Below are 140032 nucleotides of genomic sequence, written 5' to 3'. Positions count from 1 at the left end.
TCTAAGATTATAATATTATTCACTTTTAGTTGCTATTGTTATTGCCGCTAAAATCTTAACACATTTTTTAATTATATTATACTCATTTTATTAAGACTAACAATATTCTTTTTTCTAAAATCTCAAATTATCTTTCAGACAATTATTATTATTTGTAAATAATATAAATATACTAAATTAATTACTACAAATAAAATATTTTATTAAACACAATATCAATAACAAGTTTACATATCTAATCTAGGAAGTAGGTTCTAAAATGTAAAAAATTAAAATAGTAACATCCAATAAAATATGTCTTATGATTACAAAACTACAATTAAATGTAATCAGGAAAGGATACAAAAATTTAGTAGAAGTGGGACCAAAATTAAAATATTGTATAATCAAATATAATATTATATATTTAGTAATATATAATCATGATTAATATTTTTTTAATTAAAAATACTAATAAGTGCTTGTTATAATAAAAAATGATCTTAATTCTTATATATTTATTTTTTATTTTGGATCCGATAAAATATAAAATTATCTATTTTTAATTAGTTTATTTTATTGAGTATTATTGTGACAATAAATTATATTTTTATGTTTCATATCATAAAAAATACTATAAAATAATATAAATAAGTTGTTCTAATAATTTTGTTATATGTAATTAAAATATATTCGTGTATAAAATATAAAAAATATAATCATTTAAATAAATTTACTTAATATGTTACAATTTTTATATCCTGAGAAAAATACATAAATTTTAAAATAATTTATTTTTATGTATGTACAATAATATATAAAGATTGTTTTAGTTATTATAAATATTAAAATATTTTTATATAATAATAGGTGTAAAAATTAAGAGAAAAATATTCAAAAACAAAAGTTTTAAAATTTTAAAAGATTTAAAAATTTATTTAATTCAAAATTAATTGACAATAATTTGTTTTTTAATTTAAGGATTATTATTTATTTTTGAGTTTAATAATTTAATTATTTATATAAGACAATTATTTACTCTTCTATTTTTAAATAAAAAATAAAATTATATAGCATATAATAACTTTATATACTTAAAATTATTTATTTTGTTCAAAAAAAGATGGGAGCAAAGCTTATGCTTGTCCCTTCTTGAATCCGTCCCTGAATGTAATTGTATATAATATTTGAGTTCTAAGTATTAGCATTTACATTAAACATAATTATACATATCATTATTTTACTATTTTACAACGATAATAAAATCTATTACAAAACTTCAGATAAGAACAACCATAGAAAAGCATGTTGTTTTCACTCTTCAAGCTTTCTGTAACACCCTACCACACACAGCTTTACAATTAAATCGTAAATCAAAGGTGGCGAGGTATTATAATACCTAAAAGAAAGATACATATATAATATTTGAAGAATAAAAATATCACTAGGAGCCTATGAAAATTTTTTTAAACAATTGACAGCCGTTAATCACACTCGAATCATGTTAATGCAAGTAAACATCGTATACAGAAGAAAAACGGTTTACATATATAGGTACGTAAGTTCTGAAATAAGATATTTAATAATTATTAGTCTCGACCCGTGAAAAAAAAGCTGGCTAGAATATTACACCAGAATGTTCCTGTTTTTCCAAATAAAAACTTCTAATAGGAATATACAAAAAAGATTTCAAAAGTGGAGAAAACTCTAAATAAATAAAAATGAACTTCAAAAGAATCTCCTTCATTTCGCCAAACAGAATCCCACACACTCAGCGAGGTGCGTCACGCCCTGTATTTGAAAAACAGAAAAACCACGATGGGTGAGAATCCGAAGGTTCCTAGTAGAGTAATAGTTCCAAATAAAGACTATATAAAGAAATATGAACCACTAGGCAATCCTAATTCTCCAACTTCACAGAAGTTCAAGTCCAGGATTTTAGCTAATCCCAACTGGGTCAATTTGCTAAAGTCTCAGCGTTATCAATTACCTCAAACCTCAATCATTTCCAATATAATCTCATCTTTACTCCCAATATCCAATTACTCCGTTCAGTATTCAGTTCGGTAATTTCAATCACAAAAAATAATCAATACGGAGTTAATTGCTAATTTTAACATACTCTGAACTACCAACGATCTCATTCATTCACATAGTCATAATCACCATTAATTTCAAGTCTCAAGTCTCAATTGTAAAATCATACACAAAAAATAAGTACAAAACAAATACAACTAAAGAGCAATTACAACAAATAGTTCATTTAACAGTTAACAGAAATTCAATTGGACAAACCAAAATAGTTATGCACACTCAAACAATAGCAAACAAATGCACATGATATATGCTTGTCCTATTGGCTGTGAGCTCACTTGTCGGTTAAACTGCTAGACTCGACACATCCGATAGTTAACTCGGACATGATCTCTCGGTTGTGCATCTTCAGAAGGAATATAAACGAAGGAGAGTGTCTTTTCCCCTTCTCTTGGAGGAATTATGAAGGATTGTGTCTTTCCACATACGAAAGAGTGTGTGTTTTCACCTTACAACCAGAGAAAAATGTGCTATCAGGGATATAGTTCCTGCCACACTTTTGGGATATAGTGCCCGCCACACTCTTGAGATATGGTGTCCGACACACTCTTGGGATATAGTTTCTGCCACACTTTTCAATCATAATCACAATCAAAATTGAAACCACCATTTTCACCACAGTTGGAAATTGAATCGAAGGGAATCCTCAACCTTCTATCCAATCCCCGATGCAACAAGAGAGGGAATCCTCAACCTTAAACTTTTTCTCCGCAATAAGAGAGGGAATCCTTCATCCTCAACTTACCTATTTGTGAGTGAGACAAGGCCAGCGTTCTCGCCGTGGACATGACAAAACCAACATCCCCACATCACACCACAACAATGAACAAGCGGAATGGAACCACCGTCCTTGCCCGGTCTAGGTGCCAAATCAATACACAAACGGGACAAAATCCACGACCTTGCCATGCATGCAGGACAAACCTCCAACCTTGCCAATTCAGTTTTTCAGACCACATTCAATCAAAATTATTGACTTAAATCAATTTCATAAAAATTGATTCAATTCTCGTTATTAATTTATCAATTTTATTATCTCATGAGCCGAACGACGCCACCATCCTCACTTTAGACGGGACGAACCACCATCCCCAAAATATTTTCATCTAGTTAACCAAGTGTTAATCTGGGAATTAATTCAATTTAATTTATTCCCATAGACTTTTCAAAGCTTAAAAATTGGTTATTGGATATCATATGAAAATTACAAAGGTGCCGGAAAAGGTAAATAGGTCGTGTACACATGCATACTTTTGTGCGCACACACATATCAGCAAGTTTCTTAGAGTGCTACGTACGCAGCACCATGTACGTGAGCACAAGTTAATTTTTTCTTCTTGTGCACACGCACCCATCAAAAAGTTTTTTGGTGTGCTGTAAAATTTGTAATTTTCTATTTTCGAGACTGATTTTCAAACGTTCATAACTTTTGCTACAAAATTCATTTTTCTTTCATTTTTTAACGGTTTTAAAGCTCTCATCACCCTTTTTAATTTAAAATAAGTTTCGCTCAATTTCATACTCCGAGTGCTAAGTTATGGCCCATTGAAGTTGGCCAAAATCTCACTTATACCCAAAATTCTGCATAAATTAAACCCTAATTTTCTCAAATCCTTCCCTTTGAAATCAACACCACAACCTCTTTTCATTTTAACTGCCATATCAATCAAATCCTTCCTATCATTTGCATTTCTCAACTTACCCAAACACTCAATTCTTTACCAAACATAATTTTCATTACCAAAAATCATATCATTTCTCATATGCATCAAATCAACAAATTCCCATCAATAACTCAATCTTACGTCATTTTTAATCCCCCTATTCATACAATTACGGCCTCCGACCCAAAATACACCACAACACAACTCAACCTTTTTATTACCACAATATATATATATATATATATATATATATATATTGCTGATCAATACTTAAATTCTCAAAATCATGTCACAGCACATCATCATTCAACCATCAACCAACGTTAATTATTCACACTAAACTATCAATATCAACCACATCAATTATTCCTAATGTTGCATAATGCTTACTCGAAACTAAAATTAGTACCTTCGTTGACAGAGGTTTTTCAAATATTTTGAATCTCCTCTCTAATCACACCCAAGATTTAATCAATGCAACCAAGCCTCACCCCAAATCCTCCTCCAATCAAATAGTACACTCAATTTCGCACCAAATTAAGCCAAGTATTCAAGCTACTCCATGTCAATCTAATCATACCAAATATCAAGTATTCACACTAGGATTTTTACTTAAAATTGGGGATATTAGAGAGATTAAGTTTTCTTACCTAACCATGGGTCAAAATTTTGCTAGAAATTGTGCTTGAGCTTCCTCTAAAACATCAAAATTACAATTTTCAATACCTCAACTACCAAAATGCAAAATCAGTAATAAATTGAGAAATGGAGTTGGTTTCTCATGATTACTCACAGCAAAAGCTACATAGAAATGAAGAGAAAATCAAGATGAATGCATAACCGCAAACGGATCTTTGATCGGAGCTCCAATTTGAGAGAAAAGTGGATTTGAATGGATAGATGAATAATGTTAGGGCTTCTCTCTTCTTTTCTCTCTTTTCTTTGTGACTCTCTCCCTCTCTATAGTAAAACAAATGAATTTGGGGTTGAGAGGAGACTGAATCACATTTTTATATCAAGTGGGTGAGGGACATTTTTGTCCTTTCACCTATTGGCCACACCTAGGGCCAAAATCTTTAAGATAAGTGTTCCAATTTTTATTCTAAATATTTTTATGGTTATTGTTACAGTTTTTGTTTTCTCATATGAAATACTTGATAGACTTAAGCCTGCACAGTTAATTATAACATCGGTACGCATTTTTCGCAATTATTTATCTTTTCGCACTTCAATTAATTTTCTAAGTTAAATTATCATCGTAAATTCCCAAATTATAAATTTTAAATTTCTTAGCCCTTTTAGCTCATTTTAATATATTAATTAATTATTTGTTATTTATCCAAATTTTATATCCTACCCACCTTAAAAGAAATTTTGCCTTCAAAATTTAGTCTCCTGTAACAAAATAGGAATAATCCTTCCACTCCGGCTTGTAAAACCCGGTAAATTAATAAATAATTAACTAATAAATTGATTATGATGTAAAGAAATTAGAAAATTAAATTTTATAATTTAGTAATGTATTAGAATAGGAATTAAAACATTAATTTTAAAGATTTTGGCCCAAAGTTAGGCCAACGGACTAACCCAGGTGAACCGGGCTCAAATGGGCCCAAGCTCATAGACTCAACGCATGTAATAAGCTCCAAATCAGCCACTCCCCCTTTAATTCATGTGATTCATGCTGCAAGGAAGAAGACGATATGAAGAACCCTAACCCACTTTCCATTCCAATCCTTTATCTCCCATAACTTTCAATCCAGAGCTCTGATTGACAAGTCGTTTGCAACCACACGTTTGTCTTGAAATCCTCTTCAATTATATCTAAACAAAGTGATAAGAAACTTTGTAATTCATGCTCAGTTCTTCCCTCCCTATATTTTCGAGTTTTGGGAATGGTTATTGAGAAAAATTTGTGATTTTAATGATTTAAGTATAATCTAGTGTTGGATAATTTTTAGGTTACATCCTAATTTCATTTGGATAAGGTAAGAAATCAATACCTCTTTGAGGTGCTTCATAAAAGAACCGTGACCAATTAACCGTTTAATTATTTTAAATTAATTGCCCAAAATAGGATCCAAAAATTTAAAATTTAAATACGATTTTTGGACTCAGTAAATTTTTTAAGTTGGAAAATATAATTTTCTTCAGAAAATTGCATAAAAATGCGTACCAGTAAATTAACCGATAGTACCAGCTTAAATCTGTCCAGTATTGTGTTGAGAATAATAAAAATTGTAGAAAAACTTAGGAAAATAATTAAAGTTGAAAACTGGGCGCTAATTTAAAAGGTTTGGCCCAAAGTTGGGCCAAACAGGCCAAAAATGCTAACGGATTGGATCGGACCCAAGTTGGGCCCAAGCCCAACATATATAACACTTATTAATGAACCCTTTCAGCCACAAACACCCACACATAAGGGTTTGGGCAGCTGCATGAGTTGAGAGGAGAAAGGGGGGAAGTTACTATTCACTCCTCTCTTTCGGTGGCCATATCTTGAGCTATGGTACTCCAATTCGTGTGCCGTCAGCGGCTGCACGAAGCTCTTGTCAAGTCTGTTAGTTCTATCTAACTTGTGTAGGTAATATTTTGACATTTTCTCTCCTCTTCTCTGCCCTAAGAAGTTCAAAAATTTAGGTTTTGGTTTTGAGTGAATTTTTGTGTTTTGATTGATTAGGTGGTATTTAAGGTTGGGCTATTGGTGGTTTGTGCCCCAAACACAACCGTGAAAGGTAAAGAAACTCTTTGCCTTGTAATGTTACCAACTTGTAGGTTCTTATGCTGTCGTATGCCACGTGCTTTAAAATGCACCCTTCTTCCAGCTGCCTGATGATTGCTAAGACGCCTTGGTGGAAATCCTTGGTGACTCACCTTGGCCACAATCACTTTCTTAATACATTCTTCCACTAACTTGCTCTTGTTGACTAATTCGGCAAAATTACGTATCTCCAGCGGAACTATTGAACTCATCAGATCATCACGAAGGCCTCCTTCAAACTTCAAGCACTTCCATTCTTCAAAGTCAGCAGGATTCCCTTGACATATCTTAGAGAAACGACACAAGTCATCGAAATTACGAGCATACTCAGCAACAGTCATATCTCTTGCCTCAGCTGCATAAGCTCTACTTTCTTAGCATCACACACTGCTATCGGGAAATATTTCTTGTAGAATTCATCTTTAAAAATATCCCAAGGAATGTCACCTTCATTACGTTGTAGCAGTCACTGTATCCCCTGCCACTAGTACTCAGCTTCTCCCTCGAGCATTAAGTAGCAAACTCCACGTGTTGTCCTTCCGGAATATGCTGCGCTCTCAGTGATCGTTCAATACCTCGAAACCAGTTATCAGCGTCAGTCGCAACTAGTGTACCCTTGAACTTAGGCGGATTAACCTTCAGAAAGGTCGCAAGTGTCATAGGTCTTTTAAGATGCCCTAAGTTATTCTCATCATTCCCATTATCTTCTCCGTATTCATTCTCATTCCCATTTCTCACTCCAAGACGTTCAACAGCCCTAGCCGCTGCTGCCGCAGCTTCACGCACTACTTCAGCCATGTTGTTCATGGTAGCCATAAACGTTTTCTGTTTCCTCTCGTAGTTAACATTAGGAATTCCTTCTCGTACGCCTCGTCTCCGTGAACCCATTGTAGTCCTATTCACACCAAACAATCATTGTTAAGGTGATCAGTCTTAACACTTCAAGTCAAGTGTAAACATTCCCAAAATGAAAACACAGAAACAATCATGCAACATATATCACTGGGATATCCTATACGCATGAGACACACAACAGAGTATGAAATGAAGCATAATCAGTCCACTCCCCAGGCTCTACTGGGAATGAACTGCTCTGATACCAAATTGTAACGACCCAATTCTCAATATGTCTAGATCATACTGGAAACTGAGCGCTACCAATTTGTCTTCCTAATTATTATCTATTATTTATCATATGAGCCTGATTCGTTGTTAAAAGCGTAGTTAATTTGCGAGGTAAATTTTTTTTTAAAACGTTTGGATTAATAGACGGAATCATTCATAATCAACTCACAACTGATAACAGATGAAACAGTTATAAGCAACCACACATAAATACATCACAAGTAGCTAGCAACATTCAGTGATCCAGCCTTTATTAGAGTATAGACCTTTAGTTAGAACACCCCTAGATATAGCTAGATAATAACTATATACATATACATATATACAACATCCCAGGTCCTGACCTGTTCAAGAGGTCCCTAAGCTGGCACCTAGGTTAGCCTAGATTCTATACTCACCTAGTCCCTCTAAACTACTAAAATGAGGGAAAGTACATTCTAGGTCTTCAAAACTCAAGTCAAGTGGAACGTCATCAAAAGGTAGAACATCATCTGCTACTCCTCTGCAGGATCAGACATTGCCATAGGACGTCTCTCTGGTACCTCATCAAGTAACCACATAACATAAGTCTCGTACACAGGGTTTAGCTTAAAGTTCACGTACAAGCGGGATGCAGACATTGGCTGGTCTCACAGTATATACATATAAACAGAGAACGAGATTCACCCAAGACTCAGAAGACTATCTAGAGCGGAATCCTCTTTGCAGAACCATCATCAACAAACTACGGTAAGGTACTCTCACTTCCATCTGAAGGGGGAAAGGAGAGAGAAGGGGTAAGAACTGGGGAGTTCTTAGTAGGGTCGGGGTTATTAGTTACGTTCATTAATTCTATGTTGTTTAGCAGACTATTAGCAGAATACAAAGAAGCAGTAAATAGAAAACACAGATAAGTAAAGAAGATAGAGAAAACATATAGCAGAACACAAATAGAAGAATACAAGAAAATAACACAAACACAAATAATAGAATACACACAAAGAAAACATACATTCATACAACAAACATAATGGAGGAAATGCACAACCAAGTATGATGCATGTCTAGCCTTAATGCAGGTAATGAGCTCATCTGTCGGTTTCTACCCGCTCCCGACGTAACCCAAAGCAGCTGAAACGGGTATGGTTTTCCAGTCAGCATAGGTACAGTTCTCACTAACTGACGTATGCGTCATATCCTCTGTAAGCAAACTCTGCCTTACAGGTGGCGGCAGTCTAGCGGTGTATGAAATCATGTCCTCTGTAAGCAACACTTGTGTTACAGGTCCGGCATTCTAGCCGTGTATGAATTAATATCTTCTGCAAGTGATCCCAGGTTATCAATTGCAGGTAAAGCTCTCAATAGCTGTGTAGCACTGGAAAATGTTCCGTGGTCGTACCACTATCTATCTAACTGCCTTCACGTAGCAGATCATCACATAATCATTCTCATTACCATCATTCATTATCATTCTCATTATTCATCATCACTTTCACATTCTTATGCAATACCTCTTTTCACTTTGTCTTTTTACTCTGCTTTGATTAATCTTTTCTCTATATCTCTTTACTTTTCTCTGGTTACTCTGTTCTCTGTGTTTTCTTTACTCTGCTCTGATTTCTCTGCTTAACATATGTATTTAAAGCTTATGTAAATTTCGGTATGAATAGTTAGCTTGTCCCAAGTATAGGTTCATTAAGTCTATACTGAAACAGTTTAACTTTTCATATATATTACCTAACCCTAGTCGCAACTCAAGGATTAACTATGTTGCCTTAGTTCGTTCACTAGTCTCTGTCTATTTTTTTGTCGTTAAAACTTTACAGACTTTTCTTTTTTTTTTTATCTTTTCTTCAACTTTTTATCTTTCTTTTATCTTTGTCTCACTAATATGTTCTTACCACTCCCTAAGTGTTTTATGAAGGTAATTATGAGATTCTGCGCTTAAAGTTGTCTTTCTAAAGCTTTTACAGAAAACTGCCTTTTCGCATTATTTTATTATTTTAACATTAAATTTTCGAAAATTACCTTGCCTTTACCTTTTAACCTTTAAAATTAACTTTTTTACTCTGGTAACTTTTAATATTTCTACTTTAACCACCCTAACTTTCAGAAATTACCAAATAACCCCTTAAACACCAAAATTTTTACTTCCTTGCCCTTTTAAGGATCTAAAGCCTGTTCTTCATTGTTCTTCATCACACTCAGTGTTCTTCATATTCTTCATAAATTCTTCAGATTCTTTCTCCATTTTTACCCGTTTTTCAGTCTTTTCAGCAATCGATTTTTACTATAATTCATAATAAATTACCAGCCACTAAAATCCCATCTTTTCCACATAATTTCAACACAAATTGAACCTCAATTTAAGCCTAGAGTTTTGTTTTTCTAGTAGCTCCAAGAACATGAACTCAAAGCTTGAATTTCATCAAATTTCATCAAAATTTCACCAAATTTTCACCAAGAATCAATCATATATGCAACCAATTTTTAGCACAGCCAAATCATACAACATTCACACAACTCAAAAACAAATATTCAAGATTAATTTCGTGACACCCTACCTTGATTTGCTGCTCCAAATCCGGTTACTCTTTGAAGTGTTCTTAAAGCACTTTTTCCTCCTAAAACACATCAAGAACAACTTTAAAACTCTAAACCATCAACTAAACGAACTTCAGCAGCATCTTAGGAAGGTTATCCTTACCTTAAACGTGCAGGAAATCAAGGATCTTTGGCCCACAAGTCAAGCTAAGCAAGAGATATAAGGAAGAACATCAAGAAAATAATTGTTTAAGCATGTTTCCTTGAAAACCGAATTGAAGAGGGAGGGAGACAGCCATCTCACCTTATTTCCAGCCTTGATAAGTCACATGGTTATGTAGAGGAAGAAGAGAGGATCATTTTGGTGAAATCGGAGTTTTGATTTGAGTTTTAGTTCAGAAGAAATCAAGCTCTGAAGATTAAGTGTTCATGAAAGTTTCTCTCTTTTCTCTCTTGTTATTTTCGGCCAAAATGATGAAATGAGACAGCCTTGGAGGTCTTGGGGGTGTAAGGTGAGTTGTGATTGGTTGGCTTGGAGGTGGGTTAAAATAATATTAAAATATCTCAGGTGTATAACTACTAAAACTAGATGTATCGGAACACTCGTAAAAACATCTCTAAAAATTATTTTCTGAGCTACTGGCATAAATGACACTAGTAACATATTTATTATGAGAATAGAACATGTATGATGAGGCCTTAGCATTGCTAAATTCATCAGAGAGTGCTGGTGCTAAGCTGCACCAGTAAACCGTAAACCCGGTTAAACCGATTTTCTGTTTTTAACAAAAACAGACCAGGTAACCTTATAATATCATTCAAGAATTTTATAATACTAATATAATTATGATATTATACTATTATCTCTCTCCTCTCATGAATCGAGTCCGGTTCGTTAAACAGAGACTATTTACGAAAATCAGAATCAAAACTGCTAACTGATACGGTTCAAAAACTAGGTTCTTCGTGACTGCATTATCGAGCTTGCCTCAGAAAAGGTTCTAGCTTAAGGATGACATAATGATAATGAGGGTTGAGATGCTTGATGATATAACAGAGATGTTCCCTTTACTGATCTTCCGGAGGATTCCGTGCCTTCAGAAAAGATCTCGCGTACTCGAAAACTGGGTTGTTACATTCTACCCTCCTAAAAGAAAATTGTCCTCAAAATTTGAGTTACCTGAGAATAAATGCGGGTAATTAGATTTCATCTTATCTTCCAATTCCCAAGTGTGCTCTTCTTCTCCTCTTGGTTCCCATGCTACTTTGACTAAGCGAACAGTCTTGCCTCTTTGCTGCTTATCACTTCTTCCTACGATCTGAACTGGTGATGCTTGATATGTCAAATCATTTCATAACTGTGCTATTTCTGGTTGTAAAACGTGACTCTCATCGGGAACATATTTCTTATGTTGTCGTATGCCACGTGCTTTAAAATGCACCCTTCTTCCAGCTGCCTGATGATTGCTAAGACGCCTTGGTGGAAATCCTTGGTGACTCACCTTGGCCACAATCACTTTCTTAATACATTCTTCCACTAACTTGCTCTTGTTAACTAATTCGGCAAAATTACGTATCTCCAGTGGAACTATTGAACTCATCAGATCATCACGAAGGCCTCCTTCAAAGTTCAAGCACTTCCATTCTTCAAAGTCAGCAGGATTCCCTTGACAGATCTTATAGAAACGACACAAGTCATCGAAATTACGAGCATACTCAGCAACAGTCATATCCCCTTGCCTCAGCTGCATAAGCTCTATTTCCTTAGCATCACGCACTGCTCTTGGGAAATATTTCTTGTAGAATTCATCTTTAAAAATATCCCAAGGAATGTCACCTTCATTACGTTGTAGTAGTCCCTGTATCCCCTGCCACCAGTACTCAACTTCTCCCTCAAGCATATGTGTAGCAAACTCCACGTGTTGTCCTTCCGGAACATGTTGCGCTCTCAGTGATCGTTCAATACCTCGAAACCAGTTATCAGCGTCAGTCGCAACGAATGTACCTTTGAACTTAGGCGGATTAACCTTCAGAAAGGTCGCAAGGGTCATAGGTCTTTTAAGATGCCCTAAGTTATTCTCATCATTCCCATTATCTTCTCCGTATTCATTCTCATTCCCATTTCTCACTCCAAGACATTCAACAGCCCTAGCCGCTGCTGCCGCAGCTTCACGCACTACTTCAGCCATGTTGTTCATGGTAGCCATAAACATTTTCTGTTCCCTCTCATAGTAAACATTAGGAATTCCTTCTCGTACGCCTCATCTCCGTGAACCCATTGTATTCCTGTTCACACCAAACAATCATTGTTAAGGTGATCAGTCTTAACACTTCAAGTCAAGTGTGAACATTTCCAAAATGAAAACACAGAAACAATCATGCAACATATATCACTGGGATATCCTATACGCATGAGACACACAACAGAGTATGCAATGAAGCATAATCAGTCCACTCCTCAGGCTCTACTGGGAACGAACTGCTCTGATACCAAATTGTAACGACCCAATTTTCAATATGTCTAGATCATACTGGAAACTGAGCGCTACCAATTTGTCTTCCTAATTACTATCTATTATTTATCATATGAGCCTGATTCGTTGTTAAAAGCGTAGTTAATTTGCGAGGTAAATTTTTTTTAAACGTTTGGATTAATAGACGGAATCATTCATAATCAACTCACAACTGATAACAGATAAAATAGTTATAAGCAACCACACATAAATACATCACAAGTAGCTAGCAACATTCAGTGATCCAGTCTTTATTAGAGTATAGACCTTTAGTTAGAACACCCCTAGATATAGCTAGATAATAACTATATACATATACATACATACAACATCCCAGGTCCTGACCTGTTCAAGAGGTCCCCAAGCTGGCACCTAGACTAGCCTAGATTCTATACTCACCTAGTCCCTCTAAACTACTAAAGCGAGGGAAAGTACGTTCTAGGTCTTTAAAACTCAAGTCAGGTAGAATGTCATCAAAAGGTAGAACTTCATCTGCTACTCCTCTGCAGGATCAAACATTGCCATAGGACGTCTCTCTGGTACCTCATCAAGTAACCACACAATATAAGTCTCGTACACAAGGTTTAGGTTAAAGTTCATGTACAAGCGGGATGCAGACATTGGCTGGTCTCACAGAAGACTATCTAGAGTAGAATCCTCTTTGCAGAACCATCATCAACGAACTACGGTAAGGTACTCTCACTTCCATCTGAAGGGGGAAAGGAGAGAGAAGGGGTAAGAACTGGGGAGTTCTTAGTAGGGTCGGGGTTATTAGTTACGTTCATTAATTCTATATTGTTTAGCAGACTATTAGCAGAATATAAAAAAGCAGTAAATAGAAAAGACAGATAAGTAGAGAAGATAGAGAAAACATATAGCAGAACACAAATAGAAGAATACAAGAAAATAACACAAACACAAAGAATATAATACACACAAAGAAAACATACATTCATACAACAAACATAATGGAGGAAATGCACAACCAAGTATGATGCATGTCTAGCCTTAATGCAGGTAATGAGCTCATCTGTCGGTTTCTACCCGCTCCCGACGTAACCCGAAGGAGCTGAAACGGGTATGGTTTTCCAGTCAGCATAGGTACAGTTCTCACTAACTGACGTATGCATCATATTCTCTGTAAGCAAACTCTGCCTTACAGGTGGCGGCATTCTAGCGGTGTATAAAATCATGTCCTCTGTAAGCAATACTTGCGTTACAGGTGCGGCATTCTAGCCGTGTATGAATTAATATCCCCTGCAAGTGATCCCAGGTTATCAGTTGCAGGTATAGCTCTCAATAGTTGTGTAGCACTGGAAAACGTTCTGTGGTCGTACCACTATCTATCTGGCTGCCTTCACGCAGCAGATCATCACATAATCATTCTCATTACCATCATTCATTATCATTCTCATTATTCATCATCACTTTCACATTCTTATGCAGTGCCTCTTTTCACTTTGTCTTTTTACTCTGTTTTGATTACTCTTTTTTCTGTATCTCTTTACTTTTCTCTGGTTACTCTGTTCTCTGTATTTTCTTTACTCTGCTCTGATTTCTCCGCTTAACGTATGTATTTAAAGCTTATGTAAATTTCGGTATGAATAGTTAGCTTGTCCCATGTATAGGTTCATTAAGTCTATACTGAAACAGTTTAACTTTCCATATATTACCTAACCCTAGTCGCAACTCAAGGACTAACTATGTTGCCTTAGTTCGTTCACTAGTCTCTGTCTATTTTTCTGTCGTTAAAACTTTACAGACTTTTCTTTTTTTTTTTTTTATCTTTTCTTCAACTTTTTATCTTTCTTTTATCTTTGCCTCACTAATATGTTCTTACCACTCCCTAAGTGTTTTATGAAGGTAATTATGAGATTCTGCGCTTAAAGTTGTCTTTCTAAAGCTTTTACAAAAAACTGTCTCTTTCGTATTATTTTATTATTTTTATTAAAATATTATTTTTAATTAAATATTATTATTTAATATTTTATTATTATTTTTTATTTTAACATTAAAGTTTTGAAAATTACCTTGCCTTTACCTTTTAACCTTTAAAATTAACTTTTTACCCCGGTAACTTTTAATATTTCTACTTTAACCACCCTAACTTTCAGAAATTACCAAATAACCCCTTAAACACCAAAACTTTTACTTCCTTGCCCTTTTAAGGATCTAAAGCCTGTTCTTCATTGTTCTTCATCACACTCACTGTTCTTCATATTCTTCATAAATTCTTCAGATTCTTTCTCCGTTTTTACCCGTTTTTCAGTCTTTTCAGCAACCGATTTTTACTATAATTCATAATAAATTACCAGCCACTAAAACCCCATCTTTTCCACATGATTTCAACACAAATTGAACCTCAATTTAAGCCTAGGGTTTCGTTTTTCTAGCAGCTCTAAGAACATGAACTCAAAGCTTGAATTTCATCAAATTTCATCAAAATTTCACCAAATTTTCACCAAGAATCAATCATGTATGCAACCAATTTTTAGCACAGCCAAATGATACAACATTCACACAAATCAAACACAAATATTCAAGATTAATTTCGTGACACCCTACCTTGATTTGCTGCTCCAAATCTGGTTACTCTTTGAAGTGTTCTTAAAGCACTTTTTCCTCTTAAAACACATCAAGAACAACTTTAAAACTCTAAACCATCAACTAAACGAACTTCAGCAGCATCTTAGGAAGGTTATCCTTACCTTAAACATGCAGGAAATCAAGGATCTTTGGCCCACAAGTCAAGCTAAGCAAGCGATCTAAGGAAGAACATCAAGAAAACACTTGTTTAAGCATGTTTTCTTGAAAACCGATTTGAAGAGGGAGGAAGAGAGCCATCTCACCTTATTTCCAGCCTTGATAAGTCACATGGTTATGTAGAGGAAGAAGAGAGGATCATTTTGGTGAAATCGAAGTTTTGATTTGAGTTTTAGTTCAGAAGAAATCAAGCTTTGAAGATTAAGTATTCATGAAAGTTTCTTTCTTTTCTCTCTTGTTATTTTCGGCCAAAATGATGAAATGAGTGATGCCAGGGCATCTTGGATAGTTTTACTAGCCATTTTTTGTATGCTTTAGGTTTGTTTCATGCATTTTCTTAGGAAGTAAGAAAGTATTTGGTTGAAAATGCATTCATACCATGATTCAAGCAAACATTGTGAATTTTGAATGATTTCATGAGAATTATGCATGAATTGAATGATAAAATGGATGATGCATGATCTCATGATTAAGAGCAAGACTTTGATGCACTTTGTTTGATTGATTTCAGGTAACAAGAAGCAGAGAAGAGCCACGTTAGTGGCTACGTTAGTACCACTAACGTGGCCATTAACGTGGAAGGAAGGAAAGTTTGGAACGTTAGTGGTAAAAGTAAACACCACTAACGTTAGCAAAGGGCAAGAAGACCCACGTTAGTTTCCATGTTAGTTACATTAACGTGGGAACTAATGTAAAAGGAAAGGAAAACTCCAATGTTAGTGGAAAAAGTGAACGCCACTAATGTTTGCGAAGCCAAGAACACCCACGTTAGTGGCTACGTTAGTGCCACTAACGTGGGCATTAACGTGGAAAAAAGGAGGCAGCTGTGAAAGTTAGTGGAAAAAGTGAACACCACTAACGTTTGCGAAGCAAAGAAGGCCTACGTTAGTGGCCACGTTAGTGCCACTAACGTGAACACTAACGTGGGCAAAATCTCACCCCGCAGCCTGACCATGCCTTCTTCAAACAAGAATAACTTGAGCCAAAAAGCTCCAAATGAGATGATTCTAGTGGCGTTGGAAAGTAGGATTCCAGAGCTTTCCAAGCATATATGGAACTACATGGTGGACACTAAATTTGAGGGAGAAAACCCACCCCAAAAGTGCAAAGATGAACATGGTATCAACCTGTAGTAAGGCCAGCTGACCTCTTCACCTTCCAAGAAGTGTAACTCGAGCTATAAAGCTCCAAATAATACACTTTCAAAGGCGTTGGAAAGTAGACATCCAGGGCTTTCCAACAATATATAATAGTATGGGGTGGATATTAATTTTGAGCTTCAGAACCTGGCAATACTAATCCCCTGAACGCGGACGTTATTGGCACTCACTTTTTCCAATAACGCCAGCGACTATGCCAGCGACCCTGTCCTCTTCAAGGAAGCATAACTTGAGTTATAGAGATCCAATCGAGGTGATTCTAATTGCGTTAGAAAGCTGACATTCAGAGCTTTGCAACGATATATAATAGTCTATAGTGGGCATGAAATTGGAGTATAAACAAGAGGTATCTGTTAAGCCCCAAAAACACCAACTGGGTAGCAAGTGTGACATTAGCCACACTAACTTCAGCACTAACGATTAGCACCTGGACCTCAACTTAATTTACTTCTCTTTCAAGAACCTCCCAACCACAAGGAAGCAAGCCCACAAGTGTCAATCAATCAAGGTCACAAGAAGCATGTAGAATAGGAATTTTCATTATTGTAATTTACTTTTAGTTTCATTTCATTTTGTAATTTAGGAGAGCCTATATAAAGGCCTTAGTTTTAACATTCAATTCATAAGGGGATTGGGGAGGACAGTATTCTGGGGGCTGGACACACCAGAGAAGAGGGGTCTTCAGACTCCCTCCCCTCACACACTTTTCCTTCTTTTTCTTTTCTTAGTAGGAGTTTAATTCTAGTTTGTACTTTTCATTTATGAACTTTGAAGTTTCAATTTCAGTTTTAATCTTCATCTTTATTTTTATGCATTTTCTTTCTTTTCTATTTTGGTAGAGCAATGAACAACTAACTCTTTTCATTGGGTTAGAGAGCTCTATTGTGATTTAATGGATCAATGGTAGTTTTTATTCTTCTTCTTCTTTTTTTTTCTCTTGATTTTACTAGAGAGCTTTCGATCTTAATCTAATTGGGTAATTGTCTCGGAAGAGAAATTGCTCATACTTGGATTTCCTCTGAACCTTAGAAGAAGAATGAGGAAATCATGCTAGAAATGCTCTCTCACATTGGATTAAGTTGGTGGTTGGATGGATATTGTGACATTTAATCCTACCAATACTTTGATCTATGAATGTGTGTGGTATAATCAGTGACCATACTTCATCTCTTTCCATGAGCAATTAAATCAAGGAATTGGGAAATTGTTCAAGCTTAGAGAGATTGGATTGCCAAGGAATTGGGATCGAATCACTTAAGATTGCCAAGGAGATCAATGAATGCATTGATTGAGGAAGAGATGAGGATGAACTTGATCCGGAGGATTGCAATATCTCTTGATCCCAATGTTCATTTTATTTCTTACATTTATTTTTCTTGCACTTTATTTCTTTCGTTACTTTTATGCTATTTACTTTTCCTGTTGCTCATCACTCCTTAATGATTCGTCTAACTAGGATAATCAACTAACCATTGATTGCTTAATCCGTTAATCCCTGTGGATTCGACCTCACTCTATTGTGAGTTTTTACTTGACGACAATTCGGTATACTTGCCAAGGGATATTTGTTCAGAGACAAGTTTCCGTGCATCAAGTTTATGGCGCTGTTGCCGGAGATTAATTGTGATTAACAAACTACCGATTGATTGATTTACTAGATTAGACACTTGAGGGAATTCCCTTACAAGTTGGGTTAGTACTTTGCAGTTGAAAGTTAGGGTGAGTTCTAGTCAAGTTCAAGTTGGGTTAGAATCTGGACTTGTCCCAGATAGGATTAGCGTATATCCTAGGGAGAATTGGTGATTGTAATCTGTTGAAAAGATAGTGAAATTCCATCGTCATTGTTGTGATGGAAACTGGATGTAGGCTACATTGCATTGGGTAGCCGAACCAGGATACATCTGTGTGTCATTCTCTACTCTCTTCTCTGTTTCTGGTTCTGCACTAAAGAGACAAAAAACAAATTATCTCCTGAATTATTCACGAAGGTTCGTTTCATCACAACACTCCTTGCAAGTGATACTGTTCTAACTCCTACTGCGTCAGGAGACAAAATTAAAATCTCTCCTGTATTCCATCAATAGAACGCAAAGTTACAAGTAAAATTAAAAGAAGGCAAATTTTAACCCCTTTATTTTAGCCACTGATTACCATCAATTTGTTTCAATTTTGTCCCAAAAGTTTTCGATTTACATCAAGTATACTCCTGACGGCTAATTTTTCAAAAAGTTTAAGACTAATTCAACAACAATTTCATAAGAACAACCTTCAACACAAGCAAATCAAGCATAATTTTCATGTATTATTGTTAGATTGGTCTTAAATTTTTGAAAATTTAGCCGTCAAAGGTATATTTGATGCAAATTAAAAATTTTTTGGACAAAATTAAAACAAAATAAAACTTAAAAGTATTTTTAAAACTTTTGTCAAATTTAAAAAAAAATAAATATACTTTACCCTTAATTTTAAGAATAAAAATATCTATTTTTCTAATAATACTTAAAAAGTTGCATTGCATCAAAATTTCTCATTGCAAAGAACGTGACACATAATATCTCACGTAAAACTTTGTACATATTTCAAATTATCACATTCTTGCAATATTTTTAAAAAAGTTTCATTCATGTAACTTTTTTTGTTTTCCTTTATTAACATGTCTTTATTTTCCTTCTTACACATTATATTATTTGCAAATATGAAGTGATGAAGGTGTCAATGAATCTATAATTACGATTATTAAATCTACATAATACGTTGTTTTGAGTAAACTAACTTGACTTTACAATGATACAAGACTTATATATATATATATATATATATATATATATATATATATATATATATATATATATATATATAGCTCCCTAACAACCCGAGAGAATTATTTAAACCAATGCTACAAAAGACTGCATAACAGAATGCAGTTATAGTCTTATAGATACCTAACCAACTAAACCATATTCCGTCAACTCTAAAATTACAAAAAATACATTTCTAAGATTTAAAATAAATCTTGTTATTTGATAATATTTTGAATAGGATTCATATTTATAAATATATCAATATATACACACAAAATCAACTATTAAATTAGTCATTTTATAAGATATATATTAAAATATAGATTTAATTATTCTGTTAGTCCGTATAATTTTAACAAATTTATAATTAAATTTTTATATTTTTTTAATTAAATTCCTACAATATTTTTAATTTTGTAATTAGGTCTTTTCTAATATAAAAAATATTAGAGTTAACTAAATATTTTTTTTACAAATTAAAGATATTAACAATTAAGAACCTAAGTAAATCTTTAACCACATAATTTTTTTAAAGAAATATTCGGATAATTTTAACTTTTTATATGAAAAATACCTAATTATAAAATTAAAAGCAATTTAGAGACCTAATTAAAAAAATAAAATATAAAGACCTAACTAAAAATTTAATAAAATTATAAGAATCAACAAAATAATTAAACATAAAATATAAAATATAAATCAATAAAAAATAAAATAACACATATTTATATACAAATATAATAATTTAATAATAAACTTTTTAATTCGCAAATAACACTTTTTTAAAATTCGAGGTCTCCATCAAATAAAATTTCACCACATACATAGAAAGGTGGTCAATATCTTCAACATCCCTTACTCAAAATCTTTTTCATTGATCTCATATACTCATCTATATATGCAAGTAGTGTGGATAAGATTGCTGTGTATGACGATCGGTCCAAATCAAAATTTGAAGAACTATTGAAAAGTAATTCCACCCATCATACGTGACATGCCATACTTTGTCACACACCATGCACTAATTGCACCCTAAGCTTTTCTTTCATATTTTATTTCCACAAACTTTTTCACTTTTTTGCTATGAATAAAAAATTAATTATAAAGACTAACAAGTATTCATAAATCAGAAAGGACAACACATTAGATCTTAAGTTAATATATAAATTATTATAAATATATTATAAATTATAAAATAATAAGAGATACAACTGTTTTTAGAATCAACAATACAACATCGTTGATTAAGTCATCACATCTAAATTATTTCAGCCTTTTAAACATCTTTTATGCCAAAGAATATATATAATATATTTCAAATAATGTGTATCACATCTCTTTTTGAAACAAAAAATAACACCATCTCCATTCTAAAAATGAAGTATCAAGATAGACCGACAAAAATAAAAAAGCAAAGGATCTGAAATCGAAATAAAGAGACATCTATGTCCATATGGTCAAGATATATACGCGAGCTATTTAATTTATTGCACTAAAAAGAATTAACTTTATTTTTCTTTTTGTTTACACTTTAATATGCCACTACTAGAATAAGATATTAAGATATATCCATTAATTAAGAACACTAATTGTTGCGATTTTGTCTGGAGCGATCAAAGCATATAATTGATTGCAAATCAGGTTGATTAATGAGGTTGATTAATGAGATGGTTCTTCCATTAGCAGGAAAAAATAATAAGAGAGAGAGAGAGAGTCTTTTATAATTCTATTGGAGATGTTTGTTGGCAAAAGGATTCTGTGAACTTTTTTAAAGGAGGCTACTGGTGCCCCTTCTATTAATAATTATGTTTTATACCCACGTCAATTTTTTCCAAATTACAAAAGTTCCCTTGTGTTAGAAAGGTAAGAGGAAGCAATAGAAAAAATGTTTGTGTATATTTCAATTGTATAGAATATTACAATATAAAAAAGTATTTATAAATCTTAAGAGAATCGAAATAATAAAGATGTAATATTTTATAATAAATATTTAGATATGTTAAATAATTCTAATGAATGTTAATTGATCTTGATATATTCTAAAATTTTTCTCAAACTCAAATAACAACTTGAGTTTGAAATTTATTTAAAATAATGAAATAAAAAAATTAGATAAACTGATAGAATAGGTGCAAAAGAACTGTCGAAAGGAAACGCAGACGGAACTGTCGCAAAAAAAGCGCAGACGGAACTGCCGCAAAGAAAGCGCAGACGAAACTGTTGCAAGAAAGTGTAGACAAAACTGTCGAAAAGATGGCGAATTGCTCGGAAACTGCCGAAACACAACTAGAAAATTGATTAATACAGACAGATTTACAGACGGATTTAGTCTTTATTACAGACGGATTTTTGGTTACCGACGAAATTACCGACGGATTTTTACTAGTTACCGACGGATTTTCCCTCTGTAAATTTTTCCTCCATTTCCTGAAGGCGACAAACTTACAGACGGATTTTCCGTCTATAATTACAGGCGGATTTTCAGACAGATTTTTCGTCTGTAATTACAGGCGGATTTTCAGACGGATTTTCTGTCTGTAATTACAGACAGATTTTCCGACGGATTTTCCGTCTGTAATTACAGACAAATTTTCCGACAGATTTTTCGTCTGTAATTTGAATCTTAGAAAATCATCTCACTTTGATTACAGACAGAAAATCCGTCTGTAAATCTGTCGGTAAGGTAAAATAAATTTTTTTTATTTTTCCAATTACAAAATAAACTTGTTTTCATACAAAATAAATATAAATTTAATACAAATTTTTATCTAATTTGTATTTGAATATTTATAATACTTCAAAAAATACATAAATTCATCGTATTATTAAAACATAAACGAAGTGTATTGATACATCAATTATAATCCTAAGTGTATTGTCCAACCGTACTAAATTTATCAGCTATAATTCATAACATTGTATTATACGAGAAAAATTACATTATGCAAATCTCTACAAGCCAATCAACTAGAGTAATGTGGTGTTGCTTTATATCTCTTAATGCAATTGGAAAAGGGCGAAAGTGACTCTTTCGCAACCGGTTTTGGTTGTGCAGTTTCCTTCTCAGTGGTTGTGGCAATGGCAGGTTCCGAGGGAGCCGGATCACTGATGGCTGTAGCATCCGGTTTCTGCATAATCACAATAAACAATGAATCATAAATTAGAGCTTAGTTATAGCAGTGAGGTAAATTTTTCTTTGTCATAACTTGTAATGTAAGAAAGGACATACCTTTGGTGAAGAAATGTAAGGTCTTTGAGATGATATCTTTGCAAGAAGCTCCTCCCTGGGAGTCAGCGGCGCAATTGTCTCTGCTACTACCTCCACTATTTTACAATATGCAAGATCAGGTTTCTTGGCCATGACTGCCATAAGTTCTGCCACCTACCATGAAACAGAATTTGTTACTTTTGCTCTGTCATTCATAGGACTAGTTTTACAAAATTGGAAATCAGCACAAAAGTTTACATGTTAAGCACCTGAAGGTTTGATACTTGACCCCCAAATAAAGTGTCTTCTGTTGATACTGTTAGGTTATGAGTTTGAACTTCTTGTTAAAATATGATAATATCAGAAAGAATTTCATTAATGCTCACTTGAGAATAGCTGCAGGTAAACCAAATTTATTTGTTCCCAATGAAGTAACCAGTACTCTTCCCTCCACTTGTTCCATCATCAAGCTTCATTTGCTCAACACTCTGCATATGTTCTATATCTTAATGCACATCCTTTTCATATCAAGCACTAATGGATACCAAATCTTGTTCATAAGATAGAACCTGTACCTTGATTAGTGGACCAGCTCTCTCAGCACTCCTCACTCCAGCTCTTACTTTAAATCCATGTTTTATAAGCTCTCTGAAATGAAACTATCACTAGTCATCATTTTAAAGAAAAGAAGTTTCTTCTTAAAGAACAAGTGAATTGAAGAGTACTAACAAATGTACCTAACAGTTCTTGAACCAACTCTACCAGTAGCACCAGCAACAAATACTAAGTTATCATCCTTGGAATCTGTTTTCTCAGAAATCCCCTCAATTTTTGTTGAACCTTGTATAGAGTATAAACATTAACATTCATATTAGTAATCATCAACACAAACCATATTATATATCTAACAGTTCTATCTGAATCACCTGAAGCTTGAGCTCTAATGCAGTGGAACTTGTGAGGCTTAGTGATTACTCACAATTAAAAAACCTTTTGTTGCTAACAAATTCACGCATAAAGCTTCCATCATTAGAAAATTTATTTAGGCTAGATGCTGCTGCAGAAATGAGTGCAGCTCCCTCAGCAGAATGTTGACTTTTTCGCTTCCCCCAAGATAAAGAATCTCGAACTTTAGGTGCTTTTATTTCACTATGCCGCACAGAAACATCCTTCAAGTAGTCCTGCTATTGTTTCCCTGTAATGTAATCGGTTTCCCTCCAGAAGCTTCATATGTAAGAAAATATCATTCATTAGATGCACATAAATGCATGTAGAAGTTAAGTTTCTAGCCTTGAGTCACTACAGACATCCTTCACAGACACAAACCACTACATAGCTTACAGTTATAAAAGGATCACTTGACAAGAGTTATCACTTGACACTTCTGAAAAATCTTGAAATGTATAAAATTTGGCAGTTTCAGAAACACACTGCGAATGATTAACAGTGTTGCAGTACTCGAAGACCAAATAAGAGAAGATCAAAGGTCAGCGGCTTACAGTCAATATATATATTCTTTATCTCTTTTGACTCATCAGGGGACACACTGCGGAATCTGGTAGTTGGCCCCACATCAACCTCTACTTTCTCTTGTTTATTTTCCTTAAGATTAAGTTTGTGCTCCATGCCTTCACTTGTCTTGGCATCCAAGCCGGAACCATCACCGTATGGTTTAATAAGCTGACACGTTGAAATTAACACATAATAATATAGTTAAAGAGAGATAAAGCATAGTGCATGCAATGCAATGTAGGGGGAAAATAAAATAAAAAATAAAAAATCTTTTATCCTTGTCCAAGTTCTTCATATCATATCAGGCTCCCATGAATACACCTGCAACATATCATGAACACACCTGCAACATATCATATCGGCATTATACATGACTCTTTTATCCTTGTCCAAGTTCTTCATTATATTATCTCTTTCAATCTCTTACCTTCAAACCATCCTCATGCCCAGTAAATAGGGTTCTTCCATCAGGATGAAATGCTATTGAGCGCACCCCTGTAGCCTAATTTAAAGTAATATAATATGTTTCAGAGAAGCAACATAACTTTAAAGCAATGACATTTATATTTATGACAGAGAGAGACAGAGAGAGGCACAAATTAAGACATAAATGGACATAATTGTTTCCTTTTGAATAGAAACTTAAGATTAAGTACATTTAAGTACCTCGCCCCTGGCAGAACCAATCAATTCAAAGGTTTCTAAATCCCAGAATTTCACTGTTCTATCAGCTGAACCTGAAAATTTCAATAGCTATTTTTTCCGTAACTTGCACCAGTATACAAAAGAAGTTTGCAGAACTCTTAAAAACAAAAGGCACAAAACAAAACTGATTGATTGACATTTTGGGAAATATTAACATACATTATACAGTCCCACAACACATTACTTTGGAGGACTTCAAGAAGGGAAAAATCTACTTTCCTTGGTGCTCAAAGATTTGGATAATCTAGCATATGAGGATAATCTAACAAATTCTGTAGGAGAGTCATATGACTCATATCAAACACCATCCATAGTAGTCAGAACAACATTGGCTCCAGCTTTCAATAGTTTTTCAATGCGTTCCTTAGTCATACCAGCCTCTCTACAATATGAAATAAAATGACCAATTGCCAAGCCATGGAGTGAAACTTGGATATTATTTTATTTCCGAGGTAGTAACAATATTGTTTTAGAAAAAGCACAAGCAAATTTCCACAATAAAAGACATTGGCATTACACAGTTGTTTACTATTTTAAGGAATTGCAAAATTATAGAATTATTAACCATAACAATAATCAAAGGAAACTGCATTACACTTATGGCAAGAGAAGCAAGCTCTGGTCAATACAAAAATTGCATTACAACCAGAGGTTTGTCCTGAGACCTGCCAAATCATATAAGCCAACAAAACTAATCAGCATTTGCAATCTTTGCATGAAATGCATACCTCTTATACTAAACAGAAAATAAAAGCAAAAACCAAACAGACCCAAGAAGTGAAAATCAAATTCATTTGCAGTATATATACCAAAAAGAAAAACACCTTCGAAAAGAAAAAAGGAAATAAATCATGTTCCTTATTCTCCTGAAAAGCTGATATCATCCCGGAGTATCTGCTCCTCACTCCTCAGCCAAGTAGGTCATAGACAAAGTTAATTTTATTTTCCATTAATATTTAAGCTGAAAAGAAGGTCATAAAACAGAAGGAGAAAAAAAAAGGAACCTTTTAATATTCTATCTTAACTCATTTTCCCTTGATACATTCCTCAATACAGAGGTAAATAGTCATTCATTCACACGAAAAGGATGAGAACTAAAGAAAGTTAAATACTCATTCTCATATAGATGACAATAACCGAATAGTGTACAGTATATAAAGAGAAAGAGAAGAAACCTGTCATCTACAAATATACAATTTGCTGGATCAACTTTAAGATGTTCCAAAGCTTCCATAAAGAACTCAGTATTAGGCTTCCTCTTTCCTGAAACACATTATAAAATCAAAGCAAGTTGTGAATTTATGCTTCATCCCACATTAATCAAATCAAAACAAGTTGTGCTATACCATATGTACACGAACAAAATGTCCAAGATAAATATTTTGATAGTTCTAACTTGTCTTCAATCAGTTGGTACCTACAATACAAGACATTCTGAAGAAGACTGTGGGGAGCCAAAAAACCAAAATCATAATAAGAACAATTGTCTTACCATATGGGGTAGTTTGTAAAAGCATGCATCTCATAGTTGTTTTGCTTTAAGGAAAGAAGCAAATGTTCAATTCCTTCAATGTATGAATATCCACTTGGCATGCAAGTTTTAAGGCCTGTGATGGAAACACACATGAAACTAAAATATCGACAATATGGAATTGATCTGAAATGACTTGATCTGGAAGAATTGTAGCCAATCTGGAATTGATCTGAAATGACTTGATCTATGAACAAAATTATCGACATCAGCATTTTGCGGTTCTTAAAAGTCAGATTTTTAATGTATTATATTAAACTAAAATAGTATCATGTAATGACTAATACTAAGATATCAGCTCTAGCAACAAAATGTTAGACCAACCTTCTAAATCAACATCCCTTCCGTCCGTAAAAACTTTTCTTGCTAGCTCCATCTGGAAGAGAAAAACATTATTAAGAACGATGTTATGAAAGTGGAAACTACTTAACCATTTTATGCAGAAGATACAAGAAATTCGAAAGCAAGTAGTGAAAAGCGAGAATTCAATTTTCTATGATTTCTCAGCAACCAAGGATACTTGAGCCCTTAAGTAATCATTGCTTTGCCTTAGATCTTCAATAATTTTGATGTCTTTGTCCATTTTTTCTGATTTTTCGACTGTGTATCCATCAAATCTTTATTTAGCTTTTGTATGGAACTTACGATTTCTTCCTTTTCTGGAAAACTTTTGGAAGGATCTGACATCTGTTATAAAAAGCCAATGCCGGCATTCCAAAAAGTAATTATTTACATTATCAAAAAGCCATTATATTGTTAACATAACTGATATCCCTTGAATGCTTGACCTGTACCTGAGAAGCACTGGAAAGGACATTAGCCGCTAAAGACTTCCTGCTTGTTTCAAGAGCAGCCTCAATTTCATTCTTTTCCATCTAACAATAATGAGAAGAATGGGTTATAGTAGAGTGCATTTTAGAGGTAAATATCACAAATTCACAACTAAAAAATATAAGTCTTTTAAATTATGACCTCCCCATAGTATAACTACAAACAGAATGATTCTTTTTATCTCACGGTGAGCAAAAGAATGCTTCAGTTACAATGACGAAATATATATAATATAAACTCACTTTGTCTCTATCCAGCTTTAATATTTTAAGCTCCTCCTGAAAGGACTTGTTCAATTTCTGTTCCTTTGACATTTAAGTGTAGAATCAAATAAGAAAGGAGGGTTAAAAAGCATGGTTCCTTATCAAGAATTACCTCTCGGAGAGCTTCAAGTTTCCATGAACAATAGCCGGAACTTTCTGCAGAAAGTTTACTTCTGCAAAGACATCAAACAGCGCATGTAAGTAGCTAGAGCGGACAGCACCAACTATTGCAGATCTCAATATCTCAATATCTCAACAAATTTGTAGAAACTTATCAGTAATTTTAAGTTAATTAAGAACAGATCTCGATATCTCAACAAATTAAAAAATGAATGAAGTTAATTAGTATTATTTTTATTTTTCTGTGAAATTAGCAGCAGCAACAGGGAAGGGACAGGGCTAGGGCTAGGGATAATGAAATCAGAATAGAATCACAATGGAAGGGGTTAGGGATATGGACGAGAAGGAGGCGGAGGCCTACCTGAACTAACGGCGACGAGAAGAGATGATGACAAACCTCCAGCGAGGAGAGAAGAAGCAGCGACGAGAGCGGCGCGGAAGGAGCTCGTAAGACAAGAGCACGGCGGAGAGAGGTCGTACGACGATGGCAACGAAGGGAGCAAACGCGATGAGGGCGACGGAGGGAGCTCGTGCGACGCGAGCCGCGGCGGCGGTGACAGCGGAGGACGTCACATCTTCAACGGAGAGAGAAGGCAGGGAGCAAGGAAAACGTGAAAAAGTGAAATGAACCTGGGAGTTTCGGGAACCTGGGAGTTGGAGGGATGAGCCTTCTACAGCGTTCGAAAACTAGGTGTGAATGGCGAGTGAGTGGAGTTAGGGTTTTCAATATTTCCGACGGATTTCATTTAAATTACAGACGGATTTTTCGTCTGTAATAATTAAATAAAACGCGCGTTTTGTCTATCTAATTACAGACGGAAAATCCGTCTGTAACCATTCTACGGAAAAAAAAATTAATTTTTCCGACGGAATTATAGACGGATTCTCTTTTCCGTCTGTAATTTATGCTAATCTATTTTTTTTGTTTTTTGACAAAAAAATCCCTCTGAAATTCCGTCTGTATTTCAGTGGGATAAAATCCGTCGGAAATATCCGTCTGTAATAACTAATTTTCTAGTAGTGAAAAGTGGTAAACTGTGTGAAGAGATGGTAAAATGCCAAAGGATGACGAACTGTCGGAAGGTAATGAAAAATATATAGTTTTTCCATGGGAATAAGTAAACAGCGAATGACAATCACTCGAAAAGACACAAGACGGAGAAGATAGACTAATCGGTGAGGTGAAAAAGTATAAAAAAAATGACAAAAGATAAAGAAAAATGGCATAAAAAAAAGTGTAAAAAAGTTACGGTGATTTCACCAGAAAAAAAAAAATAACATATCCTCTTCAAAGAGGATACTATGACTCTAATACCATGTTAGAAAAGTAAAAGAGAACAGTAAAAAAAAGATTCGTGTGTATTCCAATTATACGAATGATACAATATAAAAATGACTTAGTTATACTTTACACACATGAGATACAAGCATTTATATAAGAGGATCTCAACAATAAAGAGAGGAAAAAGCAAAATAGAAACAACAGAATGAAAAATTACTTACACCATAACAGATTCTTAACTAACTTTCTATATGTGGAGATATTCTAATAACTAATTATATTACTCTCCTTTACAATTCCCTCCCCTCTCAAACTTAGCAGTGAGATTAACAATCATTTTAAGTTTGTCCCTGAATTTGTGAAAGAAGAGTGCAGATAAAGGTTTAGTAAAAATATTCTCAACTTGATCAGTGAAGGGATGTGAACCACATAGAGATCCTTGTAATTGACTATTTCTTAAAGACAATGAAGATCAATCTCCATATGCTTGCATCTTGTATGTAGGATTAGATTAGCAGCTAGAAAATAAGCAATTTGATTATCACAATAAATTGTAAGTGTTATAAGTTGATGAATCTTTAGTTACTTAAGCAAACTCTGAATAGAAATTAACTCTAATTACATTACTGCCATGGATCTATATTCAGCTTCTGTGCTATTTCTACTGACGCTATTTGTGTTATGTTACCAATAGACCGTCATCATTTAGATAATTGAATTCTAATCTAAGAAAATAGCTTAACTTTTCAAGGTTTTTTAGAAAAAAAAAATATTTAATTCAGAAATAAGAATGTCAATTTCAGTTTTGTACTTTTGTTATTGTCGGTAACTACAGTGTTATCCACATAAGCTAAGAGAAAGATTGTAGAAATTAAAAAATGCCTCACAAATAATGAAATATCACAAATAATGAAGTAGATATCATGAAAAAATTCTAACTTAGAGCAAATTAAAAATCAATGAGCATCTCAAGCAATGAGAAGATGAAGTTAGTCTGAACTACGAACAAGAACAAAATAAAAGAGAAAAAGTTAGTAGTGACAGAAATGAAAATTAGAAAATAAATAGCATTGAAAAGTGATTCTTAATTACACTATATAACAGATTCTTAACTAACTTTTTATATGTGAAGATATTATAATAACTAATTTTGTTATTTTTCTTTACACTCCCTTAAACTTAGTAGTGGGATTAATAACCACTTTAAATTTGTCTCTAAATTTGTAAAGATAAGTGCAGATAAAAATTTAGTAAAAATATTCTCAACTTGATCGAGTAAAGAAATGTGAACCACACAAAGATCTTTGTTGTTGACCATTTCATGAAGACAGTGAAGACAAAGTGTAATTACTTATTAAGGAAACATAAATAACTTTTTTTGATAAAATTGTGAAAAAATAAGAAAAGAAGAGAGAAAGAATATTATATTTTGTATTTTTTGATTGATTGAATTGAATTGTATTACAAAGGTAAAACTAAATATATATCAAGCATTGACCTAAGAAAAATAAAAACAAATAAAAATAAGATAAGAACAACTAAAGATAAGATAAGATAAAATAATAAAGACTAAAATTATAACTGAATTTATGTATTCTATTGGGCTGAATTTGTAGACTATAAAACTTCTTTATTATTGTCATAGACTAATGTAAAAGAATAGTTTAATACTTTCTTAGTTTCTTTAGAGTGAACTACATACCGAATCCTTTCCCTGCCATACTCATGAGGACTTAAAGCAACAAGAAACTTTAATAAGCAGAAAAAGGTTCAATAATGGTATCTGCTTCTTGACCAGCAGCTATATATGATTAACAATAATAACGCAAACTAAAGAGTTTAGTTATTTTCGCACGTTATTATTATTTTCAGATATATAATAATCAAGGCCGTCGTCGTTACTCGTTAAGGTGGTACCCAAACTCCTATTTGCATGTTTTTCTTGATCCAATCATCATCATCATCTTCTCTTTAATTCAGTATCAATTTTTTTAATAAATACTGTTTATAACCTGAATATAAAATATAATTAGTTTTTTTAAAAATGTTTAATAATTAAAATAAATTATAATTAATAAATATTAAATAAAATAAATTCTATTTTTTTAAATCTTTTTAGCATTACTATAATTTTTTTATATTTCTTGTTTAGAAGAACCGTATGTAAATGATTAAAAGAAAAATTACATTTCTCTCTCATGCAAGATGTTAAAATAACACTCTCCTCCCCTCTATTTTATAAATGTATATTTTCCTTCCTTCTAACTTACAAAAAACCTCCTCTTTAATCCATTTTAAATTTTTTGTGTTAACTAATATTAACTTTACTCATTTTTTAAGAAAAAATAAATTATTTTTCAAAAAAATACCCATTAGTAAAATTTTTATTTTTTATCATTAAATTTTGCTTACCAAAATATCCTTTAATAAATTATTCTTTTATTGATTAAACTGTATTTTTTAAAAAAATTAATAATTATATAAATTTTTTTCTAAAATACCCTTCAATAATCTTTTAATTATTAAATTATAATTTTATCAAAATATTCGTTAATAATTTTTTTATATTTTAGTATTAATTTTTTGATATCTATATATATTATTTTATTATTAAATAAAAAAATTTAATAAGATTATTTTTCAATATCAATATATATTAATTGTTATATATATTAACAGTGGTAAGATTTTTTTATTTAATGTTAAAATAATATATATTGATATCAAAAAATTAATAGTAAAATATAAAAATAATTGTTAAGAAAAATTTTAGTAAAAATCATAATTTAATAATTAAAAATTATTGAATGGTAGGTATTTTAGAAAAAAATAATTTAATTATTAATTTTTTAAAAGTATTTTAATAAAAATAAAATTTAATCAATAAAAAAATAATTTATTAAAAGAATATTTTGGTAAGCAAAATTTAATGATAAAAAATAAAATTTTTGTTAATGAGTATTTTTTTAAAAAATAATTTCTTTTTAAATGGATAAAGTTAATATTAGTTAACACAAAAAATTTAAAATGAATTAAAGAGGTGGTTTTTTAAAAGTTAAAAAAAAGGAGAATGTACATTTATAAAATAAAAGGAAGGAGAGTGTCATTTTAACATATCACAGGGAAAGAAAGTGGAATTTTTTCATGATTAAATGAACACCACCACAAGTAATATATATTAGCCATCATTTTTACTGCCATGACAAATTTCCTAAGTTAAATTAATGGTGACCATATATAAGGCACATAGATTTATTTGCATATTGAATTTGGAATAGTTGTTTGAGACACCATATTATTGAGGAAAATCAAAATTATTATTATTGTAGAATAAAGAAAAAGTATGAGAATCAACCTAAAGTGGTCGAGTAATTAACTTATCTATTTAAATAAGTGTAAAAAAATTAAATTAAAAATATTTATAAATTTAATTAATTAATATTATTATTATTAATATTATTATTAATATTAATAAATGGTTATCAACTGTTTATATATTGTAAATTATAATAATAGTATATAGTATTATTTGATTAAAGGGATGTAATTTTTTAAAAATGGTGTATGATTAAAATATTATACCTATTGATTAAAAGGACACAACTCTTTAAGAATGGTGTATATATGTTTAAAATATTGTAAGTATTGATAATAGAAGAGTCATAACAATTTATGTACGTGACAAATTATAATTGTTACGTGCAATAGATATAAATAAAATTCTTGTCCATTATTTATATATTAATTAAGTGAGTATTTTAATTATTAAGAGATTTTTTTTATTAGTTAAGAATTTCTTACTATTGCTAATTAAGAAATTTTTAGATTTCATTATATCTTGAAAGAGTATTGCCATTAACTCTATAGCAACTAAGTGTGGGAATAAATATCTCTCTAAAGAAAGCGATCTAATCGTGCGTGTCTTGAAACCATCTTCATATACTACCCAACAATTTTAGAGAGATATTACTTGAAGATAGCACAAGATCAAAATACCTTGTTCAAGATCATGAATCAATAGTTTGTCAAATTGGATCACTTTGATGGAATGAACTTCAACCGTTGGAAGGACAAGATGATGTTTCTTCTTTCGGTTTTCAATCTTACATATGTGATTGACCCAAATACTACACCAATTGCCAATGCTGCTGAAAATTCCACACTGAAAGAAAAAGAAAAGATTATTCAATTAAAAAAGAAATATGATGAAGATACTTTTGCAAGTCGAGGTCATATTCTCAATACTTTATCTGACTGATTCTATGATCTCTACATACCATTGAAAATTTAAAAATTTTTGGAAGAAAAGTACAATACTGAACGATAAGAAACAGATAAGTTTATTATGATGGAATATTTTAAATTTATTATGAATGCCACTATGCCTGTTATGGATTAAATTCATAAATTACCAATCCTTGTAAGTAGACTTCGTGATCTACAAGTAGTTATCCCTAAATTATTACACGTTGGAGTAATTATTTCAAAAAAATGTTCATCTTGGATTACAGGAAGAAATTTTTACATCTTGGTAAGAAATTCACAATTGAAAAATTACTAAGGCATATACATATAGAGAAGAAAATTCGAAAATGTGATATTGTGTATCTTTCTCAAAGTTCTAAAGTGAATCATATTGGTGAAGAGACAACACCAATAAAAAAATTTTCAAAAAATTCAAAGCAAGACAAAAAGAGACAAAAAGAGAATTATCATTGTCACAAAAAAAGGACATCATTTCAAAAAATATAGACTTATGAAAAAAAAAGTACTAAAGACTAACTTAATAGAAGAGAAAAATCTAATTGCTATAGTTGCAAAAAAAAAGTACAAAATATACATATTGGCATGATTACAGAACACAACATGGCAATAAAAGAAAAAATTGTACCTTAGTGGATATGATTAATTCAATGTTACTAAATGAACAATTGTTTTACAATTTGTGGGGAGAAATATTATTGACATCATGTCATATCCATAATAGGATACTATCAAGACATAAAAAAGTTTCTCCTTATAAAATTTAGAAAGAAAGAAAACCTAATTTAAATTATCTGAAAGTGTGAGGGTGTTTAACCTTTTATAGAGCTCCTAATTAAAAGAGAACTAAATTGGGGGCAAGAGGCATAAAAAACATTTTCATAGGATATGCTCAAAATTCTAAAGCATATAGAATGTTAGACTTAGTGTCTAATATAGTTGTTGAATCAAGAGAGGTAGAATTTATTGAAAATAAAGTTATCAATGATTCAACTTTTAGTTCAGAATATCTCTAAAATGATACTAATATTTCATAAAAAATAAATAATCAAAATAATAAACGTCTAAGTGATAAAGAATTGATTAAATCAAGGAAGAGTTTGAGAGTGAGAAAAAAAAGACTTGGTCCAAATTTTATTTTTTCTCAGGCTATCACCTTTTTGGTAGAAAGAACCAGAAATTTTGTGACAAACAAGATTTTTATTGCGATAAACATAGAGAGTGATTCTCAAACGTTCAAAGAGGTTATGACTTCAAGGGATTTTACTTTTTAGAAAGAAGAAACAAATAATGAAATAGACTTAATATTATCAAACAATATTTGGGTCTTGATTGATTTACCTCCGGGATCAAAGCCTACAGGATGTAAGTGGATATTTAGAAGAAAGTATAATACTAATGATTCATTACAAACCTTTAAAGCAAGGTTAGTGGTTAAAGGATTTAGACAATAAGAATGCCTAGACTATTTTGATACCTACGCATATGTGGCAAGAATGATTTTTATTAGGACTCTTATAACATTAGCATCTATCACAAGCTTCATATACATCAAATAAATGTTAAAACGCCTTTTTTAAATGGAGATCTTAATGAAGAAATATATATATATATATGGAGCAACCGAAAGGTTATGTGCTATCCAAAAATGAAAAAAAAAGGTTTGTAAACTAATTAAGTCTTTGTATGACTTAAAACAAGCGCTTAAATAATGGCATGAGGAGTTTGATTCAGTGATATTATCAAATAGCTTCTCACATAATAGTGCGAATAAATGTATTTACTCCAAATTTACTAAAGATTATAGAGTAATTATTTGTCTAAATGTTGATGATATGTTAATCATCAAAATAAATTTAGAAGAAATTTGTGTAACGAAGGAGTATCTAACTTCTAAATTCAAGATGTAGTATTTGAATAAAGTTGATACAATATTAGGCATAAAGGTGCATAAGAATGAAGTTGGCTTTATTTTAAGTCAATCCCATTATATAAAAAAATATATTGAAAAAGTTTGATCATCTTACAGTTAAAGAATTCAATGCACCCTATGATCCTAATTTTAAATTAGAAGAAAACATGGGAAGACCTATAGCACAATTAGAATGCTAGTGCTATAAAAAATTTAATGTATGCAATACATTATACCAGACCTAATAGAGCATTTGTTGTGTGCAAATTATCAAAGTTTAAAGGAAAACCTAGCATTGAACATTGGAAAGTTATAACAAGAGTTCTTTGTTATCTCAAAAAAATCATAAACTTGGTATTACATTATAGTGATTATCTCGTAGTTTTAGAAGGTTATTACGACGCAAGTTGGATTACAAATTTTTGTGATAACAAATCTACTTCAAGATGGATTTTTATCCTAAGTGGTGGAGCTATAAGTTGGACTTCAAAGAAACAAACATGTATTACACATTCTACTATGTAAGCTGAGTTTGTAACTTTATCAGCGGCAGGTAAAGAAGCGTAATAATTAAGAAAATTGTTATATGATATAAAGCTGTGACCATAGCAGATGACAACCATTTCAATCTTCTGTGATAGTGAATCAACCATGACTCGAATATATAATAAAATTTATAATGAAAAGTCTAGACATATAAGTTTGAGACATAAGTTTGTGAGGCAACCAATAGATGATGGTGTAATTACCATCACTTATGTAAGATCTCAAGGAAATTTAGCAGACCCTTTGACTAAAGGTTTGTCAAGGGATAAAATCAAATAGACTACTGCTAAAATGGGATTAAAATTTATTGTTGTTAAATGATGGAACCCAATTTTATTCTAGTAAACTATTAGTTTCAAGGTTTTATGGGTAATAACAAGTTATTTAACAATTGGAGCACTAAGGTATAGGGTTAGTGCTATTTATAATAAATTAAGAGGGTGAGTTAAAACTCTTAATTAATAAAATGATAATATTATTTATTAAAAGATTTCACCTATATGAATATAGAAGTGGTTTCGTTCTAATAGAAAATTTTAGAAGTTTTATTCTTATAAATATTCATGAAATCATGATGAGTACAAAGTCATATAAATGTTTAAAATTATAGACTCTTAAATTTAGAGGATATAAATAATGTGTGTGATTTTTGGTACTAGCATATGAAGTATAAATTTAATCGATTAGACACTTTTTACTTTTAGAACCTTAAAATTTACACTAATAGAATATTTAATCTTAATGACATATTTTTTATGCATATAATTGTATGATATTTAAAATTTTGTAAATAATGAGGAATTAAAAAGTATTTACAAATTTAATTAATTAGTATTATTAATATTAATAAATGGTTACTAATTGTTCATATATTATCAATTATAATAATAGTACATAGTAGCATTTGGCTAAAAGACATAATCTTTTAAAAATGGTGTATGTTTGAAATATTATATCTATTGGTTAGAGGGACACAACCCTTTAATAATAGTATATGTTTGAAATATTATACCTATTGACAATAGAAGAGTCACAATAACTCATGTAGGTGACAAATTATAACGAGGAGTGCTAGGGGACCAACAATTTTTGGTATTTGTAGCTATCAAATAGCCATCAATGATAATTTTAATGGTGTGAGATTGGTGTGAGATTTCATCCAATGGCTCACTTTTCCTTACTGGTTACATGATGGCTAGAATTTAGAAAAGTTGCTGGCCTCCAAGACTTTTCCAATTATAATTGCTATGTGCAATAGATACAAATAAAATCTTTGTCCATTATTTATACATACTAATCAAGTGTGTATTTTAACTATTAAGAGATTTTCTTTATTCAAAAGAGTTGAGAATTTTTTACTATTGCTAAGTAAGAAATTTTTAGGTTTCGTTGTATTTTAAGAGAATATTGTTATCAACCCTATAACAACTAAGTATGGAGACAAATATCTCTTTAAAAAAAGTGATCTAATATAGTCTTGAATCCATCTTCATATACCCAACAATTTCGCCATGCAATAATAACTCATTGGCTAGCGACAGATTTTTAAATAGATCTTAAATTCGTAACATATTAATCATTGACCTATCGAGTTGGGAGATATTATTGAAAAAAAAAAAAAAAGAAAGGATGAGATTAACAACTAAGGTCAACATATCAGAAGACTATTGATTTCTTAGCTTTCATTATATATTGTTGTGCATGCTGAATAGGAAGCCAACTTGACATTATAGATTGATTTTTAAACTCAATAATTTTGAATAATTGCCTAAAAGTAACTTATAATCACTAAGAAACTGAAAGTGACATGCTCCTCGATATGCGGATCTACATTCACTCCTCACTCTTATCTTCAAAATTAGAAGATCATCCAGCTAGTTATGATGATTATGAACAATTTTTATTCTTCTGGGAACTTAGCTTGCTTTAATTCCTCTATCTATCTCTCCCAAGAAAATGAAGTTTCTATGATGAGTCCATACCCTCCAATCTTCTAAGCACAATGCATCTTAATCATAAATGGATATAAAGCTTCCATGGCATAAAAGAAAGCTGAAAAGGCAAACTTGTATTATTATAATTGGCCACAGCTATTAGCAATAATGTTGTTTGGGCCTCAAATTTAGGTCCTAAATTTATGATTTAACTTGCCTCTAATGGCACCAAAAGGTTGGTCAAATCCTAGAATTTTATTCATAAATAAACCAAATAATAAATGACTACTGCGTACTAATTCAATTATTATTTATATTATATTTATATATAGTTGGTTCTTTTATAAAAGTTAATAACTTTATAATAAAAGTTGATCATTTTTGCAAAAAGTTATAAACTTTTTGTGATGGGAAACAAGTTCATTGACATCAAAGGTTCATCCATTAATCTTAAACTAATGTATGTGGAATTAGACCCTAAGTTATAACTAACAAGTTTCACAAGATTGGTAATTCCTTCCAGAGAGAGAGAAAAAGGGCTCATGTATATTTATATTAACTTTCATTAAAAAAGAATGTTAAGTTCTTAATCAACTTTGTGAATTACCTTAGTGATGACAAAAAAATATACTAATTATGGGAATGGAAAGCGTACAAGACATGCAATGAGATGGTGAAGTTTGATCTCCCACTCTTGCAAGTATAAAGTAGTATTTTTGTGACAAATTGTGTAATTAATTGAAGGTTGGATGAGAAGTAAAGATATGAATTATATGAAGACACTTATATAGAGAGTTAATGGTGAAAATGGTTTTCGAAAGATCATGTTTATCTTAATATGATCTTTAAAACAAAAAAAATCAAATGTCTTAAATAATTGGTTATTAAAAAATACAATAGTAAATTAAATTAGCTTTTTTTGTTAGTTAGATAACGTTGCATGTCACAAAATAATTATCTCATCATATAATTGACAAAAAGACTAATATAATTTAAAATTGTATTGTTTAAAAATTAATTTGAAAAAAATTAATTTTTCAATAAAACCGAATTGATGCACATGTACTCTTTTAAAATCCTTTTTTATGATAATTAACTCCTTGATTTTTATACAAAAATATTATCTACACACTAGAATTAATCATTATATATTTATATATAAATATATGTATAATTTAATTTATTTTTAATGTATATTTTATATTTTAACATATATTTTACTTTGATAACTAAATTTAATGCCTGCCTGCTAGCATGGCTGGTTTTTATATATATTGGCCGGTAACTTAAAAATTCATTCTCTCCACTCTCTTGCTTAATTTGAATTAGGGATATTATTAGAGACTCAAATTTGGGTTCAAACAAGCTTACTGCTATAGTTAATATATAGATAATAATAATAATAATAATAATAATAATAATAATAATAATAATAATAATAATAATAATTCAGTAACAAAATCTCATAAAATGTGTTTGATACCGCTTAGGAAGATATTAAACATGGCCTTATCATTTGTTTAATTATGGGGTAGTTAGTGGTTGACATGACACCAAGCATTATTATTAAAGTTTAGTATATATATGTCGTCCAATTGCACCGATAGTAAGATACTGTAAATTCGAATTTCCATCAGCATAAATTGAAACATTGGAGAATTCCATGCATGAACAAAAATGAAAAGTAATACTCAAAATTAAATCACATGTATGAGAATATTAGAGGGGGTCATATTCACATGTTTATGAACTTGTTTGCTAAACGAGTGAACAAAACATGATGATTGATGAATTGTGATCCTCTCATACATAATATGCAGCATTATTCAACGTTAGTTTTACAATTAAGCCAATTATTTATTTATTAAAAAAAAGCTATATAAGAAAGTGTATTCTGAGTCACAGGTGGAGAAAATCAAGGAAGAGGGAATCAAACAAATTAAAGCAGATTGTCTCTAGAAGGGGTATCTCCAACAAATAATTAATAATCTATATTTATTACAGAACAAATATACTTTAAATTAGGATTTTACTATTAATTATAGTTTAAATTGTAAAAATACTCCAATCTACTTTCTTTTATTACTGTTCCTATAAGACAACTACCATCAAAGCTTTTTTTCTTTTCTTTTCTGTTAATTTTCAAACTCATATATTATTTAAGAGAAATTTATTTTTTTTAATTTCTTTTTATATCTAATTCTAGAAGTCATTCAATTGCATTATTAGCTATTTTAAAATTAAAAAACATACACATACATTTAGTTAGTATATATTGCCATAACAATACATATTCTAAAGATTTAAGCTAAAAAAAATATACAAATTTTTTTCAACTATTAATATCTAATAAAAAATAATAGAGTCCTGCTAGGGAATCAATGGAATATTTATACAATGGGAGTTAAAAAATAAACATCACTTATACTATCCAGAATAATCATCCGGAATACTAGGAATAATAAACATCTCATTTTAAAAATTTAAGCTGATTTTGGGATTCACCAAGGATCAAACTCTTAACCTTTCAAATTTAGAGCTCTAATACCATGTCATGATACCACTCATCCCAAAAGTTTCAGCTGATGAAAAAAGATAACACTAATGCTTATATCTCTAATACTAAATTGGACATTCCTAAACTTCTATTGTACATATTGTACAAATATTTCATTGCCTCCTATACTTTCTCAAAATAATATATATAAAAGTTTGACCTACAGAAGCATATATAACTTTAAAATAATGGTACCTAGTAATGGTGGCAGAAAAATACTAAAAGAATAGGAAAATTTATTATTTTTAATTAATAATTAGTTATTAATATTTAAAAACATGAATTAAAAGTATATTTTTAAATTATTAAATTTAAAAAATCAGATTAATAATTAAAAGTGACCACAAAAAATAATAAATTCTATGGTCTTTTAAAGTTGCTGACATTAGTATATCCCAACACCCAACATGCCTTATCCTCTTATTATTATTATTGATCTATGGGTGCCTAGTAGTAGTGCAATTTATATGGTCTTAATCATCACTACTACTCATTACCATCATAGACGCTGTTACTATATAAGGAAGGCCACCTCACACACTTGAGATATATAGAACCTACCTAGCTATATTAAAACATCATCATTCATCAATCTCTCTCTCTTTTACAAGAGAAAAAAAAAATGGGAGAAACATTAGTGATGAGCAAGGCAAAGCCTTATTTGCTAACTGTGGGGCTTCAGTTTGGGTTGGCAGGAACCTACATATTCTCCATGGCCAGTCTCAACCATGGAATGAGTCGTTATGTCTTTGTTGTTTATCGCAATCTCATTGCTGCTATTTCCCTCGCTCCCTTTGCATTCTTTTTTGAAAGGTCCTAATATAACTAGTTACCTTCTCTATATTCGTAGGAAGGGTTTCAGGTATATCGGGAATATCGGTGTTTCATTTTAATCGTTGATCTGAATTATAAAAAATATATATAATATATATTAATTAAAATCAACGGTTAAAATAACTGAAATACCGGTATTTTTGGATATACCTGATAACTTCTCATACTGATGTTGCCTTTCAATTTCAATTTTTGTTTCTAGAGTAGAATTATCAAAAGAAAAGAAATTAAATATAGAAGTATTTTCTTATTTTCAAAATACAAAAAATATAATTTTTTTTATATATTTTCATTATTTGACTTCAAATAATTTTCTACGTATGAGCTAGTCAAATATATATATATATATATATATATATATATATGTTTTTTCAAATAATTTTACTGTAAATATAATACATAATAGAATATCATATAAGGTTTTATTGTTATTTGAATTTCTATTTATGAGTTTTTGTTTTATAAGAGACAATATTCAAAGCAAAAATATAATTTTTTATATATATTTTCATTATTTGACTTAAAATAATTTTCTGCGTATGAGCTGGTCAAACCATTTTTTTTTAAAATAATTTCACTGCAAATATAATACATGATAGAATATTATATAATAATTTTATTTGATTTATATAGCTAAACTTTTTCAGTAAAATAAGGTTTTATTGTTATTTGAATTTCTATTTATGTGTTTTTGTTTTATCAGAGACAATATTGAAAGCAAAAATAATTTTTTTGTAACATACTATATATAGTGCATGTTACTTTTATTAATTTGAGTTTATGAAGCTAAGTAAAATGTTATGCTTCGATTGATGCAGGAAGGTTAGGCCAAAGATGACACTCTCTGTCTTTATTCGAATATTGGTTCTCGGGCTTCTGGAGTAATGATCTTAATCTTTTTCTATACCTAATTGATAGTAATAAATAACATGCATATTACTGATTAATAATAATTAATAATTGAAATAATTAGATGATGTATGCATGCTGATGTATGTGAAGATTATTTGTATTTGATTAGCATAAAAGAAAACATAAATAGTTAGTGAACTTTTGAAAGAATTTCTACCCGATATAATGTTAGTGAGGTATTGATTCACCAGAGGTTACATTACTAGAATCCCAACTTTTTTTAGTTTAAGATTTAAGAATTTAATTAATTAAATATGATTTGACTAAAGCCTTGTAAGAAAAAGTAAAAGTCTTAGGATTGTTTTCTTTTTTATTTTTTCATTCTTATAATTCAAATTTACAGTTTCTAATTAAAAAAAAAACAAATAATTACCATCTTAATAAATTCTAAGTCAAGAATTACTCATTAATAGAGTACAAAATAAAATTTAACTTTGTCTTTTTCGTTCTTCAGTTAAATTAAAGATGAATATCTCAAAGATTGATTATAAGGTGGTATTTGATTTTGAAAATAAGATAAAAAAATACTGAGAATAGTACATAAAAAAAATACAAAAATTAATATTTTTATATTTTTTTTTGTAGTGAAATAAATATAAGATAGAATAAATAACAAAAATTTTAATGTATTTTTATGTTTTTCTTCATACAAAATTTAGAATAAAAAATAAAATAATAAAAAATATAATTAAAAAAAATTGATAGTAATAACTAATATAAAATAAATTATATTTTTTTTCAGTATCTTTGTATCTTTACACTAATTTAATTTTTTAAAATATATTTTTATCTATATCTCATATATTAAATATAATTTTGTGTTTATATATCTATATCTTAATATTTTATATTTATAAACAATAGCAGTCTAATAGATGATAAACTAATTAAGATGGTTTATTTTGATGTTACAATTAGGCCAGTGATAGACCAAGGATTCACATTCTTAGGGATGCAATATACATCAGCTTCATTTGCATCTGCCATTATGAATGCTGTCCCATCCGTTACCTTTGTCCTAGCAGTCATTTTCAGGTAAATGCTTCTTTACTTTATCTTATACCTAGCTATAACCAACTGGATAATATTTACTAACTATTTATTCCAATCCAATACTTCAATTTGATGAAATTTTCAGTCTACGCTAATAATATGTTAATAATTATTAGATGATTTTAATGGGAGAGGTAATTTTTTTTTAGTCAATATCAGATTTTTTTTTATTTTAAATTTTAAAATTTAAATTCTATATTCTAAATTAAAATTTTAAATCTTAAATTTTTCAAAAGTAAAGATTAAAAAGTAATTTTAAAATAAAAAATTAATATTAATATTAATTACTTAAAAATTAATTTTATTTTTTTATTAAATATATAATTATTTATATAATTTTAAGATATGATATCAAAATTTTTTACTAAAATATCTAAAATTCGTCATATATATATATACTTAATAATTTAAATTTTTGGATAAATAATCTCACTAGGATAGATGATTATTAGTTTCATCTATTTATTTTTAATATTACCACTTGTGGATATTCTCCACATACGTACCACTTACATGCATGTGTTAATAATAACTAATAATTTAATATAAAACCAGAAAAACTATCAAAAAATTAAAGAATTGACTTTCATATTAATATTATAGAATTACTATTACTTTTAATTTAAATTTTAAAAATATTAATAAAATAGGGATTAACTTCAAACTTACAAAATAAATAATATAGAGCAAGAATTTTCACTGGACAAAATCTTTAAAAATTTATAAGTGAAAAACATTGTTTACTTTATAAATTAATTTTTAAAATTAAGTTAGACATACTGAATCTCAATTCTAATACAGAATAGAGCGAGTAAACGTGAAAGAGGTGCGAAGCCTAGCAAAGGTGATTGGGACATTGGTAACGTTTTGTGGCGCATTGGTGATGATACTCTACAAAGGCCCTATTATGAACCTTTTTGGTTCTTCACACGCAATCCATGATGATAATCATCACCACCATGATTCAACTCACTCCACTCAGAGCCTCTCTCATTGGGTCTCTGGAACTCTCTTTCTTTTTCTCGGTTGTGTCGCTTGGTCATCCTTCTACGTGTTACAGGCAAGTTTTCCAATTATATTGCTCTAATTAATATTTCCCCATATAGAAAATGTATAGGTAATCAACAAGATTTTTGAACAATGTGTAAATAATGTGAATTAATAAGGTTAAAAGAGTAAATTTAATTAATAGCATTAAATTAGGGTGTAGTGTATTTTCATTTAATTGGTTGTTGTTCATGTTGTTCAAAATTTTCATTGTTCCTAACACTTCCCTTTTATATAATATTGTTGTAAGAAAGTCTAACAAAATATTATCAATCTACAGTCTGTAACGTTGAAAAGTTACCCGGCCGAGATGTCATTGTCCTCCTTGATATGCTTGGCGGGTGCTTCGCAAGCTTCCGTCGTCGCTGCGGTGGCCGAGCATCACTCCGGCGCTCGCCCTTGGATCGTTGGTTGGGACTTCAGGCTTTATGGTCCTCTTTACTCGGTTCGTCATCACTACTTACCATTATTATTTGAAGATAAAGATTTATATACAATGAAAAATGCTAGGGAACTAGCAATTTTGGTGTTTTGTAACCATCAATTAGTCATTAATAGTGTTTTTAATGGTGTCAGATTACATCTAATGGTAGAAAATTACTCACTTTTATTTTGATGGTTAAGTACTGGTCAGAAAACACAAAAATTGCTGATCTCATAGACTTTTCCATATACAATTGTTTTCATACAATGATTCCACCACGCTAACAATTGTCAGATATTAATTTCACATGAATACAACTAACTACATGTGAATTTTTACCTTATTTAAATTGAGATTAAATAGACTTAATTTAATTTGAAAAATTATTTTATGAGATAAAAATTTTGATATATATAAATTTTTTTTTTAAGTGATAGAAGCTTCTCTTTGTCTTTGATAATATCTCGACCAGAATTTGCATTATTTTCCTTCTAAATTTTTATATAAATACCATGTGAGGAACAACTGAGTTAAGTGATGTAAATTAAGCATTTTTTCTAAACAGAAATGGGCTTATGATTTTTTTTTCTTTTTGGGTCTGAGTGGTTATGGAACTTGACATTACTTGTTGTTACATGAAGAACATATACAAGAGTGTATATATCCAATTCTTTGTCATTGAGTGAAATTTATTAGATCAATAATAAATATAATTTAATTTTGATACACGGTGTAAAATAGTTTTACATGTGTATCTAATTATATTATGTCACATCAGTACAAATAATTACCTTTGACATTAACCGTGTGAATAGTCATCCAAAAAATAGATGTGATTGTAGCACTGTATAAAATATTTTAAACTCTAATAAATAATAATTGAAGTGTTACTAATCAATAATATTTGAACATTATTGCAGGGTATAGTTAGCTCAGCCATTGCGTATTACGCGCAAGGGTTGGTGTTACAAAGCAAAGGGCCAGTGTTTTTAACGGCATTTAATCCCCTTTGCATGATCATTGTTTCCGTCTTGGGCTATTTTCTTCTCTCTGAGACTCTTCACTTGGGCAGGTACATTTCTTTCTTATTGGACTCCAAGCCCAGCCCAATTAAGGCCCATATTCTTAAAATCACCAAAAAGAATCAATTCTATACACTTTCTTAAATCATAATTAAGATATTAATATAAAACAAGATCCTTTTTTAAATATAATTAAAAATTAAGATATTAATTATGATACTCTTAAAATATCTATTTAAAATGCACGTTAACAAGATCCTTATTCATATACTAGGAATTGATATCATCAAAGCAAATTCTTGAATAGATATAAGTTTAGGTGGAAATTCAGGTGCAGTCGACTTCACGTGAAGTTGATACTTGAGAGCCATTTCAGGTATCAACTTCACGTGAAGTCGATTTCACCTGAATTTTTACCATAAGTTTAATAATTTATACCATAATATGTACTCACAAAATAATTAGCCTCTAAATAAATTGACGTGTTTTAAAAAAAATTAGTAGAATTTACTTTTACTCTGAATGTAAGTTGTTATATTTATACTCATCCAAAAAATGTTTATTAATTTGTTTATGTAATTTTGAATGGCAGTATCATAGGAGCAATTATTATAGCAGTGGGTCTTTACTCTGTGGTGTGGGGTAAAGGAAAAGACAGTTCTGACCCCACTATGACGCCGACCACAACAACAACAAAGCAAACAGAGTTGCAACAAAAACAACTCCCAATTACATCATCCGATATCTAATTACAGATTTCCTAGAAGGCAATCTTAATTAACTGATCCAATTCATGCACGTGACAAAATAATTGAGCCATTTTTATGGATCCTGTGCTTTTTGTTGCCATGAAAAATCTAGCACTGTTGTTAGGTTGTATTATTTATGCTTGCGGTTTCTTAGCATATAATTGTGATCATGATTAGGTTGCTAATGGGGGGAATGTTCTTGAACAATTATATAAATCAGCAAGAAAATTATATTTGTACTTTCCATGTAAAGCTATATGCTTTTTTGTTTACATTCATGATCATTTGGATTTCAACAACAAAATAAGCTAATAAGGGTTATGGTGCAGTGTAACGATCATCAATTCGATGGCCAACCAAATTCGATCCAAATTCATTATACATACGGTTTTAATATGAAAATGATCTAATTATAAAATTAAAAATAATATAAAAATTTAATTAAATTTTTTTTTGAGAATTTAACTAAAAATTTAATAAAATTATAAAAATTAACAAAATAATTAAATTATTATTTTTTAGGTTAAGTTATGTTCACTCAATCTAAATTCTAATATCATCATCCTAAGACAACTGGTCACATATAAATATAATGATGAGAAATAACTACAGTAATGTTAGTGTCATATACATTATTGTGTTTGCATTGCATTGGGCCATATATGGATGAACAAACAAGAACATATGCGCTGCTATATATAGTGTTATGTATCCGTCGTCATCATATCTCATATATATATTGCACTTGTTTATAGGCACAAAATACAGAAAAAGAAATTATATTTATTAGATAAGATATGAATATAAATATTGTATTTAAAGATACTGAATTAGTATATTTTATATTATTTTTAATAATAAAAATATAAAATATTAATAAAAAATATAATTTATTTTTTATTTTTTATTTTTTTATAAATATAATTTTTTTAAAATTTTTATATGAAAAAATAAAAATATATTAAATTTTTATAATTTATTTTTTTTATATTTAATTTACCATCAAATAAAATATAAAAATAATAATTTTTATATTTTTATCTTTTATATATTGTTCTTAATATCCTATTTTATTCTATTTTTAGAACTAAATATTACCATATATAACAGAGACTTCGAATGCTATATCCTTTCTTTTCACCTTCAAATAAGGCTCTAGATATGAAATATTAAATATTTAATTTCTAAACTTCTTTTATTTCTGAGATATATATATATATATATATATATATATATATATATATTATCTTAATATCATATTATTTATTTTAAAAATTTAAACTGATAAAAAAATAAATAATTATATTTCTAATACTAATAATTTAAAAGTTTTAAAATTAAAAAACGTTATAAGTATATTATTTTTGTGTATGTTATTTCATTTAATATATTTTTTATTTTTAGTATTGAAAGTGATTTGATAAGAAATAAGTAAATATAAAAATTTATCTTCTATACTATAAACAAATATACAAAAAATAATTTCTCTTCAAGATTTACCTAAATGACCAACCAAAACTAGCTTTGTTTTAGTTTGAACCTGACTCGTCCGTCTTCATCATTACCCTTTTCTAATTAAAAGCTAAGTGGATTCCCGCGTATATATAATGACTGCTCATATAATCGAATTTAGAACAACATTATTATTTTCATTAGAAAAATTCTAGGGAGTTGAGTGGGATTCTCCATTATTATTTTCATGTAAAAGTGGTGGGCATTTTATCATGCTTATGGCGATTCAAGTACCCCTTATATAGATTCCCCGAATTTAAAGCCACTATAACCAAATTTGATCATCGAATTTAATTAACAAAATTTAGAGAATCATTAAAATTTATTGTTTTAGGTTATTAGTCATTAATATTTAAAAATTAGAAATATTTGGCAACTAAAAAAAATAGTAAAAAATAGATATAATTTGTCTTATTTAGTGTTTATTAATTGTTGTGACAATTAATGAATGTTAAATAAGGTAAGTTCTGATTTTTTTTGTCTCTCTAGCATTACCGTTTAAAAATATAGAATAAAGTACGTTGTTAGATTACTAGATTAAAAAAACTAAACAAAAAATTGAGTTGATAATTAAATAATGATTAAAAATAAATAAATTTTGATGATTCTCTAATATTTTTTATTTAATTATTTAATATAGCAATAATTATAATAAAATTATTTATTTAAAAAGTTAATAGGAGAAAATATATATAAATGGTGAACATGAATTGAATTCTATACTTATATAATCTCATCCTATATAATGAAATTATTTTTTGTCTTAAAAATATAAAGTAATAAAAAATATATATAAATGATTATTTTTCAAACAATAATATGTAAAACAATCCAGTACTGTTTTACTTTCGTTGTAACATTATCATAATTTGTAATAGGAGGATGTAATAATTAGGGGTGTCCATGAATCGAATCGTATCCGCAGATCCACGGTAAATATTCGCATTCGATTCGAAAATTGCGGATTCGATCCGATCCGCAAATTGATCGGATCGGATCGGATTTGTGGATCGGATCGGATCCGATCCGCACCCTTTGTGGATCGGATCGCGGATATCTGCTCTACATCCGCATATCCGCACTATAATAATTAAAAAATAAATAAATATATATATGTTTGGTATTATATTTACTTGTTTGTATGTTTTAGTTAGTAATTATTATTCATATATTGTATTATTTTACTTTTGTTATTTAGAGAGAGTTTGACTAAAAATATTTTAGGAATAAATAAGTTTAAAAGTATGAAAGAAATATTTTTATCGAATTCTTTTACATAGAAATATGACTAAAAAGAGAAGGTTTAATTATACGGATATATTCGATATCCGATCCGATCCGATCCGATCCGCAAATGTGCGGATCGGATCGGATCGGATCCGGCACTAAAAAGTGCGGATATCATATCCGATGAAAATTGTGCGGATCGGATCGAATTTTCGGCCATATCCGATCCGATCCGATCCACGGACACCCCTAGTAATAATCCTCTTCAAATTATAAATTCAAGAAGCATGTGTAAATTATGTAGGGAGTCACTTAGATAAATGCGTTTAAAACGTCTTTTTTTAAAGATATTTTTTAGTAATTAAAATTTAATACATATAATTAATTATATTATGTTATTTTTGTCAAAATTAGATTAAATAAATTAATTTGGCCAAAAATTTGTAAATCAAATCTTGAACTGATCAATATTTTTTTTTATAAAAAAAGACTACAATAACCTTATTATAGAAAATGATTAAAATACTTCTATTATATATATTTTTAAAATTTTGAGAACTCTAAATCCTAACTCTATGATGGCACAAAGAGAAGAGAAGAATTAGGATTTAGGGTTATATATATATAATAAGAATAAGAATATTTTAGTTATTTTTTATAATAGAGATATTGTAATTATTTTTATAAAAAAAATATTAATTTAGATCGGTTCAAGGAGTAGTTCACTTATTTTTTGGCCAAATCAATTTATCTGATCTATATTTTGATAAAAATAACACGATTTAATTAAGTATATGTATTGAATTTTAATTATTAAAAAACATCTTTAAAAAAGACGTTTTAAGCGTCTTTATCTGAGTGGCTCCCATTATGTATGTAACCAATATACTGTTCACAGGGACAGACATAAAGGGGTGAGTGGAGGCCTCGGCCTCCCCCAACTGTTTTAAAAAAAGATTAATAGTAATAAGTTATTAAATATTAATAATTTTTAATATATAAAAAGTAAGTAACAATATTAAAAAAAATCTAAAAAGATATTATTATTAATATTTTTAATTAAATAAAAAATTTTAAATACCATAAAGTGGATTTTTTTTTGTGAGTGTTCTTCTTGATTCATTTGGTATTAATTCTTTCTGTTTCAACTATTACAACTAAGAGATCTTTTTCAGTTACGAATATTATGAAGAATAACTCAGAAACAAAATAAAAGATGAATTTCTTGCTAATTGTCTTTTAATTATATTAAAAAAATCATTGAAAAATTTGACACAAATTCTATTATCGATGAATTTTATGATACGAAGAATTGACCACTTTTTTTAAAAAAAATATATAATATTTTTTATATTTTAAAATATATTCTCTATGAATATATTTTTGTAATACATTTTATATTATATAATTTTTTACATAATTTTTTAATATTATATATATATATTATTTCTTCCATAATAATATTTTTAGATCTATCCGCGACTGTTGATGAATTCTGGCGTGAACTAATTTAATGTGTGGTGAATTAGACAGCATTAACTAAATGATGGTGACAAGCATGTGTAACTCACAGTGATGATGATAGCTATCTGTAATAGTAGTAATACATTCCAAAAAAAATAACTTCCTTTAATTTAATAATTCTACCTTATTATTGTATAAATTTCCAATTAAAAAGAGCATGCATACATGTGGATGAGAAACCAGTTCCTATTGCTTTCTTTTGGCGCTGACTTGTGCCTTGCGCTGTTGATGTTGCACGCTGAATGGGAAGCAACTATCTACAAAAACTTAATTATTTATATTTATTACATTTTTATGTATATAATATTAGGGAAAAAGGTCAAACATGACAAAGAAGAGAAAACATTTCTTTTCATTCTCTGATTTTAGCCAAACCGAGGAAACTATATATGGTTACACAATAGAAGGTACATTTTACACAACTTTTCATACAACTTTACTCTTGCCAACACATCATACCAAGATATTATTATTATCTATGGTATCAAAAATTAATTGTCTAACACACATATTCTGATAAATTTTAAATTGACAGTTTTTTTTCAAAATTCATATATCAAGACCAAAAAGACACTAAAAAATTAGCCTCATATCAAATGACAAAAGCTAAAAGGTACATAATAACTACCTAATTAAACTCTTTCACTAACGATTTTACATGGCTGTATACAGGACGGATCTAAAAATAGTATCATAGGGAGCCAATAATATATATAATATTAAAAAGTTATGCAAAAAATTATATAATATAAAATGCATTCAAAAATATATTGATAGAGAATATATTTTAAAGTACAAAAAATATATATATACCTTTTATTAACGAAGTGGTCGATTCCTCATTTCATAAATTCATCGATAATATAATTTGTCAAAATTTTCTACAATTTTTTTCAATATAATTAAAAGACAATTAGCAAGAAACTTATCTTTCATTTTGTTTCTGAATTATTCTTCACAATATTCATAGCTGAAAAAAAAACTCTCAGTTGTAGTAGTTGAAACAGAAAAAATTAATACAAGAAAAACGCTCACAAGAAAAAAAAAATCTACTTTATAAGAATTGAAAAATTTTATTTAATTAAAAAATATTAGTAATAATATTTTTTTATATTTTTTTAATATTGTTACTTACTTTTTAGATATTAAAAATCATTAATATTTAGGTTAGACTGGATTTTTATTTATATTAGACTAAATATTAAATAAATTTAAAAAAAATTAAATTGTACTTAATAACTTATTACTATTAATATTTTTTTAAAAAAATTGGGGGTCGAGACCTCCACTCACCCCTCCGTAAGTCCGTCCCTAGCTATATAGCTATAATGTACAATGTAGAAAATTAAAAGACATTTATTTACAAATTAGTTAATATTAATAAGAGTAAAACTCTAATAGCACCTTAAAAGTCTGTTATACATTAGTTAATTTTTTTTTCTCTTTATGATACAGAACAATAGCCTTACCCTTCACCTCTATATAAGGCAGAATATGTATAATTGTAGAGAAAAATTGTAATACTGATTAACTTGCATCACAAGCAATCAATACAGATTTTATTAATTTTTTTAATTCATTATTCTCTTAGTTTTTAATCACTATGGGGTTTTTGTCTTTAATCTTTAAGACTTTTATATATGCACGAAACCTTAATTAAAAATTACTTATCGAAAAAAGAAATTTATATATCTGGAATTTATATATGACTTAATGTTTAGTGCAATATCAAAACTTTTTATAAATAAACAAGAATTATTTAAATCATGTAATTCAATATCTCTGAGTGCTTGTTATATTTTTTAATGTACTTCTGAGCCATTCAGAGCCAATGTAACATTATATATTACTATACGGATCGGAGATGATGAAAGCATATACCTAGGCTTAGTGTATATATTAGTATCAGATTTAGACTTAATCCTTCGTAGATTGACTAATTAAGGATGGTTAATTAGTAGTGGCCATTGGCCAAGAGTTGTGTCTGCGCACGTCATCCATATATCATTAAAACTAATCAACGAGGTGCATATATATATATATATATATATATATATATATATATATATATATATATATATAAAGTAACAATAAATTAATCATATATCTGGTGCCATTATTCCTATCATTATTATCAGCAATAAAATAAAAATATTTAATAACCAAAAAATATTAATAAAAAATTATCAAAATTTATTATTTTTAATTTTATTTAATATATTTTATAATAAATAAATATTAAATAAAATAAATTTAAACTATTTGAGTTGGTTATTTTTTTTTCTCTCTAATATTATCAATAGAATAAATATTAAAAAAATTAAAAACTAAAATAATTCGGTTATAACTAACCAAAATTTTTTTAATTTCACTTTATTTATATAATTTTTTATCTCATTCTCTTATCACTTAACTTATCACATTATATCCCTAACTACTAGGATGTAACATATTATATATTAATGAGACATTTTATAATTTAATTTTTATATATTCTTTTGGTGACTATTTGATTTTTATATATATTATTGCATTAAAGACTAATCATAATAATATACTTTGAATGTCATTAATGTTAATTGATTTTTTTATAACTATTAATTTTTTTTATTATTTCACTGCACCTACGTAATATTATAGAAATTAGAGTAATTTAAATTTTAGTTGTCATTAATTTTAATTAATTTTTTTTGTGATCACTAATTTATTGTCTCACTTACATAATATTTGTTTTATATTTTTTAAAGTATAATAATAATTTATTCTAATTTTTTAAGACAAATATTTTTAAATTTTATCATAATTAAATTTAAAAAAATATCAAATATTTATATTAATTTATTCAATTGACAAATTTACTCATAATATTCACAAATTTATACATATATATACAAATATTATTAATCATATATTTTTATTTATTATCTATAATATTTTAACTACCTAACATTATTCAAATATTAAAGCCTAGCTACATTTTGGCCATTAAGTGCAATATATGTACAAACAATAAACATGTCTTGAATATTCTTGATGATTATAACCGTTAATTAGCAGTTAATCATAAAGAAAAATAACAGATATTGGCCACATTAATTTATGAGACATAGTGATATACACTTGGATATTTGTAGTCCTTCTGAGCTGCACAGAATTAATTCAGTGGAGCTTCAATTTCAGGAGGAGGGGGTATATAATAAATAATTTATTTTATATATTAAATTATTAGCGCAAAATGAACGCACTTCAACGACTTTGCGCAGAAAAGGATAGTGCGTTTATATATGACATAACTATGCATCTTTTAATTTCCAGCTAATATATATATTATGCCAAATTTTAGCAATCTAAACAATCAGTTTTCATACTTTAGACACATCTTAAATTTAAGTTCCATTCTTGTTTTTAACAGGGGTTATTTTTTTTAGATAATTTAATTTATTTGTAAATATATTATGTAGTAGTTTTAGATTTTGTAAGGAACTGTTGATATTACTGCACTTATTTAAGCTTTTTTTTTTTTAAGAAAAAAAGCAATAAATTAAATTTCTAAGTGTAGATTATTGGGACATACATATTCCTAGCTAGTGTTTTACACGTATACATTAATTACCATAATATAAAAAAAAAAATATACCTCTCCTCGTGAATCACTATATTTTGTCTCAGTAGTGTGACTGGCCGTCGGGCCACTAATTAATATTCTATCATTAGCCAATTAGGCATATAAGACCATTTTTTATTTTTCTTTTTTTGTAATTTTATTTTCCAACAACAGGGTAATGGTGTTCTTCCTCTCCAAGTGGATGTACCTCTGAGTGGATCTGCCTCGACGGGAGATTTCTGGATGTTCTTTTTTTGTGAGGAATGTGTGTTCTCTCGTGTGGTGGAAGTATTGAAAGTGCAAGATTGTCACGTTGAGGTTTGGGTTTTGATTCTAATGCCGTATGGCCATCTTCATACAGATTATCTGTCATTGTTAAGGGTTGGGCTCTAGGTCTCTGGCAATGGCCAATGATTTTGGACCTGAACGTGAGGTCCAGATTCCTTCTGAGACAGCGTCCAACTTGTTCTTTTGTTGAGGTGCCGTCGTCCGAGTTTTTCGTGAGGAGGTGAGGGTGGTACTTGCAAGAGATTCCGATACTTAAGTTAGTAAGGACTTTTGACAGGTTTTAGTAGATTAGAATGTGAATATACCTGAGGGGTGTCAGTGTATCATAGTAGAGTAGATAACTACCTTTTGAAATAGTTCTACATTTATTGATGGGTAATCATTTCCTTTATCTTAAGAGTTTGTTAGAATCTATCTTTTGAAAAAGACCTTTTTATCCTTGTTGGACCTGACCTTTATGAGTTTGGGCCAGAGTATGAACATAATCAACCAAATATATAATCAACAACAATCAAGAATAAAAAAATTTTACTTAATTAACATTATTAATCAGTAACTCAGTTAATTAAATTATAACCCAATAACTGAATAACATAAAAAAAGTAAAAAAAAAAAAACACACCTGATGCTTTATACTTTGCAGAATGTGTAAATCACGAGTAATTAGTAAATAATTAACCAGTAAATTAATTATTATTTAAAAATTAAAAAATTAAATTTTATAATTTAATGAAGTAGAAATAATTAAAATATAAATTTTGACATTAATTTAAAAAACGTTGGCCCAAAAACAGGCCAACAAACTGAACCAGTTAGACCAAACCCAAACCAGATCCATAACCCAACATATAAATAACCAAATTCAGCCTTCTCTTCTTCATTCTTTCATTTGAAGCACGCTGAAATTTGATTTGGGGGAGGAGAATAAAAAACAAACCCTAACCCCTTATTCCACCTCCAATTTCAAATCCTTGTAACTTTCAATCCGGAGTTTCAATTGACGAGCCGTCAGCGGCTATACGTTCGTCTCGTAATTCTCTACATAACTTACTAAAAAAATTTGGGATACTGTAGTGGTGGATAATCACCGAATTTTGTCCATTTAACTCGTGGGTAATGGTAAAAAAACTATAACCCTTGTGAATTAATGATTTAGTGAGCTCAATGTTGATTATTATTATATTATATTAATTAGATCGTATATCTTGTTGAATTGGAGTTAAATTGGTGGATATTCGAAGCTTGGAATTGAATCCTAAGAGCTGAAAATTCAATTGGTGAGGAGTTGGAGCTTTGGAGCTTTAGGAACGGTGGATAATTGAGGTGTTCCAGGCTTAGGAAGGAATCGATCAAGATATAATTTTGGTTTCTCGTAATTAATGTTTAATGTCACGTGAAAATTTAGGCTAGAAGGCCTTAAGATAGGAATGAACTGAATGAATTATTGATGGATTGTGCATATGGTATGTGATGTGTGATTCAATTTCGTAAACGGTTTGCTATTAGAGTTGGTTGGTTTTTGAAAAAGATTTAATATTAGAATTGGTCTGATTTTGAAATAATTTGATACTAAAAATGATTTGAATGACCGAGACGTGTTTGGTGGTGGTTGGGACCCTTGAGGGGTGGCAAAAGTCTAAGTTTTAGAGATGTTGCTGAAATTTTTATGAAAATAGGAGGCTTCGTTTGAAGTGGTTATTTAGAAAGATTTAGATTTTTGAGAATTTTATAATTTGATTTTGAGTTATTAAGAAAAGGATTACATTTTGAGTTTGTTTTATTTAGAAAAAATGAATTGTGTTTTGAGTATGAATTATTGATGAACGAAATGGGAGGTGTGATAATAAGGAATGAAGGATAATGAGAATTGATTTTAAAGTCTAATGGTTGAATGAATAGGAATGAATTATAATGATAATGAGCTGATGATGAATGAGTTTGATTGAGATGATGATGACTGATTGTGATATATATATGCGACCGAGAATGAATTGAGATGCCGAGTAAGATCCGGTGGTATTGTCCACTCGCTCCGGGTCAGTGATGGAGTTGTATGAGATATGATTGAGGATGAGGTTGGCTATGAGGAAGAGGAAGGTTGAAGACTAATTTTGATTATGAATTTGAATGAATATGAATAAATTGTAATGATAATGAGAATGAATTTCTGAATGTGACTCCGGATAAGATGCAGTGGTATTATCCACTTGCTCCGGGTAAGAGTCAATAAGCCGAGTAAGATACAGCATTGTTATCCACTTGCTCCGGGAGAGTTCGAGGCTTCGGGTAAGATGCAAAGGCTGAGTTTTGTCGCCGCTTGCTCCGCATAACACCGTCTGGGTAAGAGGCAGTGGTGAGGTTGTCGCCTACTCTGGGTACGCGGGTAAGATGCAAGGGTTGTGGCGTTGTCCCACTTGCTCCGTGTTTAGTGTTCTGTCTAGGGTTAGCTACTGGACATGTCGGGTTTGGCTTTATAATCGACAAATGAGACTCATCGTCCATAGGGCAGGTATACATCATATGCATATGTGTACTTTGTTTGATCGTGCATTAATTGGGCTTGCCTATGTGATTATTATGCTTACCTGCTATAATTGCTACCTGTTGTATCTGTATCTTACTTGTGCTTGCTTTGTCTCTATTGCTTGTCTATGCACCGGAGTTTTGGAGGAATGCAGGAAACAAAAAATGAAGGATTGGATCACAATTAGATTGGAGGAGACAGAGAGTGAATTGTAGGGTTAGAGTATAATAAGACAGAAAGTGAATTGTAGAATTAGAGTTAGATTGAGACTTGGATACTTTAGAGAGTTTTACCAAATTTATGGTTTAGTTTATTCTTTTAAGTTTATATCTGAGTGACGGAGTTCTAGGATTGCCTCTGACTTTTTTGGGACCTTTTATATTAATTATGTGGGCACCTTTACCATGCCGAGAACCTCTGGTTCTCACTCCATACATATTGTTGCTTTTTAGATGCAGGTCAGAAGGTACCTCACTGAGCATTCTGGATACTCTGTGGAAGCGAAGAACTCTAGGGACTTAAGGTTGTATTTTATTTATGTTTATATATGTATAAAGATTCTCCATCTTGTATTTTATGCATGTCCCTCTTAGAGGTTGACTTGGAGGTCAGTTTTATGAGTCTGGAATATTTTGGGTTATATGTATGTATAAATATATACTTTGGATGGCCTTTGCTTCGCAGGTCAAGTTCGGAGCTTCATATTTGTATTTTGGAATTCTAATCTATGTTTATGGTCTTTTAGCCTTCCTTTCGATCTTGCTTATCTGTCTATGCTTATCTTTCGTGAGCGACGTGATTTCTGTTTCGATTTTGCTTAACTTCTTTTTCAAGGTTCCTAGTTATAACTTCTTTCAACTATATCTATGTACGTATTTTATGTTTAAAGTTCATAGCGCCTCACCACCCCTGATTTACATCCTACGCGTAAAGCTCTGTGTGGTAGGATGTTGTATTATGGTATCAGAGCAGTTCGTTCTCGTAGAACCTAGAGAATTGACTGACTATGCTTCTGAGCATACTCTGGCTATGTGTACATGTTATTTAGGATGTCTGCTTGACATATATAGCATAAATGTTCATGAGCATATTTTTGGAGATTCGAAATACTAGACTTGAGATATTATGACTGATCACCTTAATATCAATTGTTCGGTGTGGACAAGACCCAAAGGGCGTCTCGTGGATGCAAGTGAGGTGATACTGTAAGAATCGTTATTAATAATTTAATTGCCTAAAAATAAGTTCAAAAATTTAGAATATTAATTAGAACATTTAAATTTGATATTTGGACTCAGTAGATTTTTCTGAGTTGGAAAATGTAATTTTTTATGGAAAATTACATAAAAATATGTACCGGTAAATTAGCCGGCAGTACCAGCTTAAGTATGTCCGGTACTGTGTGAGAATGATAAAAATAGTAGAAAAGTTTAGGAAAATAATTAAAGTTGAAAACCGAGCGTTAATTCTAAAGGTTTGGCCCAAAATTAGGCCAGATGGGCCAAAAACGCTAACGGGTTGGACCGGACCCAAGTTGGGTCCAAGCTCAACTTATATATAACCACTTAATAAAGCCTTTCAGCCTCATAACACGCCACCAACACAAAATCACAGCTGAGGATTGAGAGTAGAAGAAGGAAAGTGGCACTATTCACATTCACCTTCATTTGCTTGTATCTTGAGCTACGATACTCTGATTTGCGTGCCGTTTGCGACCATGCGAAGCGAGCCCGTCATTTTTATCTAAGTATTTCTGGTAAGGAATCATGTTTCACACTCCCTTTCTCAGCCCTAACAATTTTCACGTTTTTAGGTTTGAGTTTTGAAGAAGTTTTGTAATTATTTAAGGGTGATCTACCATTAGAGTATTGTTTTGTTTCATCCTTATTTCCTTTGAGTAAGGTGAGTTACTTCGAAACCCTTGTGGTTTGGTATTTTGTGAACCCTAGATATTCATTTTGGATATAATGCTTGTGTATAGTTTAAATTTGTGATTGTTGGAGTTGATTTGGAGCATTCGATTTGAGTTGGTGAATTGTTGATGATTGAAGGCTTGATTTTGGACTGAAATTTGGTATTTTGCACATATTGGAAATCGGCCAAGGTATGATTTCAGTTTTCTTTATGTAGTATGTAATGTTTTTGGACACTTAGGCTAGTGGACTCTAAGATAGGATTGAATAATGTTGGTGCATGATTAATTATATATGAATTTATGTTTGATGATGAAGAGGATGATATGGAGTGTTGGAATGTGTGATATATGAATTATGATAATAATATGATGAGTATTGGTGTTGTTTATGATTATGATGATTGATGGAGGGTATTGATGAATTATGATGTTATTGTTGGTGAATGGTATTGATGATTGAGATTGAGATTGAATAATAATAATTATGAGAATTTATGGTGAGATATGATGAATTATGTTTATGATGGTAAAATTGTGCGAATTATTGATGATTGAGATCTTGAGTTGAGAATTGTTGATTTTTGTTGAATTATGGTGGAAAGATTGAGCGAAAAAGAGGTTGAGTTGATTTGAAGTGCAATGGAATGATAAAGTGTAGTGTGTGGTAGTGTTTTGTGATGATTTGAGTATGGTCTTGGTTTGGTTTTGGAATTTTGGAAACTAGAGAACTTATGTTTTTGTGTAAAACCTTGTTTTAACGAACTTTGGCGGATCATAACTTGAGTCTTAGATTTTGAAATTGAGTGTGTTTTTACTTTAAAATAAAGATGATTTCAAGATCTTTAAAATGATATAAAGTTTGAGAAAAACGGAGTTTTATAGAAGAAGTTATGAACGTTTGAAGTTTGATATAAAAATCTGATTTCTACAACTTTAAGCTTTTTCTAAGTTTATTGTAGCATGCGTACGCGGCCCAGAACATGCGATGCAAGCATTCCATTCGGGTTGAACACTCGCGTACGCGATCAAGTGTCGCGTACGCAGACACGTTCTTTTTCAACATGTGCATACGCACAGACCCTGTTCTGCTAAAAAATAGTTTTTCTTTATTTTCAAGGATTCTCTAGCCTTCCAAACTTCTTTATCTACTGTATAAGATTGCAAATTAGTAATTAGGCCCTAATATTGATAGAGATAGCGTGGTGAATCAAATTAGTGAAATTCTATATGGATTTAGAAGACGGAAACTTAGGTTTCTGGAGTACTGAGGATGGATTCGTTGAGTGAGATAGCGGAGTACTGTAATGATGATTAATGTGATGAGTTGTGGAATTACGGACTGATGATAGTTATGACAAGTCTAGGACTCAAAGAGAAATGGTGAATTATTGAATGTTGAAAGTGATCACTGATGGAATATCGATATATATTGTATTATACTGATATTGTTGAGACGCTATGCGCCTGGCAGAGACGGTAGGTTAATCCCACCTGTCAAAGGCGCGGCGGCGGCATAAGGGTGGTGATTAGTCCCGCTTACATTGAGATGTGAGGTCTGTGGCTGAGTATCCCACTCGCATCCTTTCAAAATCACAAGAGTGTGCGCGAGCACTATATCCCTGGACCGTGTGCCGGGCACGATATCCCTGGAGGTACCCATTTTATTCGTGATCAAAAGGCAACATCTCCATGGGGATGTGTCGGGTTAGCAGTTGAACCGACAATGTGATATCACATCCAATAGGGCAGGCATTCATCATGTGCATTTTCTATATGGTTGCTTGCTTTGACTACTTGCATACTATGCCTATTTAATTTGTATAACATGCTTAATTGCTTCTTGATTTACTTGCTATACTTGATTATTACTTGTGTTTTCTACTGGGATTGAGGAGGCTCGGTAAGCGATGGCGATGGGATCGCATGGCGGTTATGCTGGTGAAAGCTGTGGGACAGTGGTAAAATGATAGTTTAGAATTTCCTAAGTTAGATTACCCTTCTTTAGTTATGGATTTAAAGTTATGGTTTTAAATTTTAGTTATGCTTTAAGCTTGAATCTTACGTTTGATGTGAAGTTCTAGGATTGCCTCCGGCGTCCTGGAGCCTTATATCTTACATTACTAGGCATTGTTACCATACTGAGAACCTCCAGTTCTCATACCATATTCTGTTATTGTTTTTCAGCTGCAGGTCGTAACCCACCTCGGTGAGTTGCGTAATGGTGACAACGCGGAGGATCTTTATCATCTTTTTTTTGAATGTTTTGTTTTAGTACTCTCACTTTTGTATCTTTATTTGCCTTAGAGGCTAACTTTGAGAGAGATGTTGTATATGCTGTTTTAACTTTCAGAACTCTGTTATGTCTGTATATAACTAGTCGGCCTAAACAACGCGGGCTGGGGCTAGTACTCTATGACTATTATGCTTATATATCTACATATACTTGTTATCTTGTACCGGTATCTTATCCGTTACGCTTTTAGTTATCGTGTGAATGCTTCGCACTTTTCTATCTCTGTTTTTGAGTTGTAATTCTTCACCAGGCTTCTCGTATTATTATCCTTTTCTATATATATATTATCGTATAAGCCTTAGAACTGTTGTGACATTTAATTATCTTTTGCTTTACGGCTAGAGGTAAGGCTTAGGGTAATTAGGTTGTTACAGATACGGTTGACGATAGGGCTGCTGCTGTACAGGCTATTGCTGACAAGTTGAGACAACAAGCTAGAAATGGTAATAGAGGTGGTAATGGACCTGGTGTGAAAAAAAAAACCAAGTGATTAGAACTCGTGCAACTGGAGTAAAGGACAATAGCGTCTAGTTAGAGAGGTAAGGAGATGTTCGGTGGAAGTGAGTGAAGGATTAAGCTCTTAGTGATTTATAATTAGAGTGACGCTACGAAAATGTGGTGATTTAGTGGCTCTAGAGTTGTAGTGACGTGAGAAAGGAGTCTTGGAATAGGAGATTGTTTCGAGGATTGACGTAGGATCAAGGAATGAAAAGTGTGAGTGTATGATTTAGGTTATAGCGGGTTGAATCAGACTAAGAGATTGAGGAATTGTTTATTGTTTGAGATAGTGAGAAGCATTTGAGATTATTTTTATTTAGATGGAAACCTTAAAGGGTAAGAGAGAGTGTAGTTACTAAGAAAGAGCTAGACGAAGCTAAGAGTGAAACAAATGGGTATGACTTAGGCTTGAATTTGGTTAAGTTTATGATCTTGTACATGAGAATGGAAAATATGAATTAGTGTTTGAATTGATGTTGGAAAATATCAGAATGAATGATATGAGGTCGGTTGAATTTGAGGAAGTATATACGAAGATTTTAGAGCAAATTTTCGAGGGCGAAAATTTTTGTTAGGGGGGTAGGATGTAAACTTCGAGTAATTAATAAATAATTAACTAGTAAATTAATTATTATTTAAAAAAATTAGGAAAATAAATTTTATAGTTTAATAAAGTAAAAATAATTAAAATATTGATTTTGACACTAATTTAAAAATTTTTGCCCCAAAAATGGGCCAACAGGCCGAACCGGTTAGACCAGATCCAAAATGAGCCCATGGCCCAACATATAAATAACCAAATTCAGCCTTCTCTTCCTCATTCTTTCATTTGAAGCACGATGAACTTTGATTTGGGGGAGGAGAATAAAAAACAAACCCTAACCCCTTATTCCACCTCCAACTTTAAATCCTTGTAACTTTCAATTCGGAGCTCCAATTGACGAGTCGTCAGCAGCCACGCGTTCGTCTTGGATTTCTCTACATAACCCACTAAAAATTTTGGGATACTCTAGTGGTGGATAATCATCAGATTTTGTCCATTTGACTCGTGGGTAACGGTAAGAAAACCCTAACCCTTGTGAATTAGTGATTTAGTGAGCTCAATATTGATTATTATTATATTGTATTAATTAGATCATGTATCTTGTTGAATTGGAATTAAATTGATGGATATTGGAAGCTTGGAATTGAATCCTAGGAGCTGAAAATTCAATTGGTGAGGAGTTGGAGCTTTGGAGCTTGAGGAACGGTGGATAATTGAGGTGTTCCGGGCTTAGGGAGGAATTGACCAAGGTATGATTTTGGTTTCTCGTAGTTAATGTTTAATGTCACATGAAACTTAGGCTAGAAGGCCTTAAGATAGGAATGAACTGAATGAATTATTGATGGATTGTGTGTTTGGTATGTGATGTGTGATTCAATTTCGTAAACGGTTTGCTATTAGAGCTGGTTGGCTTTTGAAAAAAATTTAATATTGTAATTGGTTTAATTTTGAAATAATTTGATACTGGAAATGATTTGAATGACCGAGAGGTATTTGGTAGGTGGTTGGGACCCTTGAGGGGTGGCAAAAGTCCAAGTTTTAGAGGAGATGTTGCCGAAATTTTTATGAAAATATGAGGCTTCGTTTGAAGTGGTTATTTAGAAAGATTTATATTTTTGAGGATTTTATAATTTGATTTTGAGTTATTAAGAAAAGGATTATATTTTGAGTTTGCTTTATTTAGAAACGAATGAATTGTGTTTTGAGTATAAAATATTGATGAACGAAATGGGAGGTGTAATAATAAGGAATGAAGGATATTGAGAATTGATTTTAAAGTCTAATGGTTGAATGAGTATGAATGAATTATAATGATAATGAGATGATGATAAATGAGTTTAATTGAGTTGATGATGACTGATTGTGATATATATATATAAGGAATGAATTGAGAGGCCGAGTTAGATGCGGTGGCATTGTCCAGTCGCTCCGGGTCAGTAATGAAGTTGTATGAGATATGATTGAGGATGAGGTTGACTATGAGGAAGAGGAAGGTTGATGACTGAGTTTGATTATAAATTTGAATGAATATGAATAAATTGTAATGATAATGCGAATGAATTTCTGAATGTTACTTCGGGTAAGATGCAGTGGTGTTATTCGTTTGTTTCGGGTAAGAGTCAATAAGTCGAGTAAGATGCACCGGTGTTATCCACTTGCTCCGGGAGAGTTCGAGGCTTCAAGTAAGATGCAAGGGCTGTGTTTTGTCGCCGCTTACTCTGGGTCGAGAACTGTAACACTGCCTGGGTAAGAGGCAGTGGTGAGGTTGTCCCCTACTCCGGGTACACGGGTAAGATGCAAGGGTTGCGTCGTTGTCCCACTTGCTCTGTGTTTGGTGTTCTGTCCAGGGTTAGCTACTGGACATGTCGGGTTTGGCTTTATAACCCACAGATGAGACTCATCGGCCATAGGGCAGGCATACATCATATGCATATGTGTGTTTTGTTTGATCGTGCATTAATTTGGCTTGCCTATGTGATTATTATGCTTACCTGCTATAATTGCTACCTGCTGTATCTGTATCCTACTTGTGTTTATTTTGTCTCTATTGCTTGTCTATGCATCGAAGTTTTGGAGGAATGGAAGAAATGGAAATTGAAGTATTGGATCACAATTAGATTGGAGGAGACAGAGAGTGAATTGTAGGGTTAGGGTATAATGAGACAGAAAGTGAATTGTAGAATTAGAGTTAGATTGAGACTTGGATACTTTAGAGAGTTTTACCAAATTTATGGTTTAGTTTATTCCATTAAGTTTATATTTGAGTTACAGAGTTCTAGGATTGCCTCTGACTTTTCTGGGACCTTTTATATTAACTATGTGGGCACCTTTACCATGCTGAGAACCTCCGGTTCTCACTCCATACATATTGTTGCTTTTTAAATGCAGGTCAGAAGGTACCTCACTGAGTATTCTGGAGACTCTGTGGAAGCGAAGAACTCTGGGAACTTAGGGTTGTATTTTATTTATGTTTATATATGTATATAGATTCTCCATCTTGTATTTTATGCTTATCCCTCTTAGAGGTTGACTTGGAGAAACAGGTTGTTAGTTTTACGAGTCTGGGATATTTTGGGTTATATGTATGTATGTATGTATGTATACTCTGGTCGGCCTTTGCTTCACAGGTCGAGTTCGGAGCTTGATATTTGTATTTTAGAATTCTAATCTATGTTTATGGTCTTTTAGCCTTCCTTTTGATCTTGCTTATCTGTCTATGGTTTTCTTTCGTGAGCGACGCGATTTCTGTTTCGATTTTGCTTAACTTCTTTTTCAAGGCTCCTAGTTATAACTTCTTTCAACTATATCTATGTACGTATTTTATTTTTAGAGGTCGTAACGCCTCACCAACCCTTATTTACTTCCACGTCGTAAAGTTATGTGTGGTAGGATGTTACAGAATGTGGACAAAAAAGAGAGAGACCAAGCACCGCGAAGCAGAGACTGACAGGAGGGAGGCAACAGTGGCTGCAAGCCATGTCAGATGAGGATGCAACAACAATGACGAGAGATGCACAGGAGGCGACGAGTCAGTGAAGAAGATGCACAGGGACCAGCGATACCAGGTAGAGTAGCCGTCAATGTGGCAACAACTGTGCGGTGGCAATGGATTTTTTGTGAATATGAGAGAGTCAGAGGCTCTGCCTTTCTGAGTGAGATTGAGAGAGAGTCAGGTGAGGATGGATTGGGCATGGGAGATTTGAGCAAGGTTTGGCCATTTAAGTTTTTTATTTAAAAAAAAAAAAAGCAAAATGGTGCTGTTTTGAGGGGTAAAAAAAATTTCGAACCGATCTAGGTTTTTTAAATTTGCCGATTTGCTAGATTTTGTCAAAATCGACCAACCTGAACCGTGTTTTATCGGTTTTTTCCTTCTACAATCAAATACTTCAACTGAATTAGTCTTATGACTAATTTGCCGGTTTTTCGATCTTACCAGACAAATTAGTCCGGTTCTAACAACTGTGAATCACAGCTAAATTTTTGAGTTATATAGTTCAAAAAGTAGTGCCGAATGCGTAGTTTATATATACCCGAAGTTAAGGAAAGAAACAAACAGTAAAATGACAAGTGGAGCAAAAATATCCTGTTATTTTTCCATTGCAAATGCGAGTATATTTTTTGTTTTAAAAAAATAAAAAATTAGTTGATGTTAATTCAAATGTAAAGATTTTTTTTTTAAAAAAGACAAATCTATTTATTATATAAAAAGAAAAATTTTTGTTCGGTTTTAATATTTTTAAAAATAACTTTTTATTAAAATATTCATGAAACGTTTTTTGTTCTAACACTTAAATCCAAAGAGTATTTGTAAAGAGATCAAAATATTTATCATTTTAATTAATTAATATACACTAAATAAAGAAAATGGTGTGTTACTCATAAAATTTATAACTTCTTATATTAAATTTATATTAAATTTTGTCCACTAGTAATTCGAATAATACTACATGACTAATAAAAATATTTTTATATTAAATTTTAAATTTTAATAATATAAAAATAAAGTGTTGATCCAAAATGTTGGTTCTAACATTTTTTTTATATATGCCCAAGATCATTTCAAAATATAAACGTAAAATTTAATTTGCTAACATATTAATTGATTAAACGTACATGACGACAACATTTATTTAATTTCCTATAAACAACTATTATCTTGTTTATTTAAAGTCAAGAAAGTCGATTAGATTAGGTGATCGACCCACCCACTTTACAAGTGGTTCATACTCTTATTACCACATTTTAGTGATGGTAAATTACTCTTCATGCTATTAATTAGAAGAAGCCAATGTAAGATATAAAACCAAATTATGAAGCTCACTGCTCAACTGATTAAATTTTAAGTGATGATTAGATATTCTAATCCATCTTTTTAATTCTAAAATGAATAAAAATTTGGATAAAGTATGTTTTTTATTTTTAATATTTATAATTTTTAAAAAAATATTTTTAATATTTAATTTTATCTCGAACGTTTTTAATTTGTGTCAAGACTATTTCTAGATGTTTTCAATTTTATTCCTATCATTTTATATGGAGTTAAAGTTGAAGGATAATTTTGATATAAATAAAAAATATTAAGAATAAAATTGATTACAATTAAAAATATTTTTAAAGAAAATCATAAATATAAAGACAAAAGTATACTTTATCCTAAAAATTTTAAACATATATTTTGCTTTTGAAAAGATCAAAAACATAAAAGAAAAACAATTAAAACTGTTTTTGTTTAAAAGTTAAAAGAATAATTAAGGAGAAGAATTAAGATTTTAGTTATTTTTTAAGACTTTTGAGTAAGAATGTAGGATAATTTTGTCATTTGTGAAGGAGAGAACGCAGAAACTAAGTTACAACTTTTTAGGAAACTGATACAACAGAATTGTTATTTCTCTTAGAGTAAAGTGATAAATAAATTTTGAGGATTTACACTTTAGACAAACAAGTCCTTTAATATTTATCCAAATTGGTTCCCAAGAAATTTTGAAGTAGACATTTTAGTCCCCCACAAAATTTAATTACATAATTAGTCCCTAACTTTTTCTGGCGTCAGACGAATTAGTCCTTTTTATCACCTCAACGTTAAGAACTAACGCAATAACTTGACATGTCATGTGAAGCTGGGTGACTCAACCGTTAAGCGCCACGTGTTAAATTATGACAAATTGGTTCCCATTTGAATGATGCTAAATGCCGCGTTTTAGGATTAGGGCACGATGGTGTGTTGTCATTTCATTAGCTGAGTCTTTCTAAAGGTCCATTTTTGTCTTTCCTCCTTCAAAACGAAATTATAAGCAACACCCTCTCTTCCCCTAGGTTTTACAAAGAACGCTACCACCATATCAACCGCTAGTCCTCCGACAACCTCTGCTGACATTGTTGACTCAAAGCTTTGTGTAACATCCTAATTACCTTAAACCTTACCTCATGCCGTAAAGCAAATGTTAATCAAAGGTTACGACAATTCTAAAGCTTATACATAAATATATATAGAAGGAATAATAACTCTAGAAGCCCGATGAAAAAAAATGAGCTCAAATACGGAATTACAAAGTGCGAACGTTCACACGTAGCTACAAGCGTAAGAAACAAGATCCACTATGTGAGATAACAAGATATATGTAGTTATATAAGAGTATAATAATCATAGGATACTAGCCACAGCCCGTGGAGTTTAGGTCGACTAGTTAACTACTGACATACAGAGTTTTGAAAAATAAAACAGCTTATACAGAATATCTCTCATAAAGTAAGCCTCTAAAGCAAAACAAAATACAAAAGTAAGAGTACTAATAAAATAAATCAAAAGACTCTAAATACATGATAAAGGTCCTCCGCTCTGTCACCATCAAGCAACTCACCGAGGTGGGTTGCGACCTGCATCTGAAAAATAACAACAAAGTATAGAATGAGAACCGGAGGTTCTCAGTATGGTAACAGTGCCCAGTAATGTAAGATATAAGACCCCGGGACGCCAGAGGCAATCCTAGAGCTTCATAATAACTTTAAAACCTTTATAAAATAGGATAAACTATCTTAAGGGATTTCTAACTATCAGTTCACCGCTGTCCCACAGCCTTCTCCAGCCTAACTGCCATGCGATCTCATCGCCACCGCCTTCCGATCCTCCTCAATCCCAGTAGAAAACACAGGTAATAGCAATGCAAGTAAAACACAAGTATAAGCATGTATATCAAGTAATTCAAATAGGAAATTAGGCATGTTATATAATTAGGCAAACAATACAAGTCGGCAAAGCAAAGAAATAGTTAGAAGATGCACATGATGAATGCCTGTCCTATTGGCTGTGATATCACATTGTCGATTCAACTGTCAACCCGACACATCTCCATGGAGATGTCGCCCTTCGGAATCATAATGGAAACCCCCGAGATATGGTGCTCGGAACACCGTCCAGGATTTTATGCCTGCACACTCTAGTGATTCGAAGGGATGCAAGCGGGATACTCTTGCCACGGACCTCACATCTCAACGCAAGCGGGACGAACCACCGCCCTTACGCCGCCGCCGCTACCTCGACAGGAGAGATCCAACCAAACCGTCCCTGCCAGGCGCATAACGTCTCAACAATCTCAATTTAAAAATGTTACATCAGTGGTTTTGAAAAATTTATTATTTTATTATATCAATAATTCATCATTTCAAACTCGGAGTCCTCGGCTCATCTCAACCACTGCCAATTCACAATTTTCTTTCCGAACTCATTAGTTCATCAGTTCTCAATTCGTATATCTTTCTCTCTTTTCACTCCACCAAACCCATCCTCTCAGTACACCAGAAACCTAAGCCTTCGTTCTCTAACTTTTCAAGGTATAACTAAATTAAATCTCCTAGGACCTTTTCCCATGTTTTGATACCCGAAAATAAGCCAAAGAGTCTTAAATAGGTGTCACAGAAGTTTACAAGCTTGTTGGGAAGGTGAAACAGTTAAAAACAAGAATTTAGTTGAAAAACAGGGCATGTGCGTACGCACAGGGGTGTGCATGCGCACGCCCAGGAGGATTTTTAAAATGTGTGCGTACGCATTGAGGTGTGCGTACGCACAGTGCGAACGCCCTCAACAGAATGCACCTTCCAACGTGTGCGTACGCACAAGGTTGTGCATGTGCACAGCTTGCAAAAATTCATAGGGTGTGCATGCGCACACAAACCAGAAATCACAAATTCTGCAGCATTTATAGAATTCAGATTTCAAACACCAACTTTCAACGATTATATCTTTTTCTACAAAATTCAGATTTCAACAAAATTTAAAATATTTTAAAGCTTTTTGAATTATCTTTAATTTGATATAAAAATCATTCAATTTCAAAAATCTTAGCTCAAGATATGATCCGTCGAATTTAGCCAAAAATCCATTTTTACCAAAAATTTCTAAACCTCAATCTTACCAAACTTTCAATCCAAAATTGCTTATTCCACTTTCAAAACAGTCCTAATATACCTAAACCATATGCATATACTCTCAAATCATTCCTCAACCTATTAATATACAATTTCACCCATTTCCATCCAAAATTCCCACTTTCAAGCCTCCAATTCTCAATTATTACAAGTCAAAGCATCATTTTATTATTCTCATTATTTATCAACATCAATACACTTCATAAATCATTATCAATATCCAAATTCATCATTTTCAATCTCACATCATAAATTAACTTCAACATTCATCAAAATCATACCTTCATCAAAATCATCATATATCAATATTCATTACCAACCAATTCAATCCTATCCTAAGGTCTACTAGCCTAAGTATCCAGAAATATTGTATATTACATAGAGAAAACCGAAACCATACCTTGGACGATTCCCAATATGTGCTAAATCACCAAATTGACCTCAACCAAGCTTCCACAAGTTCTCAAACTCAATCAAACCACCAATCAATCTCCAACAAGCATCAACAATCAATAGTCCAAGCTATACACATTAATGTACCACAAATTAATACCTAGGGTTCTGAATTATTCAATTTTACAAGGGATAAGGGTGAGCTTACCTTACCCACAGCTGATTAAGACAAAATCCACTAAGTACCTGGTGCTAGATTGTACCTAATTAATCAAAATTACAAGAACCACTCATTCACCATAGCCAAAACCGAATCTGTTATAGAAGGAAGAACTGGACAAGAAATTGGAAGTTTCTTACCACTTTATTCAGATGAAATCAAAGAGCTTGACAAGAGTTTCGCGTGGAAACTGACGGCACGCAAATCGGAGCTTCGGAGAGTGAGATATGGCTCCAAGAAGATGATGAATAGTGAATTTTTGGAACCCTACCTCTCTTTTCTCTTTTCACGTTGCTGCTGGTTGTGTTGTATTAAAGTGGCTGAAATGGCCACTTAGTGGACTTATATAGTGTTGGGCTTAGGTCCAATTTGGGTCCGGTCCAACCCGTTAGTGTTTTTGGCCCGTTTGGCCCAATTTCGGGTCAAACCTTTAAAATTAGTGCCCGGTTTTCAACTTTAATTATTTTCGTAAGTTTTTCTACTGTTTTTACTGCTCGTACACAGTACCGGGCAGACTTAAACCGGTTCGACCGATTTATCTGCCGATTCGCAGTCTTACGTAGTTTTTCGTAAAAAGTACATTTTCCAACTCAGAAAAATCTACTCAGTCCAAAAATCATAATTAAATTTTCTAATTAATATTCTAAAATTTTGAACCTAATTCGAGTAATTAAATTATTATTATTTAACGTTAATTAGTCAGTTAATTAATTCGCGGTTCTTACACTTTGTACAAGACGGAGTTATTGTAGAAGAAGGTTCTGCCGGTCTATCGGTCGCCATTGGTCGAGGTTAGTATATCTCTTCTCTATTATGATGTGGATGGTATAGTTGATCATCGTTGCAATTGTTCGAATGTGTTTACCTCGTGTAGCTGTTTCTGGTAGTAGAAATTAGTTGTTGAAGAAAGTGTTTTTAGGTTCTTCGTTATTATGAAAATTGGTTACTGATAACTGATGTAATGCATGCATATATGAGCTTAACAATAAAATGATTCAATATTTTGTGGTAAATACACTTTATGCATGGATTAATCTGGTTATCACAATTAAAAAAATCAAAGTTTGAGCAGTTGGTGTTTAGTATGTAATTGCTCTGTATAAGTTTGTTTTCTGATTTTGACATTTTATTCCATCTTTATGAATTGCAGATGACTGATTGGGTTATCCATGTCTTTCAACATGGGGAGAACTTTGTCAAAGATAACAAGGATGAACCTCTTTACATTAATGAGAATTTAAAGAGATTTTCTCCATTGGATCTTGACCTAGTGAATTATTTTGATTTGAAGAAAATGTTTGAAGAGCTTGGCTACCCTGCATACAAGAAGATGTATTGGTATGATCCAACAGCTCCTAGTTATGAAGCAGGCCTACATCCTATATATGGAGAAAAGGAAATTAGAAAGATGTGTGACAAGAAGAGGGAGGACAGAGAGACGGATGAATTTTGTATGTTCTTTGGTCATCCAATTAGGGAAGATGTTGATTTTGAGGAAGAAGATAACATGAATCCGGAAGACATTGATGAGGACAGCGAGGCTGAGGTCTTTTCTGATGAACTAATTTCTGATAATGATAGCAATGAAAGTGCTGAAGACAAGGAGTATAAACCAACACCTCCAAACTTTGAGGATGACACCGATGATAGCTATGAAGATGAAGGACTAATGAAGAAAACAAAGAACAAAGGTGGCAAAAGAGATAAGAAAGGTAAGAAGAAAGCTGTTGAAAAGATGGATAATGTAAGGAAGAAATCTGAGCCTAAACACACTACTAGGCCCAATACTACTGCTGGGCATACTCCTACTGCTGGTGGGTCAAAATTTGGTGTTGGATAGGGTATAGCAGAGGAAGAGAGTGACATCTTTAGTGATGAGTTTGATGGTTTAGGGTTTGAGTCAGAGGGGTTTGATACACCTCAATCATCAAACAATGAGGGAGATGGTTTTGACTGGCACTAATTCAATGAAAAAGCACACTTTGGTTGTAACACCCTACCACACAGAGCTTTACACCTAGGAGGTAAACCATAGGTGGCAAGATGCTACGACCTCTAAAAATAAAAATACTAAGGTAATATAATTGAAGGAAGTTGTAACAAGGAACCTTGAAAAAGAAGTTAATCAAAAACAAAACAGAAAACGCATCACTCACGAAAGATTAAGCAGAAAGGTAGACAAGATAGAATGGAAAGGATAATATATATATATATATAAGATCAGAGTTCCAAAAATATAAATAACAAGATCTAGGCTCGGCCTATGAAGCAAAGGCCGACCAGAGTATACATATACATATATATAACCCAAAAGTGACCAAGTATAAAACAAAACACCTATTTCTCCAAGTCAACCTCTAAGAGGGACAAATATACAAGTTATATACAAAGCAGAGAATCTATATACATATATAAATATAAACAAAATACAAACACCGAGTCCCAAGATAGTTCTTCGCTTCCAAGAGTCTCTAGAATGCTCAGTGCAGTGCCTCACGATGACCTGCATCTGAAAACCACAACATATGTATGGAATGAGAACCGGGGTTCTCAGTATGGTAAAGGTGCCTACATAAATAATATATAAAGTTCCGGGAAAGGCAAAGGCATTCCTAGAACTCCAACACTCAGAATCAAACTTAAGGAAAGTAAACTAAAACAGAAAGTAGGTAACTGTCAAATGTTCTCAAGTCCTGAATCAATTGCTAACTTAACCCTTCACTTTCTACTTCCTCCAGCCCTCCGAAACACCGGTGGAACAACCCTGCTTACTCCTCTGCCAGACAAGGGACCTCTCAAATGCAAGCACAAGCAAAACAGACAAGGAAAGCATAAGCATGGATAACAAGTACATCAGATAGGACATGTGGCAAATAATTGCAGTCAAACAATTATGCAAGCCAAATCAAAGCATTCTCAAACAAATCACACCAATGCACATGATGCATGACTGCCCTACGGCTGATGAGTCTCATCTGTTGGTTATAAAGCTAACCCGACATGTCCGGTAGCTAACCTGAACATTGTCCTCTTGAAAACTGGTGAGCGGTACAGTACCACGATCCTTACCTGGTGAGCAGTAAACCACCACGATCCCCACCATCTGCGAGTGGTAAACCACCTCGATCTCCACAGACATTTTCAATTGGAAAGGAATAACCTGTGGGAGGTAAATAACCACGATTCCCACCTCAACGGCAATCCTTGACAAGCGGTACACCACCACGATCTTTGTCAGGTGCATAAATCACAATTTCATAACCCATGGGCGGTAAATCACCACGATCCCCACAGATATATTGACACTGGACAAGCGATAAACCACCACGATCCTTGCCAGGTCAAGCCCAAAAACAGTTTCATTTTTAAATTCATTATAAACCATTCATACATTCATTAACTTGTATATGCATCTCCGGCATATTCGCAACCTTCCGCACTTCCTCAATTAATCAATCATATCCACAATATATCATTCCACCCTTATACCCTCTCTCATACTCTCACATTTTATCAATTCAAACTCAATTTTCATCATTCTTCTTCCTCATCTCTTTTTCGGAGCAAGCAGACAACACCACTGCCTCTTACCTGTGGTCACATATCTCATTCATTTACATATTTCTTGAGCTAACTTCAAAACCATTTTCGAATTTAAAATCTTTTCACAAGACAAAGGAAAACTATTTATTAGTTAAACCCCTCGACAAGGCCTCTAGACTTTAGAGGAGCAACAACCAATCTCATTTCAAAATCAAATCATTTAAACTCAAATATAATTCATTATTTTCTTAAATAAATCAAAATCAAATAATACAATTCTTTCAATCAAAATTAACCAAAATAAAACTTCTCAGAATTCTTCTAAAAATTTCGACAGCACCTCCCCTAAAACTCAAACTTCTGCCACCCTTCAAGGGTCCCAACGATCAAACAAAACACCTCTCAGTCATTCAAATCATTCTTAGTATCAAATCATTTCAAAATCAAACCAATTTCAATATTAAATCTTTTTCCAAAACCAACCAACTCCAATAACAAACCGTTTACAAAATTGAATCATACATCTCTCAACCAATCTATTCAATTCATTGTCACAAACTCACCATCAATTCTCAACACATCAACAATCATGTTTATTTTATACTCATCAAAGTCACAATCCAACACACAAAATTATTTATCCTTTATACACACATCGTATACTATATACATAATCCATCAATAATTCATTCAGTTCATTCCTATCTTATGGTCTTCTAGCCTAAGTTTTCACATTACATTATATTTTATCTATGAGAAACCAAAATCATACATTGGCCGATTCCTCCCTAAGCCCAGAACACCTCAATTATCCACAGTTCTTCAAGCACCAAAGCTCCAACTCCTCACCAATTGAATTTTCAGCTCCCAGTATTTAATTTCAAGTATCCAATATCCACTAATTTAACTCCAATTCAACCAGAAACATGATCTAATTCATACAATATCACAATACTCAACATTGAACTCACTAAATCACCAATTCATAAGGGATAGGATTTTCTTACCATTACCCACGAGTCAAGTGGATAAAATCCGGTGGTTATCCACCGCTAGAGTACCCCCTAAACCATCAAAATCACAAAATCTTTCAATACTAAAATCCAAAATCACGAATTGAAGAGGGGAAAACTGGGTGAGAAAATGTGATTCCCTTACCAAATTGTTCAGTAAATTTTGTAGATAATTTCAAGAGGAACGCGTGGCTGCTGACGGCTCGTCAATCGGAACTCCGGATTGAAAGTTATGAAGGATTAAATTTTTGGAGATATTATGGTTCTTCCCCCTTATTTCTCTCTTCTGCAACGTATCCTCAAAGTAAAAATGAGGAAAAAGGCCTCGTTTGCGAGTTTTATAGGTTGGGCCTTGGGCCCGGTTCATCCCGTTCGGTCCAATTTTGGGACAAAAACCTTTAAAATTAATGTTAAAATTCATATTTTAATTATTTCTACTTCATTAAACTATAAAATTTAATTTTCTAATTTCTTTAAATAATAATTAATTATTGGTTAATTATTTACTAATTACTCGGGGTTTACATCTTATCCCCCTAACAAAAATTTTCGTCCTCGAAAATTTGCTCTCGAATCTTCGTATATGCTCCCTCAAATTCAACCGACCTCATATCATTCATTCTGCCATTCTCCAACATCAATTCAAACACTAATTGACATTTTTCATTTTCATGTACAAGATCATAAACTTAACCAAATTCAAGTCTAAGTCATATCCATTAGTTTCACTCTTAACTTCATCTAGCTCTTTCTTAGTAACTACACTCTCTCTTACCCTTTAAGGTTTCCATCTAAATCAAAACAATCTCAAATGCTTCTCACTATCTCAAACACTAAACCATTCCTCAATATCTTAGTCTAATTCAACCCGCGATAACCTAAATCACACACTCACACTTTTCATTCCTTGAGCCTATGTCAATCCTCGAAACAATCTCCTTTCCCAAAACTCCTCTCTCATGTCACTACAACTCTAGAGCCATTAAATCATCGTGCTTCCACAACGTCACTCAGATTATAAATCACTAAGAGCTTAATCTTTCACTCGCCTCCACCAAACATCTTCTTGCATTCTTTTACCTCTCTAACTAACGCCATTAACTTTTACTCTAGCTGCACAAGTTCTGATCCCTTGGTTTTCTCTACTACGAAGTCTATTACCGCCTCTATCACCGTTTCTATCTTGTTTGTTCCATGCTTTCAACCGTGGCCTGCACAGTAGCAGCCGTTTACTTAGCCGTATTACCTCACTCGCATCCACGAGATGCCCCTTGAGTCTTGTCCATACCGAACAATCGATATTAAGGTGATCAGTCTTAATATCTCAACTCTACTATTTCAAAGACTCAAATGCATGCTCATGAACATTCATGCCACATCTATCAGTTAGACAACCTAGTTTAGCATGTACAAACGACCAGAGTATGCCCAGAATCATAGTCAGACCGTCTCTCAGGCTCTACAGAAATAAACTGCTCTGATACTATAATGTAACACCCTACCACACAGAGCTTTACACCGAGGACGTAAACCAGATGTGGCAAGGCGCTACGACCTCTAAAAATATAAATACTAATATAATATAATTGAAGGAAGTTGTAACTAGGAGCCTTGAAAAAGAAGTTAATAAAAAATGAAACAGAAAACGCATCACTCACGAAAGATTAAGCAGAAAGGTAGATAAGATAGTGGTTAATTTTCTAATTTCTTTATATAATAATTAATTTATTGGTTAATTATTTACTAATTACTCGGGATTTACATTGGTGATGTTCAACTCCAATTGAACATGGAGTTTGCCACACTTGAGAAATTCAAGCATGCCTTAATGGACTATACTATTGCGCTGAAGGAAGGAGGATTTTTTATGTCAAAAATGATAAGAGAAGAGTTAGATGTAAGTGCCTTAGTGGGGAAGAGAAGACTATGATTGTAAAGGAAAAGTTTAAGGCTAAGTGTAAAGCTAAAAGGAAAGAGACTGATGCTGTAGAAGGCAAATGGAGGATTAGAAACAAAAGATACTGGAATTGTGAAGACAAATGCTCTATCTATAGAAGTTGCACTAATAACCAATGAGACTGGAGGGAATGGAACTATTGTTGTCCCTAGTAATGATGATAATGAATGTCCCTGGCTGATCTATTTTGCATGGAACAGTGCTAGAGGGTGCTACCAGATTAAGACCTACGAGCCTAAGCATACTTGTGATATGGAATTCGGGTCTAACATGGATGATTAGAACTGGGTGGCTAATAAATTCGAGAAGAGGTTATTGAGCCAACTTCACTTGACTCATGGAGAAGCTTTTGATTATATTAAGATAGACTTTAATGTGGTGTTCAGTGACAAAATGATCTATAGAGATTTTAAGGGTTATTAGAGAAAAATATGTTAGGAATAAGAGGGCTCAGTATGGAAAATTGAGAGATAACCTCACTGAGATTCACAGAAGCAATCCTGGAAACAACCCTCACAATTCCTGGTTCACCACCACTTCCTGGATGGGTATAAAGGGGCTTTAAGGCTAGATGCGGACCACTGATTGAGTTGGATGGATGTCACTTGAAAGGATATTATGGGAGACAACTGTTGTCTTATGTAGGTTAGGATGCAAACAATTACTTCTATGTGATTGCTTATGCAGTATTTACCAGTGAAACAAAGCAACGTTGGAAGTGGTTTCTACAACTTTTCCAAGAGAACATTGATAATTGCTCAGCGAATAAATGAAATTTTATCTCTGATCAGTAGAAGATAAATGACAATTGCATTATTTATGTTTATATTGTTATGACTATGTTTGCTGTGATGACAGTTGGACTTGCTGTGATTATATTTAAATTGATGTGATTGTATTTGAATTGAATTGCTGTGATGACAGTTGCATTATTTAACTTTACTTGCTGTGATTATATTTGAATTGGCCTAATTGTATTTGAATTGAATTGCTGTGATCCTGAGTTGCATTGTTTATGTTTACTTGCTGTGATTATATTTGAATTGATGTGATTATATTTGAATTGAACTGCTGTGAGGTTAATATGAAGTAGTGTTTGAATAAGGTGATGATAGAATTTGGTTTCGGGTGGATGGAAGGGTCTGTATGACTGCTAAATGAGATGATTAGGGACCAATTTGCCTGAAGAATGATATTTTTAGGGACTTATGTGCTTGATAAATGGTTTGTTTGGGACCTATCTGCCTGATGAATGATTTTATTTAAGATATATGTGTCTGTTAATTAGTTGCTTCAGGGTTCTAATGCACAGCTTAAGCTTGTTTATTTGGACTGGTGACAACGATCGTAATGTGTTCGAGGTGCAGACACATTTAAAGAAGGTTGGTGTGCATCTTGGAAGGCAAACTTGTACTTGCAATATGTGGCAACTGGCAGGTAGTAATAACATGTTGTATTTGACTTATATATATTTAAGATATACATTTTGCTGCACTTATGTCAATGCTACTTAACTATTTGTAGGAATACCATGTGTTCATGCATTAGAAGCTATTCAAAAGAGGTGTGATAGGCCAGAATCATATGTTCACCCTTGGCTAAAGATGGATGCATTTAGAGCAACCTATGAGCATATCATCAAACCTGTCAATTCAGAAAAGTATTGGGTGAAGACTGGACTACTATCTCCAGAGCCACCCACCATTAGGAGGCTTGCAGGGCGCTGCACGAAGTAAAAAAGGAAGGCAGACCCTGTTGAGGACACGCGTGATGGAACAAAAGGACAAAGAACATTCAAGGTTACCTGTCAAAAATGTAATGAAGCTGGCTACAATGCAAAAACATGCAAGGGACCACCAAGGCCTAAACCCCACCAAAGAATAAGGATAAGAAAAAGGGTAATGGAAGTGGGTCCACCACTGCACTAGGGTCACATGAAGAAGTACAAGTAATCTTATCAGCCCTTCAACCACAGCCACAGGTACCATTCTAAATTGGATTAAATTGGATGATTTATATGCCATTGGTGTACTTACTTGTTGTGTTACTTTGTGTTGTGTCAGGAGCACATTACTAACTCATCCAACCAAATTGCAGCAACAACAAATTTTAGGCCTCCAAGACCTAAACAACAAATTCTGAGACCTCATTTAGCTCCAGTCTCTACCCCAACACCTCAGGCGACACTTGTTCTGGCTCCAAGACCTTCACCTCCACATATTCTAATTCCTCCACCTATAGTCTCATCTGCACCAATACCTAGGTCACTCCATCCAAATCAGATACTAAGAGTATCTCCAGAAACAATTGTTGCTATAAATACTGGAATTGCTGCCATAATATTCAAATTCATGTCTACACCAGGACTCAAGCTCCAAAACAAGAAATGATACTGCTCTGTAATCTCATGCTGACTGTAATTATTTTGTTTATGTTTTTAAGACCCTTTGGTAATAGATTGCAACTATACAATTTTAAGATAAACTTTTGAAATGTATTTTTAATGCTAAAAACATATATAAACTAGCTAGAAGTAAGCTTTTGGTTGGAATATTCAGAACTTTGATGCTTAGTTTTAATTATATGAAATTATGGTTATTTGACTATTTTAATAATTATAAGTAGTGCTTTGATTTGTATTAAATTAGATTCTTGGAGCATTATTTTGTGAATGCACATGATTCTAATATTGAGCAAAGAAAGTTTCATTAAACAATTCTTACAGACTATAATATTGGCAATTACACTTTGATCACTTGTTCAACTATAAGATATCCTTTTATTATAAGCACCTAATTTCCTTCTTTTCCTACCTACATCCATCTTACAAAAAGACAAACCAAAAAATCTAGCATTAAAAAAACACACTTCTGCATTGACTTCTCCACCCCCTCTTTTTACTTGCATTTTTAGTCTTCTTCTTCAATTCATCTATCAAATCTTTCAACCTCTTCATCCTCTTTCAGTACAATATTATGCTAGCTACCTTACATTTCATAGAAAAAAATCTTATCACACTATATAAAGAATTCACAGTGTGAAAAGTTCTCTTACATTAAAGGGTAAAATGCAAAAAATCAGAGTTAACCCATGAACAAAATTTTACAACCCAAAAAAAGGTCTTTTTGGGTTCTTCTCTGTTTCAGACTCCACAACAATGGCATAGGCTCCGCAATGGCATCTTGGATTCTCCCCTTTTGCAATTTTAAATTTGGCATCACTTGAAGCATTGTTAACACTACTATCTCTGCCACCTCTAACTCGTCGACGATAAGAGCTTGCCGAATTTCCTCCACTTGCCATGGTTTCACGTTTTCAGAGTAGCACAAGAAGACGAAGATGACCTTCAAACCATTGTTTCAGGCTTTAAGGCATCATACAAGAACATTTTTGTTGTTGCCTTTTCAGAGATTATTTTATTTTCCATCCAATATGTCATTTAATGTCTGACTACTTATCATCTTAACGTGACATGTTAGACTCTATCATTAGGATTTTACAAAACAAATTAATAGAAGGACTAAAGTGACAGACGTTTATAAAAATTGAGGACTAATTATGTAATTAAATTTTGTTAGAGAATAAAACGTTCATTTCAAATTTTTTTGGGAACCAATTTGGATAAATACTTTTAAAAAATCAATAAAATATTTCAAAATAACAAATATGAATACATTACTTTTAAATTAGTCTCTATAATTAAAATAAAATATCTTAATTTAATCTAACCTATTCATATTTGTTATCTTTAAAAATTTTATTTATATCTTTTTTAAAAATTAATCTGTCTAAAATATAAATTCTCAAAAATTTATTTATGTTATTACACCTAGTTCATAGTTCTGTTTGAATTACAGAGAGATATATGTTGCAATCTAATGCCAAGACTGATCACATACACGTCTATTGTTTTTGATCGAAAATTCTGGATTCGTTACGTTGATGACCCATCAGCAATAAGCATAACTGATAATTGTATATAAAATATATACTTATATTGGTAATTATCAATTTTGTTAAGTGTATATAAAAAATTATTTATTATTAAATTAATTATTAATATAAAATATATATTAAAATATAAAATATATATTAAAAATAAATTAAATAATATATATTTATATATAAAATAAGATCATTTGTTTATTGGTTGATTTTTATTGTGTATTTATAAACAAAAATATTATTTATATATCAAAATCAGTCATTAATATATTTATATATAAATATATATGTAATTTAATTTATTTTTAATGTATATTTATATTCTAACATATATTTTATACTAATGACTGATTTTGGTGTACATGTAACATAGTCGATTTATAAAATAGAAAATCTTAGTGTCAGTAATTTTTAATAGTTTTATTTAGTATTTAATTAATTGTCTTTAAATAAATTTATGTGTATAAATTCTAATAACTATAAATGTATAAATTGTGTTATTTTATATGTGTAAATTTTAATAAATATAAATATAAATAATTATTGATTAATATTAATCTAAAATAATAATATTTACTAGTAATGCGATATTACTGTTTATAAAATTATTAACAGAGAACACGTAGGCTGATGTATTTTATTTTTCGTTTTATAGAAGGAGAATAGCATTCACCACATAAATAATCAAATAATGTGTTTGCTTCAGTACAATGATAAATTTATACGTATCGATACGATAAAAATATGGACAAATAACAAAATGCCACGTGGATTGTATTGTCCCTTTTAGCATTTGATTTTATTTTTTTAAAATATATATATATATATATATCAAAATACCCTTATAATTTAGTAAAAACAAAAAAAATATTTTTATTTAATTTTATAAAAAGACCTAAATATCTTTTTTAATGTTGGACAAAAACTATTCATTTAAATTAATCAAAATTTCAAATTCAACTAACTTCAATCTTATAATTTTAATTTTTAAATAATTTAACAAATAAAACAAAAACACATTTAATTATTCATCAACACAAAAAAAGTTATTTCAATCTTATTAATCATCTATTGCTCCCTCATGAGCCCTAATCTCTCATTATCGTTCATACTAAAAGAAAACTGCATTTGACAAATAAAAAAAAATTTAAAAATTCTTCATCGACACTCTCAAAGACTGTCTCTCTCACTCTCAATTCTCATACTCACTCTCCTCTCTCACTGCCACTAACCCACTAGAGTCTCTCTCAGTCTCATTCGACTCTTGTCTCTTTCACACTCGCCGGCATCTCGTCTCGTCGCCGACGTTCGTTTCAACAGTTTCGCGGCCTTCCCTGAGATCCTCGTTGCGGGTGACAGAAGCAATTCGGTGGATCGTCGTCTCTCGTCGTCTTCTGATTTCGGGTCCTCGTCGTCGCTGTGGATCGTGGACTGTCGTGGGGTAATCGCTCGTCGTCTTCTGGTTTCGCGTCCTGTGATTTTTTTTCCTTTTGTCATTTATCTATTTAATTATGGAGATCAATTCCCTCTCTTATCTTGGATCAATTTCTTCTTGTCATTAATAGAGGATTTTTGGATTAGATTGAGAAAGATCAACTTGTGCAGATTTCTTGTTTTTATTTATTTTTCTTAAAAAAATTTTGTATTTTTTACTGTGTTTTTTATGTAGAGTTTTTCGTTTCCCTTTTTGATTTTGATGAGTTTGGAAACTCTAAACTAATATTTGTGATGACTAAATATTATTAATTTGATTAATTGCAAAAAAATAATTCATATATGTTGATTAATTAACTTTTGCTATGCAGGTATGTTTAGGCCGAAAATAAAAAAAAATGGTGCAAGCCCAATTATATTGAAAACACATTCAGCATTGATACAAAAAAAATTAAATTGATTCTATGACTGAATATTTGTTGTGGTTTTTGGGTCAGAATTTGTGATACATGCCCAATTTAAATACTTGTTACTAGACCATTGAAGTTGGTCTGAAATCAAAAGAAAATTGGGCCAGATTGAATTATGTTACTACAAGCCCAAATTATAATCCTTGCAAAGTGATCATATGCTTGGTCCGAATCTAATTGGGAAAGAAAGCAAGTTGTTTTGCTTCCAACGGATCCCACCTTTCACTAAGTAATGGATCTCAAATTCAATTAATTTGAATTTAAGTTACATTAGGAACCATGAGAGAGAAAGTGTGATTGACATGATTGATTGTATCAAGTTACACGCTACTCAGCAAAGGGAGTGGGAAATTAATTCACTTTTACTCTCCTTCTTTGTTCCATTAATTGTTCATAATTTCTCTTTCCTCTCTCTCTCATTTCTTTCTTCTTTATTCGGTCATTACACAGCAAACCATGGAAGCTAGAGCTAGCCACTAAAGATAAGAAGATACACGCTACAAAACCATCACAATGATGGCAAGAAAAAGCAAACTAAAAGCATGCTGTGGCTAAGATTTTCATTCACTTGTGGTAAGATTTTGTGAAGAGATCTTGGCTTCTCCATACCAAAAATGGTTGAAGAAGATTTCGGTCAGAGAAGAAGATCCTTGGAGGGATGGCTTATCTCTGATTCTGCTCAACCACCACAGGAGGTAGCTACAGTGGCTACGTGATGGAAGAGGCAGAGATTGGAGCAGATGAAGCTATCATCATCATGAAGTATCAAGGGCCAGAAGTTCATCTTGAAGAGCAAGGCAAGGATGAAGGGCTCGGATTGATAAAGATTGGTGACCAAGGAAGGACTAGAGGTAATTGCATGTTGGGTTTTGCATGAGTTATCTCTTCTCTCTCTCTGGACGAACCGGTTCTGTTTGAAGAAGAAGAAGATTGGCTTGGTTTATTTGGTTTCAACCTTGGAGGCTTCTCCCTATAAGTAAGGGTGAACAGTCAGGGTTTGATTCAAGGAGTGAGAGTGTAAGGCACAGAGTTCTCATAGCTACCTAAGCTAACAGAAGTTCTTCTCCTTCAATATTTTCTATTTTGTATTTTTCTGTTTAATTTTATCATGTCTTGAGTCTCATGAAAAAAAAGGCAAATAGTGAGGTTTGTAATGAAAAAGCCATAGAGGAAAAAAAGGCAGAAAGTGCAAAATTAAAAGAAAAAGCCATAGATGTCCTTAGAGGTCCTTTGTACATCTGTATTGTGTTTCATGATTCAGTGGGAATCCCGTTGCAAGTTGGGTTAGCACTTAGCAGTTGAAAGCTTGGTAGTGACCAAGTTAAGTTCAGGATTGGGGTTTAGATTCTGGACTTGTCTCGAATAGGAAGGGTAGTTCCTAGGGAGAATTGGTGTTTGTAATCAAGAATGATTATAGTGAAATTCCATCATTGTTGTGATAGAGACTGGATGTAGGCTACCTTGCACTTAGCAGTTGAATCAGGATATATCTTGGTGTAATTCTCTCTTCTACTCCATTTCTGTTTCTGCTGCCCAGGAGATAAAACTGAAAATATCTCGTGCTGATCGACGAGACAAAAAGAAAAGTCTCGTGGCTGAGTATGAGAAAAAAAAAATTTCGTGGTTGGGTACGAGACAAAAAGGCAAAAAGTCTCTAGAAGCTGTTTCAAAGACCAGCAAATATTATTGAGTGAAAAAGGGACTAAGATTCAACCCCATTTCTCTTAGCCATTGAAAACCATCAGATGTTTTGTGTTGTGTGCATTTGTCGAAGCCTTCTTCATTTTCTAGATTGAGCTATGCTTATCTTTCACGTGAAAAATATGATTTATATGATTTTTCTGTGTTGAGACTAACTTTGCTTTTGTTGTGAATACTAACTAAACTATGAAAACGGATTAGTGGAGAAAGGGATAAAGGTAATTAATCATGATCACTTTAAAATATGTGATTCTATTTTCACGTTTTCAAGTTTTCTTAAAATGTGAAAAACTGGTATATATGATTGTGGAATAACATAGAGGTTTCTTTAAATGAAAATTTTTGTGAAATCTTATTATCTGTCATCTCATATCAAATAATTTTAAGGTCTTCATCACCACTCATTTTTTTCTGACTATAATTGCAGAGCTATCACTGAATATAACCCCCCATGATTATTAGGGTCCATCAACCATAAATTCATGATGCTATCCTAATAACTCAGGTTATAAGTATTTGCTAATCAGGTGGCTTTAATCTTATGAACCAAATATGTGGCATAATATAATAACAATATAAATGCTGAAGGAGTTATCATTAGATACTTTTGTCATAGGTTTTGATTAGCATATATACTAATAATAATCTTTTGAAAAGGATGAATGAATATAACGATGGTGGATATGCAAATATAAGTTGATATTACGTTGTACATCTTAAATTAATAAGTAATACAACATTTTGTACAATGAGAACAAACACTTTGTTTAATTAATTATCTTTTTCTCATTTTCTGCAAAGCAAAACAATATGCAAGTGGAAAGATTGACAACTCTGCAACTCTGCAAAACAGTTGGCTCTTTCTAGGTCATCAAGTATATTGAGTAAACAATTTATAAAACATAATTACAAATTATAACAACTGCAAACTAGTAAACTACTCATTATTGTAAGGTTTGCAAAAGAGTGTGTTCTAATATTTAAGTATCCAATACAGTAAAGGGATTTGCTTTTAATTTTATTTCTACTGGACTAAAAGAAGGAAGTTTTCTGATTTCCGAAACAAAGTATAACCAATGGACCACAATAGAAAGGTTTCACCTCAGCACACCATAAACGGATGTTATGCGTAAAATTTTATCCCTATGAAAAAAATATATCCCAAATAAAGAAAGTTAACAGACAATTGATACACCATTCACTAACACTTAATATCTGTGTCACGTAGTTAGTTATATGTAATGATCAATATGTCAATTGTTAGTTTGATACAAGAATATCTGGCATTTCTAGAAGATTTTACTCCAAGTTAGGTAGTTTTAAACTTAGGATTACAACAGATACCTAAGATCTATGCTGTGTGACGAACGGATTTTCGTTGGTAAAGAAATTCACAAATAAGTTCTTGTTACTAAACCAACAAAGAATCCTTTCGTACAAAATCTTGTTTGTTACTAAAGCAAACCCCATAAAATTAAACCGAAATATTTAAATCTCGAGTCATCTCTCAAGAAATTACAGGGAGGTGTAGTTATTATTGGTTATGAGATTGTATCTTTTTGGGATTTTTGAAATAAGGAACAAGGAAATAAATGGCAAGAAAGTAGATTAATAACTAGAAAAGCTCTTGACAAGGTATGAGAACTAGACGTCCTATCCTAGTTATCCTTATCAATTGTGATGAGAATTGTTCGTTGCTCCCACTTAGTTAACCTCTAACTATGGAGGAAAGTCAAGTGGACTAATCAATTTAATTCCTCAAGTCCTAGTCAACTCGTACGGAAAGACTAGCTTTAGAGGTATCCAAATCAACCAGCAGCTTTCAATTATCAATCAACAAAGGAGTTTGATAACTCAAGAGTCTCCAATTACTCAACCAAAGCCAAGAACATAAAAATCTAACTTAAAATCCTCCCAAGCATTTTATCAAACACTTGAAAGGCATAACATAAAAATATAGGAAACTAGCAAGGAATATTAAATCTAAACAACCAATTGCAAGCATCAATGATAACAAATAAAGAAAGCAATCATAAATATGAAATACCTCAAATTGCATTAAATAGAGAAATCAAATCTAACAAGAGAATTCATGAACCAAATAGCAACATAAAGTAATTAACAAAGGAAATAAATAAACTAGAATACTAGAACAATTAAGAGTAGAAGAGAAACTAAATTAAACTAAGTAGAAATCTGAAATTAAGTAAAGCTAATCCTAAAATCCTAAAACCTAGAGAGAGGAGAGATCCTCTCTCTCTAGAAAACTACATCTAAAATCTAAAATTATGTGTATTGATGAATTGTTGTGTGAATGAATGAATGATTTCCCCACTCTGCAGCTTTTAATCTGTTTTTTCTGGGCAAAAAACTGGGTCAAAAACAGCCTAGAAATCGCCTCCAGCATTTTCTGATGCGTCTAGCTCATGGCTCTGTCACGCGTACGCGTCATCCACACGTACACGTGGATTGAACTTTTGCCAGGTCACGTGTACGCGTGATCCACGCGTGCGCATCACCTAACAGCATGGCAACTATGGCAAGTTATATATCATTTCAAAGCCCCGAATGTTAGCTTTCCAACGCAACTAGAACCGCCTCATTTGGATCTCTGTAGCTCAAGTTATGGTCAGTTAAGTACAAAGAGATCAGGCTGGACATCTTAGCAATTCCTTCAATTTCTTGTATTCCTTCCAATTTCGCATGCTTCCTTTCTATCCTCTAAGCCATTCTTGCCCTATAAACCCTGAAAACACTTAACACACATATCAAGACATCGAATGGTAATAAGAGAGGATTAAACATAGTAAATTTAAGGCCAAAGAAGCATGTTTTCAATCATAGCACAAAATTAGGAAGGAAAATGTAAAACATGAGAATTATATGAATAAGTGTGAGTTTAGTGGATAAAATCCACTCCGTTAAGTATAAAATATACCACGAAATAGTGGTGCATCAAATCTCTCCACACTTAAACATTAGCATGTCCTCATGCTAAGCTCAGGAGAAGCTATAAAGGAGTGAAGAGGAATGGTAAAACTTATGAAATACAACCTATCTATATGAATGCAACTAAATGCAAAAATACTTCTACCTACTTGGTTAAAAGTAAACAAATTATCCAAGACAAACATAAATCAGATTCCACTAATTCAAATCACACAATAAAAGACAAGTAAACTTGTAAGAAGATAGCTCATGAAAGCATGGAACATAGAATCAAGCATTGAACCCTCACAGGAAGTGTATATGCACTCTAATCTCTCAAGTGTCTAGGGTCAATTCACTCTACTCTTCTCTAATCATGCTTTCTAAACTTTGTTCTTCATCTAACTAATCAACAAATATTTAGTATACCAATGTAAACATCATGATGTCTTTTCAAGGTTGTAATGGGACTCAGGTAAGGGTGAGGATTTATGTATAGACAAGTGAGCTATAATATGAATCTTTGACTAACCTAAGTTCTCACCTAACACACACACACTCTCTATGTAACTCTAAAATCATGCCTAGCTACCCATAATTCCCACTTTCGCATCACATACTCATGTACCAATTTTTTCTTTAATTTCACCACCTATGCATTGATCTTTTATTAAACTTAGCATTGGGGTAATTTTGTCCCCTTATTTGTTTATTTATATTGTAATATTTATTTTTATTCTTATTATTATTTTTTTTTCTCTTCTTTTTTTTAATCATAAAAGCAAACATAACATATCAATGCACATGAGTTTTTAATTTTTTTCTGGTCTCACATGAGTATGCGCCCAAATTTCCAATACTTTTGTCAATAAAACACAGCACACTTTCATCAACCCAAGTTCCTACAGTTTTCCACACTTAATTAACACACAATCTCTATCTTAAGCTAACCAAAGATTCACTTGGGGTAATTAATTGTTTTTCTGTTTAAGGCTAGTGATGTGGTAAAATATAGAATAAAATGGGATTAAAAGGCTCAAAGTGGCAAACAACGGTAGTTGAAAGAGTAGGCTATTTGGGATAAGTGAGCTAATAACAAATGATGGCCTCAATCATATGCAAGCATGTAAATATACTAAACAATGGACATATAGAATGGAACAAAATATAGATTGCAATCATAGAGAAGGAAACACACAAGAATAAAGTATTATGGTTAAATAGTGTAACCATGCAATTAAGCTCAAAATCTCACAGGTTGTGCGTTCTTAGCCATGAATCATGTTCCAAATTACAATCTTCAGACAAGTTTAACACAAATTTTCAATTTAAATTAGTGAAATATTATAAACTAGGGTCTTGAAAAGAAACTTATCACTCCAACCAAGTAGTGGTAGAAGAACATGCACTAAATCAAACAAACATACAAATGTAACAACTAATTTAACAAGAAAAATTAAACATTGGTGTTGAAATAGGAAATAACTAACCCATGAAAGTCGGTATCGACCTCTCCACACTTAAAGATTGCACCGTCCTCGGTGCATGCTAAGATGTGCAAGTGGATGGGCTACTACAACTGATGCTTTTCTCCAAATATTGTGCGTAGGAACTTGTTTGTCGTCCCATGTAAAAGTTTTCCATTTTCCTTCCTCGGTGGCCATCCTGAAAGAAGAGAAAAAAGAAGAAAAGTAACCCAGAAATAAAGATAAGAAAACAAATAAAGTATGGGTGGATTAATGCCAAATAATGAGGGTCTCAACTACATGGTAGCTACAACATAAGAGTGAGAAAACAGTAGAGGCACATGGCATATCAATAGTGCAAAAATTACAACAAAGGGGAAGAGTGTGGGTAATAAAAGACAGTATAAGTTCATATCAATGCAAAAAGGAACACAGGTATCATAAAAGATTGGCACTGACAGCTGAATAATATCACCCAACAGTGTAAACAAGTCACTAAGCACCAGAATAATACTAGAAAAGGTACAACAGTTGAATAAGAACAGTTAACACCAATGAAAACATAATGAATTTAGAAAAGAAAATATAAACATGCACAAAGTTAAAATGTAATGAATTAAAATATGTAAATGTAATAAAGAAGATAGAATGAAAGAGAATAAGGATGAGAAGGTAAAGAAATGAAGAAGAAGAAAGTAAGAAAAGAGGGAGAAAGAAGGAGAAAAGAGAGAAGAAAGGAGAAAGGAATGAAAAACAGGACGCAACGTGCGCGTGCAAGGTACGCGTGCGCGTGAAAACTATACTAGCCATGTGACGAGTAGGCGTCTGGCACGCGCACGCGTGGGTGGTCTGAAAGCGAAAGGACGTGCACGCGTACGCGTGAGAACCCGCGCGGCTCCAGTGCCATGGCATCATAACTCTCTGTTCAAGCACCTGTTTACGCTGATTTGCAATCCCATGCGTACGCGTCAGGACGCTTACGCGTGGATTGGTAAAAACGCAGGGGACGCGTACGCGTGTAGCAAGCGTACGCGTGGGTTGGCTTGTGCACCAGGCACGCCTCCCGCGTCGTTCCAGCAGAACTCTCTGCCTATTTGCGCATACACATACGACACATGTGCGTCGTAGACACTTGCACGTCGATCCCCTTTTTTTTATTGCAGAATGCAGGTGATGATGCATAAATTATGAATGAACACTGATAAAAATAAAATAAAATAAAACTAATAATAAAAAGAAAAGATCATACCATGGTGGGTTGTCTCCCACCTAGCACTTTTAGTTAAAGTCCTTAAGTACATTTGGTGAGCTCCTTGTCATGGTGGCTTGTGCTTGAACTCGTCTTGAAACTTCCACCAGTGCTTGGACTTCCAGTAAGCTTTAACATCTCAAGATAAATTCACCAAGCCTTGATGAAGTTCTCTACAAGCTTTGAACTCCCAAAGTAGATCCTCTTGTATGCCAGGATCTCAAATCTTATTTTCACACTCGTCTTCAAGTTGATTATCATGATTCCATCCGGGTGGTTCAGCCTTGGAATTCTCATTTAAGCGCTTAAACATCCTCCTAGACCCATTCACTTGAGAATTATACCAACCCTTGCAAGTAGGCCTTGAGCTTCCAACCATAACAAACCTAGGATGGTGTTGCCAACCGCTAACCATCTCTCTTTTACTCTTAAAACCACAAATAGCTCTAAGTTGTCCATCCGTTTCAAGCAGACCATATTCAAGTGGGAAAGTACAGTTGAAGGATAAGAATTTTACCCACTTGAATGTTGTGTTGGATGGTAATGGCTTGGGGAAGGTATCTCCAGTGGTAGCCTTGCCAATGTATGCTTCACTCTCTTGGGCTCCTCTTTGATGGTCTCCACATCTTGATAAGCTTCTGTAACATTAACCTCTTCCTCTAGTTCAATGGGAGAGGGTTCAATTGAAACTCATTAATTATTGAACTTGTCTCATGATCAATCGCTTCCAAGTCTTCAACCATGATATGCCTTGGAGGTCGTACACCCTCCTCAACATCAAATTCAAACGTCTTGGAAGGAGGCTCTATGACTTGAGGTTCCCATGGAGGTTCCGCATCTCCTAAATCTTCAACCACTTCCTCTTCTTCAGTAATTTCGACTTTCTCCACTTGCACTAGTACAAAATCTGGCTCCTCCTTGATGTCACTTGGTGTAGAGTTGTCTTCAATGATGGAACTTTCCTCTTGTTCAACCTTCACTAATTCTTCAACTATTCCTTCATCTTCAAGGGTCTCTCCTACCTCTACCTTCTGGGCCTCTTCTTGCTTCTCTTGAAATATGTGTGCATAAAACCGATCCATTACGTCCCTAAGACGATCCCTTCTCTCTTGTTCCGGGTCAGTAGCATAATTGGGATCATGTTGCTCTTGAATTGATGGATATGGGTATTCTTGCATGGAGGGTGGTGGTGCAGTAAAGCTTGAGGGTTGAATATTGGAGGTAGAGGGTTGGTCCATGCAGGATATAAGATTTTGAAGTTTAGAGGTAGACCAATGAGAGTAGAGATAGTGTGGTTTGACGCTCTCCTTGCCCTTGGCTAATAACATTAAAGGTATCATTTATGGGAGCTTGGAGTGGATAGGAGGGTTCATTTGTTGGGAGAAAGGGCTCATGATAGGAAGGTGGTTCATCTTGATAAGGATATGGAGATGGTGTATATTGAGGTGGTGATTCTTGGAAGTATGGTTCGTAAGGCTCTTGGTATGGTGGGTAAGGATTAGGGTCATATGGGGATGTTTGGTGGTAAGGGGATTGTGAGTATGTAGTTCAAAATTATGTTGAGGAAAGGGCTCATAGGTATAGTGTGGCTCATAAACATTGTCTTGGTATGTTGGTGGAGGTTGTTGCCAAGAGGGTTGATCAAATCCTTGTGGCTCCTCCCATCTTTAATTTTCCCATCCTTGATGCATATTCTCATTGTAATCTCCTCTTCCTGCAACATAGTTGTAACCAAACTCATAGCCAAAGGGGTGAGAGTTCATAGTAGCTAAAAGAAAATAAAAACAAAAACTAGTAAAAATAAGCAACTAATTCCTAAACTAACAAAAACTAGCAAACAAGCAAAAAGCAAATATTTACAATAACCAATAATAAGCCAGCAATTCCCCGGCAACGGCACCATTTTGACGAACAGATTTTCGTTGGTAAAGAAATTCACAAATAAGTTCTCGTTGCTAGTATAGTTTCTAAACCAACAAAGAATCCTTTCGTACAAAATCTTGTTTGTCACTAAAGCAAACCCCATAAAATTAAACCGAAGTATTTAAACATCGGGTCGTCTCTCAAGAAATTGCAGGGAGGTGTAGTTATTATTGGTTATGAGATTGTATCTTTTTGGGGTTTTTGAACTAAGGAACAAGGAAATAAATGGCAAGAAAGTAGATTAATAACTAGAAAAGCTCTTGGCAAGGTATGAGAACTAGACGTCCTATCCTAGTTATCCTTATCAATTGTGATGAGAATTGTTCGTTGCTCCCACTTAGTTAACCTCTAACTATGGAGGAAAGTCAAGTGGACTAATCAATTTAATTCCTCAAGTCCTAGTCAACTCGTACGGAAAGACTAGCTTTAGAGGTATCCAAATCAACCAGCAGCTTTCAATTATCAATCAACAAAGGAGTTTGATAACTCAAGAGTCTCCAATTACTCAACCAAAGCCAAGAACATAAAAATCTAACTTAAAATCCTCCCAAGCATTTTATCAAACACTTGAAAGGCATAACATAAAAATATAGGAAACTAGCAAGGAATATTAAATCTAAACAACCAATTGCAAGCATCAATGATAACAAATAAAGAAAGCAATCATAAATATGAAATACCTCAAATTGCATTAAATAGAGAAATCAAATCTAACAAGAGAATTCATGAACCAAATAGCAACATAAAGTAATTAACAAAGGAAATAAATAAACTAGAATACTAGAACAATTAAGAGTAGAAGAGAAACTAAATTAAACTAAGTAGAAATCTGAAATTAAGTAAAGCTAATCCTAAAATCCTAAAACCTAGAGAGAGGAGAGATCCTCTCTCTCTAGAAAACTACATCTAAAATCTAAAATTATGTGTATTGATGAATTGTTGTGTGAATGAATGAATGATTTCCCCACTCTGCAGCTTCTAATCTATTTTTTCTGGGCAAAAAACTGGGTCAAAAACAGCCCAGAAATCGCCCCCAGGTCACGCGTACGCGTGATCCACGCGTGCGCATCACCTAACAGCATAGAAACTATGGCAAATTATATATCATTTCGAAGCCTCAGATGTTAGCTTTCCAACGCAACTAAAACTGTCTCATTTGGACCTCTGTATCTCAAGTTATGGTCAGTTAAGTACGAAGAGGTCAGGCTGGACAGCTTAGCAATTCCTTCAATTTCTTGTATTCCTTCCACTTTTGCATGCTTCCTTTCCATCCTCTAAGCCATTCTTGCCCTATAAACCCTGAAAACACTTAACACACATATCAAGGCATCGAATGATAATAAGAGAGGATTAAACATAGTAAATTTAAGGCCAAAGAAGCATATTTTCAATCATAGCACAAAATTAGGAAGGAAAATGTAAAACATGCAAATTATATGAATAAGTGTGAGTTTAGTGGATAAAATCCACTTCATTAAGTACAAAATATACCACGAAATAGCGGTGCATCACTGTGCCAACCAGTATAAGACATAAGGTTTGATGGTGAATAATGTAAGTCCAACCTACATCAACTCCTTTAGGGACAAAGAGAATGAATGGCATATAGGAAAAATTAAGTAACATATTCATACCAGAAGCTAGCAAGCTGGTTTATACATGGCTGTCAAAGATAAATAAAAAAGTGAAAGGATAATTTATTTGCAAAAACTATTACTAATTTTTCTGGCAAAAAGAGCAATGGATCATCACTAATGTGTAGGACTCCACTTAAAAACTAATAATCACTTGAAATATAATATTACGGAATATACAGTCTTTTGGCAAAATAATTTCGTATAGTCATAAAATTAAATATGAGATGAAAAACATCCATATCAACACACGATGATATTTTAATGGAAACCTAATTATCTTCCACTTTCTAGTGGTTCAGGCAGACTTTAGCAAAAGGTAACAATGGCTTCAATTATGAATATTTCACATCCAAGATCCACCTTCTCATTACAACAATGTTAAAACAATGGTCAACCTCATCATAATCATGAATTAGTAAAACAGCCACAAAAAAGATAACAATACTTCACAGTTAAATTCATCTTTTAAAAAACTAAATTACAACTTCAAATTTAATCTTCTAAAGAACATAAGTGACTATGAAAGTGCTTTTCTACATAACAACACCCGAAGTTCTTTTATACACAAAACAATACCCAATGTATGGCACCATGATCTATGGCACCGTACGGTCACAGGTCACATCCACCCAAAGATTCTATTGATTACCACCACACACTTACACATACCTGAATATTCTAATCCATTCATGGATTCCACACTCTCATCTCTAATCAACTGAAAAATAGAGATTCTAATCAACATTATTTGACGGTATTTGTTTTGGTATAATCCATTCATGGATTCCACACTCTCATCTCTAATCAACTGAAAAATAGAGATTCTAATAAACATTATTTGACAGTATTTATTTTGGTATAATGATAAATTCATACGTACTGATACGACAAAAATATTGAATAAAAAACTTAGAGTAAAGGACAAATAGGTCCTTAACCTTTTTTTTTTCGCGGACATTTTCGTCCTCAAGGAAGGGAAAATACATTCAAGTCCCTCACCCCCGAAAAACGTAGACATTTATGTCCTTCCGTTGAATTCAGGCGTTTGGACGGGACAGAAAAGTCTGACCTGGCAGAGGTGGCGCTGACCTGGCCGTTACGGAGGCCATGTGGCAGGGAGCATTTCGAAACAGGACATATAAGTCTCTAGAGACGAAAATGACGCCGTTTCGTTTCCTCCTCTCCAAACACAGTTGAATCCCCATATACAATACCCAGAAGACCCATACTTGAATGAGAGAATTACTAAAAATCCTAAGCCAAAGACGATCAAACTCCTTCGTCTCTGTTTTTCCTCCAAAAAATACAACACGTAGAAGAGCAAAAGGTGCGTGGTTGAAGTTGGTGCTAGAAGCTGATAAAAAGCTTGCTCTGTGGTCGTGGCTGCTGTCTTCGCCAGAAGGTAAGATTGCGATGCTTAGCTAGGAAGGCAATGTGTGTGCATGTTTACAGTGTAAGAAAGAAAATGAAAAAGGGGTGTAAAGCGTCCTGTGTAGGATTAGGGGGAGGGATTGTGTTAGGGCAATGTAGTTTCTTTCATATGTTGTGTTGTTTATTAATTTAATCCTAGTTCTGCACTGGTTAATTTCAGATAGTTGATGTGTTTGTGGTGCCGGTCTTTCACCATGGAGGGAACTTTGTAAGAGGAATTGATGGAAAAATGGTTTATCAGAATGGAAAGGAGGAAAAGTTCCCTAAGATGGACCTAGACTTTGTTAATTTCGGAGACCTGGTGACACTATTTAAGGGCTTGGGCTACCAGTCATACAAGGCAGTATACTGGCATGATCCAACAAGCACTGACATTGAATCCAGGATGAACATATTGACTGGGGATGCAGGGATCAACGCAATGCGAGAGAACCTAATGAAGAACCCAGGGCGAGGTGAGTTCCATATATACTTTGACCATCCTGTTGATGATCCGGAGGTTGTTGAGGATGCTGCCCAGGACAGAGATACTGCAGGGGAGGTGGATGAAACTGCAAAGGAACTGAATTCATCCTCTTCATCTGATGACGGGTACGAGAGCACGGAGGACGTCTTGTACAAACCTCCATTGGCTGGAATTGAGAGTGATAGTACTGAGAGTGACAGCAATGGTGGGGTTACTATTGGGAAGAAGAAAAGATGTGTCAAGGGTAAGAAGAAAGTAGTTACTCCGAAGAAGAAGGTTGTTACTACAAGGAAGAAGGTAGTTACACCAAAGAATCAAGGGAAGAAGAAAAGACAATTTGGCACAAGGGTTAATGAAAGAGGGGAAAGCAGTGGGAATGGGACTGATGCACGTGGTGAAGCAGGGGATCAAGTGCCTGATGTCCAGCCCGCTTATGCAGTGGGGGTGGGTTTTATGTTAGTGAGCTCCCGACGGAGGTGGAGGAGATCCTATTTGAGTATGAGTCTGAAGACTTGCATACTCCTATATCATCTGATGATGAAGGCAGAGGTGATAAATTTCCAGATTTAGATGATGAGTATGCTCATGGTGAGGGCAGGTTTGAGCTAGGAACTAGGTTTGCCATTACGGACAGGTTCAAGAAGGTAGTTAAAGATTCTTTCATTGCTGGGGGTCGGGAATTGAAATGGATAAAAAATGACAGAGAGAGTGAGATTGGGGTGTAGGGATCAGAAGTGTCCTTACTTAGTTCACTTGTCATACAACAAAAGTTTGCTGTGTTATCAAGTCAAGACCTACCATCCAAAACACACTTGTGCGAGGGATTTGGGCAGTAACGCTGCTGATCAACACTGGCTAAGTAAGAAGATTGAAAAGCGTATGTCAACCCAACCACACATGAATACGAAGGAAGCTACTAATTTCCTTAAAGAGGAATTTTTCCTCTGTCCCTATCCTAAGATGGTTTATAGAGCAGTGAAGGAGGCTAGGGACAAGATCCAGGGAAATGAAAGGGAACAATACAAGAGAACGAGGGATTATTGTGAGGAAATACTGAGGAGCAATCCAAGCTCATCAGCCAGGCTTGAGCTGATGCCAATTCCAGATGGTCCTCCTGTTTTTGATAAACTGTACATTTGCCTAGATGCCTGCAAAAAAGGTTTCAAAGATGGATGTCGTCCTTTGTTGCATTTGGATGGGTGCTTTCTGAACACATATTATAGTGGTTGGCTGCTAGCAGCAGTTGCTCAGGATGCAAACAACCAATTTTATGTTGTTGCATATGGGGTGGTCAGAGTTGAGACCAAGGAAGCCTGGAAGTGGTTCCTGACCAATCTGCAAGGGGACAAAGGAGATGATGCAAACCATGGCTGGAACTTCATATCAGACCAACAAAAGGTGAAAGCAGTTTATGGTTATTTTCATTGCTCTGCATTTGGTTTAGATCATTGCTAATTTCTTGCTGATATTCATTGCTATCTATTTGGTTAATTTCATTGTTGTGTGTTTGATTAATTTCAATCTAGGGTTTGTTGCCTGTGTTGAAGGAGGTCATGCCACATGCTAAGCTCCGCAATTGCGTCATGCATATGTGGAAAAACTTCATAAACCGCTACAAGGATCTGTACATTAGATAGATTGTGTGGGAGTGTGCCAGATGCACGAATGTTGCTGAATTCAAGGAATGCATGCAGAAGTTAAAGACATTTAACCAGGGTACTTGGGAGTACCTCAGCAAATTTGAACCAGAAACATGGGTTGATGCTTACTTCTCCCATAGGCCAAAAGTAGATAACCTCACAAACAACATGTGTGAGGTTTTTAATGCTAAAATAGTAAACTACCGCTGCAAGCCTATCCTAACCATGTGTGAAGAGATCAGATGCTATCTCATGAGGAGGATAGTGAATCATAAACGGATCTTGGAGAATCACTCAGGGAGGCTAGCACCAGTTCAGGAAAAGAGGCTGGAGAAGTTATTAAACCTTAGCACCAAGTGGACGGCTGAATGGGTTGGTGACAATGAATGAAAGAGATTTGAGGTTTCTCGCAAAGCAACCAAGGTGGATGTGGAACTCATTAAGCACAGTTGCTCATGCAACCGATGGCAATTGACTGGTAACTACTGTACTTAAAGTTGGTTCAGTTTCTTTGTTATTTTGATTTGAATCTCCTTTACTATTTATATGGTTATATTACTCACCTTGGCTGCAATACCTCAAGCATGCCCTACTTACATGCACTTGCTGCCATTAGGAAGAGACATGACACACCTCATGACTATGTTCACCCTTGGCTATGCATGGAGTCCATCAGGAGAACATATGCCCACTGCATTAAGCCTGTTCCAAGTCCAGAATTTTGGGTAAGAACTGAGTTCTCGAAGCCAGACACACCCATTATCAAAAGCCAATTAGACGGCCAAAGGTTCATAATAGGCAAAAGGATCCTGCTGCACCACTCATGCAAGAAGAAAATTTGAAGAGGTCATTCGTTGTATCCTGCAGCAAGTGTGGTGAGAAGGGCCACAATTACAAAACATGTAAGGGAGCTCCTACCAACCCAAACTGGAAGCCGAAGACAAGACGCCCTAGGAAGAAAGCAGCTAGCTCCTCCCAGTCACTAATTGTGCTTCCACTGTCACAATCTACTCCCCCACCAGAGGTAAGATCCCTATTACTATTAGTACTATTATGATTAGGGATTAATCTATCTTAGTATGAAAATTATTAGGGACTAATTTGTCTTAGTACTACCATGATTAGGGACTATTCTGTATTAGTATTATTATGGTTAGGGACTAATCTGTCTTCATACTACTATTATGTTCACATCTTACATGCATATTTCCAGGATACATCCAGCAGCCAACCAGGCAGCTCTACAAGCTTGACCCCAAACCCCACTGTTGTGGAATCACCTACCCAGAGCAACCCATCTATACAACCAGCTCGAACAAGGGTGACAAGATCAACACTTGTTATTTCACCTCCAGGGCCAACAGCTACTCAAACCAGGCCACCGGCCCCAACTATAGGCCGTCCATTTAAACCTCCAGGGAAAGCCAATGACACAGCTTGCCCAAACCAGTCTAGGTTCAAACCAAAGCAGAAGATCTTTAGGCCGCCAGCTTGATAAACCCCAATTTCGTGGTTTATCTTATATTTATTTTAGGGGATTTTATCACATTTTCCCACATTTATTCAATGAAATAACATGGTTTTGTAATTCTCCCTTAAATTATGCTTAAGTGTAAAAACATGCTTTTTAGGCCTCTAAATTGGTGATTTTAACTCACTTTAACTCCATTCGATGCCTTGATGTGTTTGTTGAGTGATTTCAAGTTCATAAGGCAAGTATTGGATGGAAGAAATGAGGAGAAAAGTATACAAAGTGGAGAATGCATGAGGAAACAAAGATTGGGAATGCATCGAGGGGCGCGCAAGTGTACAAGGCACGCGTGCAGAAGTGATTTCGCATAGAGACGCACACGCGTACATGACGCGTACGCGCAAATAAAGAAATAGCCAATCGACGCGCACGCGCACATGGCGCGTATGCGCCGATGCTCGCACGTGACCCATTTGAAGGCAAAACGCTGGGGGTGATTTCTGAGCTGCCCAGGCCCAAATCCAACTTGTTTCTGAGTGTATTTCATGCAGAATTAAAGCCCAAACAAAGGGAGAGTAATTAGTTAGTCAACATGAGCCTTTAGTTAGTTTTCTAGAGAGAGAAGCTCCCTCTTCTCTCTAGAATTAGGTTAGGATTAGGTTGAATTGTCTTGGATCTTGGATTAATTACTTGATTTCATCATGTTTCTTTTACAATTTCTTGTTTTCTACATCTTATCTCTCTTAGTTGTAATGGTAATCTCTTGTTTTACTCTCTTTTATGTTAATGAGTGATTGTTGGATCTTGATTTCTTTTAATGCAACTGTATGTTCCCATGTCCCTTTTTTGTTGATCTTGATTGTTATTGTTGATTTCTTGCCTATGATTAGTTGTGGGTTCCTTTAATTCTTGCATTTTATGATGTTTACTTTTCCTGTATACTAGGTGTTTGATAGAATGTTTCTTATAGTTTGTGAGTAGTTCTCTTGACCCTTGGCCTAGGCTAAGGGGATTGGGTGATCCTGAGTCCATGGGCTTCATTGAATTGGTAATTCTAGAACCCTTGGGGATCAATTTGATAACCATTGACTCTATCCTACTACTAAGTTAATTAGTAGCTAGATTGGGACTTATGGATTGATGTTGATCAAACCATTTGACGTACTCCAAGCCTAGGAGTAGACATTATGTACTTAAGGCTTTAGTGAATAGATCTAATGCGCTCGGTTCCTCATAATTATCAATAATTGAATTGTTGACAAGGATAGTGATCTCAATTACCTAAGTCTTAGCCGAGAGTTCTTTATCCTGCTTTCTTTAATTACTTGCTTGATTTATTTTTTTTCTTGTTCCCCTTATAAACCAAAACCCGTTTGCCCTTCATAGCCAATAATTGACCACTTCATTGCAATTCCTTATGAGACGACCTGGAGTCTAAATACTTCGGTAACTTTTCATTGGGGTTTGTACATGTGACAAAACCATATCTTAATTTGATGTGAGAGTTGTTTGTTGGTTTGGAGCTATGCTTACAACGAAGTAATTCCTTTCTTTAGGAAGAAAATCTAGACCGACAACAATAATCATATCAAATTAATGGCGCCATTTCCGGGAACTTGCAATGGTGCTATGTTATTGGCTATTATATATATTGTGAATAGCTTGATTTTTGGGTTTGTTTGTTAGTTCTTGCTAGTTTTAGGATTTGATTTTCTTTGTTTCTTGTTAGAATTCGTTTCTATTTTCTCTTATCATCATGAATTCTCATCACCTTAGCTATGAGTTTGGTTCAACCTATGTTGTAGGAAATAGAAGCTCTAATGAGGATATGCATCAAGAAATTAGAGATCAAGGCTTGACAAAAATGCTTGGGGACATGACTACGATCCTCACTGAGATATACAAGGATCAAAGGGCATTTTATGCCACCCGAGCCGTCCAAGTGCCATCCCAACGTGATTACTCTCCGGATTCTTATGGGTATAATCCTAATCCCAATGCATACCAATCTAATGGATGTGGTGACCCTTATTGTGATTGTCAACAATCATCACCACACGCCTATGAACCACCTCCTCAACATAACTTTGAACAACCATACTCACAAGTCCCATATCACCATTCACCTCCATATAACCCCAACACATACCCACCATGTGGACTCTATCTAGAACCACCGCCATTTCAACACCAATACCCCCAAGGACCACAAATTCCATGTACACCACCCCCGAACTTGCACCAACAAAAACCATCTTCCAACAACAATATCTTTCCTTTAATCAATGAACCCTCTCTTTCACCACCACCTCCCGGTGAAGGCCGCACGCAAGAACTAAAAGATTTTGAATCTCATATCCTAAGGCAACAAGAGGAGACGAAAAAGGAGTTTAAAGGGAATGGAAGCCAAGATGGCTATCGTGGTAGAAGCCGTTGGTCGCCTAGCCTCCCACCTAATCTCATGCATTCCAAGTACTCCCGTTGATGAATGTGGAGAAGTAACTAAGGAACTTAGTGAGGGAGTAAATTTGGAGCTCCAAGGTGAAGAAGAGGAGTTAAGGCGAGATGTACCACAAAAGGAAGAGGTAGAGCTTATTGAACAAAAGGAAGTAGTGGTTGGGTACTTAGGATATGTTGAGTACATAGAGGAATCGCAAGTTGAAAAGCCTCCTTCCACGGAGTTAGGAAGGGATGTTAAGGAATTGAATAGAGAGTTGAGGGGTATGGACCAGGAAGTGGATTCCATCATTAGTGATTTTTTGTCCACATTGATCAACCCCCTTGATGATCTTGTTGAACCTTCTTCCATTAAAATAGAGAGCAATGTTGAGGAGGATGTACAACCTCTAAGGCATGTTGTAAGTGGAGAATTGGAAGAAGCATTCCAAGTAATAGGCGCTCCTATTTATGATGATTCCATCTCAACACATCAGTCCTTTGACCTTGAGGAATCCTTCCCCAATATGCCTGGACTTGATGATGAAGTAGACTTCACCAGACCTCCTATCTATGATGATAGTGATGGAGAAGAGATAGAAGAAGTTGGTGAGCACGAAATTGGAGTTGAAGAAGCTTGCAAAGAGGTGGGAGTTGCAAAGGAAGACCACGAGGGAACGGACCTTACATTGGCTAAGTGTGGGGAGGTCATCCTCCCTAAACCACCATTATCCAGTACAACTTTCAAGTGGGTAAAATTCCTCTCTATAAGCTTTACTTCCTCACTTGAATATAGGTTGCTTGAAAATGATGGTCAACTTAGAGCCCTGTGTGGAGTTAAGAGTAGGGGAGAGTTGTATAGTGGTTGGAGACTTCCTTATGGGTTCATTATGGTTGCATGTTCAACGTTGGATGGCAAGGTTGGATGTAGTGCTCAATTCCTTAGGTCTAGGAGGATTGTTTGGTGCTCACATGGGAATTCGGATCACTTACCACCCACTTGGAATTGTCTTGAGCAACTAGAAGATGGGTGTGAAGATAAGATATGGGACCCCAGATCACAACATGAAGACCAATTTTAGAAGCTCGTACCTTGGAGAGAACCTCACCCAAGCTGGGTGAAGATGGTTGAAATTACTGACGACCGACTGAAGGACAAGAACTCTTGGAGGTTTAAGGATGAATACAAGCATAAGCCACCTTGACAAGGAGCCTTCCAAATGTCCAATTTAAGGACTTAAACTAAAAGTGCTTGGTAGGAGACACCCTACCATGGTAAACTCTTTCCACTCTCTTGTAGATATCATAAATGAATGAATTGGGTTCTATTGTATATAGCTTCCTCACCTCCTTAGTATGTTTTGCCCTTCTTGCTAAGTTGCCTATACATTCTATACTTTGAATAAGGATGATTCTTTGAATTTGAGTTTTTGCTTGAATTGCAAGTTTCCTCAAATCATTTGGAAAATCCTTAAAAATTTCAAAAATATGGTTGGTTTTCCATTTTAGCTGGTTTTTGAGTCTTAGAGAAGGTTGGGAGGATTTTGAGCTCTTCTTGGTGTTTCAAACAAAAAAAAAAGAGAAAGAGAGAAGCCACGCGCAAGCGCATAGTGCGCGCGCGCGTCAGCGGTGCATTTCGCACTCTCCGGGCCAAGGACCAGAGAGTTGTGCCACTTTTGGGCCAACTCTGGGCCTTAAACCGTGCGGATGCGTGCATGACGCGTAGGCGCACATGGCGCCCCCGCGCCCCATCATCGCTCAACTCACCCACGCGCAAGCGCACAGTGCGCGCATGCGTCGATGCACTTTTTGCATCACCCAGGCCAAAGACCCGAGAGTTATGCCAACTCTGGGCCACTTTTGTGCCTCTGGCCCAACTCACCCGCGCGGACGCGCACCGTACGCATTCACGCCTTTGCCCGCATCACCCATCTACGCGCAAGCGCATTTGACGCTTCCGCGCCACCCTCTTATTTTCCCACCTACGTGGACGCGCACGGTGCGCACTCGCGTGGATTCAAAAATTTCACTTATCCCAGGGACGCGGAAGCCCTAGCATTTGCATACCCTCACTCCGCCCCATTCCAACGTCTCTTCTCCTTTTCCCTCCTTCACCATCATCGTCAAGGCCACCAACAACCCAGCCACCTTCGGCAACCACATTCCGCCACCATCAACCGCCGCGTAGCCTTCTCTCCCTTCCCTCCCTCTTTCTTTCTCTCTTCCTCCATTTCTCACTCATCCCAACTCCACTGCCATCAACTGCCGCGACCCCCATTGTCGCCGGCAAGCCTTCACCGTGACCATCAACCTTCGTCCATTGTCACACCTCCCCTCCATCTTCCTCTCTCCATCAACCTTTTACTCTGTTCATTCTTTGCTCCCCCAAGTCTCTGCCTTTCCCTTATTTTATTTCATTTTGTTTATTACAGCTAGTTAGTTAATTTTTGTTAACTTAGTTTAGTTAGAAATGCATGTTAGTTGATTAGGTGGTTAGAGAATCTGAGCTGGATAGTGGATTTAGGTTTGTTTTGAATAATGATGATGTTTGAAAGTGTTGCTGTTTCATTAATTTTTCTTGGCTTGTTGTTGTTGAGTGTTGCTCTGTTGGCTGCTTGGATCAAGTTATATAACCTGCAATGATTTAGGTTTTGTTTTGTTTACTGCTGCTGTTCGGAATGAATTTGTTTTCCCTCTGAAAGTGCCCTGGATGAACTTGTTATGGTGTTGTTTTGGAATGACTGAACTTCTATCTGAAATTGAGTTATCTGTCACTGGTGATACTTTGCCTTTGTACTCAATTGGTTTCTTGATGCTACATAATATTTTTGTTGCTTGATTCTTACTGAGGATTGTTATGAACTGGATTTGAGTGCTGCTGAAGTTTTATTTCATTATTGGATTTAGTTATAAGTAGTTTCTTGAATTCATGATGCTTCTGGAATGGGTATTAAACTCAATGAATAGAATGCTGCCTGAGCCCATTACTTTTGTTCCTTGTTGCTGTTCTGGTGCTGTATGTTGGCTTAAATGTTTATTTTATATGAAATTGCATGTGATTGTTGTGTGTTTATTATCAAATAGTCATATGAAACTTGATTTGATTGATTGAATTTGGGAAATAGCCAATTTACTGCTGAAATACTGCTGGATTTTTCCTAACCTTGTTTCATTAAATGACATTATTTTTTTGATGCAACGGAATTCTATTAGACGGATTTCTGTGTCTCAAAGAATCCTATTTGCTAAATGGGTCTGGAAATTTCTTCTTGAACTTGTTTACAAGTTTTGGTCATGCTTATCACATTCTTTGCTTGTTTATAATGCTGATTTACTTCTATGCATTGAATAGTTTGAGTGAGTTTTCAGATTGACCATAACTTGAACCTCTTTTATCCACCTTCATCTTCCACACCAGCAGCAGGACCCTCCTCTGCTTCAGTAGCCGCAGCCCCTTTGCCACCACCACCAGCAACTGAGCCGACATACCACAGCCCGGCGCCACTGTTGACCTCCAGCTCGTGCTTCAGCAGTAGCATCGAGGACGATGCTTCATCCTAAAGTGTGGGGAGGTCACCGTTCATGACCGGTGGATAGCATATGTATGGTGAACTTTCAAACATTTATCTTCTAATTCTGCTACTTTATTTCATTTTGCACTTTATCTTTGAGATCACTGATGAGCGGATAATTTATACGCTTTTTGGCATTATTTTTAGTATGTTTTTAGTATATTTTAGTTAGTTTTTATTATATTTTTATTAGTTTTTAAATAAAATTCACTTTTTTGGACTTTACTATGAGTTTGTGTGTTTTACTGTGATTTCAGGTATTTTCTGGCTAAAATTGAGGGACCTGAGCAAAAATATGATTCAGAGGCTGAAAAAGGACTGCAGATGCTATTAGATTCTGACCTCCCTGCACTCAAAGTGGATTTTTTGGAGCTACAGAAGCCCAATTCGCACGCTCTCAATTGAGTTGGAAAGTAGACATCCTAGACTTTCCAGCAATATATAATAGTCCATACTTTGCCCAAGATTTGATGGCCCAAACCGGCGTTCCAAGCCAGCTTAAGAATTCTGGCGTCAAAACGCCAGAACTGGCACAAAAGCTGTAGTTAAACGCCCAAACTGGCACAAAAGCTGGTGTTTAACTCCAAGAAAAGTCTCTACACATGGAAGCTTCAATGCTCAGCCCAAGCACACACCAAGTAGGCCCGGAAGAAGATTTTTGCATTAATTACTTATTTCTGTAAACCCTAGGCTACTAGTTCTCTATAAATAGGACCTTTTACTATTGTATTTTCATCTTTTGATCATCTTTGAATCATGTTTGGATGATTGAACCCTCTTTGGGAGGCTGGCCATTCGGCCATGCCTAGACCCTTTTGTTCTTATGTATTTTCAACGGTGGAGTTTCTACACACCATAGATTAAGGTGTGGAGCTCTGCTGTTCTTCATGAATTAATGCAAAGTACTACTGTTTTTCTATTCAACTCAAGTCTATTTCTTCTCCAATATATTCATTCGCACCCAAGAACATGATGAATGTGATGATTATGTGACACTCATCACCATTCTCACCCATGAACACGTGACTGACAACCACTTCCGTCTACATGCAAACAAGCTTGAATGTGTATCTCTTGGATTTCTAATCTAAGATTGGAACCTTCGTGGTATAGGCTAGAATTATTGGCGGCCATTCCTGAGATCTGGAACGTCTAAACCTTGTCTGTGGTATTTTGAGTAGGATCTGGGAAGGGATGACTGTGACGAGCTTCAAACTCGCGATTGTTGGGTGTGTGATAGACGCAAAAGGATCAATGGATCCTATTCCAACATGATCGAGAACCGACAGATGATTAGCCGTGCGGTGACAGCGCATTTGGAACGTTTTCACTGAGAGGACAGGAAGTAGCCATTGACAACGGTGATGCCCAACATAAAGCTTGCCATGGAAAGGAGTATGAATGATTGGAAGAAGGCAATAGAAAAGGAGAGGTTCAGGAGGAACAAAGCATCTTCATACGCTTATCTGAAATTCCTACCAATGAATTACATAAGTATCTCTACCTCTATCTTTATTTTATGTTTTATTTATCTTTTAATTATCAAATTCTCCATCACCATCTGAATCCACCTGACTGAGATTTACAAGGTGGCCATAGCTTGCTTCAAACCGACAGTGGATCGACCCTTACTCACGTAAGATTTATTACATGGACGACCCAGTGCACTTGCTGGTTAGTTGTGCAAAATTGTGACAAAGTGTGATTCACGTTTAAGAGCTCCAAGTCCTTTGGCGCCATTGTTGATGATCACAATTTCGTGCACCATATTTTTGGCACCGTTGCCGGGGATTGTTCGAGTTTGGACAACTGACGGTTCATCTTGTTGCTTAGATTAGGTAATTTTATTTTATGTTTATGCTTTTTACTTTTTATTTTTTTTTCAAAAAAAATTTTCAAGAATACAAAAAAAAAAATTTTCTACTTTGTTCTTAAGAGTTTTTAAGAATGAATTCTAGAGTTTCATGATGATCTGTTGAAGTCTGGCTGGCTGTGAAGCCATGTCTAATCTTATTGAACCGAGGTTTCAACTTATCATCACAAGAGCTTGTTGATTTCTATCAATTTTGCTGTTGTTAGCAATGATCTGCTAAAGCTTGGCTGGCCATTGGCCATGTCTAGTATTTTGGACCGGAGCTTTCATTGAAAGCTTGGCTGGCTAGTAAGCCATGTCTAATTCCTGGACCGGAGTCTTAGACTAGCATTGCAATGATTCCTGGAACTCTTATTAAAAATTTTGAATCCCTTTATTTTCTTTTCCACTCAATTTTCGAAAAATAAAAAAAAATTATAAAACCATAAAAATAAAAAATATTTTATGTTTCTTGTTTGAGTCTAATATCAATTTTTAAGTTTGGTGTCAATTGCATGTCCTTATTCTTCTTGCATTTTTTGAATATATGCATTATGTTCTTCATTGATCTTCAAGTTGTTCTTGATGATTTCCTAGCTCTGATCTTTAAATTCTCTTGTTTTTTGTGTTTTGTTGTTTCTTACATGCATTTTCAAATTGTTATAGTCCTTAGTATACAAACTTCTAAGTTTGGTGTCTTGCATGCATTGTTTATTTGATCCTAGTTGCATTTTTTATTGTTTCTCATCATTTAAAAATTATAAAAAAAATTTAAAATTGTGTCTTTTCAAGTCAATAACACAGAGAATTGAAGATTCAGAACATTCAGCAGAGGAACTACACAGAAAAAGCTGGGCGTTCAAAACGCCCAGTGAAGAAGGAAAATTGACGTTTAAACGCCAGCCAGGGTACCTGGCTGGGCGTTTAACGCCCAAAAAGGTAGGATTTTGGGCGTTTAACGCCAGGATGACACTAGAGGGAAGATTTTGTTTTTAATTCAAATCTTTTTCAAATTTTCATAATTTTTCAAAATCAAATCTTTTTCAAATCATATCTTTTCAATCATATCTTTTCAAAATCAATTTCTTTTCAATTTTTTTTATTATTACTATTTTCGAAAATCCTTGCTACAATTAATAATTTAATTCAAAATTTTCAAGTTATTACTTGCCTATTAAGAAAGGATCAAAAGTTTTAATTCTAGAATCATATCTTCTAATTTCTTGTTAGTCAAGTAATCAACTTTAATTTTAAAACTTTCTCTTTTTCTATTTGATTCTCAATCATATCTTTTCAATCACATCTTTTTCAAAATTAAGTTTCAATCATATCTTTTTAATTTCTAATTTCAAAATCTTTTTCAAATCACTTAATTTCTTTCCCAATCTTAATTTTCGAAAATCTCAATCAAATTTTCAAATTTCTTTTTATTATTTTAAAATCTTTTTAATTTATTTTCAAAAATTTCTTCCCCTCTTCTCACATCCTTCTATTTGAGGGACTAACACTCCTCCTCAAGGTGCAATTCGAACTCTATCCCTCTTGATAAGTTCGAATTCTCTTCTATCTACCTCCTCCTTCTATTCTTCTTTTCCTCTGACACCTCAAGGAATCTCTATACTGTGACATAGAGGATTCCCTACTTTCTTGTTCTCTTCTCTTTCATATGAGCAGGAGCAAAGATAAAGGCATACTTGTTCAAGCTGATCCTGAACCTGAAAGGACCTTGAAGAGAAAGCTAAGAGAAGCTAAAGTACAACTCTCTCTAGAGGGCCTAACAGAGCTTTTCAAGGAAGAAGAAGCCATGGCAGCCGAAAACAACAATGCCAACAATGCAAGGAAGGTGCTTGGTGACTTTACTGCACCTACTCCCGACTTCTATGGGAGAAGCATCTCAATCCCTGCCATTGGAGCAAACAACTTTAAGCTTAAGCCTCAATTAGTTTCTCTAATGTAACAGAATTGCAAGTTTCATGGACTTCCATTGGAAGATCCTCATCAGTTCTTAGCTGAATTCTTGCAAATCTGTGACACTGTCAAGACCAATGGGGTTGACCCTGAAGTCTACAGACTTATGCTCTTCCCTTTTGCTGTAAGAGACAGAGCTAGGACATGGTTGGACTCACAACCTAAAGAAAGCCTGAACTCTTGGGAAAAGCTAGTCAATGCCTTCTTGGAAAAGTTCTTTCCACCTCAAAAATTGAGCAAGCTTAGAGTAGAAGTCCAAACCTTCAGACAGAAAGAAGGAGAATCCCTCTATGAAGCATGGGAAAGATACAAGCAATTGATCAGAAGGTGTCCTTCTGACATGCTTTCTGAATGGAGCATCATAGGTATCTTCTATGATGGTCTGTCTGAACTGTCCAAGATGTCATTGGATAGCTCTGCTGGAGGATCTCTTCATCTGAAGAAGACGCCTGCAGAAGCTCAGGAACTCATTGAAATGGTTTCAAATAACCAATTCATGTACACTTCTGAAAGGAATCCAGTGAATAATGGGACAACTCAGAAGAAAGGAGTTCTTGAGATTGATACTCTGAATGCCATATTGGCTCAGAATAAAATATTGGCCCAACAAGTCAATATGATTTTTCAGAGTCTGTCTGGAATGCAAGCAGCAATAGGCAGTACTAAGGAAGCTTCCTCTAAAGAAGAAGCTTATGATCCTGAGAACCCAGCAATGGAAGAGGTGAATTACATAGGAGAACCCTATGAAAATACCTATAATCCTTCATGGAGAAATCATCCAAATCTCTGATGGAAGGATCAACAGAGACCTCAACAAGGTTTCAATAACAATAATGGTGGAAGAAACAGGTTTAGCAATAGCAGGCCTTTTCCATCATCTTCTTAGCAACAGACAGAGAATTCTAAGCAAAGCCACTCTGACTTAGCAACCATTGTCTCTGATCTAATCAAAACCACTCAAAGTTTCATGATTGAAACAAGGTCCTCCATTAGAAATTTGGAGGCACAAGTGGGTCAGTTGAGTAAGAAAATTACTGAACTCCCTCCCAGTACTCTCCCAAGCAATACAGAAGAGAATCCAAAGAGAGAGTGCAAGGCCATAAACACATCTCACATGGCCGAACCTGGAGAGGAGGAAGAGGCAGTGATCTCCACTGAGGAAGACCTTAACGGACATCCACTGGCCTCCATGGACGTCCACTGGCCTCCATGGAGTTCCCTGATGAGGAACCATGGGAATCTGAGGCTCACACAGAGACCATAGAGATTTTATTGAATTTACTTCTGCTATTCATGAGCTCTGATGAGTATTCTTCCTCTGAAGAGGATGAAGATGTTACTGAAGAGCAAGTTGCTAAGTACCTTGGAGCAATCATGAAGTTAAATGCCAAGTTGTTTGGTAATGAGACTTGGGAGGATGAACCTCCATTGCTCATCAAAGAACTGGATGACTTGACTAGGCAGAAATTACCTCTGAAGAGACAAGACCCTGGAAAATTCTTAATCCCTTATACCATAGGCACCATGACCTTTGAGAAGGCTCTGTGTGACCTGGGGTCAAGTATAAACCTTATGCCTCTCTCTGTAATGGAGAAGCTAGGGATCATTGAGGTACAAGCTGCTAGAATCTCACTAGAGATGGTAGACAATTCAAAGAAACAGACTTATGGACTTGTAGAGGATGTCTTGGTAAAGGTTGAAGGCCACTACATCCCTGCTGACTTCATAATCCTAGAGACTGGGAAGTGTATGGATGAGTCCATCATCCTTGGCAGACCCTTTCTAGCCACAGCAAAAGCTGTGATTGATGTTAACAGAGGAGAATTGATCATTCAAGTGAATGAAGACTCCCTTGTGTTTAAAGCTCAAGGATATCCCTCTGTAACCATGGAGAGGAAGCATGAAGAGCTTCTCTCAATACAGAGTCAAACAGAGCCCCCACAGTCAAACTCTAAGTTTGGTGTTAGGAGGCCGCAACCAAACTTTAAGTTTGGTGTTGAACCCCCACATTCAAACTCTAAGTTTGGTGTTGGGAGGTTCCAACATTGCTCTGAACATCTGTGAGACTCCATGAGAGCCACTGTCAAGCTATTAACATTAAAGAAGCGCTTGTTGGGAGGCAACCCAATCTTTAATTATCTATATTAAATTTCTATTTTCTTTTGTTATTGTATGTTTTCTGTAGGTTGATGATCATGTGAAGTCACAAAAACAATTGAAAAAGCAAAAATAAAAGAAAAAACTGAATGAAAAATAGAACACCCTGGAGGAGAAACTTACTGGCGTTTAACGCCAGGATTGGTAGAAAGGGGCATTTTTACACGCCACTTGGTGCAGGGATGAGATATTCTTGACACCTCAGGATCTATGGACCCCACAGGATCCCTACCTATCCCACCTCTCTCTCTCTTCTTCACCCATTCACCAATCACCTCATTTCCTCTTCCCCAAAAACCCCTCACCTATCCAATCCCACCATTCTCTTCACCACTCACATCCATTCTTCATAAAACCCCACCTACCTCACCATTAAAATTCAAATCACTTTTTCACCCAAACCCACCCATAATGGCCGAACCCTAACCCTCTCTCCACCCCTATATAAACCCATCTTCACTCCTTCATTTTCACACAACATACACACTACTTCTCCCCCTTGGCCGTAACACTAAGCCCCCTCCATCTCCTCTATTTCTTCTTCTTCTACTCTCTTCTTTCTTCTTTTGCTTGAGGACGAACAAACCTTCTAAGTTTGGTGTGGTAAAAGCTAAAGTTTTTCGTTTTTCCATAACCATTAATGGCACCTAAGGCCGGAGAAACCTCTAGAAAGAGGAAAGGGAAGGCAAAAGCCTCCACCTCCGAGTCATGGGAGATGGAGAGATTCCTCTCAAGGGTGCATCAAGACCACTTCTATGAAGTTGTGGCCAAGAAGGTGATCCCCGAGGTCGCTTTTAAGCTCAAAAAGGGCGAATATCTGGAGATCCGAAGAAGAGGTTGGGAAGTTCTCACCAACCCCATTCAACAAGTCGGAATCTTAATGGTTCAAGAGTTCTATGCCAATGCATGGATCACCAAGAACCATGATCAAAGTGTGAACCCGGACCCAAAGAATTGGCTTACAATGGTTCGAGGGAAATGCTTAGATTTTAATCCGGAGAATGTAAGGTTGGCATTCAACTTGCCCATGATGCAAGAAGATGCACACCCCTACACTAGAAGGGTCAACTTTGATCAAAGGTTGGACCAAGTTCTCATAGACACCTGTGAAGAGGCCGCTCAATGGAAGAGAGATTCAAGAGGGAAGCCGGTTCGACTAAGAAGGCATGACCTCAAGCCCGTGGCTAGGGGATGGTTGGAGTTTATCCAACGCTCAATCATTCCCACTAGCAACTGGTCTGAAGTTACTATAGACCGAGCCATCATGATTCATAGCATCATGACTAGAGAGAAAGTAGAAGTTCATGAGGTTATATCCCAAGAACTCTACAAGGTGGTAGACAAGTCCTTTACTGTGGCAAGTTAGCCTTCCCTCACCTCATTTGTCACCTCTGCAATTCAGTTGGAATTGACATAGAGGGAGACATTCTCATTGATGAGGACAAGCCCATCACTAAGAAAAGGATGGAGCAAATAAGAGAACCTCACCAAGAGCATGAGGAATTTCCTCATCATGAATCCCTGAGATGCCTCAAGGGATGCATTTTCCTCCACAAAACTATTGGGAGCAAATCAACACCTCCCTAGGAGAATTAAGCTCCAACATGGGACAACTAAGGGTGGAGCACCAAGAGCATTCCATCCTCCTCCATGAAATTAGAGAAGACCAAAGAACCATGAGAGAGGAGCAACAAAGGCAAGGAAGAGACATTGAGGAGCTCAAGCACTCCATAAGATCTTCAAGAGGAAGAACAAGCCGCCATCACTAAGGTGGACCTGTTCTTTAATCTCCTTGTTCTTTATTTTCTGTTTTTCGAATTTTTATGCTTTATGTTTATTTATGTCTTTATTACATGATCACTAGTGTCTAAGTGTCTATTCCTTAAAGCAATAAAAATGAATCCATCACCTTTCTTAAATGAAAAATGTTTTTAATTGAAAAAGAAAAAAAAAGTGCATGAATTTCGAATTTTAAAACAGTTTAATTATTTTGATGTGGTGGCAATACTATTGTTTTTCTGAATGAATGCTTGAACAGTGCATATTTTTGATATTGTTGATTCATGAATGTTAAAATTGTTGGCTCTTGAAAGAATGATGGAAAAGGAGAAATGTTATTTGATAATCTGAAAAATCATAAAATTGATTCTTGAAGCAAGAAAAAGCAGTGAAAAGCTTGCAGAAATATATATATATATATATATATATATATATATGTGAAAAAAAAAGAAAAAAGCAAGCAGAAAAAGCCAATAACCCTTTAAACCAAAAGGCAAGGGTAAAATAAAAAGGATCCAAGGCTTTGAGCATCAGTGGATAGGAGGGCCCACAGGAATAAAATCCTGGCCTAAGCGGCTAAACCAAGCTGTCCCTAACCATGTGCTTGTGGCGTGAAGGTGTCAAGTGAAAACTTGAGACTGAGCGGTTAAAGTCGTGGTCCAAAGCAAAAAGACTGTGCTTAAGAGCTCTGGACACCTCTAATTGGGGACTCTAGCAAAGCTGAGTCACAATCTAAAAAGGTTCACCCAGTTATGTGTTTGTGGCATTTATGTATCCGGTGGTAATACTGGAAAACAAAATGCTTAGGGTCACGGCCAAGACTCATAAAGTAGCTGTGTTCAAGAATCAACATACTTAACTAGGAGAATCAATAACACTATCTGGATTCTGAGTTCCTATAGATGTCAATCATTCTGAACTTCAAGGGATAAAGCGAGATGCCAAAACTGTTCAGAAGCAAAAAGCTAAAAGCCCCGCTCATCTAATTAATACTGATCTTCATAGATGTTTTTGGAATTCATTGTACATTCTATTCTTTTTATCCTATATGATTTTCAGTTGCTTGGGGACAAGCAACAATTTAAGTTTGGTGTTGTGATGAGCGGATAATTTATACGCTTTTTGGCATTGTTTTTAGTATATTTTAGTTAGTTTTTATTATATTTTTATTAGTTTTTAAATAAAATTTACTTTTTTGGACTTTACTATGAGTTTGTGTATTTTTCTGTGATTTTAGGTATTTTCTGGCTGAAATTGAGGGACCTGAGCAAAAATCTGATTCAGAGGCTGAAAAAGGAATGCCGATGCTGTTGGATTCTGACCTCCCTACACTTGAAGTGGATTTTATGGAGCTACAGAGGCCCAATTGGTGCGCTCTCAATTGCGTTGGAAAGGAGACATCCTGGACTTTCCAGCAATATATAATAGTCCATACTTTGCCCAAGATTTGATGGCCCAAACCGCCGTTCCAAGTCAGCTTAAGAATTCTGGCGTCAAAACGCCAGAACTGGCACAAAAGCTGGAGTTAAACGCCCAAACTGGCACAAAAGCTGGTGTTTAACTCCAAGAAAAGTCTCTACACATGGAAGCTTCAATGCTCAGCCCAAGCACACACCAAGTGGGCCCGGAAGAATATTTCTGCATTAATTACTTATTTCTGTAAACCCTAGGCTACTAGTTCTCTATAAATAGGACCTTTTACTATTGTATTTTCATCTTTTGATCATCTTTGAATCATGTTTTGATGATTGAACCCTCTTTGGGAGGCTGGCCATTCGGCCATGGCTAGACCCTTTTGTTCTTATGTATTTTCAACGGTGGATTTTCTACACACCATAGATTAAGGTGTGGAGCTCTGCTGTTCTTCATGAATTAATGCAAAGTACTACTGTTTTTCTATTCAACTCAAGTCTATTTCTTCTCCAAGATATTCATTCGCACCCAAGAACATGATGAATGTGATGATTATGTGACACTCATCACCATTCTCACCCATGAACGCGTGACTGACAACCACTTCCGTTCTACATGCAAACAAGCTTGAATGTGTATCTCTTGGGTTTCTAATCTAAGATTGGAACCTTCGTGGTATAGGCTAGAATTATTGGCGGCCATTCCTGAGATCCAGAACGTCTAAATCTTGTCTGTGATATTTTGAGTAGGATCTGGGAAGGGATGACTGTGACGAGCTTCAAACTCGCGATTGTTGGGCATGTGACAGACGCAAAAGGATCAATGGATCCTATTCCAACATGATCGAGAATCGACAGATGATTAGCCGTGCGGTGACAGCGCATTTGGAACGTTTTCACTGAGAGGACGGGAAGTAGCCATTGACAACGGTGATGCCCAACATAAAGCTTGCCATGGAAAGGAGTATGAATGATTGGAAGAAGGCAATAGAAAAGCAGAGGTTCAGGAGGAACAAAGCATCTTCATACGCTTATCTGAAATTTCTACCAATGAATTACATAAGTATCTCTATCTCTATCTTTATTTTATGTTTTATTTATCTTTTAATTATCAAATTCTCCATCACCATCTGAATCCACCTGACTGAGATTTACAAGGTGACCATAGCTTGCTTCAAACCGACAGTCTCCGTGGGATCGACCCTTACTCACGTAAGGTTTATTACTTGGACGACCCAGTGCACTTGCTGGTTAGTTGTGCAGAATTGTGACAAAGTGTGATTCACGTTTAAGAGCTCCAATGAATGCATCCACTTGGTCAAAATAAGTCAATTTCCAAGAATACATATATAAACACAAGGGCTAAGGTATAGCAATCAAATCAACCCATAATTGAATTGAATCATTGAAAGATTTTACAAACTTGCAAGAAAAGATGATCATGGGTGGAAACATGTAATTGAGCGATTGAATCCCTCGTTGGATGTGTATCCGCTCTAGGCACTCAGGTGTATGGGGGTTGATTCACTCAAGTCTTCCCTAATCATGCTCTCTAAGATTTGTTTTTCATCTAACAATCGACAATTACTTTATGCATGCATACAAATATCATGAGGACTTTCCCATGGGTTGTAATGGGGCTAGGGTTAAGGTAGGGTGCATATGGTCAAGTGAGCTTGAGATTTGAATCTTTGATTAATCTTAAACTTCCCACCCAACCTATGACAACCTATACAATTATAAACATTTCTAGCTATCCATTCTTCACTTTTCCACACACTCATGCATTCTCTTTTGATCACCATACATATGCTTGATTATTATTGAACTTCACCTTGGAGCATTTTTGTCCCTTTTTATTGCAATTCTTTTTTTTAAGAACAAAATATGTACAAGAGCATCAATGCATATGGTTTACACCTGATTAATATATGAGTGTGTACCCAATTCCCAAGATTTTTAACACAACTACAAAACATGCTTTCATCTCTTATCCAGTGTACCCAACTTTCCCAAAATCTAGTAATGAACACTCTCACTAGCCTAAGCTAATCAAAGATCTAAACAGGGGACATTTATTGTTTTTCACTTAAGCTTGTAATGTGCTACAATTATGAACAAATGGGTTAAGCATAGGCTCAAATTGGCTAACAATGGAAGATAAAAGGGTAAGCTATTTTGGGTAAGTGAGCTATTTGAACAATGGCCTCAATCATATAAATGCATGTGTACACAAAGTAATGGACATAAAGAATCAAACAAATCAAGGATTACACTCATAGGAAGAGAATAATATACACAAGAACGAAAATAAGTGGTCATATGATGTAACCACACAATTAGGCTCAAAACTCACATGCTTGTGTTCTTTGCTCAAAACATGATCCACAAAGTGTATAATTCAAGCAAGTCCTGCTGCCTGTGATAATCTTCAACATCCACAAATTCCTTCTCTCCCATATACTTTGTTTCTGTCAATCAAAGTCCAGCAACGTGCTCATCAAGCCACAAAAAAATTTTACAATTGGGTTGTCTTGCCTGCAGCAAATCAACCCACATAATTCAAAAACTAAAAACTGGTAACCCTAACACATCTTCAACCACACCTGCCACACAGTTGGTTACCATACTTTGTAAAAGCGACAGCCCATAAACAATCTGTCTGGATTGCTTCGCGTCTTCGACATGAAAAGAACTGCGTTTTCTCCACAGAAGCACTTTGGTGAGACGCCATGTTTGCCGTCCTTCTTGTTAGGATGCGAGCTCGAGCCGAACTGACCTCCACTTCTTCTCCAGCTTGATGATACTCCTTCAGATGCCATGGAAGGAAGAATTTCCTTTCTGCCTCCACTCCCCACAACACCCACTTCGCCGTTTCTGTGCAGACGAGGGATTAGGGCAGACAAATTTGAAAGATTGGGGGAGGAAACGAAACGGCGTCGTTTTCGTCTCCAGGGACTTATATGTCCTGTTTCAAAATGCGCCCTGCCACGTGGCCTCCGTAACGGCCAGGTCAGCGCCACTTCTGCCATGTCAGACTTTTCCGTCCCGTTCAAACGCCTGAATTCAACGGAAGGACATAAATGTCCACGTTCTTCGGGGTGAGAGACTTAAATGTATTTTCTCTTCCTTGAGGACGAAAATGTCCGCGAAAAAAAAGGTCAAAGACCTATTTGTCCTTTACTCTAAATTTTTTTTATTCAATATTTTTGTCGTATCGATACGTATGAATTTATCGTTATACCAAAATAAATACCGTCAAATAATGTTAATTAGAAGCTCTATTTTTCAGTTGATTAGAGATGAGAGTGTGGAATCCATGAATGGATTATACCAAAACAAATACCGTCAAATAATGTGGATTAGAATCTCTATTTTTCAGTTGATTAGAGATGAGAGTGTGGAATCCATGAATGGATTAGAATATTCAGGTATGTGTAAGTGTGTGGTGGTAATCAATAGAATCTTTGGGTGGCTGTGACCTGTGACCGTACGGTGCCATTGATCATGGTGCGCATCCTAACAAGATTTCCACTCAGTAGTGAGTTCCTAATTAAGTGGCATTTCTCAATTCTTCGAAATTATGGTTTTATATTATGCTTATTTAGAAAAAATAAACTGTTAGAAAATATATAAAAAGCTAAAAATCTGACACAAAATATTTGCGTATACACAAATATATCAGTTCATTTGTATATCATTAAAATATTTCTATATGTAAAAGCGTAATAAAGGTAGGTACAATCTTATACGATTGACAAAAGAAAAAAGACAAGGCCTTTACAATTTCTGAATAAGTAGTATGTGAACTAACACATTATTGTCTATAGTACAATACTTATTTAAATAAAAATATGCGTTTATACATTAGCATAAGCAACATTTTGACTTTCCGGTGCACGATATCCCACACATACCCTTTTTTCTTCTAATTAGATTTGTTCGTTCTTCATCTTTCTCTTCTCACACTTAATAATTCACATATGAAATAACATTAACAATTAAGATTATTTTAAATTTTTTAGAATGTTTGATTTCGCCGAAAATGAAACACGTTTCATACAGTATGCTCTTACTTAAATATGAAAAAAGTTAGAAGCAACATTTTTTACTAACAACTATATTAAATATATATTAAAATCAGGTATCATCAAAATTAGTGATAAATATTTGATCAATATTTTATTTTTATATTTTAAAATTTATAATTAAAATTTTATAATTTAGTACTTAAAATTTAAAGCATTGCTCATTCATTATTAATCATATCAACAATCTTGCATAATTCTTTTTGGGATTAGATTCCAAAGGATTTTAGATAAAGCTAATTTCACTTAATGTGGGAAAATGCATCCACATTTTAAATATATTACATCTTCTTAATGCGGAAAGATACATCCACATTATATTTGATTCATTGTTAATATATCCGTTTTGAGTCTCACTCAATCAGTTGGTTAACTAATAAAATATATATCACATGCAACCTGCAGACATATATTCTATCGGATTCAAAATAATTATAAAAAAAATTATAAGAGCAGATAAAGAATTAGAAACTTAGAATAGAATGCCAATATTGTCAATTTAAATAAACGTTATATTGTTGAATAGTTTTTATCATTTAACTTTTTGAAAAATCAAATGTTGGAGTAGGAGCTTTTATATATATATATATATATATATATATATATATATATATATATTGAGGATCATCTTTAAAAGTTTTAAATTGTTTTTTATATATTTTATATATTTGAAAATCAACATAATATATTTGTTTACGAATATATAAATAAAGAAATTTTTTCAGCTACATACTTATTAATTTTTTATTTCAATTTAGTTTCGTATAAAAGATAAAAATTATATGTAATTGTAATTAATATGGTTGATTTACTGAAATATATATTCTATAAAAGTTATATAAGCAGTATTACTTTGCTTAAATTAAAATAAAATAGTATTATTTGATCTAACATTATATCATTATTGGAAGAATTTCAAATATTTTTAGAACATCAGTGTTCTAATAGATTTAGTCATTAATCTTAATTATAAAAATATATAATATATAATAATTAAAATTAACTGTTAAAATTATTTAAACATTGATATTCCAAAAATATTTAAAAAATTTCCAACACTATATATATAAATTTGGCATACATTAAAAAAATAAAAAGTTTTCACTATAAAAAAAACATTGAGTACCATTAGATTTAATTTTTCAAGAGTAAATTCGTCGATAATATTTAGAAGAAAACAAAAATATATTAGCGCATCTTTTAGCGTCGGATTTATCGTCAAAAAATTCGGCGGTAAACTAACTTAGTGAAACGATGCATTTTGATGATCCACAATGGTTTCCTGTCGAATTTTTCCGACAATAAATTTAACGGTAATGGGATCGTAAATTAGAAGCTCGAACCCTATTCCCCTCATTCGAATTTCACTCTCTCTCTCTCTCACTTCTTCCATTCTCTCCATCACCATCATCTACCACCGCTATCACAGCCTCCTCTCCATCGCCATCAACCCACCGCTGATCCCTCCCTTCTCTTTCTTCCCCTCCTCGTGCCGTCAAACCACTGTCGCCCCCACCATCATCGCGCCGCTGCTGCCCAGCCTTTGGCGAGTTATTCCCCAGCCTTCGACAACCACCTTTCCGCCACCCCGGACTCTAGCAACATCATAGTGCCGCTGCATCTTCACCTCTTTGTTTTCTCGTTGTTCTACATTCCAGATTTCTTTAAACTCTGTTTTTCTTTCTTCTTCAAATTCTATTTTGGTTAGGTTGTTTCATTATTCTAATTTTGGTTAGTTAATTTAGTTAGAGTTAATTTTTTTTATTTTAGTGAATTTTAGGTGGTTAAGATGGGTTAGTTTTAGGATTATTAGTTTGTGCTATATTGCTGAAAGTGTTGAAAATTGACTAAATTGATGGATAATGCTGCTGATTTTGTGTTGAATATACTGAATTTATGTGAACTAATATTAAAAGACTATTTATTTTATTGAACAATCGCTGAAATTTGGTTGAATAGCATTGACTTGAATTTGAATTGTCAATTGTTACTTAGTTGTGTTGATTTTGCATCTTTGATGTATGTGCAGTGCCAAGTGTTCATTTATATTCCTCTATGTCTATTTTTCGTTTTAAATTGCATGTTATAGATACCATGTGATTTAGGATGTTTATTTTTGCTTAGCATAGTTAATTAAATCCTTTTGTGATAAAGAATTGTAATGTGTCGGCAATTATTTGCTAATTGAGTTGTGAGTATGTATCCTGGGTGTAAATGTCAAGTTAGTTTTTTTGAAAAAAAAAATAGAACTTCAATCACAACACAACACACGCTAAAACTCCTCTTTTGCACAATCCATCACAATTGCATCAATTCCTATTGCCTAACTGTTTTTTAGCACTTTTTACGTGTTTGGTTACTTTAACTTCCAAGTCCTCTTTAAAACATCTTAGGTGCACTAATTTGAGGGAATTGAATTCTTAATTGGTTGTTGTGACATTATGGTTAAAATGGTTGTATTCTAAGACACTTGCTGTTTAGATTATCAAATGTTGAACTTAATGTTGTGGTATTAATTATAAGAATTATATTGGTATTATTATAATTTATTGTTGATTTGTTGTTCTGAATTTCTGTTAATTGGTATGTTATTTGCAGACATGATGACAGGTAGAGGTGTTGCAGATCAGGCTACTGGTCGTGATAGAGGGAGAGTTTCCTCTGGTACCCCTGAAAATTCTGGATCCTCTCGCTCTAATCCGACCACCCCGATGACGTCATAGGTTGCAGGTTTAGCGAACCAGCCGTTCATCATGGTCCCTAACCCCAACAATGTCCCTCCGTCTACGGCAAAAACGCCACCTCCAACCACTCAGCAGCCCACTGCCATGGCGATGCTGCCTCCAGTGACGGAAGCCGCGTCCCCGGAGACCTCTCACGGAAGTGAGGCAGTTGATGCCCCTTCACCACCTCCTATTGTACGGTTGACGACTTAGCCTGATGGTGGCACGGGGTAAATATCACTTTAAGTCTTCTATATTTCCTGATTATTGAATTGTTGAAAGTGTCTGATTATTGATTCTAGTTTAGTGGATTTATGGATGTTGATTCTTGATAATTGCTTGTTGTATATTGATTGTTGACATTTGGTGCTGTTTAAGTTAATTAATTGTTGATGGATAGAGTTTGTGGTGTATTTTAGTTTCTGCCGAAATTTCTATAAAAATCTCTATGTATTTAACTTATTTGCTTCTGAAGTTTTAATTTATATTGCCATATTGATTTGTTTGTGGATTGTTGATAGGTTTGTGCCGAACAACAACACATGTACTCAGGAGATGACCAACGTCATTAAACTAATGTACGACTATCTTTGGCCCAGCTACAAGAAGATTCCCCTCTGAGACCAGAGAGCGATGATTTCAAAAATGGGCGATAGTTAATTTTTTTTTAGTTTCAAACTTTTTAACTAATTTATATCTTCTATTTTGATTAACTAATTTTAAAATTTCTTTGTGCAGCTGCACTTTATATGGGACACCTCTTATGATGCCCTCATTAGAAGATATATGATCATTGAATAGGTTGGCGACTTCAGCAGATGCTGGAAGATGTTCATGAGGGGCAGGACCACCTGACCATCTGGCTCCGACTGAAAATAAAGAAAGCTATGTTAGTTCACTGGAAGACTGAGGAGGGATTCAGACATCAGCATCTCACCAACAGAGCTAACAGGACATCGGCTAGGTCATCCAAGTATACCAGTGGCTCAGGGACCTTCATGAAGACTAAGGCTAAGCTGGTATATAGTTTCTTTAATTTTGTTATTAACTTAGTTATATTCTTTTACATATCATTACTAGGCATCCTAATCATATTGTTTCAATGCAACATGTGTAGTCAACGTCGTTGGATCGCGAGGCGACATTGGCGGAGACGTTCAAGTACACACACACGGTGAAGGAGAACAAAGCAAGATTTGCTGATCAGGGATCTCAGGATCATTATGTTAGTAAACATACATCTGGTCTTCTGATATAAAATTAGATATTAACTGTATAGTTGTCGTACTAATCACAATAACATGTGTTACATAAGAGTCCTACACGCAGAGATTAGAGGCCCCGACTCAGCAATCTCAGCAAAGTGGGGAGGATGCCGATGGCTCTGCTGCTTCAGTCATCGATCCCAATGCGGTTTGGCACGAGACCACCTCAGCGCCGTACAAGAACCGCGTATACGGACTGGATTCATTCTTTGTCAGTAGCCTCCGCACCTCCACATTGAGGCCGTCATCTATCTCTGCCACCAGTCGAGCCGTCGAGCCTGAGGAAGGTGTAGATTTGAGGCTGCAAGTGCATGAGCTCACCCGCAGCCTTCAGCAGCAAGCTCAAGAGTTGAACGATTATCGGGAGAGGTATCAGGAGATCCTCACACGCGTGACGAATACGGATGACCTCAGGCCGGAGTGAAGGGAGCAGCTGGAGTGGCTTCAGCAGATGGAGGCTCAGATAGAGGTGTACTAGACTCAGATGTGCACCGCTGGCATTATCCCTGCTGGTGGCACACAGACATCACCGCCTCATCAGGGCCACGGGAATGACGACGAGGACGATGATGACTACTTGGATCTTTAGAGATTAGTGATGTGTTTTATTGTTTCATTATATTTATTTGATTTATTTGACTTTTAATTTATTTGAACATTTGATCATTTATTTTAACTAATAGGTTTCTATTATTCATAAATTGACCATTAATTATGTGATAAATAAATTTAAATAATAAATTAGAATTGACCATTTATTTCACAATTTTTTAAAAGAAAATTGATATTACCGTTGGATTTACAGAAGGAATAATCTGACAGTAATAATGCGAAAAAAACAACATATTGTGACGCAAACATTACCATCAGAAAAATTTGCCAATAACCAAATAATTTTTCGAGCAAATAATCAGTCGCAGAATTCGACAATAATTACCGTCAGATAAAAAAAATCCGATGACGATATTTATACCATTTGATTTCTTCTGACGGTAGCTTAATTACCGTTGAATATTATTTGTTTTCCCGACAAAAAATTCAACTGTACTCAACATTTTTTTTATAGTATTCACCAACATAGAATTTACATATGTAAATTTTAAACTTTTAAATGTGATTTAATTAATTATTGATTAACTTTTATTGTCTTCATAATAAAATCTTGAATAGTTGTTCAATTATCCTAATTAAATTTAAAATGTTATTGACATAATTAATTAATATTCATGAATATATAATCATTTATGTAATTTTTTTTTAGAAAAATGACTAGAAGTCCTAATTCATTCTCCTACTTATCTCTCCTCCAACTTCTAAATAAAGAAATTTTGAATTTTTTTTTATATTTTTTATGCTTATAAAAAATAACTTATATATTTAAATTTTTTATTTTTTTAAGTATCAGAAGAATATATAATTAAAAAAATAATTAGAATTTCCACCAATCATTATTCGTTTTACAATTTTATTGTTTAATAATAATAATAATAATATATTGTCGATATAAAAATTCAATTATTTACAAAAATAATTGTGTTATTTGAAGCATTAAAAATGATCATTTAAATGCACAACAACTTTTTTACCCATAATTAAATATGAAGGTACATGATGACTTGATTGATTTTAATAAGAACCATTATTATTACTGGTAAAAGATGTGGTTTAAATCAACAAGTGATTTTAATTATTCCAATAACATAAGTTTGTCTTTTAATATAATTAAAATTGATTGAATATGATAAGTGGTTGGGTGGTATATATAAATAGTAGGGAGGCAGCATTGCTCTTTGCAGAGAGAGTTGCAAATACGAAACAAAGAAAGCAATTAAGTTGTTCTGAGTTCTCACGCACCTATCTACTAGCGATCAAGATGGGTGCGTGGATGAGAAATGCAAAGCCGTATCTGCTTCTTGTGGCGGTGCAATTCGGTTCAGCGGGAATGTTCATATTTGCCATGGATGCAATTGCCAAAGGGATGAGCCATTACGTTTTCATTGTGTACCGTAATGCCATCGCCTCTGTTACTCTCGCTCCCTTTGCTTTTCTTCTTGAAAGGTTTCTCTTACTTTCCTTCACTTTAATTTATTCAACCATGCATGCACCATGCACATACACAAACCCTTATTACTTCTCTTTCCCCTCAAATGATTTTATATCAGTGGAAACTCAAACTCAGGTGCAGTCGACTTTACGTGAAGTTGATACCTGTGAGAATCGTTCAAATCATAAATTTTCATCTAACAGTTCTCAGATATCAACTTCACGTGAAATCGACTTCACCTGAGTTTTTACCTTTACATTATTAGACATATAATTATTCGCTTTTTTTTATATTATGAAACTATTTTTTCAAAAATTTAAGATAAAAAAAAAATTAGCGAATAGTTATATATCTCCAACACATTTTTTTAAGAGTCTCTTTTGTACTTTTTTGAATTTTTGCATTTTTTTCTTCTTATTTATCTTGTACTATTTTTTTCTTTTGAGATTTAATAAAAATCAAATTCTAGAATTTTCGATTCTAAAAATTTTGATACTATGTCATAAAATCATTTCTTCTAAAAATTTAAACTGATAAGAAAAGACACATGAATAATTATATTTTTCTAACACTATCAAATTAAACGGTTTAATATAATTCGCATTAACATCTTTGTGTGTATCTATATGTTTTGCAGGAAGGTTAGGCCAAAGATGACACTGCGGGTATTTCTAGAGATCATGGCGTTGGCTTTCTTCGAGTAATGGTCACATCTAATACAACTAATTGAATTTCTAGTTTGTTGTTATTAGTTAAGTAATAACTTAATTATATTATGATAATGCAGGATTATACTTGATCAATGTTTCGCCCTGCTAGGGATGAAATACACATCGGCATCATTTCTATCAGCAGTGATGAATTCCGCACCTTCCATTACTTTTCTATTGGCCGTCATTCTTCGGTAAGTAAGTAATAATTTGCAATCAAGTACATATATCACTTTGAATTGTTGTGGAGGTTATAAAAGGTCGTCTTAGATTTGCAAAATTCTCCATTAATAGGTATAGCCTAAAGTATCATGTCTCAAAAGTTTTGACGAAAAATGGGTGTGACGCAAGCCAGAAGAGCTAAATGAATATCCTCCACGGATCCCACTATCTACCACTTATTCTCGTACGTTAGGGGTAGTTAAATTAATTATTCCAATAATTTATTATTATTTTATTTTTCAAAACTAATCTACTAAATATACAAAAAGAAATTGTGAAATCTAAAAAAAAAAAAATAGGATAAATATATTTTTTGTTGTTAAAATTTGTTAAAAATTTTAAAAATAGCTATAAGTTTTATTTTATTTTAATTTTGTATAAAAACTTTTCGAATTGCATTAAACATATTCTTAACGGCTAATTTTTTAAAAACATTTAAAAATAATTGAGTAATAAAAACAACTTTTAACACAAGTAAAATCAAATAAAATTATCATGTATTATTACTAGATTGATACTAAACATTTTAAAAATTTAACTATCAGTAATATATTTGATACAAAGCAAAAACTTTAAAGACAAAATTGAAACAAAATAAAATTTATGAATTTTTTAAAAAATTATAATATATTTTAAAAATAAAAAATATATTTTATCCCAAAATATATTTCACTAAACTAGCTAGTTAACATAATACATGAAATATTAATCACCATATATAGGACTGATGAAAGCCTGAAAATCATAAGATTTTAATGTCAAGAAGGTGACAAACAAAACTATCATGTTTTGATCTTTCGGAAGTGTTTATTTGTTCTTATTTTGTAATTTATTTTTACGTGACATTTATACTTAACACATCAACTAGTCATGATTTTAGAAAAGACTAATTTATGTAACATCTTTGATGAGAGAAGAACAAAAAGAATATTTATTCATCTTATTTATTTTGTATGTAGAATGGAGCGCATGAAGATTAAGGAGGTAGCATGCCAAGCAAAAGTGATTGGCACTGTGGTTACTTTTGGAGGCACCTTAGTTATGGCACTCTACAAAGGCACCGCAGTTACCATTTCAGTGGCAACCAAAGCGGCCCACCGGCCGGAGAACGTGAACAACCCTTCCAGCACCCACTGGGCAATAGGAACATGTTTTCTTATGATTGGTTGCATCGGCTTCTCTGCCTTTTACATATTGCAGGCCATAACGTTGCGCAAGTACCCAGCAGAGATGTCGCTCGCAACGTGGGTCTGCTTCGCCGGAGCACTTCAGAGCTCACTTGTGGCGGCTTTTGCCGAGCGCCACCGTCCTCATGCATGGGCTCTTGGTTGGGACATCAGACTCTTTGCTCCAGCTTACGCGGTTAGTTATCTATTTTATTTCAATCCCGCTAGGTATTTAACCATGGTCTAACCAACAACAAGTCAACGTTTTTAATTGGTTATTAATTAGTGATTATTTAAATTTTATTTTTAAAAAAAATATAATTAATAATTATTAATTACAGTTGTTTAAAGTTGACTAGTTAAGAGTTATTTATATATACTTTTCTATTTTATTTAGGCTATAACTATTCAAACAAATTAAATACGTCATATAAAAATTATAAATAAAAAAATAATTTAATATATTTGACTAAATTATTTAATTTATAATTTTATGAAAAAATGATAAATAGGTTCTTGACCTTTTAATCCGTAAACATTTAAGTTTTTGAAGATTTGAAAATACATTTAAGTATCCAACCTTTTCAAAATTTAGATATATTGTTTTTTCATGTTCACTTGGATCTGTCAGACTCAACGGAAAAATCAAATGTAACTCTGGTTGTACTGGCATGGTTGAAACGGATGCACACGTGAGAGAGTTTTTAAAATTGGACAAATTAGACTCAAGGATCGATATGTTCAAATTGGTCAGAAATTTAAATGTATTTTTAAATCTTTAGGGACTTAAATGTCTGCAGACTAAAAAGTTAAGGATCAATTTGTTCTTTTCTCTAATTTTAATTTAGCAAAATGGCCTTTAATGAGTCACAATCTAAAGTTGCAATATATTTCAACTAAGTTGAATTGATATAATAGTTAGTTCACTGATTTGTTTAAACAAAGATCAGAAGTAAAAAATTTTTTTTTTATACATATAACAATTCATTAGCTAATAACAAATTATTAAACAAAAATTAGATACCGTGAGAAACAAAAAAAATACCATATTTCAGATTGAATGATAAATGTACTCAACTTTGTTGGTTTAATTGTTTGTTTCAGGGAATAGTAACATCAGGAGTGCAATACTATATACAAGGGATGGTTAGCAAAGCAATGGGTCCAGTAATTGTAACTGCCTTTAATCCATTGCGTATGGTCATTGTTACCGCCTTGGCTTGCATCGTTCTCTCTGAGCAACTCTACCTCGGAAGGTACTAAAGATTATTAATCGCATACTAAAATTAGTCATCAAAATTAATTATCAGTATACTGTAGAGTATATATTAAAATAATGTTATATGTGTTACATGAGATTTTCCGAAGCTGAAGATGTGTTTGTTTATTGTTATGATTAGTGTAATTGGGGCAATAGTGGTGGTTGGAGGACTATATGCAGTAGTGTGGGGAAAATATAAAGAGCAGAAAGCAAAGGAGAACTCTGAACAACAACAACAACAACTACCTGTCATTGCTCTCACAAATAATGATACTAATAACAAACCCCAATTTTTTGTCATTCAGCCTCATCATCAACAAATATCAAGCACAGAAAGCCAGACCAAATAAATATATTTACCAACATTGATTTTGTTTTCATTTGTAATAATTCAAAGAAAGACGGAAGAATAGGAGTAAATCTATAGGAAATATAATCCAACCCAGAATTTGATAAAAAGGAAGATGCAAAATCATTTTACATAAGCTTGTAGAAGATTGTAAGGTTGACTACTTGTAACTAGGTATATAGTTGACACTTGACAACGGTTTAGATTCTCAATATTTATGTGTTCAATAATGTTTTGGAGGCAATAAAAAACTAGTTTAAACAGTCTAAATTTATTTTATTTCATATTTATTAATTATTATTAAAATTAATAAATATTAAATAAAATAAATTTTAATTATTTGAGTTATTTTTTATTGTTTCTCTAGTATTATTGGTATGTATAATACGTGACACTTATATTTGGAATAAATATATATAGATATTAGTATGGGGAAATAGTAATGTCATAAGTGCACTTTGTTTATGGGCTTCAATCGATCCTATAATATATGCATAGCAATGTCACTGTTAAATGGAACAGGATGGGGATTTGGCTTGGGTTCCTTTATAACATGACCCAAATGATTAGATATGCCATATATTCGCAGCTTGATTAGATTCAATTTTTAGTATTTTTAGTTATTATTTGATTAATATAAATATTAAATTATTTTTAATAATAAATTTTATTAATTTATATATATAAATTTTAAAAAAATATAAATATAAATTATATTTATTTTTTTATATAAATTTTGATAAATATAAATATAAATTATATATTTTTTTATATAAAAATTTTCTATAAATATAGATACAAATTATTATTGGATAAATACGAACAAAAAAAAAATAATATTTATTAATTATATAACATTATTTTTATTTTTTATCACATTCTGAAGTATTAGTATAATTTATTATTTTTAATAATAATTAATTAATAATATTTAAAAATATTGACTAAAATAATAATAATAAACTGCTAGATTAAAATATTAAAAAATATTGGCCAAAATAAATAACTTTTCTTCGATTTTAAACTTTAAAAATCATGGTACTCAAATGGTGTTTAAGAGCCACGTGGCCTTTAAGTAACTGCACTCATAGAAATAACATTTTATCCCAAATTGGTCTTCTGGCTAATTTTTGGTATCTAATTATTAGATATTTTTATTATTATGTAATAAATAATTAATATTTATATAAAATACTTTTATATTTACAGTGGATACAAATTATATTTATATTTTGTTATACATCTCATTCTATGGGAATCATGATGAAACAATATGCAATAAAATATATTAGCATCTCTAATTTTTTTAGTGTTTCCACACTTTTGTTTATATTATAATTTAAAAATAATTAGTGTATGAAATAGTGATTAATATATAATTAGTGTCATAATCAATAGTTTTAAGTTTAAATACTAAAAAACATAAATAAATAAAAGAAAGACCAAACAATGAGAATAATATAAATTCAAAGCTAACTTCATTTAATTAATTAATATTAGTGATCAATGCAAGAGCAAGAAGACGCCATTATTGCTTTTTCTGAGCGAGTTCTAGCAAGTATAGACAAACATAAAGTTTAAAGCTAAGTTAATCACAATTCATTATATCTGCTTCTTGTGGCGGTTCAATTTGGATCTGCCGCAATGTTCATTTAATTAATATTAGTGATTGCCTCTATATTTCTCGCTCCTTTCGCTTTTTACCTTGAAAGGTAGATAATCTAACCAAATCAAAAAGGTATTATTATTAATTTGAATTTGAATTTGAATGGTCAACCGTTACTTAATTGCGTTGATTTTATATCATGGCACAGCCTTTTTTTCGAGTAATTATTTTCGTCTTAATTATTTTTCATTTATATAAACAAAACATAATACGATCAAATTATAATGCGTATAAATACATATATTTTTTAATTTATTTTTAATGTATATTTTATATTTCGACATATATTTTATATAAGAGACTGGCTGATTTTTAATATAGATATAATATTATTGTTTATTTTATTATTCAACTATGTTATATGCACATTAAATATTAGCAAATAAACCAATTAGTTATATATATATATATATATATATTAAAAATCTATGAACAATACAGTGACTGGTTTTTTTTTTTATTTACGTAATATTTTTGTATGCACACATAGTACATAACTTACATTTTTCTATATTAATATAACGCAACTATTACTATAGTTATAAACTTATAATTAAATCATAATGGGTGCTCTCTCGGTTGGAACATCAGGCTCTTTGCTCCAGCCTATACCGTAAGTCACCTTTTTTGCTTTTTTGTTGATCGCTAAATTGGGCTAGAAAACAGGCCACATTGGGCCTAGCCCAAGTTACAATATAAAGTTCCATTTAAGAAGAGTTTGTTTACACGTCCAAAAAAAAAGTTTGTTTATTTCGTAGAGGTCCAATTACTATATACAAGGGATAGTTTGTAAGGCCATGGGCCGAGGCCCAGTTATTGTAACTGCCTTTAATCCATTGCGTATGGTCATTGTTACTGCATTGGCTTGCATCATTCCCTCTTAAAAACTCTATATCTGAAGGCAAAATTGCACCTACATCCTGCCTTGTGCATGCAGCAACCCATTGGCCAGCGGTAAACTCTTAAATAGAGCTCAGATCTGCGACGTATTAGTGCTTGACCTATCGGGTTGGAAGATACCGTGAGAAACAAAAAAAAAAATAGTTTTTTTTTTTGTGTCTAAAAATATTGATCTAATTTTTCCTTTTTTGATTGGGTTGAATTATTGTTATACTCTAGAAGTTTTCTCTCCGTACAAAAGAGCATTTATCGGGGTTCCATGGAATCTCCAAGCAAGCAAGCTGAACAAGGCACATCAGAATAGGAGCTTGACCTCCTTCATCGCAGCAAAAAGAAAGTCAGAAAGAAAGGAGAAGGGTTCTCGGGGGTGGTTGCCAGAGTTCCACGGGAGGAGCCATGGATGATGGATAATGAACCTGCAGAAGAAGAAACAGGGGCATGGAAAGGAATTAGATCTTTTGCCAAAACTGTCAAAAGGGGGCCAAAGTGCAACCGAATGGAAGATGGGGAAAAGAATCCAGCACAGAAACAAGCTTTGATGGGTGACAGTTCATAAGAAGAGGAAATCGAAGAAGTCCAAGACACCATGGGAGGTTCTGACGGTAATTTCTCTCCTTTTCAGGATATCACTATGACTAAAGTGGATGAAGGGTTGTACAACTTGTGCATAAAGGATTCAACTATTAGAAAATTATGAAAACCTTGGTGGAACTCTTTAATAGTATAATTGGTGGGTAGAAAAATAGTATATGCAGTTATGAAAAGAAGATTAGAAAATATGTTGAGCGAAAAAGGTAGCATTGATGTCATAGATCTAGGTTATGATTTCTATTTAGTTAAATTCTATTCCCATGAAGATTTAGCCTATGCCCTTCTAGAAGGACCATGGAAAATCTTTGATAGCAATCAGGTGCTAGAACCAAATTTTAATCCTTTTCTAGCAACTATAGATAAGATTACAGCTTGGGTGAGACTCCCAGGTCTTCTGATCGAGCTATATGACAGAAATATACTTAGGAAAATAGGAGAACTTATAAGAAGGGTGGTTAAAGTTGACACAAACACTGCAAATATGTATAGAGAAAAGTTTGTAAAATTATGTGTCGAGGTTGATTTAACAAAATCGCTAATAGGTAAATATATGATCAATGGAACATGCTTTAAAGTGGAATATGAGGAGCTGCACCAAATATGTTTTACTTGTGGAAGAGCAGATCATGATTAAAAAAATTGTATAGTGAGAAAAAAGCAAAGGGAAAGCGAGATAGAAGAAGGTCAGCAAAAAGAAAATGTAGAAACAGTCAAGCAAGACATTGAACAAGAAGGAAACAATGGAGATAATGCCAACAAAGCTAAGGAGAAAGGCAAGCAAATAACACAATAATCAAGTGATAACTTTAGCCCCTAGATGATTGTCCAAAGGCAAAAAAGAGGTAGAAAAGGTGATAAGGAGGGAGATTTCAAAAATGGGACAGGAACTAGCAAAGCGAGTGAAAAATATAAAGGCAATTCCAGATTCCAAGCTCTGGAGGTAGAAGATGGAGAGGAAGGAGGGGAAGGGGAAGTATCCATGGATATAAATGAGAACCCAACAACAAGAATACAAGGAAACACAAAGCAATATATAACTAAGACTAATTCAAGGAGCAACACACAATAGAAGCAAAAGCAGCAAGCAGGAGAAAATCAGTATATCCCTGTCATGTTTCCACAGAACCAACAAATAAACAACCTACGAAAACAGCAGATCATTTCAACAGAAAGCAAGGAGGAAAGGATAAATAAAAAAAATATTGCACAGGAAAAAATTATCACTCTCCATCAGAACAATTGACAAAATCATAACTATGAGAGTCCCTTTACAGAACACATGGAAGAAGAGGTTGAGATAACCCAGCGAGCAAATCCTCCACATGGAAAACCTCTTGATCCGATTGTGGATGATAAGAATAAGAGCACAACTAGAGATCTAGAGATGAAAAAAACTCTATTGAAAGACATAGACTTCACCACCCCACCCATCAGTGGGACAGGGGAAAAGGAAATGCAAATCAATTAATCTTCTGCCCTAGTGGTAGTTGCGGTTTCTTCTCCTCCCCTGTGTTTTTTTATTATCAGTTTAATTATTATTTTAAATTAGAATGTTAGAGGTGCGGCTAGCAAAACCTTCAGCCATACCTTTAAGGAGTTATACAACCAACATAAGCCCAATCTGACTATTCTTGTGGAACCTAGATGTATCGGGGAGCAAGCTATAAAGGTTATTAAGAACTTGGGGTGGAATATGGATTTGTTGGAATAAACAAGACATAAATAAAACAGTTGAAGACGCTCATCCGCAATTTATACATACTAAGATTATTTTTGAAGGAGGGGAGGAGTGGTTTCTCACGGCTATATATACAATCCCACAACCTCATGTTAGAAGACAACTTTGGAACAAAATCCTCACTTTAGCCCCAAACATTGATAAAGCGTGGCTCCTAACGGGAGACTTTGATGAGATAAAGGACAAATCTGAGAAAAACGGAGAAGCGGTGATTGATAGAAGGGCATGCGTTGCATTTACAGATTGGATTAATAATTGTGGCCTCATTGATCTCGGGTTTGTTAGCTCCAGGTTCACTTGGAGAGGTCCCAAATGGGAAGGACGTGATAAAGTCCTTAAAAGGCTTGATCGCTCGCTAGCTAATGCAGAGTGGAGGACTAAATTTCAAGAAGTGAAGGTTGAGGTTCTTCCTAGGATTGAATCAGATCATCATCCTCTTTTAATATCTCTCCGCAACAAGACAACAAACCAAAGTAAAGATAGACCATTCCAATATGAAGCTATATGGGATCAACATCCTACATTCAAAGGTTTTATTCAACAAGAATGGAATACCCACCAGAAGTTGAATGCTACTCTTTTTCATTTGAAAGGAAGACTCCAGGATTGAAAGGCATCCAGAAGCATTTATCCTATGGCAAGAATAGATTTCTCGATAAATTGGAGGTTGACCTTAACAGAGAATTGGAAGAAATCCTCAAAAAAGAGGAGTGTTTTTTGTTACAAAAATCTTGTGCTCAGTGGGTAGTCGAAGGAGATCGCAACACTAAGTTTTATCACACCAAAATTATTATTAGAAGATCAAAAAATAAAGTTAACAAGCTTAGAAATCAGCAAGGACAGTGGATCAGTATTGAAACAGAAACTAAAGATCACGCAGTGCAATTTTTCAAAGACCTTTATCAGGACGAGGTAAATATCACTCCCTTAAATCTTCCTTATCAGACAGGTCTTAAACTTGGTGTTATTGATTACATGAATATGCAAAAGATGCCAACGTCAGAAGAGATAAAAAATGCCATCTTTAGCATTGGATCACTGAAGGTGTTTGGAAGGGTTGGATTTCCAGCCCTCTTTTTCAAGAAGAACTGAGAGACAGTGAAATACAAGATGATATACCAAGTCAAAAGTTGCTGGACCAACCCGAAGAAAATAGAAGAAGCCAATTCAACCTTAATTTCTCTTATTCTGAAGATGCAAGCACCTGAATTCATCACTCAGTTCAGGCCTATAGCGCTTTGCAATGTCAACTACAAAATAATTTCCAAGATTCTGGTCAACAGAATTAAACCTATTTTAAATGATATCATAGCTCCTTATCAATCTAGTTTTGTTACCGAAAGAAAGATTCAGGATAATATTCTCATAACAAAGGAAGTAATGCACTCGATGAAAAGAATGAGAGGGAAATCAAAATTCATGGCGATCAAGATCGATTTCGAGAAAGCGTACGATAGAATCAATTGGGTTTTTCTAGAAAAAAGTCTCCTAGAGATCAATATTCAAAGGCAATGTATTGATATCATCATGAATTGTGTTACAACGGTCAAATACAATATGTTGTGGAATAGAAGTATGACAGAAGACTTCTCCCCTAAGAGAGAAATTAGACAAAGGGATCCTATCTCCCCTTATCTATTCGTTATATGCATGGATGCTCTATCCCAACTGATTGAAAAAATGGTTCTGCTAGAAAAATGGAAGCCCTTTACTATAGGAAGAAGGGGGCCAGCAATATCCCATTTATTATTCGCTGATGACCTTCTCATTTTTGCAGAAACGACCCCACATCAGATGCAGAATGTTATTGAAACGATGAAAAACTTCTGTAATGCATCAGGCCTAAAGATAAACCAAGCCAAAACTTCTATGGTATTTTCAAAAAAGGGTTAAGTATGATTTTGGTCCCTAACGTAGAGGTCAAAAATTTATTTCGTCCCCGGCCTTTTTTTCGCTACAAAATGGTCCCAAACGTTTAACTTAGTTTTAAAACCGTCTTTCAGACAAAAATACCCCTCCCTCCCCTCTTCTTCCTCAACACCCCTCTTCTTCCTCAACATTAACCAGAAGCAGAAGCAGAAACGCAAACTCAGAAACAAAAGCAGGCAATAATGGATAACAATCAGCAGAATAACAACAACAATAATAATGGATAATGGAATTAGAGCGACAACAAAAACAAAACCATAAGCAGAAACAAAAACAGAAGCAGCAGAAGCAGAAGCAACCAAAACATCAACAACAATAATGGAATAAAAGGAATAAACAGAAGCAACCAGAAGCATCATCAACGACAACAATAATGGAATCCTTTAAATCTGAAAAATTAAAGAAAAAAGGAATAAAAAATTAAAACAAAGGGGAAGGGTTGCGGCGGTGATGGGGGAGGAGGGGCTGCAGCGTTGAACGACGATGCGGTGTTGGCAGGCTACAAATCGCCACGAGGAGGGCGCTCTGGTGGTCAGCGGTGCTGTGGAATGCTTCGTTCCTCTCTTCTCTTTCTCTCTCCCTCTGCTCTCTACTCTCTTGCCATTAGCGTAGGGAGCAGTGGCGGATCACAGGCGGCAGGGCGGCGATGCGGCGGTGTAGCGGTGCGGCTTCCCTTCCCTCCCCCCGTTTCTTGCACCCCACCCCCCTTTCTTTCTCTCCCCCCATTCTCTTTATCCCTCTCATGGCCTTTCTTTCTTTTTTTATTTATTTTATTTTATAATTTTTTTTAATGAGGGATAATTTAGTATTAAAAAAAATTGGTAAAAAGAACGATTTTAAAACAAACTGAAACTTTTGGGACCATTTTGTAGCGAAAAAAAGGTCGGGACAAAATAAATTTTTAGCCTCTACGTTAGGGACCAAAATCGTACTTAACCCTTCAAAAAATGTTTCAAATCAGTCGAAGCAAGATTTGTTCAAAATCTCGGACTTTAAAGAGAATAAGGAGTTGGAAAAATACCTTGGTGCCATGATCAATAACAACAAGAGAGGGAAAGATAACTATAAGGAGGTCATCGAAAGAGTTCAAAACAAATTTAAAGGGTGGAAAAGTAAATGTCTCTCCCTTGCGGGGAGAATTACCTTAACTCAAACTGCCATCAACCCAATGCTTAATTACAAAATACAACACAACAGAATTTTCAAAGGGATATGCAATGAGATCAAAAAGTTTTAGAGAAATTTTATTTGGGGGAACGACAAGAACAAAAGAAAGATGCATTTGATAAAATGGAAGACATTCTGCCAACCTAAGCATGAAGGAGGCATTGGATTTAGAAGACTCAATTTTATGAATGACGCTTTTTGCTAAAAATCATTTGGCAATTGAAAACAAATCCTAATGCCCTATGGGTAAGGGTACTAAAGCATAAATACGGGAAAAATGGGACAAATGAGGATAACTTTCAGTCTAATAATTCTAACTCTCCGCTATGGAAAGAGCTGACTAAATTGGGAAGCATTTTTCAGGAAAACATTATACATTACTTGGGAAATGGACTAGCGACTAAATTTTGGATAGACTGCTGGATGGAGAAAGAAGAACTTCTAATTAACCACAAGCTGAATCCTTTACTAGATGAGAATAGTCTAGTTTGGGAATAGACGGACAATACGGGAGAATGGGACTTGAACAAGCTCAGAGAAGTCCTACTAGATCAAATAATTGATAAAATTAGAGTATTGCCTCCCCTAAACTTGAATATAAAACAGGACACCATTGGATAGATGCACACTTCAGATGGAGATTTTTCAGTGGCGATCACCTACAAATAGCTAGCTGGATGGATAGAACCGAAAGCTTCTATTTGGGACAGGATTTAGAAGTGGCATGGGCCCTAGAAAAATAAAATTTTCATGTGGCTCGTCATATATCAAAGGGTTCCTACAAAGGAAAGGCTGAATAAATTTTTCAGAGGAAGTGGATGTTGCCATCACTATCCAGATAAAGAAGAAAGTATCCTTCATGTTTTTAGAGATTGTCTTAACGTCTCTAGAATTTGGACTCAATTAATTAAACCAGAAGCTATTGAAAATTTTTTTTGTTATCACTTCACTGACTGGATTGAACAATAAGGAAGAGTTAGGAAATGAGATTAATGCAAGTTGGAAGGATCTTTTTTTTACTACTTGCTGGAGGGTTTAGTTTTGGAGAAATCAAGAAATACACAACCAAAACTATCAGAGACCTATAAATACTACGAGTGAAATCATCATACAAGTACAACAGATTAAAGAGGCTTTCAAAATCAACGAGTACCTCGTGGAGCAAGGAAAGAGGATCGAAATACACATAGTTTGGAAACCTCCTCCGGAAGACTGGGTGGCCCTCAATACAGATGGAGCAGCAAAGGGAAACCCAGGGCCAACAATTTGCGGTGGCTCGTTGTGGAATCACCATGGAAAGTGGCTGGGAGGTTTCTTTTACAATATCGGCGTTTGTTCATCCTTCAAAGTTGAACTTTGGGGAATTCACCAAGGACTCAAGTTGGCATGGACCATGGGATTGAAAAGAGTCATCGTTTTATGCGATGTCGCGGCGATTATTGTCGTCATCAATAACGACAAAGACCTCCATAATCATTCCAACCCGCTAGTACGACTCATCGCAAACTGAAAGAAGAAGGATTGGGTACTTTGTTTTAAATACATTTTCAGAGAGGGTAATAAGGTGGCGGGCTGCTTGGCCAGAATAGGCAGAGAAATTGAACCAGCATTAAAATTTTGGGATATACCACCGTAAGAAGCCAAGAAGTATCAAGAATCGTGATTGAAGATAAGAGGGGTATTGCTTTACCCTGTGTAGCTGTGATTTAACTTTCTTTTTTTCTTTTCTGGGCCTTTGGCCCCGACTATCACAAAAAAAAAAGAATTATTGTTATGATTAGTATAATAGGAGTATTTGTCAATAAAAAAAAAATAGTACATCTTGACCTCCTAAAATGATAGATCTTTTTAAGTCTTGTTAAGTATAATATTTATCTAATTCTCTTAAATTAAATAGAATTTAAAAAAAATACGAGAAATAAGATTTTATATGGTGAAAAATCATGACAAGATTGATTGAGAGAAAAAAAAAATTAAAAATCCAATCCTGAAGTGTACGGTGTATAATGTAAGTTAAGTGTGTTAAATATAAGTTGTTTCGTTTGTAAATTATGGATAAATTAAAACAAGATATATTAACTCAATTAATAATTAGGAGGCATTGTAGTTTAATTTGATTGCTTTTTATTGCATAAATGGTGTCTTTTCACTTTCCGTTTTTTTAATTCTAAATAGTTTTAGTTTTTTACTTTTTTCTTAGAAGACTTAAGATTTAGAGTTTATAATTTTAAATTTATTGTTAAAAAATTATTTAATTATTTAATTTGTTTGTGGGTAATACGATTATAATCACAAATTATGCTATTTTAAATTAAATAATTTATATAACAGTGATTTCATTTATTGTTATAAATGAATAAGTCATAATTACTTTTGATTTAGAACTAAATGAGAATAAAATTAGATATTATCTTTTGGACTTTAGATATATTATTTTTTGGCTGTTCTTTTCGTCTCTCTAGCATTACCGTTTTTTTATTTGGACTTTAGGGTTTAATAGGTGTCATGCTCAAATATAAATAATGACGTCAGAGTTTCGGTCTCCAACGTACCAATGCCGCCTCTGCAACTTTTTTTTCATCAAAGAAATTACGATTCAGCCCTATTAGAAATACAGAAGGCTTTGGTTAAGGAATATCAAAGAATCAAACTCTTCCAATCATACTTATGAATTCAGGTACGCTTCTGTTATTTTCTTTCTTAATGATTTATTAACGTAGATAATCTTAGGGTTAAAGAATTTTCTGAAAAAATTTTAATATTTATTATTTAAAATTTAAATTTAAAATAAATAGAATATTTTTTAAAAAATTAATTAATGTATTTTAGTTAAAAATAGTTAGTTTTCTAACATTTTCTTCCTCTTGAAAATTTTTCAGGAAGAATATTTGTCCGAGTAATTATATATATAGTAATCGTTAACTTTTCGGGTTATAACGTTTACGTGGTCCAGGTGACGTAACTGTGAGGATTAAGAACCTTCCTAGGCAGTAGGCACTCTTAGATAATAAATTGATCTTAACTAATCACGAAATTAAACAATAGAAGCTAATTAATTAAAGGAAGCATACACTTATTGAGCATAGTATGCGATTCTTCAGAACCATTTACCTAAGATTCTAAGACATGATCCCGATCCGTTTTGATATGAATAAATATAATTTGGTGAATGGTATCCTACCTTTTTTAAAGTAATATGTAAGTTTTTTTTTTTATGTGTTATATTTTAATTGGGTACTTATTTTAACTTAAATTACTTTAATCTCATGAGAGTTAATAATATCTTAAAAGACGGTGATGGACTGATAGAAAAAAAAATGGAACACCCAATAAAACGGTGATACTTAGGAGGCACAACGACGACGACAAAGGAGTAGGGAGGAGTAAACGCAATTAGAGAGAGTTGGAGTATTTTTTTCTGGAAGAATGATTTGGGAAGAGAAAATAAGACACCCAATGAGACGCTTGGGAGGCGTAACGACGACGATGAAGGAGTACAATGGAGAGGAGTAAACGCAACTAGAGAGAGTTAGACTACCTGTTCTGAAAGAATGATTTGGAAAGAAAAAATAAGATGTCCAATGAGACGGTAATGTTTGGGAGGCGTAATAACGACGACAAAGGAGTGGGGAGGAGTAAACACAATTAAAGAGAGTTGGAGTACCTTTTTTAGAAGAATGATTGGGGAAGAGAAAGCGAAACACCAATGAGACAGTGATGCTTGGGAGGCGACGAAAGAATGGAGAAGGTAACTCAGGTTAAAATAAATATCCAATTAAAATGTGACACATCAAAAAAAATAATTTATATATTATTTTAGAGAGTGTAAAATAGCATTTATCATATAACTTTATTTCTTTTATTTTAGTAATAAGACAACAAATCAACGTTACTAAAATTGAAGAATAAAAGAGAAAATTAAAACGTGCATATGCATAATTTTATTTATTGACAATTGGGTATATGCATAGTGATCGTTACAACAAATGAAGTTAATAATAATTAAAAAACGTTGGGATAGAATCAAATATTATAGAAGATATTTTAATTTAAAATATTCTTTTAAGCATATACAATGATTATCGGAAAATAATAAAGCTTTTATTCGATAGCTTAATTAGCACCGACACATGCACCTGCTTAATTGCGGTATTGTATGTCCATACAAATTAGCAGTCCAAAAGTTAGCATAATGTAAAGTTTTTAACTTTTATATATATATATGGACTTCCAATATTATGCTTTGCCCTTTTATATGTAAGTTGATATGCAAATTATTGGTAAACAGATTATATTTAATTACTGTTTCGATTTTGTCATAGCCAATTCCACTAGACAAGATTATTATTAATTATTCGATTCCTATTGCATTAATAATAATATTATCTCTTATATGTTTTACACTTATACTTTCCAATATCTCATGAGAGAAAAATTTGAAAAAAATCTATTTTCCTTTAAATTTTATTTAAAATAGATAAGTTATGGTTCTCAATACTAGAATGAATTAGTTTGTATTAATTCAAAATTAATTATTAGACTAATTTAATTCATAATAAAAAAATTAATTACAAGCGGATAAGTAAAAAATAAACTAGTCGAACTAATTCAGTTGAATTAGTTCAATTTAACAAAATATTATATATATATCACATATTAGTTCAATTCAGAAATAAAATCCAAACCAAAATCGCCTACCATAAAAAGAATG

The 140032-nt window shown here is 33.4% G+C and overlaps 4 protein-coding genes, 3 long non-coding RNA genes and 1 other non-coding gene across 8 annotated transcripts; 3 read left to right on the top strand and 5 right to left on the bottom strand.

Moving 5' to 3' along the window:
* Positions 1–22252: 22252 nt before the first annotated feature.
* On the bottom strand, positions 22253–24935 carry LOC112767214 (protein TIC 62, chloroplastic-like). Its single transcript, XM_072222324.1, has 9 exons — positions 24770–24935; positions 24091–24605; positions 23518–23815; positions 23329–23431; positions 23167–23239; positions 22978–23079; positions 22861–22898; positions 22613–22765; positions 22253–22511 (listed from the first exon to the last, which is right to left on the bottom strand). Exons 8-9 carry the CDS (start codon positions 22751–22753, stop codon positions 22347–22349), a joined length of 306 nt encoding a protein of 101 aa, XP_072078425.1. The 5' UTR covers positions 22754–22765; positions 22861–22898; positions 22978–23079; positions 23167–23239; positions 23329–23431; positions 23518–23815; positions 24091–24605; positions 24770–24935; the 3' UTR covers positions 22253–22346.
* Positions 24936–26712: 1777 nt separating this feature from the next.
* On the bottom strand, positions 26713–27549 carry LOC140173050 (uncharacterized). Its single transcript, XR_011874926.1, has 3 exons — positions 27413–27549; positions 27134–27214; positions 26713–27026 (listed from the first exon to the last, which is right to left on the bottom strand). It is a non-coding gene; the product is annotated as an uncharacterized lncRNA (long non-coding RNA).
* A 12898-nt stretch (positions 27550–40447) lies between these two features.
* Positions 40448–46340, top strand: LOC112766329 (WAT1-related protein At4g08290). Its single transcript, XM_025812235.3, has 7 exons — positions 40448–40860; positions 41700–41762; positions 42712–42828; positions 43648–43906; positions 44174–44338; positions 45238–45389; positions 45932–46340. Exons 1-7 carry the CDS (start codon positions 40670–40672, stop codon positions 46086–46088), a joined length of 1104 nt encoding a protein of 367 aa, XP_025668020.1. The 5' UTR covers positions 40448–40669; the 3' UTR covers positions 46089–46340.
* A 21296-nt stretch (positions 46341–67636) lies between these two features.
* LOC140180867 (uncharacterized) lies at positions 67637–70346 on the bottom strand. The gene is made up of 4 exons (XR_011874925.1): positions 70193–70346; positions 70041–70095; positions 69840–69961; positions 67637–67897 (listed from the first exon to the last, which is right to left on the bottom strand). It is a non-coding gene; the product is annotated as an uncharacterized lncRNA (long non-coding RNA).
* A 25829-nt stretch (positions 70347–96175) lies between these two features.
* On the top strand, positions 96176–97245 carry LOC140180751 (uncharacterized). The gene is made up of 3 exons (XM_072222043.1): positions 96176–96613; positions 96742–96839; positions 96951–97245. Exons 1-3 carry the CDS (start codon positions 96176–96178, stop codon positions 97243–97245), a joined length of 831 nt encoding a protein of 276 aa, XP_072078144.1.
* An 11147-nt stretch (positions 97246–108392) lies between these two features.
* On the bottom strand, positions 108393–108500 carry LOC112767561 (small nucleolar RNA R71). The gene has a single exon (XR_003185004.1). It is a non-coding gene; the product is annotated as a small nucleolar RNA R71 (small nucleolar RNA).
* Positions 108501–123357: 14857 nt separating this feature from the next.
* LOC112764814 (WAT1-related protein At4g08290) lies at positions 123358–127600 on the top strand. The gene is made up of 6 exons (XM_025810611.3): positions 123358–123636; positions 124260–124322; positions 124410–124526; positions 125514–125916; positions 126825–126976; positions 127121–127600. Exons 1-6 carry the CDS (start codon positions 123452–123454, stop codon positions 127329–127331), a joined length of 1131 nt encoding a protein of 376 aa, XP_025666396.1. The 5' UTR covers positions 123358–123451; the 3' UTR covers positions 127332–127600.
* Positions 127601–129652: 2052 nt separating this feature from the next.
* Positions 129653–137024, bottom strand: LOC140181063 (uncharacterized). Its single transcript, XR_011875668.1, has 2 exons — positions 136475–137024; positions 129653–130312 (listed from the first exon to the last, which is right to left on the bottom strand). It is a non-coding gene; the product is annotated as an uncharacterized lncRNA (long non-coding RNA).
* Positions 137025–140032: the final 3008 nt, after the last annotated feature.

Source organism: Arachis hypogaea, chromosome 17 (genome assembly GCF_003086295.3).
Source record: "Arachis hypogaea cultivar Tifrunner chromosome 17, arahy.Tifrunner.gnm2.J5K5, whole genome shotgun sequence".
Lineage (NCBI taxonomy): Eukaryota > Viridiplantae > Streptophyta > Magnoliopsida > Fabales > Fabaceae > Arachis > Arachis hypogaea.
Note: the sequence above shows the minus strand (reverse complement) of the source record. Positions and strands in the feature narration are given on the sequence as shown.

What these genes read in the sequence shown, in the direction of transcription:
- LOC112767214 (XM_072222324.1), bottom strand. Translation starts at nt 22,753, where the DNA reads ATGGCAGTCATGGCCAAGAAACCTGATCTTGCATATTGTAAAATAGTG. An exon ending in CTTACATTTCTTCACCAAAG is followed by an intron (nt 22,512 to 22,612) that starts GTATGTCCTTTC and finishes GTGATTATGCAG; the next exon opens with AAACCGGATGCTACAGCCAT.
- LOC112766329 (XM_025812235.3), top strand. Translation starts at nt 40,670, where the DNA reads ATGGGAGAAACATTAGTGATGAGCAAGGCAAAGCCTTATTTGCTAACT. An exon ending in TTTGCATTCTTTTTTGAAAG is followed by an intron (nt 40,861 to 41,699) that starts GTCCTAATATAA and finishes CGATTGATGCAG; the next exon opens with GAAGGTTAGGCCAAAGATGA. An exon ending in GTCCTAGCAGTCATTTTCAG is followed by an intron (nt 42,829 to 43,647) that starts GTAAATGCTTCT and finishes ATTCTAATACAG; the next exon opens with AATAGAGCGAGTAAACGTGA.
- LOC140180751 (XM_072222043.1), top strand. Translation starts at nt 96,176, where the DNA reads ATGGTTTATAGAGCAGTGAAGGAGGCTAGGGACAAGATCCAGGGAAAT. An exon ending in TCATATCAGACCAACAAAAG is followed by an intron (nt 96,614 to 96,741) that starts GTGAAAGCAGTT and finishes ATTTCAATCTAG; the next exon opens with GGTTTGTTGCCTGTGTTGAA. An exon ending in ATAAACCGCTACAAGGATCT is followed by an intron (nt 96,840 to 96,950) that starts GTACATTAGATA and finishes GGAGTACCTCAG; the next exon opens with CAAATTTGAACCAGAAACAT.
- LOC112764814 (XM_025810611.3), top strand. Translation starts at nt 123,452, where the DNA reads ATGGGTGCGTGGATGAGAAATGCAAAGCCGTATCTGCTTCTTGTGGCG. An exon ending in CTATTGGCCGTCATTCTTCG is followed by an intron (nt 124,527 to 125,513) that starts GTAAGTAAGTAA and finishes TTTTGTATGTAG; the next exon opens with AATGGAGCGCATGAAGATTA. An exon ending in GAGCAACTCTACCTCGGAAG is followed by an intron (nt 126,977 to 127,120) that starts GTACTAAAGATT and finishes TGTTATGATTAG; the next exon opens with TGTAATTGGGGCAATAGTGG.